The sequence below is a fragment of the Loxodonta africana genome, chromosome 5 (genome assembly GCF_030014295.1).
Source record: "Loxodonta africana isolate mLoxAfr1 chromosome 5, mLoxAfr1.hap2, whole genome shotgun sequence".
NCBI lineage: Eukaryota > Metazoa > Chordata > Mammalia > Proboscidea > Elephantidae > Loxodonta > Loxodonta africana.
Window position 1 is genome coordinate 119,044,873 of NC_087346.1, and position 137,549 is coordinate 119,182,421.

Genomic DNA, 137,549 nt, shown 5'->3' on the forward strand with positions numbered 1-137,549 from the left:
AAAATAACGAATACTCCTGGTGGGAATGTAAAATGGCACAATCATTTTAGAAAATGATATGGTGCTTCCTTAAAAAGCTAGAAATAGAAATACCTTGAGATCCAGCAATCCCACTCCTAGGAATATATCCTAGAGAAAGAAGAGCCATCACTTGAGTAGACATATGCACATCCATGCTCACTGCAGCATTATTCACAATAGCAAAAAGTGGAAACAACCTAAATGCCCATCAACAGATTAATGGATAAACAAACTATGGTACGTACATGATGGAATACTACGCAACAATAAAGAACAATGATGAATCTGTGAAATGTCTCTCAATATGGATGAATCTGGAGGTATTATGCTGAGGGAAATAAGTCAATCACAAAAGGACAAATACTTTATGAGACTGCTATTATAAAAACTCATGAAAAGTTTACACACAGAAAGAAGCAATATTTGATGGTTATGAAGGAGGGGGAAATGGGGAGAGAAAAACACTAACTAAAAAAAAACTAGACAATAGATAAGTAGTAAGTTTGGTGAAGGGTAAGACAGTACACAATAACGGGCAAGTCAGCACAAATAGACCAAGGCAAGGTCATGGAAGCTTCATAGACACATCCAAACTCCCTGAGGGACCGAATTGCTGGGCTGAGGGCTAGGGACCATGGTCTCTGGGGGCATCTAGCTCAACTGGTATAACACAGTTTATAAAGAAAACGTTCTACATCCTACTTAGGTGAGTAGCACCTGGAGTCTTCCAAGCTCTTGAGTGGCCATCTAAGATACTCTACTGATCCCACCCTGTCTGGAGCAAGGGAGAATGAAGAAAACCAAAGGGACAAGGGAAAGATTAGTCCAAAGGACTAAGGGACCACAACTACCACAGCCTCCACCAGACTGAGTCCATCACAACTAGATGGTGCCTGGCTGCCACTACCGACTGCTTTGACAGGGATTCCAGTAAAGAGCCCCAGACAGAGCTGGAGAAAAATATAGAACAAAATTCTAACTCATACACTCACACAAAACAGACTTACTGGTCTGACAGAGTCTGGAGAAACCCCAAGAGTATGGCCCCCAGACATCCTTTTAACTCAGTACTGAACTGACTGCTGAGGTTCACCTTTCAGCCAAAGATTAGACAGGTCCATAAAACAAAAGGAGACTAAATGGGCACACCAGCCCAGGGGCAAAGACCAAAATGCAGGAGGGAACAGAAAAGCTGATAATGTGGAACCCAAGTTCAAGAATAGAGAGTATTGACATGTCATGGGGTTGACAACAAATGTCAGAAAACAATATATGTATTAATAGTTTAATGAGAAACTAATTTGCTCTGTAAATCCTCGTTTAAAGCCCAATTAAAAAAAAAAGAAGAAAACCCTGCGGAGCAGTTCTGCTCTGTAACACATTGGGTCACTATGAGGCAGAATTGACTCAATGGCAACAGGTTTGGTTTTGGTTTCTGGGTGCTGAGATGTTGGGGGAAATTCCAGAATTGTTCCTTTTAATTAGATCAACATGAGTGAAAAGGACCTGCTTCAGTGTTGTGTTTTAGTGCCAGAAATTTCATCAGAGACAGAAATCATACAGAATGGATTCTAGAAAATCTAATCTGGTTGGGATGGGTTGGGTGGAGGTGGAGAAACAGTAAGAAGGCAGTTGAAAGAGGAGAGAAGAAGCTATTTTTGCTTCTTTTGGGAACCTACTATGAGCCCTGGGAATGTAGGACTCTCCTCTCCAGGAATTCAGGCTGTTCTACTCTGCCTCAAACAAGTCAGTGCCTGAGACCCCAACCTTTCTTCTTATTTAATTAACATCACCACAACACCTTAGCAGCCTGGAACCTCCCCCACTATCTCACCACCAAGAAACCAAAACTGAATCTGTTGCCATCGAGTTGATTCTGACTTTTAGAGACCCCATGCATTACAGAGTCGAACTTTTCCGTAGTGTTTTCTTGACTGTGATCTTTACAGAAGCAGATCACCAGGTCCTTCTTCCATGGAGCCACTGAGGTCAAACTGCCAAAAGTAGCTGATCACAAACCACTTGCCCCACCAAAGGATCTCATTCCCAGCACCCACAAAAAAACCAAACCCATTGCTGTTGAGTTGATTCCAACTCATAGCACCGTATACGTCAGAGTAGAACTGCCGCATGGGATTCCAAGGCTGTAAATCTTTATGATAGCAGACTGCCACTTCTTTCTCCAGTGGAGCAGATGGTGGGTTTGAACCTCCAATCTTTTGGTTATCAGCTGAGCTCTTAACCACTGCACCAACAGGGCTCCTTTCTCATCCTCCAGGCCTAGTTTATTAGAAATTTTTTTCAATGAAATCTGATTGAAGTTCATTACATACTGAAGCCCTGAAAGGGCTCTCTCTTGATTATTAGCATTGCTGAGGTGGAGGTCTTTTATCCTTCTGTCCATTTGTTAATCTGACATCTACCATATGCCAGACACAGTCTGATAGCAGAGAGTGGTAACCCAAATGATGCAGTCTGGGGAGGACTAAGCCAGGCCTTTATTTGAGGGACTAGTTTTTATCCATCTCTGAATTCCCAGTACCAGGCCAGGTGCCTAATATATAAATAACCCAATGAGTGTTTTGTCGACTAAATTAATGGAGTACTATGGATCCCAGACAAGGACACCTAAATCAAGATAGAAGACACAAGTAAGGGAAGACTTATTAGAGGGGGGGACACAATCTGACTCTTGAAGGATAAGTTGACCAGGGCAGAAGGAATACATACAAAGGTGCTTGGACAGTGGTGTACAGAAAAGAGAGCCCTAATTCAAGCCCTAACATACCTTCACACACACACACACACACACACACACACACACACACACACACACACACGTTAGCCCCTGACATGCCATGAAGAAACAGGTATGCTTTCTTTGCAAATAATAATTTCTATGGTATTCTCTAGAAATTATTATCAGGAGGGATCAGTCCTAGAGCAAGACATCATGCTTGGTAAAGTGGAGGGTCAGCAAAAAAGAGGAAGACCCTCGAAGAGATAGACTGACACAGTGGCTTCAACAACGGGCTTAAGCATAACGATTGTGAGGATGGTGCAGGACTGGGCAGTGTTTCCTTCTGTGGTACACAGGGTCACTATGAGTTGGTACCAACTTGATGGCATCTAACAACAACAACATGCTATTCTCTGTTCCAAGGGCATTGCACTAATTAATGTGAGAGGGAGGCAGGCTTTGCGAAACTCGAGAATGTTGGAGTTCTGCAGGGGAAAGCCGACAATGTGTCTATTATGATATTTTCACACTATGTCATTTGAGCTTGTGACTACTTACTTAGCCAATTAAAGACTAAGCAGGCAGGCCTTAGATACTACTGCACAACTGAAAGAATGATTGATTACACCAGAAGTTATTGGGATAGAGGGAAGGCAGATTGCATTCTGAGGAACACCAGTGGAGGTGGCTGTTAATAGGCGCTCCAGAATCAGGCTTCCTGCTCAACCTGGAGAAAAGATACGCCTACTTGGAGAGTTCCATTGTGCAATAGCAAACTAAAGGGCTTGGGAAATCCCTGCAGTTAAAAGCAAGAAAAATTTATTAATGATTAAACAAACACACTTGCCAGGAAAACCCCTTTTTTCTTTTCAAACAGTTATTCCTCAGTATCAGTTCTTGAATCATCGAAGACAATATTGAGATACTGAAGGATTTATGGAATTTCATCCACTCTGTTGGGGTGGAGGCCTGCATCAAATTAAAATATGTAGGTCCCTGGGTGGCTCAAATGGCTTGTGTTTGACCACTAACTGAAAGGTTGGTGGTTCTAATCCACCCCTCAGTGCTTTGGAAGAAAGACCTGGCAATCTACTTCCATAAGATTACAGCCATTGGAAACTCTATGGAGCACAGTTTTACTCTGACACACATGAGGTCCCCATGAGTCAGAATTGACTCAATGGCAATGGGTTGGGTTTTTTGAGTTTGGGTTTGTTATAACCATTATATTATAGTTGGATTAAAAAAAAAAAAATCCAGTCAACTATGAATCCTATTAAAGCACAATTTCATTTGTCTGTTAATGAAGCTTTACTGATTTTGGAAATGCATTGACCTATGACATCATCAGCACTATTGAATCCTTTATTTCATAAGGGCCCCTCACGGGCCCCAGTCAATGCGTGGCACCAGCTTCATGAGTTAAATTGCCACTACGTACAAGTAAGAGGGAGCACAATGCAAGGAGCAACTCCTAGGATCTCTGTGGGTCTTACGCCTGAATCGTGTGGGAGGAATTTGTGAAGGTGCCTGAGAAGGTAGGGCCCCAGGTCATAAAGGGCTTTGGGCATTTTCTTTGCATGCTGACATAAGCCAATGAAGGTATTATGGATTGAATTGTATCCCCTCAAAATATGAGTTGGAATCCTAATCCCCATACCTGTGTATATAATTCTGTTTGGGAATAGAGTTTTCTTTGTTATGTTAATGAGGGCATATCAGTGTAGGCCAATTTGTAAACCTAATCACCTTTAAGTTATAAAAACAGCAGATTAGACACAGACACAAGCACAAATGGGGGAAAGACAGACTCCACGTGATGATCGATAAGGAACCAGGAATGTTGGGGCTACAGAAGCTGAAAGAGTCAAGGATCTTTCCCCAGGGCCAACAGAACCAGAGCCTTCGCCTAGAGCTGGTGTCCTGAATTTGGAATTTTAGCCTCCTGAACTGTGAGAAAATCCATCTCTCTTCCTTAAAGTCATCCACTTGTGGTATTTCTGTTACAGCAGCACTAGGAAATGAATACAGAAGTTTTAAATTTAATTTAATTTACATGAGAAACCAAGAGTGGAAAGGGGAAGTGTGCCGTCACATTGAAGGATGGCAACTAGTGTCACATAACAGTATGTGTATAAATTTTTGTATGAGAATTTAACTCGAGTGGTAAACTTTCACCTAAAACACAATTAAAAAAAAAAAGACTATAAAAAGCAAATGTACAGAGAAAAAAATTAATTTGATGTGGAATACCCAAATTTGCACTTTTAGAGGGACTACGCAACTGCTAAGTACAGCTGCTAACCTAAAGATTGGCGGTTCAAACCCACCCAGCAGTTCAGCGGGACAAAGACCTGACTATCAGGTTACATAAAGATTACAACCAAGAAAACCCTATTCGGCAGTTCTACTCTTCACATGGGGTCGTTATGAATCAGAATCAATTCAATGGCACCCAACAGTAACAACCACACTGACATTACTGTTATGGATGGGTTGGAAGGGGAGTGAGACCTGTGAGGAGACCAGGCTGGCGTCTATTACACATAGCACAGGAAAGATGAGAAGAGAGTGAAGCGAGACAGAGGCAATGGATGGAGTGAGAGATACGAAGAAGAAATAACTAGTGAAACTTGGAAACTGACTGGGTGTTGAGGGTGACGAAAATAGCAAGCCTAGGGCAACAGCTGGATTTCTGGTAGAGGTATATAACACTATGCATTCAACTAAGACAGGAAATGCAGGAGGAGGGGGAAGACAATGAGTTCAATTCTGGACATGTTCAGATTGAGTTCAGATTGTACATCAGATACTGATGTACAGATGTCCAGTAGGGCATTGATGACAAGGCTGGAGTCGGGAGTGAGGTCATGGCTGCAGGGAGAAATTTGGATAGCATTAATATACAGATGAGTTGTTGCAGAAGCTGTGGATATGCCCAGAGGTTTTCTATGCTCTAACTGAATTACAAAATTTTGGATAAAAGAACTGCAAAGGAGGTGAATTTCAAATTGAGCCCTCTTTTTTTTTCTTTTTACTTGGTAGGTAGTCTCTGAATGGTGCCAATGGTTAACATGCTCAGCTGCTAACTGGAAGGTTGGAGGTTTGAGTCCACCCAGAGACACTTCAGAAGAAGTGCCTACTATTTCCAAAAAATCAGCCATTGAAAACTCTGTGGAGCACAGTTCTACTCTGACACACATGGGCTTCCACGAGTCAGAATCAACTCCAGAGCAACTAGTTGATTACTTGATAGAGTGCAAGACAGTTGCAATAAATGTTTGTGGACTGACTGGATGGATATATAGATGGATGGATGATTGAATAAATGAAAAGTATAGGTTCATGAAAATCAATAGATGTTCTCCTCTTTTACTTTATCTAGCAGTTTGCTCCAGTTTCAGCTCTGGCATGAAAAAAAATTATGATGACCTCAAAGATGTAAAAAGGGAACTTATGGGATGCAATACATAAAGGACTTTATTCCTCCTTTTAAAAATTGATGAGCCTTTCATTTTTGAAGGCTAATTTCAGACTATTGGATGTGTATCATCCCTACTCAATATTGATGCCCTAGCATTGGTTGACCAACTGCTTCCTTTGCAGCAAACCTAGATGGAGATGACCAGCCAAGTGACAGACTGGGTGCTGTTCAGCAAGCAAACATGTTATTTTGGACATGACTTCCCTTGAGTAAATGTGAATCTTCACTCTGCACTCCTTGCCAGAGAATCAGTGGTTTGAAAAGGTAGAGAAGTGCGCAATTCCAGGCTTTGGATTGTAACTCTCATATCTTGTGTAAATAGCCATACTGTGGTCCCAAGGGCTGCAGAATAGACCAAGACTCCTTAATAATCACAACATCATCAAGGCAGTAAAGAGCATAGATTGGAAACAAGTCTTTCATCACCATGGATGAATGATTTTTACCTTCACAGGGAAAGTTAGCTCTGATAATTAATTATAGAGGAAATGTTTAAATGCACAGTTCTGGCCCAAAATAGCCAAAATTATTTTACACTTCACTACAGGCACCAAATGGTTTGGACAATGCCAAGTAAATTACAAACCCGTTTTGTAGTTTGGGAGGGTCATCAGAACCCAGATTCATTACCTGCTGAGCCTTTGCTTTTATTTCCGTTGATTACTCTCCTCTGAGTGAAATGGAGCTGTAAGAGCGGGGCAGAGACCTCAGTTCATTCAACCCTGACACAGACAGGAGAGGGACAGACAGAAATTACAAATGCAGAGATTCAAATCCCCTTGTGCTACTTTCATCAAGACGAGCAGATTGTAAACTGCTTCTTGCAAATATGATATGCATTTGGGCATCAAGCTAATAACTCTAAACCACAGACTCATTCATTTGTGTGGTGTTTCCCTCTAGAAGTTTCTGAAATTGCCTCTGTAGTCATTACACATCCCGGAGCTGTTCAGGTTTAGCAGGAGGATTAGCGAGACTATCTGGCTAAGAAAGTTGGAGGCCTTTTCCAAGGACGTCATCACAATCTCCATGAGTTATGCATTTGGGATCCTTGGTTTGGGTTTTTCTGAGGAAAGCAAGGTGAGATCTGTACAGTCATCCAAACTGTCTTAGAGACCTCTAGGAACTTGATGACAAAGAAACTCGTATCATTTAGACACTCCCACTGCTGGCTCGTCTACTGAAAAATCTGTGTATTTTACACTTTAAGTATCTGGCGGGGCCATGCCCTGTACCTCCCTGATCAGAAGCAATTGTCTTTTGTTTCTTGTTTTGATTTTTAAAAATTTATTTATGTAAGCCACCATTAATATGTTTTCATTATAAAATTAAAATATTACAAATAATACAGGAACCCCTCTGATGTTCTTCTATATCCTATCACACTCCCTTCTTAGTTCTCATCATAAGCACTGTTAATAGTTTTGTGTATATCCTTCTAGATCTTTTCTAGGGTGTGTGTGTGTACACTTTTTTAAAGATAAATATCATACTACAAGTATACTGCAGACTCCTTTTTTCACTCAGCAATACATCTTGGTGCTCTACTGGTACAGAAATCTATTTCATTCTTTTTAACAGTTGCAAAATATTCTATAGTATTTTAAGGGTTTTTAATTTTTTAAGTTCATAATACTTCAGTATCTTGTGTTTTGCCAGATGCTGAAAGTTAAGCCAGCCAGGTCACTCAAGATGGACAGGTTTCAGCAGAGCTTCCAGGCTAAGGTAGACTGGAAAGAAAGGCCTGGTGATCTTTTTCTGAAAATTAGCCAGTGAAAACCCTATGGATCCCAGAATATTGTCTGAGACTTCGACTTGCTTACTATGGACGTATTGTTGGGAGGGACTGATTGTTGGAGAAACACATCATGTCTGGTAAAGTTGAGAGCCACTTAAGGCAAGGGAAACCCTCAAGAAGATGGTGCAGGATCAGGCAATGTTTCATTCTATTATACTTGGGGTCACTGGGAATCAGAGAGGATTTTATGGCAACTAACAAACAGCAACTGCAACAATCATTTTTTACTACAGACTATCCCTGCCTGGATAGTCCATGTTCAACCATTTCAAGAGGTAGCATATGATCAGGAACCAACGGTACTGAAGGAAGAAGTTCAAGCTGCTCTGAAGGTATTGGGAAAAAGCAAGGCTCCAGGAATTGATGGAATATCAATTGAGATATTTCAATAAACAGATGCAGTGCTGGAAGTGCTCAAGAAATATGGAAGACAGCTTCCTGGCCAACTGACTGGAAGAGATTCATATTTATGCCTATTCTCAAGAAAGGTGACCCAAACGAATGTGGAAATTATCGAACAATATCATTAAATATCACACACAAGCAAAATTTTGCTGAAGATCATTCAAAAATGGTTGCAGCAGTATATCCACACGGAGCTGCCAGAAATTCAGGCCGCTTTCAGAAGAGAATGTGGAACCAGGGATATCATTGCTGATGTCAGATGGATCCTGGCTGAAAGCAGAGAATACAAGAAGGATGTTTACCTGTGTTTTATTGACTATGCAAGGGCATTCCAATGTGTGGATCATAACAAATTATGGATAACATTGAGAAGAATGGGAATTCCAGAACACTTAATTGTGCTCATGAGGAAACTTTACACAGATCAAGAGGCAGTTGTTTGGACAGAACAAGGGGATACTGATTGGTTTAAAGTCAGGAAAGTTGTACCTCAGGGTTGTATTCTTTCACCATACCTATTCAATCTGTATGCTGAGCAAATAATATCAGAACCTGGACTATATGAAGAAGAATGGGGCATCAGGATTGGAGGAAGACTCATTAACAATCTGTGTTATGCAGATGACACAACTTTGCTTGCTGAAAGTGAAGAGGACTTGAAGTACTTACTAATGAAGATCAAAGACCACAGCCTTCACTATGGATTACACCTCAACATAAAGAAAACAAAAATCCTCACAACTGGACCAATGAGCAACATCATGATAAATGGAGAAAAGATTGAAGTTGTCAAGGATTTCATTTTACTTGGATCCACAATCAACAGCCATGGAAGCAGCAGTCAAGAAATCAAAAGATGCATTGCATTGGGTAAATCTGCTGCAAAGGACCTCTTCAAATTGTTGAAGTGCAAAGATGTCACCTTGAAGACTAAGGTGCGCCTGACCCAAGCCAAGGTATTTTCAATCACATCATATGCATGTGAAAGCTGGACAATGAATAAGGAAGACCAAAGAAGAATTGAGGCCTTTGAATTGTGGTGTTGGTGAAGAATATTGAATATACCATGGACTGCCAAAACAACAAATAAATCTGTCTTAGAAGAAGTACAACCAGAATGCTCCTTCGAAGCAAGGATGGTGAGACTGCATCTTACATACTTTGGACATGTTGTCAGGAGGGATCAGTCCCTGGAGAAGGACATCATTCTTGGCAGAGTACGGAGTCAGCGGAAAAGAGGAAGACCCTCAACAAGGTGTATTGACACAGTAGCTGCAACAATGAGCTCAAGCATAAGAACGATTGTAAGGGTGGCCCAGGAAGGGGCAGTGTTTTGTTCTGTTGTACGTGGGGTCGCTGTGAGCCAGAACTGACTCGACAGCACCTAACAACAGCAACACCCCTGCCTAATGAAAGGTCTTCAAAAACTCCTCATAGGGTGAATTCTCCTAAATAAAACAGGTAAACTTCATTAATTCTAATGGAAAAAATACTTATGTATTTCTCAGTCCCCAAATCATACCCATTTACGGTACCCCACCAAATACCGTTAAAATGGACACAATTACTTGCATAGTTAACATTTCATAACCTAACCAGACATTTTCCCATTATTAATTAAATTATAATGTGGCTATTTCCATACTGTCATTCAACATTTCCAGATTGTACGCTTGAGACTTTGAAGAATTCGCTCATTTCGCAAATGCTTTATGTGCTGGGAATATGGTCATGAACAAAATAGGCAAAAATTCATCTCTCATGGAACTTACAAAGAGCCCTGGTGGTGCAACAGCTAAGCACTCAGCTGCTAACTGAAAGGTTGTCTGTCGGTTTGAACCTACCCAGTGACTCGGTGGGAGAAAAGACATAGTAAGTAATCTACTTCTGTAAAGATTAAAAAAAAAAAAAAATTTTTTTTTTTTTTTTGAAGATTACAGCCTAGAAAACCCAATGGGGAGTTCTACTTTGTCACATGAGGTCGCTGTCAATCAAAATTGACTTGATGGCACCTAACAAAAATATGGAACTTACATTCTAGTACAGAAGACAGATAATAGACAAATAAAATATAAAGGATGTTAATGGCAATATGTGATAAGAAGAAAAAAAGCAAGAATAAGAGAGTATGATTTGACCCAGAGAAACTTCACTGAGGAGATGCCGTTTGAGTAAAGACCCAAAGGAGTAAGGGAGGGAGCATGAGGATGTTGGGAGTAAAAGCACCTCCCATATCTCTACCATGTACTCTGGGATCAAAAGATTCTTTCTGACCTGGAAATGGCCAGAGTCTTCCTGCTGGGCAGTTCATTACTTGGTTTCTTGGCCTTTATCACACCTCTTAGCAGTTAAATTTTTCCCCAGAGATAGCAGACTAGAGCTTTCCTGCAGAAGTGTCAAATGGCAACCTTAGTTTTCAGGGAGAAATGGATCAGCCAACATATAAGGTTTATAGTGAGAGGGAGCACAGAGCTTATAGGTTACCTGCTTTCTCCTGGGATAGGAGGAACAGACAGAAGAATGTGGTTAACCCTCTTACAGAACGATTTGTGGAGAATTTGCCTCTGCCTGAGACCACAGGATAAAGGGAGGGGAGCCAAGGTATTAGATAAAAAGAGAACTCAGCCCAAGGGAAAATGAGCAACTTTTCCTTTTTAGGACTTGGTATCTACTTGTCTGTGGGCTTTGTCTAGGATTTTATATACTGCCGTCATGGATTGAATTGTGTTCCCTAAAATATGTGTCAACTTGGTTAGGCCATGATTCCCAGTATTGTGTGGTTGTCCTCCATTTTGTGATTGTAATTTTATGTTAAAGAGGATTAGGGTGGGATTGTAACACCCTTACTAAGGTCACATCCCTGATCCAATGTAAAGGGAGTTTCCCTGGAGCTAGCCTGCACCGCCTTTTATCTTACAAGAGATAAAAAGAAAGGGAAGCAAGTAAAACAGAGAGTAGGAAACTCATACCACCAAGATAGAAGCACCGGGAGCAGAGTGTGTCCTTTGGACCCGGGTTCCTGCACAGCGAAGCTCCTAGTCCAGGAGAAGATTGATGAGAAGGACCTTCCTCCAGAGCTGGCAGAAAGAGAAACCCGCTGTCGGCCTACTAGACTGTGAGAAAATAAATTTCCCTTTGTTAAAGCCACCCACTTGTGGTATTTCTGTTATAGCAGCACTAGATAACTAAGACCTGGCCTGAATATAAATCCTGGCTCTTCTAATTATTAGTTGGATAACCTGAGACAGATTACTTAATCCCTCTGAGCTTCCTTTTTTCATCTGTAAAATGGGTATGAAAATAATAGCAACTATCCATAAGGTTGATTTTAAGGGTTAAATAAGATCATGGAGACAAAAGTGGTCGTACTATGTGTCTAACATGTAGTAGTGAGTAAGTACTCGATAAATAAGTATGCTGTCATCATCATCACCACCATTTTCTGGGCATTATAGGAGTAGCAAAGGAGCTCTGAGGGAACAAATGGTTGGTGATTTGAACCCACCCAGCAGCTCTGCTGGAGAAAGACCTGGTGATCTGCTGCCATAAACATTACTGGGAAGAAAACCCTATGGGGCTGTTCTACTCTGTCATATGGTGTAGCTATGAGTTGAAAACGACTCAGTGGCACCTGACAAGAACATTGGAACAACAAGGCATTATTCAGTAATTCTTTAAAACATCTATCAATATCTCACAGTATTTGGAACAGACAGCTGAAAGGCTGTCTCTAGTCTGTTGTCTTTCAAGGCAGGAAAAGCATAGGAAAGCCCATGCCCCAGGAAGGCCACAGAGGGTTAAAGATTTTCAGAAAAGGTGGTAATGGATTTTCAGGAAATATGCTTCTCTGGCATGAGCAGGGGAAGGGGGAGGAGGAAATGGACATGTTTTAGTGACAACAAAGGCACCTGTGAGACAGGATGCTGTGTTGATGATGATGGCAAGCCTGCTTCGTGTAAATGCCTGTGCCTAGTGAAGAGGCCTGCAGTGAGAACAGCCCAGGTTTCCAATAACCTCACATGGCTCCATTCTGTGTCTCTTTAGTTCCAGTTTGTTCTCAGTTGCGTGGAAACAGCCAAGACTAACAACCAAATCTTTCAGCTATAAATCTATTTCACGGCTTAACAAGAGCTCAATATATACAACTGAGTGTTCAGATTTCTCTAAAAACAACACGTTATGTTTCTATTTTGTTGGAAAGTTCTGTATAATAGTTTAAAATGCTAGCTCTGGGGCCAAACAGACCTGGGTTTGAATTCTGGCTTTATTTCACTAGTTGTGAAACTCTGGATAAGTCATGTAATTTCTCTGGGTCTCAATATTCTCACTTGTGCAGTAGAGATTTTAATAATATCTACCCAGTAGTTTACCCAGTAGTACCCACCCAAAAGGGTGATTATGAAAATGAAATGGGATCACGCAAACCCTTGGCACAATATGTATGAATTATCATTGAAATCTTTAGGATACACTGGTTTCTAGTGAGGCAAGTGGGGAAAGGGAGTAGAAATGAAGAGAAAAAAGAAAAGGAGGAAGAGAAATGGAAAAGAAAGGCAGGGACTTAAAGGATGACCTTGGAAGAGAGAAGCTTAGTGGCCATCAAAAAACATCCTAAGGGAGAAGAAGGATAAAGGTGGCAGGAACTCAAAGGCAGAGGCTTAGTTTTGTTTTCTGCCAAGGTTTCATCCATCTGGCCTTGGCTTCTATGCTTGCTTTCCCTCCAAATTGCAGCTCTAGAAGCCTAGTGGTGAAATTCAGGGCAGGGAGACAGACCATCTCTGACTAAACTTGTGTACTCAGTGAAGGCATATAACTTACATGATAACTATGTGATGAAAGAAATACAAATGCTCTTCCTTTGCAGCAGACAGTCCTTTGAGACTAATAGATGATACAGGCCTGTCAAGTGACTCAGCAGTGACCACAGGCTGACATAATCCTGTTGCCTCTTGGCTGACAGCTCACGCAGAGAAAAATATCCTCTGATCCAGACAAAGGTAAATATAGCTTAAGTCCCAAGACGAAATTTTGTCCTTCCATTAATGGCTTCTATTCACAGCCTAGGATGATCCGAGATACCAGAAATATAAAAAACATCATCAATACATTTCTTACTGTTCGGGATGTAATAACTTAATTGTTTCTAAAGGGAAAATGCTCAAAGGGTAGAATAAACCCCCAAACCAAACCCACTGCCGTTGAGTCAATTCCGACTCATAGCATCCCTATAAGACAGAGTAGAACTGCCCCGTAGAGTTTCCAAGGAGCACCTGGTGGATTCGAACTGCTGACCTCTTGGTTAGCAGCTGGAGCACTTAACCACTATACCACGAGGGTTTCCCAAGGGTAGAATAGTTCCATTTATTTTCAGGGTCTAAGAAAAATAAAACATACAGAATGGTGTCTTTCCTCAGATTTGTTTAATAGCAGATATTGTAGTGGAACATCTGTTCTGGGTGCTGTGATGGTTAATGTTACGTCTTAATTTGGCTAGGCTATGACTCTCAGTGGTTTGGCAGACACTGGACTGTTTGCCTTTCCATAATATAATATACTCTAATGTAATTACCCCCATGATGAGATCTGATATAATGTAATCACCTCCGGATGAGATCTGCTTTGAACAGCCAGTTGGCTGAAAGGGGAGTTTCCTTGAGGGTGTGGCCTGCCTCCAGTGTATAAAGGAATGTTCCAGCAAGACTCACTCTTGCACTGGATCCTGCATCCAACTCATTTTCTGACTTCTGGTTCTTGGGTTGTGATCCAACAGCCTGCTGTCTGACCTGCAGATTTTGAGTTTGTCAGCCCCTGCAACCATGTGAGTCAGGAGAAGCCTCCAGCCTGACGTGTGATCCACAGATTTGGGACCTGGCAGCCTCCACAACTGCATGGGCCCTTTCCTTGAATTAAATCTCTCTCTGTGTATTCATCCACACACGTTTCACTGAGTTTGCTCCTTTAGAGAACCCAGTCTAAGACACCTGGTACTGAGAATGGTTCCAGAGGAACGAAATTGTAAAGATGAGCTTTCTAAATTGGTTCTCAAGTCTGGCTAGCCTTAATGGCGCTGGTGACTCTGCCTCTAGTAGTAAAGAGTGCACTGCTAATCCATGGTGTGAGGTGGTGATAGAAACACCCAAAATATAGCCACCAATGGATTAAATATTTGTGAGAGAAAAGGCTGTGGGTGATTGTATATTTGATACTTTTCTACAATTTTGTCAGTATGAGAAGTATAAGGAAGCTGGTTGGTTGGTCCTACATTCGCTAGGCAAAATGGTGAAAGAAAGGAATGAGCTCAGGGCTTCAAAGTCACAGCTCAAGTGTTGCATAAAAGACCTGAAAGTTGCCATTTATGCCCTGAAAGAAAGCCTTATTTCTTGTAGTAATGTTACGGCAAGACATGAATTTGAGCCACCTGGCACAAAGCCAATACTGAGACTGGGATGAGGTAAGCAGCAAGAAGGCTTTATTGTATACCAGTATACAAGAGACAGAGGGGAATGGGCTCCTCCAAAGTCTGTCTGTCTGTTGGAGACCGACCAGAGGGTTTTATAGAGTCAGGGTTTAGGCTTAAAGAATCTGGAGGATGGCAGTTCCCCTTTGAGGGGGGCACGTTGACCACTTTAGACGTGTTGACCTTCTGTGGGTATTCTTTAGAGGTCCTCTGATGCCGTCCTGGTTTCAGTCACAAGATGGGCCCCCATCGTCTGGTGATCTTGTCCCAGATCTTATTGATCGTTGTTCTGCTTGTTCAAAAGGAACGTAGGTTAATTTTAAACTTTATAGAATCATGGAGAATGGGAGAGGGAAGGGAGGAAACAAACCACAAATCACCAAATCAGCAGGCTGTGCAAAATCTAACTATGCAGGCTACAATACCCAGGACATTAGGCTGCTACAATCTCTTTCTCACGCTGCTTCTTTAAGTAACAGAGTTGATACTGCTGAAAACTAAACCCAGAGTCTTATCATAAGAGTGACAACTGAATTCCCAACCTTGAATTATGTCCTAAGTTAAAGTGAAGGCATTGATTGAGAAGAAATGGGATTCCAAAACTTTGGATGGGGGCATATGTGCAGATAAAGAAGAAGCTGGAGACATTGTTGTTGTTGTTGTTGTTGTTAGGTGCAATCAAGTCAGTTCTGACCCACAGCTACCCTATGTACAACAGAATGAAACACTGCCTGGTCCTGCACCATCTTCACAATTGTTGTTGTGTTTGAGCCCATTGTTGCAGCCACTGTGTCAATCCATCTCATTGAAGGTCTTCCTCTTTTTCACTGACCCTCTACTTTACCAAGCATGATGTCCTTCTCCAGGGACTGATCCCTGGTATTGAGCACCTATATTCTGTTGAATTATTCCTGCTAACAGAGTAAGCCCTCTTACTCTCGTCTGAAGAGATTACTCCATCTTTGTTGGTTAAGGCAACCTCCCCCTAAAACCACTATCCCTTCCACCTCCATCTAATGAGATTAAGCCAGCTGTGCCTGGAGAGTCTTTGAGATATTGTTGGAGTCATTGCCTGGGGCATCACCTGAGTCATATGCCTTACAAAACATTGCTTCATGTCCTGGGGACCCACCCCCATCACCCATTTTTGCTTCTAGACCTATAATTACACTTAAGTCCCAGGGAGCCCCAAGAGGTGAAGCACAAAGTGTGGCCCAGGAGGAAGTATGCTACACTTCAAAAGAACTGCTTGATTTTTCTAATATATACAAAATCAGAAACTTGGGGAGTATGTGTGGGAGAACAGCTATTAAGGGTGTGAGATAGTGGTATAAGGAACATAAAGTTGGATTAGTCTGAGTTTAATGATATGGGCCCACTAAGCACAGATTCTTCATTCAGTGCTTCAGATCAAGAGGTTAGAAAAAGATCTAATAGTTTATTTGGTTGGTTCACTGAAGCATGAATCAAGTGGTGGCCTACACTAAATCAAGCTGAAATGCTACACTTGCCTTAGTCTACTGTAGAAGAAGGTATCCAAAGGCTTAGGGAAATTGGCATGTTAGAGTGGATTTATCAGGTTGGACCCCCAGACCCTCCCATGGAATGCCCAGATGACACACATTTTACCACAACAGTGAGGAACAAATTTGTGAAGGGAGCTTCAGCACCTTTGAAGACTGCTGTGATTGCTATTTTATGTAAGTCAGATTTGACAGTGGGAAGTGCCCTAACTGAATTAAGACACCAAAATACAATGGGGCTGATTAGACCCCATGGTGTTAGGAGCCAAGTGGCGGCACACAATCAACAAAGACGAGGTGGGCATGGTTACCAAAATGGACAGCAGAGTCAAAGCAGTAATCAAGAATAGTCTGATGTGTATGGATTTATGGCATTAGCTACTTAGCCATGGTGTCCTTTGGAGTGAAATAGATGGGAAATCTACTAAACATTTACTTGATTTGTACAAGAGGAAGAACTCTAGTTTAAGTGAATGGCAGTCTAACTGGAGTTGCCAGAATAGAGACTCATGGCCCCTCAGTCAATTCCCAGACTTGAGCCAGTTCAGAGACCTAAAACCCCTTGAATGAAGGTGAGGCCAGCTCCCCTTGAGGAAGGACCCCAGTACACTGCCAAAAGTTTATACTGTTAATCTTTCTCCCAGCCTTCCCCAAAGGGATCTGCAGCCTTTTATGAGAGTGACTATTCATTAGGAAAAAGGAAATAATCAGACTTTTGGGGGATTATTGGACAATGGCTCTGAACTGACACTGATTCCAGGAGACCCAAAATGTCACTATGGTGCAACACTCAGAGTAGGGGCATATGGAGGTCAGGTTATTAATGGAGCCTTACCTCAAGTCCATCTCACAGTGAGCCCAGTGAGTCCCTGAACACATCCTGTAGTGATTTCCCTAGTTCCAGAATGTGTAATTGGAATAGACATACTCAGCAATTGGCAGAACCCCCAGATTGGATCCCTGACATACACAGTAAGGGTTATAATGGTAGGAAAAGTCAAGTGGAAGCAATTAGAACTGCCCCTACTTAGGGAAAGAGTAAACCAAAAGAAATAACACATTCTTGGAGGGGTTGCAGAGATTATTGCCACCATCAAGGACTTGAAGGATGCAGGGGTGGTGATTACCACATTTCCATTCAACTCACCAATTTTCACCTGTGCAAAAACAAAAAACAAAAAACAGATAGATCTTGGAGAATGATAGTGGATTATTAAAAACTAGGTGGTGACTCCAACTGCAGCTGCTGTTCCAGATATGGTTTCATTGCTTGAGAAAATCAGTACATTTCCTGGCACCTGGTATACAGGTATTGATCTGGCTAATGTCTTCTTTTTCACTCCTGTTTTAAAGGACCACCAGAAGCAGTTTGCCTTCAGCTGGCAAGGCCAGCAATACACCTCTCTGTCCTACATCAGGGGTATATCAACTCTCCAGCCCTATGTCATAATTTAGCACACAGGGACTTTGACCGCCTTTTCCTTTCACAAGAAGTCACACTCGTCCCTTATGTTGACTATATTATGCTGATTGGACCTAGTAAGTAAGAAGCATCAATGGCTCTAGACTTATTGGTGAGACATTTTCATGCTAGAGGTGGGAAACTAACCTGACAAAAATTCAGGTATCTCAGTGAAATTTCTAGTGGTTCAGTGGTGTGGGGCATGTTGAGATATTCCTTATAAAGTGAAGGATAAGTTCCTGCATCTGGACCATCTTGCAACTAAAAAGGAGGCACAACACCAAGTGGGCCTCTTTGGATTTTGGAGGCAACATGTTCCTCATTTGGGCATATTACTCTGGCCTGTTTGTCAAGTAACTAGAACAGCTGCTAGTTTTGAGCAGGTCCCAGAAAAAGAGAAATCTCTGCAATATGTTCAGGCTGTCATGCAAGCTGCTCTGCCACGTGAGTCAGAAGATCTGGCTGATCCAATGGTGCTTGAAGTGTCAGTGGCAGATACAGATGCTGTTTGAAGTCTTTGGCAGGCCCTATTGGTGAATCACAGCACAGACCCCTAGGATTTTGTAGCAAGGCCCTGCCATCCTCTGCAGATAACTATTCTTATGAGAAATGCTTTTGGCTTGTTACTAGGCCTTAGTAGAGATTGATCACTTAAGCATGGGCCACCAAGTCACTATGTGGCCTGAGCTACCCATCATGAACTGGGTGCTGTCTGACCCACAGAGTCATAAAGCCAGATGTGAACAGTAGCAGTCCATCATTAAATGGAAGTGGTATAAACAAGATCAGCCTCAAGCAGGACCAGAAAGCACAAGTAAGTTACATGAGGAAGTGCCCAAATGCCCATGGTCTCCACTCCCCTCACATTACCTTCTCTCTCCCAGCCTGCACCTATGGCCTCACAGGAAGTCCCTTAGGGAGAGAAAACTTGTGCCTGGTTTACAGATGGTTCTACCTAACATGCAGACATCACTCGAAAGTTGACAGCAGCTGTACTGCAGACCATTTCTGGGACCTCCCTGAAGGACAGTGGTGAAGGGAAACCTTCCCAATGGGCAGAACTTCAAGCAGTGCACCTGGTTGTTCACTTTGCTTGGAAGGAGAAATGGCCAGATGTGTGACTGTACTGATTCATGGGCTGTGTCCAATGGTTTGGTTGGATGGTCAGGGACTTGGAAAGAATTTGATTGGAAAATTGGTGACAAAGGTGTGGGGAAGAGGTATATGGATAGACCTCTTTGAATGTGCCAAAGAAGTAAAGATATTTGTGTCTTATGTGAATGCTCATCAAAGGGTGACTTCTGCAGAGGAGGATTTTAACAATCAAATAGATAGGATGACACGTTAAATGGAAACCAGTCATCATCTTTCACCAGCCACTCCTGTCATTGCCCAATGGGCTCATAAAGTGGCCATGGTGGTAGGGATGTAGGTTATGCATGGGCTCAGAAACATAGGCTTCCACTCACGAAGCCCAACTTGTACACAACCACTGCTGAGTGCCCAATCTGCCAGCAACAGAGACCAACACTGAGTCTCCGATATGGCACCATTCCTTGGGATGATTAGCCAGCAACCTGGTGGCAGGTTGATTACATTGGACCACTACCATTGTAGAAAGGGTAGTGTTTTGTTCTCTCTGGTATAGGCACTCACTCTGGGTACAGATTTGCTTTCCTTGCATGCAATGCTTCTGCCAAAACTACCATTCCTGGACTACAGAATGTGTCACCCACCATCATGGTATGTCACACATCATTGCCTCGGATCAAGGGACTCACCTCACAGCAAAGGAAGTGCAGCAATGGGCCCATTCTCATGGAATTCACTGGTATTACCATGTTTCCCATCATCCTGAAGCAGCTGACTTGATAGAATGATGGAATGGCCTTTTAAAGACATAATCATTGCACCAGTTAGGTGGCAATAACTTGCAGTTGAGGCAATGTTCTTCAGGCCTGTATATGCTCTAAAACACAACCAATATATGGTGCTGTTTCTCCAATAGCCAGGATTCACAGATCTTGGGTTCAAGTTGTGGAAAAGGGAGTGGCATCACTCACTATTACTCTTAGTGACCCACTTGCAAAATTGTTGCTTCCCATCCCCACAGCCCTATGTTCTGTGGGTCTAGAGATCTTAGTTCCAAAGGGAGGAATGTTCCCACCAGGAGACAAAACACTGATTCCATTGAACTGGAAGTTATGAATGCCAGCTGGCCACTTCAGGCTACTCATGTCTCTGGATCAACAGGCAAAGAAGGGAGTTACCGTACTGGCTGGTGTGATTGATACTGATTATCAAGGGGAAATCAGATTGATATTTATTTCATAATGGAGGTAAAGAAGAGTGTGTCTGGAATACAGGAGATCCCATGTGGTGTCTTATAGTACAGGTAGTCCACAAATTATGACATATTAGAGTTATGACAAACTGCACTTAACAACTGTCTTTTTTTTTTTTTTTTTACATTTTATCGTTAGTAACACATAACAGGTACCATATACAATGTTCCTGCATGTAATTTGCTGATGTTATCATTCTCTGACGTTTACTCACAGATGTTAAAAGATCTGATTTATAATAATACTGATAATAAAAGGCAATAATAATGAAAACTTAAAAAAAAAGAGGTATTTGACTTACATCAGAACCCACTTACCATGAAGGCAGTGAGACAGAACCCCGTTGTAAGTCAGGAACTACATGTACCATCATGCCTTGTGATTAAAGTCAATGGAAAACTACAGCCACCCAATTCTAACATGACTACTAATGGCCCATACCCTTCAGGAATGAAGGTTTGGGTCAGGTTTGGGTCACTCCATCAGGCAAAGAACCATGACTAGCTGAGGTGTTTGGTGAGGGCAAAGCGAATACGGAATGAGTGGTAAAAGAAGGTAGTTCTAAATACCAATTACAACCATGTGATTGGTTGCAGAAAGGACTGCAATTGTTATGAGTATTTTGTCCTTGCTTTATTAAACATCTATGTGTGCATATATATATTCATATTCAAATATTTTTGTATTCTTCCCTCCCTTACTCCATTAGTTATAAAATATAAGATGTAAATGAGGCTAGTGGGTTTTTGGTTCTATGCATGTTAGTTGTATCATGTTAGATGCAAGCATTACTTTATAATTGTCTTTATTTAGAGATTATATATGGTTTAAGGAGATGTGTACAGGTGCCAAGATAAAATGGGTGGACTGTGATAGTTAAAAATGTTACGTCAGCTAGGCTATGATTCTCAGTGGTTTGGCTAAAATTGGGCTGATTACTCTTCCATAATCACTTCCGTGATGAGATCTGCTATGAGCAGCCAATCAGTTGAAAGGGGAGTTTCCCTGGGGTTGTGGCCTGCCTCCAGTATACAAAGGGATGATCTGGCAAAGCTCACTCTTGCTCTGGATCCTGCACCCAACTCATCATTATCTGATCTTTGGTTCTTGGGACGTGAGCCAGCAGCTTGCCATCTGACCTGCCAGTTTTAGGTTTGTCAGCCCCTACAACCATGTGAGTCAGGAGAAGCCTTCAGCCTGACCCACGAATTTGGGACTTGCACTGGGTAGCCCCCACAGCTGAATGAGCCACCTCCTTGAAATAAATCTCTCTCTCTCTATATATTTCACTGATTTTGCTCCTCTAGAGAACCCACCTTAAGACAGGTGGACATACAGAAAATGAACATAAATTTCAATAAGTTACGAGATATTTAGAAAAACAAATGGTTAGCCACAAGATTTTTTTCTTTACATGAAGAATAGCTAGTCTGAATCGATTCCTGTGGCGTTTTGAATTCTAATCCCCTACAATACCTGAGCAAAACTGCAGCTCTAAAATGGATAAGATCATTTTCAATACGATCTCTTTTAATGACCCTTTACAAACAGTAACTTAAGAAACCAACTTGAAGCCTGAGCTTGAATATATAAATTCAATGCACACTTAAGAGGAAGATCAAAGGACAATTTTTATACAGCAAAAACTTAGCTTGACTGTGAAGAAAAATTGCTTTTTTATAAAATTAAATACCATTTTATGTCATGTATTATGTTCCACCCCAGCTCTTCAGCAGATACTCCAAAAATATACACATATTTTTAAGTTAAGGAGAAATAACATGCTATCTCAGATTTTTGTTAAATTGTTTCTGGAGATGATATGTCCTAGACCTCTGGGATAGCTATGATCAGAATCTGTCTGCTTTTGTTTCTGACCCAGGCCCAACATGGCGAGCCTGTAGAGACAGGTGTCTTCGGAGATATACGAGCACCTCGGGGCAGCTAGCTTCTAAAAAGCGCAAGAAAATTTCTGGGTTCAGGCCTCTACTTTATATTTAGCACTTTCCTTTAGCCTGCCCAAGGCTAGTGCTTCTTCCATCCCCTTTCAGCTCTGCAGCTGAAGTCCACAGTTCCTTAGTTGGTGTTGAGGAGGCAGCTACAGCATCCCAGTTCACTTCTGCCACAGCCTCAGCTAGTCTCGTTATTCATTTAGCCGTGAAATTGTTGTACTGCCCAGAGTGAGACTCGGAAGAAAACAGAGACTACGTTTTCAGTGGGATAGAATATTTAAGCTTAGGCCTCTGCTTCAAGATTTGGGACTTAATTCTGCCCTTTAGATCTGTATATATCAATACGGAAGAGCAATTTTTCTTGAACGTATTTTATTTTGCAATATGCTTTTGAGGCTTTTTACTTAATAAGGCACAAACACAGGACCACATTTGTTATTTAGACCATAACTTATTTTGCACTTGGAGTAAGAAAAAAAAAAAAACTGACATGCCTGTTCAGGGTAATTGCATACAGTGAAATAAATCCAATTTATATAAAGGATTATTGAAGGAATACAAAACTTCCCATGTAAACCTGCTAAGTCGTTCGTTCAGTAACTGCTTGACATTTGCCCAGATCTGGATTTGATGCTTAGCCAGGGTTTAAGGTAAAAAAAAAGAAGCAACTATTTAAAAGTGATGGTGAAAAACGGTATTGAAAGATAATAACTGATGGGTAGCTGTATTTTACATGATTATTTTCTCTTAATAAATGCAGTTCATAGACTTTGCAGTTATGTCTTCATCTGCCTACACTGATGACCCAAAAACCCAAACCTGTTGCTGCCAAGTTGGTTCTGACTCATAGCGACCCCAAAGGACAGAACAGAACTGCCCCATAGGGTTTCCAAGGAGTGGCTGGTGGATTTGAACTGCTGACCTTTTGGTTAGCAGATGAGCTCTTAACCATTGTGCCACCAGGGCTCCCTATCTTGATATTCTATCATTAATAGATAGGTAAATGTAACGTAATGTAAAAAAGTCACTTGGTACCAAATATGTGTATTAAGTCTGGGAATCCAATCTAGCTCCTTTGAAAATTGTTTCTCTTTTATATTTCCAGTGAATGCCTATAAATCCATCTGATGCTAAAAAATCTGCTGGGAAGAAACTGGAAATCTAAATCCCTTCCCATGTTTTACACATAAAAAGGCTTAAAATGTATGAAGAGTAAATGCAACATTTTTATCAATTAATCTTTTTTTTTTTTTTTTTTTTTTTAGACTCAGTAACAGAATCATCTCAGGCAATCAAAAAGGGAATAGAAAAAAAGCACATCTTTAACTGATTCCTCGGAGAAATTTTTTTTTTTTCCCCCAGATTGTAAATGAATTGTTCATTTTGTTTTCTATTTAGCTGTTTTAGGACATATATACTAGACAAATGAAATGCTAATAAGAAGTAAGATGATATTAAAACATCTCTACTTTGCCTGCATGGAACAAAAGCAGTGGACTCCATCAGGGGAATAAAAGCAAATGTGAATAAGAGATTCTTAGCCTTGCAAAGTTACAGGCTTCATTTGCCCTGGAGAGAGTCCCTGGACAAACATCCTGTGACAGTGCCTGCAGGGCTCTTGATAGCGCTCGGAAACAGAACCCCCACCTGGAACGAACGCATGGAGGTGGGGGGCGGAAGTGCCATTGACAAAGCCGCTCCTCGCTGTGGCCTGCCACGGATCAACAGGCCAGCTAGTCAACCCCACACATCAGTATTTTTTCTGCCCTTTAGAAGCGGTGCTGGTATTTGCCACTGGCAAGTGTGGTCTGTATATTAACGGAACACCATTTATTTTTATGACTCAACATGCCTGTTAGCAGATTTTTAAATTCAGTCCTATGATTCTGCTGTGTTGAAATTCTTTAATTTTCTATTTGAATACTTCTAAGCTGTGTAATTATGACCTCATGTGCTCATGACCATAACAAATCAATTTTAAAATACTCTAACATTAAATATATATATATATATTTACCCCATGTATAAAGTTTGGGATAAAAAAAATTAAAGAAATGCAGAAAAATAAAATAAATTGAAGGATAGAACATTAAAAACCACTACTTTACCTTGCTCTTCAAAGTTTTCAAGGTTTAGAAAATTTATTGCTATTTTTAGACATTTTAAGAATTACTATACACTTTCTTTCAGAATATCTGGCTGTACTAGGTGATCACGCTCCTGTATGGTAAGGACACAGTAGGTGCTCAATAAATGCTTGTTGAGAGAATGAACGACTATAAAGAGTCTATGACCATAAAGGCTATGTTCCTCTTTTACCGTAATAGGTAAAATCTCTAAGTAGTGTTATCTTTGCCCTGACATTTATGTAACAAAACAAAGTTCAATATAAGAACTGATTTAAAATAATACAATAACAATGGGAAATCTAAAGATTAAAAAAAAAAATCTAAGATCTACCCAAGAATTTCTAAACATACCATGCTTTGCCAGAAAAATGGAAATTAATATTTGTCAGTGAATTGCAGATTAAAGGAAATACTCAATACAAGCTGTGTAAGTTTAAATTAACATAAAGAAAACACAATTATTGGTTAAAAAAAAAACCATATACATTAAGAGAAATGATAACTCTCTTTAAACTTATTCTCAATACTGTCCGTGCAAAATTGCTTGAAGTGTCCTCAAACGGGCCTCTAGCCAGACGCTTAATAAACCTCCCCTCAAACGGCATACATTGAAGCTACATGGCCTCCATTTCCTTTAACCAGATGGGGTCAGGCATGGTCACGGCTGTGATTTCAAACAGCTGGTCTGGATATGGGAAACCTGCAGAATGGGCAGCAGCAGCTGGAAGGCGTCCTGTATGTACGTCGTGCTATTACAGCCCTGGTGAGAGGGAAAGAATGGGTTTGATCTTAACAATTCTTCCAATGTGATAATTTTCCTTTTTCTCAAACCTCACAATATTTGATTATATGTTCCTGGTCACATTGGTGTTTAAAGCAAATGTAAACACATTCCTTTGGATGGGGCTGATCCAGCTCTTAATTATCTATATTAACAGAATTCATTCATTCCAAATGAGGCAAGTCATTTCCACGGACGTTTAGGGTAGACTGATGTACTTGTACTTGTCACCCAATATGCCCAATCCTACCTATCCTTTTCCCAGATCAATGGCTGATTTTTTGGAAGCAGATTGCCAGGACTTTCTTCCAAGGTGCCTCTAGGTAGATTCAAACTTCTAAACTTTCAATTAGTAGCCAACTGCTTAACCATTTATACCACCCAGGGATTTCAAAACCAAATCAGTTGTTGTCAATCAATTCCTATTCATGGCAATCCCATTTGTTTCAGAGAACTGTGCTCCATAGGGTTTCTAATGGCTATGACTTTTTGGAAGCAGATCACCAGGCCTTTCTTCCAAGGCACCTGTGGGTAGATTCAAATTGCCAACCTTTTGGTTAGCAGCCAAGCGCTTAACCATTCGTGCCACCCAGGGACTCCTACAGGAAGCCCTCCAGATTAGAAGTTTTGTAATTTCCAGTTTTTGCAATTCACAGCTACTTTAGACAACTAGGGAGTCCTAGAGGCACAGTGGTTAAGAGCTCACGCTGCTAACCAAAAAGCCATTAGTTCGAATCTACCACCCACTTTTTGGAAACTCTATGGAGCAGTTTTACTCTGTCCTATAGGGTCACTGGAAATCCTGGTGGTGTAGTGGTTAAAAGTTTGGCTGCTAATCAAAAGGTCAGCAGTCAAATCCACCAACCGCTCCTTGGAAACCCTGTGGGGCAGTTCTACTCTGTCCTATAAGGTCACTATGAGTTGGAATCAACTTGATGGAAATGGGTTTGGTTTGGTTAGACAACTAGGGTCAAATCCGGCTTGTTAACACCTTGTGGCTTTAGCTAGGTGCCTTGTGTTTACCGATGTGCCAATTTCTCACAGTTTGGCCCCTAATGGAAGATTTTTCTCCACCTACCACAGGTAGAACACAGTGCCCATGACTCAAGAATGAGGACTCCTGGCTCTTTTCTTCTGTCGTACATCGCTGCTTCTGTTGAAGCCACGGTGGATGGGGGAGTTTCATACTCATTCAGCTGATGCTACAAAGTCCTGGCAAGTCATGGAGTGTGTGGTCACAGAGGATGTGTATCCATCTGGTCACTTAACAAGCAGAGGCTAAATATTTTTATCATTTTTGCCAGTCTGGTATTTTGTTGGAGCCCTGGTGGCGCAGCGGTTAAGAGTTCAGCTGTTAACCAAAAGGCCGGCAGTTCGAATCCACCAGCCACTCCTTGGAAACCCTAGGGGCAGTTCTACTCTGTCCTACACAGTCACTATGAGTTGAAATCGACTTGATGGCAATGGGTTTGGTTTGGTTTTTTGTTGGTGTTTTGTTGTTGTTAGGTGTTGTTGAGTCAATTTTTGACTCATAGTGATTCTATTTGACAGAGTAGAACTGTCCCACAGGTTTTTCTAGGCTGCAATCTTTGTGAAAGTAGATCACCAGATCTTTCTCCCATGGAGTCACTGGGAGGGTTCGAACCACCAACTTTTCTGTCAGCCACTGAGTACTTAACCGTTGCTCCATCAGGGCTCCTTGTCTGGTGCTTGTTGTTGTTGGTTGCTGTGGAATCAGTTCCGACTTATAGCAACCCTACAGGACAGAGCAGAATTACCCTATAGGGTTTCCAAAGAGGGTCTGGTGGATTTGAACTGCAACTGTTTGGTTAGCAGCGGAGCTCTTAACCATTATGCCATCTGGTACTTAAAAAAAACCAAAACCAAGCCCATTGCCGTCAAGTCAATTCTGACTCATAGCGATCCTATAGAACAGAGTAGAACTGCCCCACACGGTTTCCAAGGAGAGCCTGGATTCAAACTGCTGACCCTTTGGTTAGTGGCTGTAGCTCTTAACCACTATGCCACCTGGTGCTTAAAAAGAAAAAAAAAAATTTCTTTTTAAGCACCAGGTGGCATAGTATCAAAGGTTATTGTCAATGGATGGGAGTGCCCATTTTTACATAAAATCACCATCCAGCAATAACCCCTCATCGCAGCCAATGCTCACAGTGTTAAATCTGGTGTCCAATTTGGCCGCAGAGATCTGTTTCTACCACAGGAAATGGTGACAGAAATAACTTGCAAACTTAGCGTTTCTCTTTATAACCAGGATTTCTTGAAAATTAGGTATTGTTGCTTCATTGGCGGGTTTACAGCTGGTTGAGCTGCACAAATGTACTCAGAAGAGACTGTTGATGATAAGATTTAGAATTGCAATAACATTTGCTGCCTGGGAGAAAGACAAGAAAACGCAGCTCTAGCATTTGCTTTGATTTAGGAGCACTTTCTCTCTGGGGGCCACTTACCTCTAACAATACGCTATTGATCATGGGGTTAAGGGCCTCAGCCTTCTTGTTGCTCTGTGGAATCAAAAATATGAAGTTGATAGATTAGGCGTTCATACTACAAGGGTTGCCATGTAAAATGTAATACACTTGCTTTGTTGAGGAATCTTGTGTAGAGGAAGGAGAGGAGAAACTGGTCTGCTTACTGTAGACCGGGCTGTTTTTGGTGCTTCCTTTAGGTATGTGGTTTCACTCAATTTCTACAGAAATCCTAGGATTTCTGCACGAAGTCAATACCATTATAACCCCCAATTTAAAGACGATAAAATAGGGGTCACGAAGGTTGAGTAACTGGTTTAAGGTCACCCAGCTAGAAACGTAAGTTCAGATCTTTTGAACCTTGAAAGTAGGCACCAGGTCCTGAATTAGGGTAAGGGAAGTGAGGCTGAGTTATGTAAGTGCAGGGTTGGATTCTGTCCTTAGTTAAAATTTAACATTTTATCATAGATTTTTTTTTCTGCATTCATTTTGAATTTTTGAAATACTGCATTAAAATGTTACCTATCTTGATTGCTGAGTTTTTTTTTTTTTTGGTGCTCCTGAGGCAAGTCCCCCACTTGCCTTAGTCTCAGTCTTAGTCTGTAATTTTTTTCTTTTAAATGCACATATAAGCACTTGGTTATGTTTTCCAGATTACCAGCAAAATTAAATGTTTTGTAGATCCCAGTCTGACAAACACAAATATATATATAAATCACAGAGTACAGAGCCTGGTATGAAGTAGGGGCTCAAAAAGTGACAGCTAGTGTTACTATCGTTACAGCTACAGCGAAACTTGTGCGAGTTGGAACTTCACAGGACTGCCTTGTTTTTCTGGGCTGGGTCTTGCGAGATTTCCGCCTTTGACAGGGTGTAGTCTTACCACTTTTCTATTGCTAGTTTTAGGGGAAAATATTTGAGTTTTCCCTCTCTGATAGGTTTCTGCCTTACACAGATTCTGGCTTTCAGAGGTTTTATTTTTGCTATTGGTCTAGCAATCAATAGTCTTCTCCACATAAAATGTTCAATCTACTCTTAGACTATCAATCATTAAAAGGACTGGGGAGAGAGAGAGCAATCTTAATAGGTTGGGTTGCCTTACTGTACCTAGAAGAATTTATGGTAAACAAAAGTATATCAATTAAATAGATCTTTGCAGAACAGCCTGCTTTTACTGACATTGCTCTCCTGAGGGTGAAGTAATGTCTTACTAGGACAACCACAATGGAGTCTTGGGAAAAAACTCTTTAAAAATCCAGTCATTTTAGTAAGTAACCAGAAAATCCATTACGGTATTTGCTTTTATGTTTATTTGATTATCAACAAATGCCTAAAATATAATCAAAATGAGGGCAATAAAATGACATTGGTTTTCAGAATCAATGAGATGTGCAAGCAATTTAAATGTAGTCTGGAGAGCAATATACACTCATTAACGTCAAGTTATGAATAATGGCTGTTTGAGGGAACAGACTTGATGTAAATGATTCATCATAGCACGAGATCAAGGATACTGTCGTGGTGAGACGGTACTTCTTAATAAACTCTATCCTAGACTTAGATTTTTCGGTCTCCAAAATGACAACTTGTGTGCTCCTGAGTTGGAGTGCTCAAGCACGTGTACACGTGTGTATATACATGCGCATAAACTCAAAGACACACCATCTACATGAGCCTTGCTCCTGAGAGCGTGCATCAGGAACACTGACGTCACCTGGGAGCAAAATCTTAGTTCTCACCCCAGGCCTGCTGAATCAGAATCTGCATTTTAGCAAGATCTCCAGGTGACCAGGGCAATCACGAAGATGGCACAAGACTGGGCAATGTTTTGTTTTGTTACATGTAACGTCTCTATGAATTGGAGCCAACTTGACAGCAAATAACAACATACAGGTGGATCACTTGCACATTAAGGCTTGAAAAGCACCATGTTGGAACATGATGCATTAAAAGGAATGAAAAGTAACACCATGAATATTACTGTTATGGATTGGATTGTGCTCCCCCTCCCCACCCTAAAAGAAAATATGTGTTAGGCAAACTCTTAACCACTGGACCACCAGAGCCCCCAAAATATGTGTTAGAATCCTAATAACCCCTATACATTTGGATGTAATTTTATTTGGGTAGAGGGTTTTCTGTGTTACATTAATGAGGTCATACCACTGTAGGGCGTGTCCTAACCCTAGTCACTTCTGAGTTACGAGGAGCAGCAGAGACACAGAGATAAGTAAGCACAAATGGGGAAGGCAGATGCCATGTGAAGATCACCAAGGAAACGAGGATCAGTGGCTATAGAAGCTGAAAGAGACAAGGACCTTGCCCCAGAGCTAACAGAGAGAGCCTTCCCATAGAGCTGGTGCCTGAATTCAGACTTTTAGCCTCGTCATCTGTAAGAAAATCAGTTTCTCTTCTTTAAAGCTGCCCACTTGTGGTATTTCTGTCTCAGCAGCACGAGGAAACTATGATAATTACTCACTAATGTAGATAAATTAATGTTTAATGTGAATCACATAAAACATATACACCTTCATTACTAGACAACCCTAAAGAACCAGAGAGTTGGTTATTTGTCTGATGAGTCCGATGGGTAGCGAACTGGGGATTAATAGGAGGTCAATGGAGGGGCCTGGATGAATCAGCTAAGAAGGCCTCTGGGCCTCGATTTCCTCACTTAGTGAATGTGGAAAGAGTGAGGAGAAGGTACAGTAGAGCCTCGGGAACCCAAGCCAATGAGGCCACTCCATCCTGATTAAGACTTCTTACCTCCCTGCCAACCTTGCATCTCCACCAAAGTCCATGGGTTTCAGTTAGCCTAGACAACACTGAGCACACAAATGGATTTTATTGAACGTCTTATCAACAAGCAGGTATAAACATTGCTGTTTTATAAAATAGGCGAAGCAAACCAGGTTCCTTCACAGCAGAATGAATAGGTGGTGTATCGTTCACCCTTCATTAATCGGGTCATTTAGAGATGTGTAAGAGACAGGCATCTCTTGGGGTGACAGCTAGGTTCACAATCATTTCCTACTTTTTTGAGAACTACCTTTGGCCTTGAGAGGGGGGTGCACCCTGGCAACCAGGTCTGCATAATGTGACCCTGCCTTTAGTCATTATCCAGGTAGACACCTGCCCCACGCTGATGAGCCATGCAAACTTTCTCATCCAGGGACCCAGAATTTTCAGTGGAGAGATACAGGGTCTGGGGATTGATGCAGTTGAGTCACATCGATAGCAGTACTTTAGAGAGAGGGCCCATGATCTCTGGGGCTGGGTTCCCAGAACTGCATACGTTGCTCCTTTCTGAACCCCAGTGGGTTAGCATTCTCTGGGACTCTCCTCTGCCTTTAATAAAGCTCCCTGTCTGTCTAAATAATTTAGAGCTTGTTTCTGTTACTTGCAACCAAAATTAAACAAAAACCCAGCCTAAGTAAAACCTGCTTTATTTTATGGAAAGAGTCATCACTCTGTAGCAGGGCCTTTAAAAAAAGGTAGAAAGGCTAAAAGGAAACATTTTCCACTTGTCTTCTCTGACTCCACTAAGATGGAATTATATAATGTGACTGATTTCTAAAGAAAATAACCAGAAGCCACACTTCCAAATGAACGCTGAACCTTTCAGAGTTGTTACCTTGAGAAAAGAAACACTTATGCCAATTGGTAAAATGTTCTCTTTTGGTTAAAGTTGAGATATGACAATTAAGCAAAGAAACTTGTTATCTTGTGTGGCTTATAAAATAGGCTCTGGGGGCAATAGTGAATGAGAATATTCTAAAGTAATTAGATATTGAAAAAAATAGAACCTTCACTTGGCACTTGTTTTTCCCCCAAATAAAGAAAATGAAACCCAGAGAGGTTTGAAAACTCACCCAACCTCTCCCGTCTCTGAGAGACAGACCCAGGGCTAGAGCCCAGTCTGATGGAGCCATAAGCGGCCTGTCATTAGAGAAGGCACTCAGCCTGGTTTTAGTAAACATCACAGCACAGCTTCCATTTTATGGAGCCATGAAAGAAGGCATTGATTCCTCTACTTCTCCTCACAGCCCCTCAGAGATCTACACCCCTTAAAAAAAGGTGAAAAAAAAAAAAAGAGTCAATATTATAATCTTACCCCAAGAGCAGTTAAAGAATTTGTAAACTTCTTTGATAAAGAGGCCACTTCACTGCACATTGCAGTAGTTAATCTGAAATAAGAAAAAACAAAACAAAACAGGTATTTTGGGGTTTTCAACAAAGTAAAATAAATTAACTGGTATGACAATTACCGATATTAACATGGGCTTACAGTTAAAAGAACGGTACAGCAGTTCAAAGGTGCTCTACAGAAATGTGCAACCGGACAGTTTTCAATGATCTTCAATGATTCACAATCACAGCTTAATCTAATCCTGGTTTCTCTTCCGGTTTAAGTAAAAAAGAATCATCTAACTCGCCTGATCTCTGTTTTTGGAATCGAAATCGTATGCAGGATGAATACAAGGCTTGAGCTCTACTCGTATAGGTGCATAAACTCTTGCCAGGTGGCTTTCCTCCAACTCTGTCATTTTTTTAAATAAAAGTGAATGTTCAGTGAGGCACTATGTTAAGTACACTGTACTGTGTCTTACTTCAAATCTGTTCGTAAACAATTCCTGGAAGAAGTTAAGAAGCAGTTAATTCTTCTTTTTGCTAACATAACGTATTTCTTAAGAAAGTCCTTATCTCTTAAAATGACCATATAATGACGGAACTGGTTGAGTTGAAACTCGAATCTTGTGTGTGTTTGTGTGTGTATGCGTGTAGAAAAAAATATACAGATAGATTCAAATGGCATATATATATAAAACTGGAAAAGTAAGAGCTGGAAGTAACATTTACTTTATCAGGACTTTTGCTTGGTCCTGAGCTGGTTTTTCCTCTTCTTGTCCGTGAAGAATTAATTCTGCTACTTTATGAAGCTGCTCGATACAGCGCGCTGTGACTTCTGCCAGGCTTTCAATGCACAGCATGTACACTTCCTAAAATGAAGAAATACAAGTGCGAAAATGACCCACTAGGCAGATGCTTTTTTTTGAAAATGCTGTGACATTAAAAAATGACGTAATTCTTGGAAAAAAAAAAATGTGACATGAAAAAGTTTACCCGAAGATTGTGGGAGTGTCTAAGACTTTCTAAGTGGAAACGGTGCCATTGAATGGAAGCCCCATCAGGGCCCCAGGTATGTCATGAGCCTTGTTCACAGCTGCCTCCCCCAGAACCTGGAGCAATGATGGGCCCCCAGCAGGCAGGCGTTCACACACGCATGTGGAAGAGATGCTGAGTTGAGCAGACCTCAACAGAAACTTTTTCTTAGAGTGATCTAATTTAACAAGTTACTTTCTCTAAAATTAAAATTCAATGTAAGATGAAGTTATTGCAAACTCCTTTTTTGAACACAGGCAGGATATAAATTATGCACATATAAATTTATTAAACTACAGAATAAAAGCTATGGGAATGAAAAATTTTAAAAAATGCTTCAATTATCTCATTAGTTATAGGGCATAAAGATATTTTATAGTAACAAATTTGCATAGAAGATGGAACTTACCCTGAAGATAAATCATCTATGTTCTTAAAGATTTTTTTTTTCCTTTAAATTATAATCGTAAAGCTATGGAGAAATGCTATAGATTCTATGCTAATCCATGGACTGTCTTGATGAAGAAATTTTCGTGTTTATTACGTGACCACTCATACTTCTATAATAGGGAATGGAGTAAAAATAAAAACAAAATGGCCTCTCTTTGAAAATTAGGGTGTTAATAAAATTAACATTACTGGCCTACAGGTGGACAATCTAAATTTAATTTACCTCTACTGTCTTCATTTTCCTTTCTTCCTTTGTGTCTTCTTCAGGGTTTTCAGCCTTCTCTTCCTTTTCTTCTTCCTTGGTTCCCTCCTCTGGCTCTTTTGCCATATCTACTGACACCATGGTTTGATCTTCTTCCACCCAGTCATAAGCTTTTTTCATAGCCTGGAAACCACAGGCCAATCAAAGCAATACATTTACTGTAAAAATATGGAGACTAAGTAATTTCAACCCCAAGACTCAATTAAGCTGCCCTAAACCTTCAATGGTGGTTCTCTGTAGGTTCCTAGAATGGTGGGGGCAATTTCTGAACCTCCTTAAAAGAAGCCCTGTAAGGACCCCACATGGTGCAAATGATTTGCACTTGACTACTAAGCTGAAAGGTTGCTGGTTCCAACCCACCCACCAGGGCTGTGCAAGAAAGTCCTGGTGATCTGCTTCCATAAAGATTATGGCCAAGAAAACCCTCTGGAGCAATTCTACTCTGTAACTAATGGGGTCATCATGAGTCAGAATCAACTCTCTGGCAACTTCTTTTTTTTTTGTTTTAAATAAAGTAAGAAAAGGGACAAAATAGAAGGAAAGTATGGAGAAAACCACTGCGGGGCCTGAGGACTTTCTAAAAAGCATATTAAAATGATATTCTGATAAGAATAAAAATGACAGCCACACTGGAAGAAAGATCTATAGTATATTTTTCACTTTTCAGGACCAACTATAAAAGAATAACAGTACTTTTTAAATATAGGTTAGGAATTTTAGCGTTGGCCATTGTTAAAGCAAATTTCCTCATCTGCTGTGTCTCATGAAGCTCTTAATGTTTCATGAACCTAATAATGCATCACGCTGGGAAGATGAAGGATGGCTTGGCTGTTCTCGTATTTATGGCAGGTCTTCCAACCTCAAGGGAGGAGAAGAGAAGAGCTGTTGCAAAGAGCCTGGGCTGCTCTGTGACTAGCTTAATTTTATATGAATCTATGTGCACAGTTTAAGCAACCTGTGGCCGTAAAGATTATAGCTAAATTGTATAAGCAGAAACCACATCCCCCATCTCTTAGTCCCTGAATTTAAAAAGTACAGACTTGCCCAGAGTTTATCATTACAGTTGAAGCTGTTTGCTTAAGGGACAGCTGTTTCTGAGCTTATGCTAAACTCAATACTCATTTTAAAGCAAAGTTTAAGATGTCAGAGTGCAGAATGGCAAAATTAACAGCAAGAAGGTTTTGGGGGAGAAAACCCTACAAAACTCTCCAGATCTGTCTGCAGGAAGGGAGGCCCTTGATGTGTCCTCTTTGAGGGGCAAAGGTTTACCCTAACTACATAAATAAAGCAGTGAAGTCTTGAAGCCACCACACACACTGTCCAAGCAGTGGCAGACGCCGTACGGAGATGAATGAGGCAATTTCCCACTGTGTTTGAGTCACCGACTTGCCAGAATCCGTGACCCCTACTGGAGATAAAGAAATTACTCATCTCTTCACCTCACTGCCTCATTCTGCCCTCTCCTCACCCACCTTGATTAGTGAGTGCCTGTGTAAACCACTGCCTAAAAAGAGGGGGGAAAAAAAGCCCACAAAGAAAACAAAAACACAGTTTTAAGCAATTAGCAATCAGTGTTCTCACTAAGAAACGCTACAGCAAGACCCTGTACTGCTTGCAAGACATACTGCAGTATTAAAGAGGAACCCAGACTATTACGCGAGAATGTTCTTTGACATGAAGCAGCACCAGCGTTTCAGGTTAGAGGAGACACGTAGGTTTCCTGGCTGATGTGCCTCGCCTTCTCCCAGATTCTGGCATGTCACTTTAAAGGGGGGAGGATTTGAAAAAGCTCTTCGGGTGATTATGCCGTCCTCTCCCCTCCCCCATCCTGAATATAACCACTGGTCTAACATAAAATCCTATTTTGCCCAGAGAAGGTAAGTGATTCGTTCGAGGTCACAAGGTAATTAGTAGTCAAGTTGCAACTAAAATGCAGACCTCATGACACAATGTAGCACCTTCTCCACCATCACATTTCACTGTGTGGCTTCAAGTCTTGCCAACTGTAAACTTCCTTCACTGTGCAATATGGGGTTCTGGGGTTTTTCCATTTCAGATGGCTCTCTGGACTTTTATAACTGAAAACTTTTTTTTTTTTTTTAAAGCAAAAGTTTAGAATCAGATGGTGCTGACCTTATTGAGTTTGTCAGGTGTGGCTGCAACATGTATTTCAAAGAGAAGGTCTGTAAGCATGCTAGCAAATTCTTCTCCCCTTTCTTCTAAGCCTAGAAACAGAGAATGACAGGAGTAAGAAGTGTTGTTTAATTTTCATCCTTCAGAAGGTGGCAGCTCCCGCAACTTTACATTCTGTAGTGCACGTCGACAGACGAGATGGAGTTACATTCTGCAGTCCATGTCGACAGACTAGATGGATGCTGCAGTGTGGCCTCCAGCTGCCGGGCAATGATGAGTTTTGCCCACTCGAGAATGCAACAATAAGGCAGCTGTGTGCTGGGTGAAGGGCTGCTGATGCCTTGCTGCTCCCAGCTCTAGCAACACCAGGGCAGGGACCTCCTCTGTCTTATTCATGGTGATAGGTGCTTAATAGGTATTTGTTGAAAGAATGACAGGATGAACAAATGAATGACCTTTCTCAGGCATGGGAGAACTGTATTTATGGATTAGAGTATTGTTACGGTTAGCATTGCAACCTAATGATACCCAGTGTGCCCTTTTCTGTCCACAGAGCTGCAGCACTGAGCAAACAGAATTAGTCCCAGTAGGTTGTACGCTATCTGATGTAACAACATTACATCTCTGGAGGAATTTCCCAAGGTTACCTTGGAGACCAAGGTCCTACAATATTTCTCAGTGATCTGTCTGTCCTCCAGACTGGAAGCTACATAAGGACAGTGATAATATTTGTTTTGCTCATTTCTGAATCTATAACATCTAACACTGCCTGGAACATAAAAACCTGTTACTGCCGAGTCAATTCTGACTCACAGCAACCCTATGGGACAGAGTAGAACTGCTCCATAGGATTTCCAAGGCTGTAATCTTTATGGAAACAGACTGCCACATCTATCTCCTGCAGAGTGGCTGGTGGATTTGAACTGCCGACCTTTCAGTTAGCAGCTGAGTGCTTAACCACTGTGCCACCAGGGGTCCTTCCTTGAACATAGCAGGTGCTAAACAAATATTTATTGAATAACAAAACTGATATCATTAGTGGGCAATAAAGAGATCTTTAAGAGCTATGCTCTCATTTTTCTCAGTATGCATAAACCAGTGCCATTTTTAAAGCTTTTGATAACAAATGCTAAAGAAATGAATTCCACAATGGATTTGCCAGTTTTGGGGAGAATAAAGGCATCATTAATCTGGTCTGATTATATGGTCTTAAAATATGATGAGAAAAAAAAAAAAAAAAGATTGACTTATGCCACTGGGTAAGGTAGTACCTTCAAGGAAGACTAAGCCATCTGAGAAATACTTTATTTAACACTTGTTTGGACATGCTGTTTTCTGTTTTACAGACCAAATGGTTAACCAGCAGCATATGAAGGCAGCCAGAGTAATTTGTGGGTTTTTGTAAAACAACAACAACAACAAAAAACTTTGGCTTAAATCAGTATATTGTCATCTATAATTCATTATGTCCCTGGGTGGTACAAAACATGCAAGGCTGCTACCTGAAAGATTGGAGGTTCAAGTCTATCCAGAAGTGCCTTGGAAAAAAGCCTGGGATCTACTTCTGAAAAGTCAGTCACTAAAACCCTATGGAGCACAGTTCCAGCATACACATGGGGTGAGCCATATGATGATATCTGGGGGACAGCCTTCCAGACAGAGGCATAGCTAGCCCAATGGCCGGGAGGGAGTAGGCCTGGCAGGCTCAGGGAACAGCAAGGAGGACAGTGGAGCAGGAGCAGAGGGGGTGAGTGTGTGCATTGGGAGTGGAGAAAGAGATGACAGTCTTTGTTTACAATGAAGCAGATGCAAAAGTAAATCATTTTAACCTAAGGAGGGAAGTATTCTGTCGGATGGGTATCACAGCACCTAATCCAGTCCTCAGAGGCTTCCTGGAAGAGGTGACGTCTGAACAGAGCTGTCTTAGTTATCTAGTGCTGCTGCAACAGAAATGCCACAGGTGGGTGGCTTTAAAGAACAGAGATTTACTTTCTCTCAGTTTATAAGTCCAAACTCAGGGCACTGGCTCTAGGGGAAGGCTCTCTGTCCACTCTGGGAAAAAAGCCTTGTTTCAGCTTCTCTAGCCTGGTGTCCCTCAGCTCCTTGGTGAGCTCCAAGTGGCATCCATCTTTCCTCCATTTGTGCTTCCTTGCTAGTCTGTGTCTAATCTGCTTTTTTTTTTTTTTATGTCTCAAAAGTCATTAGGTTTAAGACCCACCTTACACTGATATGGCCTCATTAACTTAACAAAGAAAATTCTATTCCAAGTAGTATTACCTCCACAGGTATACCAAAACCAAACCAATTGTGGTGGAGTCAATTCTGACTGATAGCGACAGCGTAGACCTGCCCCATAGGGTTTCCAAAGAGTGCCTGGTAGATTTGAACTGCCGACATTTTGATTAACAGCCAGGCTCGTAACCACTGCGCAGCCAGAGCTCCTCCACAGGTACAGGGGTTAGGATTCCAACACATTTTTTTTTTGGGAGGGGAAAACAATTGAATCCATAGCGCGCCTTCAAGAATGAGAAGGCATTAGCCACACAGAGACAGACACAGAGTTAGAGATAAAAAGAAAGAGAGGGTGATTGAGAGAGATTGAGATTCCGTCAAAAGCTGAGGTTCTTTTTGCTGCTAACCAAAAGGTCAACATTTTGAATCTACCAGCTGCTCCCTGGAGACCCTGTGGAGCAGTTCTACTCTGTCCTATAGAGCCGCTATGAGTCAGAGCTGACTCGATGGCAATAGGTTCGGTTTTGGTTTTGGACAGAAGTCTAGATCTAGATCTCATCCTCTCTAGGTCGGCATAGGGAGAAGGGAAGGACGGGGGCACATCCAGGCAGCATCCACGAGGTCTCAGTCCCAAACTGCCACGTCCTTCTGCTTCTGTAGGAGGCTGTGTAGCAGAGCAGAAAGAGTCCTAGGCCGAGACTTGGAAGGCGTGACTCTACCCCAGCTGCTACCTTTAATGAGCCAGCCAGTCACACAGCTTCCTGACCTTCCACACCCTCCCCTCTGTGAATTCAGATTGGCAAAACCCACCCATCTCCTCCTCAGAGTTGTAAGGACCAAATCATACAACAAATGTGAAGTGTTCTGTAAACACTAAATTTTATGTAAATATATTGCTATGTGCTATGTAGATATAAATGTAGGGAGACTAAAAATGTTTGGGTGCAGTCAACACGAAATTAGAATGTAAGTATACTTTGTGTAGTGGCAGCTTTTAGATGTGCATTTAGTTATATAAAACAGAAAAAAAAAACAAGAACTTTCAGCAAAAACAAAACAAAACAGAGAGAAACAGTAGATAAATATAAATGATACAAAGATGTTGCAACAAAGAATACCTATTACTACAACTCTTGGTCTGTACATATGGCCAGGCAGATATTCACTAAGGCAATAAAAATAAAAAACAGCCTTTTTAAATCTCTTCACAACAGTGGTAAACCCAATTAGAGACCCATGACAGTGAGATAAAATTACACTCCACTGGCAAGACAAACATGCAAATCATGAGGTAATATTATTAAATGCAGAGGAGCTCGATATTAAATTTATCTAAAAACGACAGTTTATTACATTTTCTGAGACTACCAAATCATTTAGGAGGTAGGAGGTTTTTTAGCAGTGTAAGTGCTTACAAGGAAAAAAAAAAACTGATGAAAATGCGCTAATTTCTTGCAGAATTTTTGCTCTTAGATTGTCTGCTCATCCCCACTGATAAGAATCCTCTCTGTACCTTTTGGGTGATTCCCCAGCCTTTTTGAAGTTGTAACACTCTACCATAACTTGACAGATTTATGACAACCCCTTTATTCTTTTCTGCCAATTCTTTGTTAAACATTTGAATGACATTTATTAAATTATGTTAATTAAAATTAACAGTGCTTTGTTAATTTGGAGATACTCTTTGGGAAAATGAATATATTATGGAGAATATCAGGTTTTGTCACGTAAGGAGAGGCAAAGTTATCGTTTTTATTAGGCATGGTGTTCAAGGCTTTAATGTTTTTTGTCATATTCGAAATCCCAATTTACAGAAGCTCTATGCTAAGTCTTAGAAGGTTTGCACTCAACTACTAACCTAAAGGTTGGCAGTTCAAAATCATTCAGCAGTGCCATGGAAGAAAGGCCTGGTGATCTGCTTCTGTAAAGATTACAGCCAAAAAAACCCAGTGGAGCAGTTCTACTCTGTAATATATAGGGTCACCATGAGTCGGAATTGACTTGACGGCAATGGGTTGGGTTTAATCTAAGTCTAAGGGGTCCTTTGGCTAAAGAGTTTGGCTGTTAACCGAAAGGTAAGCAGTTCGAACCTGCCAGCACTCTGCAGGAGAAAGATGTAACTGTCTGCTTCCCTAAAGATTTACAGTCTTGGAAACCCTATGGGGGCAGTTCTGCTCTGCTCTATAGGGTTGCTATGAGTCGGAATCCACCCAATAGCAATGGGTTAATCTAAGTCTGGAACACACCACATTTAGCTGCATTAGTCAAGTTTCCTCTCCAAGAAATTTCACTAGTTCACGAGGCAATACTGCTTCGACTTGCACTGGCAACAGTATCTCTTTGATGCTGGGGGAATTTGGGATCTTTCCTTTATCCTTTCTGAATGACACCCCCAAAAGGACTAGCTCAACAAGCATCATGTAACTTGAAAAGAAACTACCTGACTCTTTTCGTGATTGTTAGTCTGGCAAAGAGGCATCCATATTAGTTCATCTTGGGGCCACAATACTCATGGCATTACTCTGACAGCCTGTGTTTTAGCTCTTTCATTTAAAAACAAAGACAAGGCTGTCATCCTTTGTGACTTTTAAAGATAATTGTTCACACACACTGTTCCCAAAATATCTCTTTGATAAGCACCTCTTTCTGATTCAGTATAATTGATTTCTTCTATTCAGATGCAAAGAGCACGAATCTCATTAAACTGAAGGCACATAAGGTCAGTATATGGGGCTAAGGAGGGAAATGCTGTTTAACCGACAGCTTACAAATGCTTAGAATAATTTCGCCCTGAGCACGGAGGCTGAAATTTTGAACTCTTGTGCTCAAGCTTCCCTTAAATGTATGTAACCTGCTGGGGCACAGAACACTTCCAGAGATTTGACATTATGAATGTATTAACATTAGCATTACCTTGCATTATGGGTAATAACAACAAGTACAATAATCAGCAAGGGCTACAATTTATTGTACATTTACTATTTCCCAGGCATTGTGATAGCATTTTTAATAACGGCAATAATAGCTAACTTTTTTTTTGAGCAGTTCTGTGTGCCAGGCACAGTAATAAATGTTTTTACATATATTACCTAATTTGATCCTTACAATAAAAAAAAACAAAAAACAAAAAACCCAGTGCCATTGATCCTTACAGTAGCTCTTGGGAATATGCATTATTGTCTCCATTTCACAGATGAAGACACTAATTTTAGAAAGATTATGGGTAGTCCCTGACTTTACAATGGGGTTCCGTTTTGATGACGTTCCATTCCAATGACTTACAATTCTAAGTCAAATACCTCTTTTTCAATTTTCGTCATTATTGCCTTTCATTATCAGTATCTTTATAAATACGATCTTAATTTGTCTTTGGGGGTTGGAAACATTACATATGAACAGACAGTATGTATGAACATCTGCTGAGTGAACATGTGACAGTGATAACATCAGCAGATTATGCACGGCAACACCGTATGCAGTACAAACAAAATAGTCATAAATAAGAATACTTAACTCAGGGACTACTTGTATATAACTAGCCGAAGGCACACAGCAACTAAGTGGTGAAAGTGCTTCAAATGGGACCACTGAGATGGTCCCAGGAGTAGTCAGCCTTGTCCATGGTGGCTCAGCCTTTCAGCATGACGTGTATGAAACGACTGTGGTTGTGGGCTTAGTTTTGGCAACAGTAAGAAATCACTTTCCATGGTCATGTAGTTGTTGTTAGGTGCCGTCAAGTTGTTTTCAACTCATCGCGACCCCATAGGACAGAGCAGAACCGCCCCAAAGGGTTTCCTAGGTGGTAATCCTTTTTTTTTTTTTTAATGTTTATAAATATATATATTGAACTTTAGATGAAGGTTTACAGAACAAGCTAGTTTCTCATCAAACAAGACACACATTGTTGTATGACACTGGTTAACAACCCCACAACATGTCAACACTCTCCCTTCTCAACCCTGGGTTCCCTATTAGCCTTCCTGTTCCCTCCAGCCTTCCAGTCCCTGTTCCAGGGCTGGTACGCCCCCTTAGTCTTGTTTTGTTCCATGGGCCTGTTCAATCTTTGGCTGAAGAGTGGCCTCATTACTGAGCTGAAAGAGTGTCTGGGGGCCATACTCTCAGGATTTTTCCAGCCTCTGTCAGGCCAGCAAGTCTGGTCTTTGAGTTAGAATTTTGTTCTACATTTTTCTCCTCTATTGTGATCCCTGTTAGAGCAATCAGTGTTGGTAGCTGGGCACCATCTGGTTGTACTGGGCTCAGTCTGGTGGAGGCTGTGGTAGATGCGGTCCATTAGTCCTTTGAACTAATCTTTCCCGTGTGTCTTTCGTTTTCTTCATTCTTCCTTGCTCCCAAAAGGGTGAGACCAGTGGAGTATCCTAGCTGGCGCTCACAGGCTTTTAACACCCCAGATGCTACTCACCAAAGTAGAATGTAGAACATTTTCGTTATAAACTATGTTATGCCAACTGAGCTAGATGTTCCCTGAGACCATGGGCCCCACAGCCCCCGGCCCAACAATTTGGTCCCTCAGGGAGTTTGGGTGAGTGTATGGAACTACTGTGGCCTTACCTTGTACAGGTTGTGCTGGCTTCCCCAGTATTGTGTACTGTCTTACCTTTCAGCAAAGTTACTGCTTATCTTTTGTCTATTAAGTGTTTTTCCATCACTGCATCCCCTTTCTCATAACCATCAAATATTGTTTCTTTTCATATGTAAGCCTTTTCATGAGTTTTTACAGTAGTCGTCTCATGCAATATTTGTCCTTTTGTGATTGACTTATTTCACTCAGCATAATGTCCTCCAGATGCATCCATGTTATGAGAAGCTTCACAGATCCATTGTTCTTTATTGTTGAGTTTATTGGTGTCATTTTGTAGTGTTTTTTTTTTTTGTGGTGCTACCATTGTCTTGGTTACTCTTACTCTCCTGTGTTGAGTTCCTTTTGTTTGTGGATTTCTTTTTCATTTGTTTCTGTAGATTTTGTTTTCATTGAGACTTTATGTTTTCCTTCTTTATTTTGATGAGTAGGTTTGTTAACTTTCTGTACGGTTACCTTGAAATTTACCCTTGTCTTCCTAGGTAATATGTTCTTATTAGTACTTGGCATTGCTTTGCCTTCCCGTCCATTAGAAAGGTCTATACCTATACCATTTATTCCCTCTTTTATTGTTCTGACATGGTTGTCATTTTCAGATTAACCTCTCTGGTTCCCTGTTGCAATTGTTTTGGTTTTGGACAGTCCTTGAGAGTTCATTTCCTAGGTTGGTATCTGGCTGGTACAATCTTGTGTACTAGATTCAGGCTGTGGTCTGATGTTGTTTGTTCTCAGACTAAAGGACTCCCTTTAATAATTCTTGTAAGTTGGGTTTTGTTTTTACATATTCCCTTAATTTCTGTTTATTTGGAAACGTCCTAATTTCATCATCATATTTGAATGAAAGTTATTCTTGGTTGGCAATTTCTTTCTTTCAAGGTTTTATATATATCACCCCATTGCCTTCTTGCCTGCATGGTTTCTGCCGAATAATCAGAGCTTAGTCTGATTGTTTCTCCTCTGTATGTGACTTTTTGTTTGTCTTTGTCTTTGGTTTTAGTGAGTGTGATTATAATATGCCTTGGTGATTTTCTTTTGGGGTCTATCCAATGTGGGGATCGTTGAACTTCTTGGATGGTCAGCTTTTCATCATTCATGGTATTAGGGAAGTATTCTGTCAGCAATTCTTCAATGATCCTCTCTGTGTTTTGTTTTCTCTCCCTGTTCTGGAGCTCTGATCACTCGTAAATTTTTGCTTTTGCTTGTATCCCACATAATTCTCAGGGTTTCTTCACTTTTCTTTGTTCTGATTTTTCCTCAAACAAGAGTTGTAGCCAAGTGTTTGTTTTCAATTTCACTGATTCTGTCTTCCATCATTTCAAACCTGCTCCTCAGCCCTTCTATGACACTATCCTTTCTGAAATTTTGTTGTTTATCTTTTGGATTTCTAATTGTTGTTTTTGTATGATTTCCAGTTGTGAATTTATTTTGGCATTTTGTTCCTGTATTACTTTCCTGAATTATTCCATTTTTTGTCTGTATTTTCCATGAATTTGTCTGCCTTTTCCAAAAATTTGTCTATTTTTTCCTTATTTTTGTCTGCTTTTTGCTTTGACTCTTGGATTGCTCTGAATATTAGAGATCTGAGTTCCCTGTCAGGTAGTTCTAGTGCCTTTTCTTCTACTGGAAAGTCATCTGGTGTTTTATTTTGGATGTCTACTGGACCCATCCTGTCTTTTTTTTTAATGTTTTGATATTGTCTGCTGTCTTTGGGACATTCAGTAGTTATTTTCTTCATTTATTTATTGTAGATTTGTTTCGTCCTGCTTTGTTGTTTTATTTGGTTATGTCTGAGCAGGTGGGCTGTGCTTGTCTCTAGTCACAATGCTTTTCACCTCCTTGTCCAATGGGCAGGGCCAGTCATTTAGCTATGGAGCAGCACGGCAGGTCCAGCTGAAGGGGAGGGGTTGGGATGGGTTGTTTGTGGCATGTACTAGGGCTGAACAGGGTGGGCCAGGAATCAGTGCTGGGCAGGTTCCAGTAGGCCGTGCCCGTACTGCTCGGAGGTGTGATGTTCAGTGCACGGTACAGGTAGGCAGGAAAGAGTGGGGAGGCTGTGATGTGTGGAGCTAATAGGGGTATGGGAAAGAGGAGAGAGAGGAGCCAAAAACAGGAGCCAAAAACAAACAAGCAAAGAGGAAAAAAAAAAAAAAAAAAAGAGTGCTAAGGGAGCTTACCATTGGAGCGGAGAGATGAGAAACCAAGAAATTAAGAAAAGGAAAAAGAAAAGAGAAAAAGGGAAAAAGAAAGAGAAAAAAACTAGAAAAAATTTGGAAAACAAAAGACAAGACCCCAGGAGTCCCAAAGTCCCACTGGTGGGGCTGCTAAGACTGGGAAGTGGCTCCTACGCTGTGCAGTATAGTCTGGCCAGAGGGGGTATAGATGTCACACAGCACCAGGTATTCAGGAGACAGGAAAAGAAGGTAAGTGTAGAGAGACGAGAACTGAGAAATGAAGACAGACAGAAAGGGAAAAAGAGAGAGAAAAGAAAAAGAAAGAAAGAAGAATAAAAGAAATGTCCCCAGGGATCCCACCTACGCAGCTGTGCAGGTTGGGGGAGCTGCTCCTAAGCCGTGCAGCACAGCCCAGCTAGAAGGGGTTCCCAAGCTGCGAAAATAAAAAGAAAACAAACAAAACAAAACGAGGGATCCCACCAGTGTGGTGTTGTGGGCCAGGAGAGTGGTTCCCCAGCCTTTCAAGAAGAAGCAAAGATGGCACACAGAGCCAGGTGTTCCAGAGAAAGGAGGGGGAGGTGGTAGGAGGCACAGAAGAAACCATAAGAGACAGAAAGAAGCAATACCAGCTCAGGTGTCTGGCCAGTGTGGGCAGGGTGAATCCAAGCAGCCTGAGGCCAAAGTAGTTGCCTCCTGGCCAAGAGATTGCAGCCGGCGGGAAGCAAAGGAGGCCGAAGGAGGGGAGGGGGGAGAAGGAGGGGCTAGGAAAGCATATATAACTCCTAACCGGGTGCTCATCTCCCGCTGGGAACTTTGTGAAGCTGCTTTCCCGTATCCCCTGTCCACTGATCTCCGACATGGATGGGGCAAATCCAAGCGGCATGGACACTACACTTCCCAGCCGGGCCGAGCCACCACAGCCAGCCAGGAAGCTCCACAGTAGAGCAGTGGGAGAGAGTGGGGGGCAGGAAAGCGTGTATTGCTGGTTACCAGGTGCTCTGTTTCCTGCTAGAAGTTCTGTGAAGCTGCTTTCCCGTGCTCCCTGTCTGTCCATCTGTGACAGGAGGCCAAGGTGGCGGGTCCGTGCTGCATTGGCTGATGGGGCCCTCAGCACCTATCTCTCCTCGCTCTCTGTCCTCTGTCAGTTTCTCATTCCATTCGGTGCTTGGCTGAGTGCTCTCTCTCTTCATTTGGAACTTTGGGTTCCAGGAATGACGTTTGTCTGTGTTTTACTTAGTTTTTTGGGTCTGTGGTGTGGAGGGACAGTGTGGTGCTTCTGTCTGTGGTGCCACGTTGACCAGAAGTCCTAGGCTGTAATCTTTTTGAAAGCAGATTGCCAGGTCTTTCTCCTGCGGAGCCACTGGATGAGTTCAAACCAACGACCTCTCAGTTAGCAGTTGAGTGCTTAACCATTGTGCCACCATGGCTCCAAATGTTTTACTATATATCCTGCTCCCAAATGGACAGCCTAAAGTAGTCGTTAAGCATGCCCAACTTTGAGAACAATTTCCCCCTCTCAGGGAACCCCTGCTTCTCACAAAATAGCTCTGGTCTCCTCAGGGTCAGATCATTGTTGGACTGGGCTATTACGGAGGAGGTACACCTGGGCCACCTTAGTGACTGCCAACCTGAGGCATCACACCCTGGTGCACTGTGGAAAAAACAGCACACCCTTTGTCAGAACTGGGCTTTTCAGGTGGCCTGTAGGACACTTACGGGGCCATTGGTGGGTTCAGCGGTAGAAGTCTCCCCTTCTATGTGGGAGGCCTGGGTTGGATTCCCAACTAATGCACCTTACGAGCAGCCACCACCCACCTGTCGGTGGAGGCTTGCGTGCAGCTGTGGTGCTGACCAGTTTTCAGCGGAGCTCCCAGGCTAAGACACACTTAGGAGAAAAGGTCTGGGGATCTACTTCCTAAAATCAGTCAATGAAAACCCTGTGGATCACAACCGTCCAATCTGTAATTGATCAGGGGGATGGTGTAAGACCAAGCAGCTTTTCATTCCATTATAAATAGGGTTGCCACGAGTCAGAGGCCAACTCCACAGCTGCTAACAACAACAACAAGACACTTATAAATACATCCTAAGTCTTATACAAGGAGCCTTTGTGGTGCAATGGTTAAGCACTTCACTGTCAGCCAAAAGGTTGGTGGTTTGAATCCACCAGCTACTTAGCAGAAGAAAAGACCTGAGGATCTGCTCCTATAAAGATTACAGCCTAGGAAACCCTATGGGGCAGTTCTACTCTGTGCCCCATAGGGTCAGTATGAATTGGAATCAACTCAACAGCACATAACGACTCTTAACGCATATAAATTAAAAGGAATAAGAAAAGTACGAAATCTATTTAAAGACTTGTTCACCATCGACATTAACCATGTTTAAGAATTTCCACATGCAGATAAAAATGAGATGTTGGAGCATAAACTCTAGTTATCAGCCCCTCTAGTGCAACACGTTCTTTGTTTAATCTACCCCAAGTACTTACTGCACGCCTATGGTGTACTAGGGATGGTGCTGGACATCAGAGAAATAAAGATACCTAAGACAGGAGTTCCCGTCCAGTGAAAGAATTGTAAGTCAATGTGACAAGCTCCTGAAACAACAGCAGATGCACTGGGTATTTTGGAAGCCCAAGGAAGAGCACCTGAATTAAGTTAAGTCCACCCCGTTCAAAGGGCTGTGTTTATTAACAGCTGTTTCATAAGGATTATACCAACCGTTTATCTTACAATTTAGCCTGTTGTTTTCCTTTACCTTGTTCTTCTTGATGCTCTTCATTCTCTAATTCTTTGGCTGCAAAGATGTCTTTAATGGAAATTAGGTCATTTTTTAAGATTTCCAGCTTCTCTCCATCGAGTGATGCTAAAAATGACTGAACCTGAAAAAAGAAATGGGTCAGCACAACTGTCATCTTTTCTTCTCATTAATAGCTTTTACATACGGCCATCCCCAGCTCTCCCAGGGCTGAGGAGGCTCCTGGGGTGGAAGGCAACACTGGGCTAGAATGTTGGCTTTACTGCCTACCAACTGTGCAATGTTGGGCAACTTACAGAAGTTCCCTGGGTCTTGGCTTTTTCATTTTAAAAATGAGATTCACACTTCATAGTGATGCCGTGAGGGGAAATGAGGCACAAATATAAAGTGCATCGCACCAGTGCACACAGCAGATGCTAAATAAATGGTGGTGGTTAAAATCTTCAAAAATCTTCTATCATAGTGGTTAAAAACACACTTCTGTTTCAAACCTGGGTTCAGATTTCAGCTCTTCATTTACTAATTATGTGACCAAGAAAGGAGCACTGGAAGCATAGTGCGTCCTTTGGACCTGGGGTCCCTGCACTGAGAAGCTCCTCAACCAGGGAAGATTGATGACAAGGTCCTTCCTCCAGAGTCAACAGACAGAAAAAGGCTTCCCCAGGAGCTGGTACCTGAATTTGGACTTCTAGGCCACTAGGTTATGAGAGAATAAACTTCACCTTGTTAAAACCATCTACTTGTGCTACTTCTGTTATAGCAGCACTAGATAGCTAAGGCAAGGGTTAAACAAAGAATTTTCTTAAAAGCGCTTATAGTGATGCTCAATAAATTATACATGTACACACACACATACTTGCTCAAAAAGAAAAAAAAACCAAAACAGTTGTTGTCAAGTCGATTCTGACTCATGGCGACCCCATGCATGTCAGAGTAGAACTGTGTTCCCTGGGGTTTTCGATGGGTGATTTTTTTGGAGGTAAATCACCAGGCCTTTCTTCTGAAGTGCCTCTAGATGAACTTGAACCTCCAACATTTCAGTTAGCAGCTGGATGCATACCCATTTGCACCACCCAGGGATTCCATATACACCAAGAACACATAAATAAACATGTTATTCCACATGACCAGTGTAGATGTACCTTGCTTTCACTTTCATTGGACAGAATTTCCAGGGCTTCCAAGTGTGATAAGCCTTGATACTCATCAAACAGCATCCCATAGTGTGCAGTTCTCTCCACCGTGAGCTGCTGTGCCAGCCTCTGCTTCTCTTTCTCTTTGGCTTCCCTTAACATCTGCAGAAATAGACAATGTTTGTACACTGGATGTATTCTTAAATGCTTTCCACCTCATTTCCTGGATAAGACATAGGGGAACATCGGGAGGACTGACTTTGTATTGAGAAGGTAGGTTGTAGTCACTTTGGAATTTCTAAACGATGATTTCTTTTATTGATGCTACTAATACCTTTTATACAACATTCCACTTTGAATTTTACATGCTGATTAAGTACAAGACCAAACAAAGCAAAAATTCTACGCACAGGAACAAGATTGGAAAGAAACACACCAGAAGCTTAAGAGTGTTTTCCACTGAAATGTTTTCAATGGGTGTGATGCATTTTTGTATTTTCTAAATGTCCAAATTTTCTATTATGTATAAGTTTTATGTACACTAGGAAACCTTAACCTGTTGTGACAAGATTGATTGCAACTTCTTCACCAAGGCAGACTTGAAAGCAGAAACAAGCTGGCTTGATTATATCTGGGATACATTATTTGTAAAATTTTGTGTGTGTGGTTATTGAAAACCTTCAATAAAAATTAATAAAATATAAGCTCATAATGTATTCATTGCCGTATATTTAATATAAATAAGAACATTAGCTCACGGATTCTTAGATTGGTCTCAAGAAGGATAACTGTGAATCAAGTCCCTCTCCATGTAGATAATTTTTCTCCAATTATTTTTTCCTGATTAAATAAAAAGACAAAATGAACCACAAGTCCATCAGTCACGTCCAATTTTTTTTTTTGATTCTAAGCAGCTTCTATTTGATTCTGCATTAAGTTTGCTAGGGGCATTGTTTATAGGGTTCTTTAATAGCTGTGGAAACCCTGGTGGTGCAGTGGTTAAGAGCTACAGCCACTAACCGAAAGGTCAGCAGTTCGAATCCACTGGGTGCTCCCTGGAAACCTTGTGTGGCAGTTCTACCCTGTCCTATGGGGTCACTATGAGTCAGAATTGACTCGGCGGCAATGGACTTGATCTTTGGTTTTAATAGCTGTGGGAAGCACAATAAATACACTGTCCACCACAAGATCACATGGGGAAGATCACTGAACAATAGATTTTGGTTTTCATTATGTGCCAATAAAGCCAAAAGCCTCATTCTCCTTTTGGGTTCTTAATGCCATTAGCCAAAATCTCACAGAGCCACACAGAGATTTTTCTCTCCTACCCATCTTTAAATTAGTACAGGCTCTGAACTCTAAAGTTTTCAAAACGACCCAATCGAATCATCCCTGAGAATTCTTTTTAACACCTACAATAAAACCCAACTACCACCAATGATTTCAGGGCTTTGTGGTGGCAAAATAGGATAGCAAAGCGACGCCGAAATTGCTTCCTTCCTTTACACAGCGTCCATCTCCAAATTTGTACTTTACAGAATAGAGGAAGAAGGAGTGAAATGGAAGGTTTGGGGAAAACGTCTCTCTGGAATGATTTGTATTCACTCAGAAATGGGGAGTGAAATTAAAGTCACCAAAAGAAGAACTGGCTTTAGAAAGGCTGCTGGTTCAATTTACCTGTCAGAGGGGACACTGTGGAGCCTTACATCTGTGGAATCTGAGAATTTGTGGACCACCCAGTCCCCATGTTACCCAGACTGTTTTGTGGACCACTGGGGTGAGATATCTAGGTGGTATCTAATTTCTATAGTAATATATTATTTAGTGTGGATTAGGAAAAAGATAATCAATTTCCCTATCACCATGGACAGCAGTTGCTCAGACCAAAAACCTTGGAGTTGTGCTTGACTCCTTTTATCTCATACCCCACATTCAATCCATCAGGAAATCTGGCTCCATCTTCAAAATATACCCAGGATCCACCATTCACCACCACCTCCATGGCCTCTGCACTGTTCTGAGCCACCATCATCCCTCACTTAGGTTACTGCAAGGTCCTCCTGAAGAGGCCGTTAGACTGCGAATTGCAGACCTCCTACTACAGGAAGCATACCTGATTAAGGACTCCACTGCTGCGCTTTGAAATCCATCCACGTTTGCACTGAAGTCATGCCTCCCCCCACTGCTCACTGGTGCAGCTAGGACACTAAGGCCGTCCTGTTCTGGAGGGACGGGGAATTTCTTTGTTGGCAGACTTCAGCTGAAGGACCCTGCGATGACTTTACCACTTCCCTTAGGCAGTTGAGGATGCTTCCACCCAATTTTCTCTTCGTCTCTTCTTCACTGTGTTCCGACTTGCATCTTGGTCTGATGGCTCTTTTAGCCTTCCTCAGCTCCTTCCCCATTTTATCTCACACAGGCATTTCCCCTTGTAAAATCCTTGCATGTTTAATCCCATCTTGACCTCTGCTTCTAGGAGAACCTAGGCTGATAAACACTCTAATTTCCCCGCCATTGACCCTTTCCCATTCAGTCTATTTTCAACATAGTAACTAGAGTGATGTTTTTAAAACATAAGTCAGATTCTTTGGCTCCTCTTTTCAAAACCCTGCAATGATTTCCCCATTTCACTAACAGAAAAACCCAAAGTCTTTACAAATGTGCTCCGGTGACCTGCTTTTGCCCACACCCTATTACCAACTGGCCTCATCTCCAATAACTCTCACCTTTGGCTCACTCCTCTTCAGCCACCTAGCATACTTGCTGTTCCTTGTTCATATCAGATACTCCTGCCTCAGGGCCTTTGCACAAGCTGCCTCCTCTGCCTAGAATGCACTTCGTCCAGATTTCTGCACAGTCAACCCCCTTAACTTCTTCAAGTACTTGCCCAAATGTCATCACCTCCAAGAGCCCACCACTTTAATGTTTAACCCGCCCCTCATTCCTGATCACCCTCTTCCTGCTCTACTTTTTCTTGCTTATAGCACTAATCATTTTCTAAAACACTAGATAATTTACTTGATTATTTATTGTTTACTGTTTGTCTTTCCCCTCCAAAATGAAAGATCCTCCAGGGCAGGGATTTTAACCTGTTTTGGTTCCTGATGTATCTTTGCTGCTTGGAATAGTGCCTGGCACGTAGTAGACGTTCAAAATGCATTTGTAAAACTAATGAATGAATGATGTATTACTGTTTAGAAAGAAGGTAAAGTCAATGTTGTGGTAACCCAGCTTAAGCAACTGTTGCTAGGTGCCACCGAGTTGATGTCTACTCATAGCTTTTTTTCAGAGATATGCATAAATCTGTCCCTCTTTCTCCACCTACCTATCTATCTGATACCTCTGGTAGAATCCACGGAAACCCTGGTGGCATAGTGGTTAAGAGCTACAGCTGCTAACCAAAAGGTTGACAGTTCGAATCCACTAGGCACTCCTTGGAAACTCTATGGGGCAGTTCTACCCTGTCCTATAGGGTCACTATGAGGCAGAATCAACTCAACGGCAATGGGTTTGGTTTTGGTTTTTGGTTTGGTAGAATCCATAAGAAGTTGGCAACAGTGCTTGTCTACTAGGAAGAATTGCTGTCAGTGGCTGGGGAAATTGGATGTATTAAAAACTTAGTTTTCACTCTCTACCCTCGCTCTCGTGTCATTTGAATCACATACTTTAAAATACCTATTCAAAAAGGTGATAAAACAAAATCAAGTTAAAACATGACTGAAAGGAAAGATTGTAAAAGTAAATAACCCAACCTGAGACAAGGAAACAGTTCTCTCCATGAGTGTCTTGGTCCGCCTGAAGCCTGGGTCACTTTCTGCAAGGACATTCATGGTTTTCTTGCCGATGAATTCCAAAGCATCAAGACCACCAGTTAAGACGCTTTTACCCTGCAGATGAGATAACTGCATGAGATTAAATTTTTATGTTTTGCTCTTTCGCAGCCGTCAGCAACTCCTAGGTAACTGGCACTATCTTCAAATATTAAAATCGTTATAAAGTCACAATTTCTTCTCATCATGCAATTTATCATCCATTTAATCCTATTGTCTTTTTCTTGGAAAAGCATGTGTTGTATAATTTGTAGGGCATACAATGTTATTAAAAAATGAGGCTTAGGGAAAAAAAACCAGAGCACGTTAGGGATTAACTTTACTTGTGGGTATGAATAGATACGTATCTAAGACATAAATTAATAGGTGACCCAATTTCTGTTTTTGTTTGAAAATTTCTTAGCCCAAGTAACAGAATTATTTGGAGTAGTCTATTAAAATGTCAAATGCTTTTGCCAATTTAGGGAATTCTTTAATCTAGGGCCTTGGCATAGAAGACCCTCAGGCTATTTCAGGTGACTCTTACATATTTTCAGAAACTAGCAAGAACTGCCTGTAATTAATATGTTCATGAAATAAGACAGGTTGATTTCTATGTACTTTTGGCTTTAGAAACTGCTCAATTAGTTATTCCCCTGTAAATTCCTTTGTCAGCCATTGTTTTCCTTTATAGAAAGGTTAAAACAACCGAGATTGACTCACATAACCTGTTCACATGAACAGAACTGCTTACATATCTTTGCAACACTCAACTGCACAACTGTATTTCCAATATGCTACATTTGTGTTTTTCCCCACCTTAAAAAAAAAAAAAAATTTTTTTTCTTTTTTTGAAAAAAAATGTACATTATATTTTATATACATCTGTATACACTTTGCAGGACCCCTGGTGGTGGTAAGTGCTTGGCTGCTAACTGTCGGCAGTTTGAACCCACAAACCCCTTTGCTGGAGAAAGATGTGGTAGTCTGCTTCTGTCAAGATTACAGCATTGGAAACCGTATGGGGCAGCTCTACTCTGTCCTTTAGGGTCATTATAAGTTGGAATTGACTCGATGGCAATGCGTTTTATATATTTTACAATCTTTTAAATTATTTGTTTTAGTCATTTAATGCTGCTATAACAGAAATACCACAAGTGGTTGGCTTTAACAAAGAAAAATTTATGTCCTCACAGTTGAGTAGGCTAAAAGTCAAATTCAGGGTATTAGCTCCAGGGGAAGGCTTTCTCTCTCTGTTGGCTCTGGAGGAAGGTCTCTGTCCTCAATCTTCCCCTGATCGAGTTGCTTTCTTAGGCGCAGGGACCCCGGGTTCAAAGGACACGGTCTGCTCCTGGTGCTGCTTTCTTGGTGGTATGAGGTCCCCTTGTCTCTCTGCTCACTTCTCTCTTTTATATCTCAAGAGATAGCCTTAAGATACAATCCAATCTTGTAGGCTGAGTCCTGCCTTACTAACACAACTGCTACCCATCCTCGCTCATTAACATTACAGAGGCAGGAATTACAACATCTAGGAAAATCACACAATACCGGGAATCATGGCCCAATCCAATTGATACACATTTTTGGGGGGACATAATTCAATCCATGACATCATTTAATATTCATAGCAATGTTCGATTTCACTGAATTAACATACTTTATTAGTAATTTTCTTCTTGGACATCTAGGTTGTTTTCAGTGGAGCCCATCAATAATCATGCTACAGAACAGATTTTAAAATGTGCTTACTTTGGGAGGATGATGGGGCATCAGGAATTCACACTTTTGCATGATTTGATTAATTTTTCCCTATCATTCTATGCAGGATTAATTCAGTAGAGAATAAAATGGGAGAAGAAGGACATGCGGATTTTGAGGAAGGGGAGACCTGCTGGGGGTGTCCAGGATTTGGGCAAAGGAGACACACAGAAAGGACTTTGAGGATGCTAAAGACAAAAACGGAGTGCCCTGTACTGTAGCTCAGAGAAGCTATGAATTCCCATCTTGTACCAGAAACATAAAAGAGCTCTCTCCTATCCCCAACCCTATCAACTCCCTCGTGGGGGTACTTGACTTGTATTGCTATTTGACTCCTACAACATTTTTATTGCCCTTCCACCCTACCCAGTCTACCTGTTGCCATCGAGTGGATTCCAACTCATAGCGACCCTACAGGACAGAGTAGAACTACCCCATAGGGTTTCAGAGGAGCACCTGGTAGATTCAAACTGCTGTCCTTTTGGTTAGCAGCTCAACACTTAACCATTATGCTACCCAGTCTAGAGGTCCTCAAGTAGCAAGGAGAGGGGCAAAATCATTGTCTAAATTTCTGACATGCTCTGATTCCCAAAGTCTGGGTAAGATATCCTCATATGTGTGTCCACAGCCGTCTGGTTCTTCCCATGTTACATTATATTTGCCTGTAGAGTGATCTGTTTTCCAAGATATCGTGCCCTCTTGTTTACTAGTATATGCCCAGAACTGGCATCGTTTCTCGTACATAATAAGGGATAATCAACTTTTTTTAAATGAGAGTAAACTGTTTATGGTTGGCTACTAACTTAAATGTTGGCAGTTCAAATCTACCCAGCAGTGCTACGGGAGAAAGGCCTGGCAATCTGCTTCTGTCAAGATTACAGGCAAGAAAACCCTATGGGGCAATTCTACTCTACAACATAGGGTGGCCACGAGTTGGAATCAACTACACGGCAATGGGCTTGGTCTTTTTTTGCTGTTGCTGATAACAAGCTTCCTTTAGAAACAGACAGGGATGCAGGAGGATAAATCTAGGGTTATGGGAGCAAGGGGTTGGGAGGTATGGATGAGGGAGAATGCTGATCTTAGAAACACTTCAGAAACATCTCTAGGATGGAGTTCCCGACTCCTTACTGGCATTTTTCATCTGAATGGTGTTGTAATTTTTCAAATCAAGGGCTAGGAGACACAGATCATCTAGGCAAAACAGCTGTCTCGGTTCTGAGAAAGAGCCCTCTCTCCCCCCATCCCAAGGCTGTCCTTGTGGTTTGTTGGAAAGGACACTGTTAAATCAGACTGGAAAATGTTCCTTTTAAACAGCTCCTTTCTTTTCAACATAAAATACGTTTCATTTTGCCCTTGTTATTTTGGTTCCAAGGTTATGCCTACTCTGTAGTAGAAAGCATAATAAAACCATAATCCAAAGTTATGAGCAAGGCCATCTTTTCTCTGATGTATGCAGGTCACTGGTAAATAGAAATATCAGACAAAGGCATGCAGAGAAACAAGGGAAAACAGAGGAAGCGGGGCAGGACTCACTGTGTTTTGAACCACGTTGGTGATGGCTGACAGCATGCCCCGAGACCCTGACGACGGAGAAGTAGGCGGACTTTCTGTGGGGCTCTGATCTGTGGCAGCGTCTGTTACTAAACAGAAAAAAAAAAAAAATTCTTTTTGAGTTAATTTTGCTGATCTGAACTTGGAACCCTCTAACTGTGCACATAATGTAACAGAGCCTCAGTCCAGGGCTCCCCCCACCTCCAAACACATCACTCACTTTGAGGGACTTCACTTTCAGTATCAGGTTGGGCCCCTTCAGAAGACCCGGAATTTGTACTATGAATCCGTAGGGTGGCCCCTGCTTTTTCCTTGACTGCTGTCAACCCATGGCCTGTCAGGAGATAAAAACATGGTTCACGGATACATTACAATCCATGATCTGCAAATCCCATTAGCTAACCTTACAAAGTCTTTTTTTAAGTTATATATATAAATATTAAGTTATATAAGTACATTCTGATTGTAAGAGAAGGGTAGTGGTTAGCAGCATAACCTTTGGAATTGCTCATTTGGGTTCAAATAGGAGCTCAGCTTTGCCACTGCCTAGCTAAGTGACCTTGGTAAAGTTACCTAACCTCTCTGTGACTTAGTTTCCTCATGAGCGTCTATATCTCATCGGGTTGTTGAGAGGAATGTTGTTATTGTTGTTAGATGCCGTCAAGTCGGTTCCAACTCATAGCGAGCCTATGTACAACAGAACGAAACACTGCCAGGTCCTGCGCCATCCTCACAATCGTTGCTATGCTTGACCCCATTGTTGCAGCCTCTGTGTCAATCCATCTCATTGAATGTTTTCTTTCGCTGACCCTCTACTTTACCAAGCATGATGTCCTTCTCCAGGGATTGGCCTCTCCTGATAACATGTCCAAAGTACATGAGACAAAGTCTCGCCATTCTCACTTCTAAGGAGCATTTGGCTGTACTTTTTCCAAGATATTGAGAGGGATAAATGAGATAAATGTATGTTAAGTGTCTTTTAAGATGGAGAGTTCAGGGTATGGAGCTGACATGTCAGAATCAAAAGGCAAGTCAGTAGGAAAACCATTAAGTCCGCCCAACAGCTCCGATAGCTCAGTTGTCTTAAGTAGTGCCAGCGCCATTAGCCAGTCGCAGTTGGGTCGGTTCTGACTCATGGCAGCCCCATCTGTGTGTCAGAGTAGACCTGTGCTCCACAGGGTTTTCAAGGGCTGATTTATCACAAGTAGATTGCCAGGTCTTTCTTCTGAGGTACCTCTGGGTAGACTCAAACCTTCAACCTTTCGGTTAGCAGCCGAGCATGTTACCTGTTTGCATCACCAGGGACTCCTGTCCTAAGTAATAGTAAACACATAAACTGCAAAAGTAGTCAGCCAGGATGCAGAGCACTGGTTTTGTTCATCTGAGCAGAGACGACAGTTCTACTGTCCCACAGCCAGGGACAGTGAGCACTGAGTAAGTATTTATTGAATATAGAACTGACCTTCCCACCCACACTGGGAAAAACCAAACCTCAGCTTGACGGAGAAGTAGTCACGTCAACATTTTTTTCTGGAGAGACCTTTCCCCTTTATAGGCTCCCATGAGAAGACACAGCTTATCTCAGAGTTTCCAAACCGAATGAAGGAATTAATAGCCAACTGATAGCCCTAAATTGCTGTTTGGGTTCTTGAAGGAGAACTAATCACAGTACTCACCCTCCGCCTTAGCACTTAGAGAAAAAAATGAGAGATTTATCTAGGGACCTGGGAAACCTCAGGTTGTTAGAACACAAGGCAGCACCAATATTAACCCATTGCCATCAAGTTGCTTTGACACATAGCGACCCTATAGCCTGTTGCCATCAAGTCAATTCCAACTCACAGTAACCCTACAGGACAGAGTAGAACTGCCCCATATGGTTTCCAAGGAGTGCCTGATGGATTCGAACTGCCGACCTTCTGGTTAGCAGCTATAGCTCTTAACCACTACGCTACCAGGGTTTCCAGGGAGCGGCTGGTGTATTCCAACAGCCCACCTTTTGGTTAGCAGCTGAGCTCTTAACCACTGTGCCACCGGGGAAAAAAAGTCCCAAGTCATAGCAGTGTTTGAGAGCTAAATAGAAACACCCTGTCTTAGAAGGCCTTGCTACAATTACTGCTTGTCCACCTCCTGAAGTAAAGATACGGATGAATCACAAACCCAAGTAACAGTATTTTATCTATTGTATCCTTATTTATAGTCCCTGGGTGGTACAAATGGTTAAGTGCTCTGCTGCTAACCTGAAGGTTAGTGGTTCTAATCCACCCAGAGATGCCTAGGAAGAAATGCCTGGCAACCTACTTCCAAAAAGTCACAGTCATTGAAAATCCTTACACATGGGGTCGCCATGAATCAGAGATGACTCCATGGCAAGTTTTTTTTTTTTTTTAATTCTTATTTATGATCTTAATATAATCAGAGTACTGATATTTAGCAAATAAACATAAAAAACCAAAAAAACTAAACCAATTGCCGTTAAGTTGATTCCAGCTCCTAATTACCCTAAAGGACAAGGTAGAACTCCCTCATAGGGTTTCTAAGGAGCGCCTGGTGGATTTGAACTGGGGACCTTTTGGTTAGCAGACATAGCACTTAACTACTACGCCACCAGGGTTTCCTGGTGTTTTATTTTGTTGTTTAGTAAACAAATACAGGACTAATTATACTCAACGGAAATTACTTGTCATTATACACTACCTAGAAAACCCTGAAACTTAAGAAACATTATTCATAATATAGACCAAATATACAGGAGCCTTGGTGGTGCAAAGGTTGAGAACTACAGTTGCTAACCGAAAGATCTGCCGTTTGAATCCACCAGCCACTCCTTGGAAGCCCTATGGGGCAGTTCTACTCTGTCCTATAGGGTCACTATGAGTTGGAATCGACTTGATGGCAATGGATTTTTTTTATACATTTAAAGTTATGTGTAGATCATTAAATACACTCAAACTCATCATTGAGTTTTTTTTTTTTAATCAAGATGTAGTATACTGCTAAAACTAAGACTTGAATTCATCCTCTTTAGCTTCCAATGAATTCCAAACATTTCAAGGAAAACTTATCACACTTCATTATTTAAGTTATAGAATATAATCATCCATCTTAGTCGTCTACTGCTGCTGTAACAAAAATGCCACAAGTGGATGCTTTAACAAACAAGTTTATTCTCTCACACTTTAGTAGGGTGGGAGTCCAAATTTCAGGGCATCGGTTCCAGGGGAAGGGTTTCTCTCTGTGTGGGCTGTGGGGGAAGGTTACTGTCATCAATCTTCCCCTGGACCAGGAGTTTCTCAGTGCAGGGACCTCAGGTCTGAAGGATGCACTATTCTCCTGGCTCTTGTTCCTTGGTGGTACGAGGTCCCCATGTCTCTCTGCTCACTTCTCTCTCTTTTATATCTCAAAAGAGATTGATTTAAGACACAACCTAATCTTGTAGATTGAGTCCTGCCTCATTAACATAACTGCCTCAAATCCTGCCTCACTAACATCATGGAGGTAGGATTTATATCACATAGGAAAATCATATCAGATGACAAAATGGTGAACAATCACACAACACAGGGAATCACGGACTAGCCAAGTCGACACCCATTTTTTGGGGGGGGGCACAATTCAATGCATGACATCATCTAACTTATTTACAAACTGAGTCTATATGACTTGCCATCTTTTTTTAACACGTACATTTTCCGAAAGGAAATAATGTACATCCAAATCTCGAACCATGATTCTCATTCAGAATTCCAAGAGCTAAAATCAAGAAATAAACAAGTTTGAAAAGGCTGGAAGCCATCACCTGCTCCATCTTCTTTGCTTAAGTCATACAAAAGGATGACGCTGTTATCTCTTGACTGATGATTTCACATTCTTCCTTAAGACCATGTCACGGTTTAGCGACCCTCATTGTCATTATCTCCTCTTCCCCCTTTGCCATCCCTTGCAGATTAGTGCCACGTCTTGTTCTTTTCTCAGGCAATAACAGTTTCTCACCATCTCAGAACAGGAATGACCATGTATATGTACACATAAGCTACCTGTGGAAAAACCTGCTTTGTTTCTGGAAGGAATATGATTTTTATGTGCATATGAATGGCTGGTTGGGGTTTGGGATGCGTCTGTTTAACAGACATGGTAATAAGCTGCTATTCCAACTGTATTTTCTGATTAATAATTCTTTTTCTCTAAAAAAGCCTCCTGAACTTTAGTTTTATTAGCAGAAGTATATCTTTGCCACACTCTATTAGGACACAAAGCTATGATTTTTCACAGCTATGGTTTAGACTATGTCACACCCTACTTGGAAGAGTACGTTCTAAAACTTTACTTAGTGTGACATCTAGTGCCCAAAATGAGGAAGTTGTGATACTGAGTTACTATAGCCTTTTGCCTGTTTTTTTTTTTTTTTTGCCCGGGAGCAATTCATTCCCAGTTGTATTGATTCAGTTCTACCAATAACATCTATGGCATGAGAACAGCAACAGAGAAAAACAACCAGTATGAATAACATCATACACTTAGTTCCAGTCATCACGAACCCTAAATATCCTCGAGGAAATAAAACCCATAAAAAAAAAAAAAAAGTCCGCAGTTCTGAGGATGGAGTATCATTCACCCTTCTACTGGCTATGTTGGAAAAGAAGATAACGATAAGGAAGGAAAAAAGAAAAAGAAATAAACTAAGAGAAGGACGCTGCGCATGTGCAGTGATATTGTGTCATTTTAATGCAAATGTTAAACGATTGGCTGGTGTTTGATTTATCACCTACGCTCTAATGGAAAACACCGAAAACTGAGGAGGCAGGAGTCTTGTAGTGGATTCTGGCTCTATTATTTATTATCTGTGTGGTCTTGGGTGAGTTACTTAACCTCTCTGAGTCTCTGCTGCATCTTCCGTGAAGGGAGGATTATAATACATACTTACCAGGGTTTTGCAGGGTTGCTGGGAGAAACATGTGAAATCTTTGGTGTCTTAGTCATCTAGTGCTGCTATAACAGAAATACCACAAGTGGATGGCTTTAACAAAGAGAAATTTATTTCCTCACAGTAAAGTAGGCTAAAAGTCCAATTTCAGGGCGTTGGCTCCAGGGGAAGATTGTCTCTCTCTCAGTTGGCTCTGGGGGACGGTCTTTGTCCTCAAACTTCCCCTGGTTGAGGCGCTTCTCAGGCACAGGAGTCCTGGGTCCAAAGAACATGCTCTGCTTCTGGCACTGCTTTCTTGGTGGTATGAGGTCCCCAACTCTCTGCTTGCTTCCCTTTCCTTTTATCTCTTGAGAGATAAAAGGTGGTACAGGCCACACTCCAGGGAAACTCCCGTTACATTGGATCTGAGTAAGGGTGGTGTTATAATCCCACCCTGATCCTCTCAACATAAAATTACAATCACAAAATGGAGGACAACCATAGAATATTGGGAATCATGGCCTAACCAAGTTAACACACACATTTTTGGGGGACATAATTCAATCCACGACACCTGGTATGGCCAACAGTTACTGAGCACTATGTCCCAGGTGTTATATTAAATATTTTTACATAAATTATTTAATTTACTTTACAACCGTTATGAGGAAAGGACTATTATCATACCCCTTTTACAACTCAGAGAACGTAGACCTGCCAAGGTGAAATCACTTGTCCATGGTCACAAAATCAATAAGCAGCAAAGGCAAGATTTGAACCCAGTCTTTCTGGTTCCAGAGCTTATATACTTAATCGCTATGTTATACTTAGAAAATTTTCTATGCAATTTATACTAGATTAATTTTCATTGGAAATCAGATTCTTGCTCAGGAGCTGCCTCCTTTTTAAAACATTGTTATATGCTGAAATTAGACCTGCCTTACACTGCCTTGACCAAACAGCAGGGTGGAGGTCACCTTCACGGTGAAACCTTGCTTTAGCCTTATCCCTCCCTACTGTGCCTTGGGTTGGGCCAGCTTGATGTTTTTAGATCACCCTGTGCTGTGTAGACTGAGATCCCAAACACTGTGTGGTGCTATCTTAGATCTTAAGTTTCATTTTTCTTCTCAAAATCACTCTGGGCCTGCACCCCAAACACAGCCCTACAATCACTGGTCAATGGGGGGTGGGTGATACGAAGACCTCGCTCTGTACATTAATGGAGGGTACCTCTGAAGAATCATTCCAATCCTGATTCTCAATTCTTCACTCCTGAAAGGCTTGTTCTTAAGAACACCGAACAGTAAAACACCACAAAAATCTCTGCCTCTGTCTCTCTCCTAGGCATCCAACCTAGGACACTGAGCTATCTCATTCTTTTTAATGCCGCACAGTGTTCCACCATATGCATATGCCGTATTTTAAGTTTTCTATGGATGAACAGACACTTTTGTTGTTTCAAGTTTTTCATAACTGCCTGGTGAACTCCCTCGCCTTCCCGCCACCGTCCTTAAAACTTTAACCTGCCTTCCTGACTCCTCTTATCCTGCTCTGCTTTTTTATTTTGTATAGACGTATCACTTCTAACACTCTATAAAAATAATGCTCTTATTCACTGTGTTTATTGTTTATTGTCTATTTCCTTCCATTACCATGTAAGCTCTAATAGGGCAGGGATCTTTGTCTCTTTTGCTCACTGCAGTATCTTAAGTGCCTAGAACAGTGTCTGGCATAATAAGTATTTACTGAGTGAATTGTATATTGAATATCTTTGTACATATATCTTAATAAACTTTTGCAAAGGATCAAGAGGAACTGCTGGGTTAGAAGGTTTGTACATTTAAAGTCTTGACTGTTGTTGTTAGTTGTTTTTGAGTTGACTCTAACTCACGGCAACTCCGTGTGTAACAGAACAAAATGTTGCCCTGTCTTGCACCATCTTCACAATCAATGGTATGGCCACTGTGTATTTTGAGTACCTTGCAGCCTAGGCGGCTCATCTTCCAACACTATATCAGACAATATGATGTGATCCATTGGGTTTTCACTGCTAATTTTTAGAAGTAGGTCACCAGGTGTTTCTTCCTAGTCTACCTTAGTGTGGAAGCTCTGCCAAAAACTTTCCACCATGGGTGACCCTGCTGGTATTTGAAATACCAGTGGCATAGCTTCAACCATCATAGCAACACACAAGCCACTGAAGTATGACAAACTGACAGATGAGCGGTAGAAAATTCTGACAGATAATGCAACTTGCTCTTCTGAAGGTTGTACCAATTTATACTCTTTTTTAGAAGAATATTTAGAGAAATAGAAAAATTTAAAAGTGTTGACTGCATCTCAGACTTTTTAATCAATGAATTCAAGATATTATAAAATAGTTCTGAAGAGCAACTGTTTAGAAAAACACATGCTTGATGTCGTTCTGCTCAACTAAAGCAAACTGAGTGCAGCAAAAAAAGGAGTCAATCAAACTTCCTTGTGGAAAAGTCTTCCTTTCCATAGTGATGGTTGGTGTCCACTCTGTAATCAGATACTTATCTTTGGGTTCAAAGTTGAACAGAGGTATTACTGAACTGATAATGTTTGCTTAGCAGTGAAACAGAAATTCATTAACCCCTGTGCTTATTCAGAGATTGTAAAGGACTGTGGACAAACTCGAGGCATTAATTCTCTTACTGTATATTTTGTCTCAATAATCCTTGAGAATTCTCACATCAGCAATGTCATTTTCAAACATAAATCCATGTGATATTGATAATGATTTAACAGTGAAGAGCTCTCATTGTATATTTTTGACCAGTCTGCCATTCTCTGTAATAAACGCCGTCATTATTTCTGACAGTGCTAGTAGAAGGGTTTCATTAAAATATAGGGAAAGAAAAGCAACTTGGGAGCCAATGGGAAAAAGGTACACTGGTAATTTTGAAAAGGTAAATATACAGATCAGGTACTTTTTTTGTGTGCTCAGTTACCCCTGCATAAAACCGTCAAAATCACAATTTCAAATATACATTTAGAACTTTGGTATCTAGAAATAAATTGTTTCTAGTCTACTTAGAGTTTTTACTTCAATATATGTACATGTTTCAGCTTTCATTTTGATTATTGGTCTATCATTTTTAGCTTAGCAATATATTTTAGGAATATTTCAGGTCTATAAGATGCTTGTGGGAAATCACATTCAGTTCTCACAATATCACTTTGAAATTATCAACAAAATAATTTTTTTTTTACATTTTTGCTTTCCCACTCTGATTTCTATGTGGGTCTTGAGTAATAACTATTTTTATTGTATTCTATGAACTTGTCCAAAGGCATGGGTGGCAGGTGATCAAGCCTTCTCAGAATGTGATAAGAGCGTGACTATGGATGAACCCAATGCTAGAGTTATGGTCTCTCTAGAAATAACTGTTTGCTGAGAAATATTTGATTTCACGTAAGTATTGAAAAGCCTACATTTTCTCATTTCTCTTTAACCTTAGGGTCAAAGTAGTGAAGCAAAAGACAAAATTTAAAAATGTAGAGTAGCAAAAGGTCAATCAACTTTCTGTATTTTTTCACTTAGCACAGTGGCTACAAATAACTTTTTCTATAGATAGCCACAGGATATGGAATCATTTGAAAGAACTTTATATTTACCAAGTTCCACCATTCACACTCTTTCAAATAAGAAAACTGAGTCTCAGAGATGGTAAGTCTATTGTATAGAAATTTAATGATTATACCCGTTGCTTGCTGAGTCAATTCCTACTCATAGCAATCCTACAGAACAGAGAAGAACTGCCCCATAGGGTTTCCAAGGAGTGCCTGGTGAATTCGAACTGCTCACCGTTTTTTTTTTTTTTTTGACTTCAGAATGATCTTTATTAAAATTGAGGATACATAGCAGCATTTACTAAATTTGGTGTTGGTGACAGAGATAAATGTTTCTAGAACTGATACTCAAAGTGACACCAATTACAAAGAAGAGCTGGTTTTCAGTGCAGCCTGTCTCCTAAGCTCTAAGTTACTTTATTATTTTTTGTAAAATAATTTTTATTGTGCTTTAAGTGAAAGTTTACAAGTCAGTCTGTCACATATAAGCTTATATACACCTTACTACACACTCCCATTCACTCTCCCCCTAATGAGTCAGCCCGCTCCCTTCCTCCAGTCTCTCCTTTCGTGACCGTTTTGTCAATCTCTAATCCTCTCTACCCTCCCATCTCCCTTCCACACAGGAGATGCCAATAGTCTCAAGTGTCCACCTGATACAAGTAGCTCACTCTTCATCAGCATCTCTCTCTAGCCCATTGTCCAGTCCCTTCCATGTCCGATGAATAGTCTTCGCTGCCCACCTTTTGATTAGCAGCCATAGCTCTTAACCACTATGCCACCAGGGTTTCCTTAATGACTATAATGGGGCTGAATGTCCCTCCAAAGTTCACGGCTACCCAGAACCTCAGAATATGACCTTATTTGGAAATAGGGTCTTTGCAGATGTAATTAAGATGAGGTCACACCTGATTACAGTGTTCCCTAAATCCAATAACTGGTATCCTTATAAAAATAGAGGACATAAAGAGACACACAGAGAAGGCCATGTGAAGACCGAGGCAGAGATTGGAGTGACGCAGCTACAAACCAAGGAATGCCAAGAATTGCTGGAAGCCATGAGAAGTTGGAAGAGGTGAAGAAGGACTCTTCCCTAGAATCTTCAGAAGGAGCATGGCCCTGCCGACATGGTGATTTCAGACTTCTAGCATCCAAAACACCAAGAGAATAAGTATCTGTTGTTTTAAGCCATCCAGGTTTGTGGTAATTTGTTATGGCAGCTGTAGGAAACTAATACAGAGATAGTCTCTCGTGATCATGACTTAGCAGCAGAGTTAGGACCAAGTTTCAGGTCTTAGGACTCCTGCTATAGTGCTCTTTCCAAGACAGTACCACCTTCCTAATGTTTCTATCCTCCAATTACTCTCCTGCGAACCTGAAAGATTTCTAACTATTGTGACTGTGGCTTCTCAACAACGTCAAGAAGTCTCGGTTTCTATTTCTGGTGCTCTACTGACAGCTCGGAGTTTTCTTAAGGACCATGTGTTTTGCACTCCTGTCTGCAACTGGAATTACTTGGCGGGGGGTGGGGGGGACACCATGAGGTTTCCAGATGAGAATCTATTGCAATTGAACATGTGGTTGTTTTCTTTCTTTACTTTCCACAGGCAATTTGTATACCTTCAAGAGCATGTCTACCACTGCGAGTGCTTTGTTTTCCAATAAGTTTCTTTGCCCTATGATAATAAACTGCTAATGCTGCAAAACCCTAGGGTTGATATTATGCCTCTACATAACATAAGCTGTGTTTACCCTGCTTTTCTCACCTCTAACGGATCACTATGCCACATAGGTTTGAGTCAACAGGAACAAGGTAAAGACAGTAATACCTATATATTTGGAAGACTTTAGTGGGATAATACTTGTCCTTTCTAAATATTCTTAAGATTCTCTCCTAATCTTTGATGTTCTTCCATTTCAATTCCTGTGGTAGATCAAATTATTGGCTCCAGTTCTTCACCCCTCCCTGTATTTAGACCCTTGGCTGTGTAATTCTGCAGTTCCTCCCACATTGGGGGTGTTTACCCCTCCACTCGTTGCCTTGAGGCTTAGCCAGGCAACTGGTCCTGCTCAGTGGAATTATTAGCAGATACAGTGCTTGCACTGTTGGGCCTGCCCTCCTGTACTTCTGCTGTCATGGTAGGAAGAACATTCCTTGAGGGGGCAGCTGCTGCCCCTTCTGCCTGCATTCCAGAATGAATGTGGAACAGAGCCTCCCCAGCCAAGTCCAGTCTCTGTGAACTAACTCAGCCAACCTGCAGGTGCATGACAAATAAATGCTTACAGTTGTTTGCCACTAAGATTTTATGGTTGCTTGGGAGAGGGCCATACAGCCAGAATTGGAAGGTGGCCTCTGGGAGCTAAGAGTGACTTTCAGTCAGCAACCAGCAAGAAAGCAGGTACTTCATTGCTACAACCGTGAGTGACTGCATTCTGCCTGAGTGACCTTAGAAGATGACCTTGAGTCTCAGATAAGAATGCAGCCTTGATTTCGGTCTGGCGAGCCTCTGAGCAGAGGATCCAGCTAACCCATGCCTGGACTCCTGACCCACGGAAACTGGAATAATAAATGTACGTTGTTTAAAGCCACTAAGTTTGTGGAAGAAGTCTCTGGGTGGTGCAAATGGCTAATGAGTTCAACTGCTAACTGAAAGGTTGGAAGTTTGAGTCCACCCAGAGGCATCTCGGAAGAAAAGCCTGGAGTAGATTTTCCAAAAAGCAGTCATTGAAAACCCTATGGAGCACAGTTCTACTCTGACAGATGTGGGGTTGCCATAAGTCAGAGTCGACTCAATGGCAAAGGATAAAACCTTGTGGTGATTTGTTATAGAGCAACAAAAACTAATACAAGAGGGTATACTGAACTTCATTCTGATATTTAATGGGGCAATGAGCAAATATCATACAATTGCAGAAAAACCACACCTCTACTGAGCATAACTGGGAAAGGGGTAAAGGTGACTGGCACCATGATCACGCTGGTCTATAGACAGCACCCCTTCTAGAATTACTGCAGTCAGCTGAGAACCACCACCATTTTTAAATGGTTGCAGTAGTAACAGGACACAATGTTTATAATCTTCACGGTGCTGCAGCCATAGGGAAAGTTCAATAGCAACCCCAAACACAAGCACAGGCTACAGATTAGGACACTCAGTTCAGGTCAAGCCAAAAGCTGGATGCCTACTAGTGGGATGTGCCCCTGAAGTCACACCTGATTTTCAAACAGTGAAGTCAGCATCATCCACTGGTTATACTTGAACCAGGGAACAAAATCCAGAGGCCTTGGAGCACAGCCAGTCCACACTGGAATCAAGGCTGCACTAGGCTGCCCACATGCGAAGGTCAGATTACAGCAGGACCCCTGTGAAGATGCGAATAGTTAAGTTCGCTGGCTGGGCTCTCAGTGGGTGGATAGAAAATCTTCTAAGGGCCCAAGGAGGACCAAGGTCAAATGGTAAGGTCTAGATACTCACTAATGAGAAATAACAGCAAACACACCAACCACGGGAAAGGAGTTACAAGCAGGAGGGCGCTCCTAAGGAGAATATTCCATATTGCACTCGAGGTGAAAGGAGAAAATTCAAAGGTGATAAAAAGTACCTGCAGCTGTTACTCACAGGGCAGATGAGTTCTGTGTTTACTGTGAAGAGAACTTATAATTAAAAGTTTAATAAGAAAGTAAACCCTCATAATGCCTGTAATAGAATCTGCAGAAGCACTGATTTCATTACAGTCAGGGCGCTTCTGGACGTCATTATAACTGCAAGCACCCAAAACACTTTATATTTTATGACGTGAAACATGTGGACAGCTGTACAATTTCAGTGATCAAGTTATTTGCTTTTCCATGACTTATCCCAATTAAAATTTTTTTTAGACTGCAGATTTTGAGTTTTGGGTTCAGAAAGCCAGCCACTCCCAAGTGCTGCGTAGCACCGTAAAGCAGAAGTACGGCCCCATGGTTAGAAGCACAGGCTTTGGAGGGAGGCAGCCTGGGCTCAGCCGTGGCTTCCTTATGGCCATAGGTGTGGCTGTGGGAGGGTTACTCATCCTGTCTGTAAAATGAGAATAACTATAGACTATATCGACCCATACGCATGCAAAAGTAGGACAATGGATAAGGAAGACCACAGAAGAATTGGTGCCTTTGAATTGTGGTGTTGGTGAAGAATACTGAATATACCAGAAGGACGGAAACCCTGGTGGCATAACGGTTAAGTGCTATGGCTGCTAACCATAAAGGCCGGCAGTGCAAATTCACCAGGCGCTCCTTGGAAACTCTATGGGGCAGCCCCACTCTGTCCTATAGGGTTGCTATGAGTTGGAATCGATTCAACGGCAACGGGTTGGTTTTGGTTGGTTGGCCAGAAGAACAAACCAATCTGTCTTGGAAGAAGTATAGCCAGAATGCAAGAATGGAGAGACTTCATCTCAGGTACTTTGGGCACGTTATCAGGACGGACCAGTGCCTGGAGAACGACATCATGCTTGGCAAAGTAGAGGGTAAACGAAAAAGAAGACCCTCAGTGAGGCAGACTGACACAGTGGCTGCAATAGTGGGCTCAAACATAGCAAGGATTGTGAGGATGGTGCAGGACCGGGCAGCGTTTAGTTCTATTGTACACAGAGTCGCTATGAGTTGAAACCAACTTGACAGTACCTAATAATAATAACAGACCAACCCAAGGGGGCAGTGGTGGTTCAGTGGTAGGATTCTTGCCTTCCGCGAGGGAGACCCAGGTCTGATTCCCAGCCAGTGCACGTCATGCACAGCTACCACCCATCTGTCAGTGCAGGCGTGTATATTGCTATGATGCCAAACAGGTTTCTGCAGAGCTTCCAGATTAAGATGGACTAGGAAGAAAGGCCTGATGCTCTACTTCCTAAAACGAGACAATGAAAACCCTATGGATCATAATGGTCTGATTCGCAACCAATCACAAGGATGGTGCAGGACTAGGCAGTGTTTCGTTCCACTGTGCATGGGGTCACCGTGAGTCAGGAGCTGACTCGATGGCAGCCAACGACAGTGACAGCATACCTACTCAATGGAGTCCCCGAATGGTACAGATGGTTAATGCGCTCAGCTGCTATCCAAAAGGTTGGAGGGTTGAGTCCACCCAGAGGTGCCTCAGAAGAAGGTCCTGGTGATCTACTTCCAAAAAAAACCAGCTATTGCAAGCCTTACGGAGCACATCAGACACACCTCAGGCTGGAACTAACTCGACGGCGACAGAGGGTGGTGGTGGTACATACACAATAAGCTTTACACGAGCATTAAAAAAATGACATTTATAGTAGAGCATTTGGCATGGTACCGAATGCTTAGTACCAAAAACAAAAAACCTGTTGCTGTCAAATCGATTCCAACTTGCAGCGACCCTATAGGACAGAGGAGAACTGTCCCATAGGGTTCCCGAGGCTGGAAATCTTTACAGAAGCAGGCTGGCGCATTTTTTTCCAGCAAAGGGGCTAATGGGCTGGAACTGCCACCTTTTTGGTTAGCAGACAACCACTTAACCACTGTGCCACCAGGTCCCCTTAATACTTAGTAAGGGCCCAGTAAATGGGAAGCAGAAGGAGGCTGAGACTGAGAGGGCGTGGCCTGGACACAAATACGCTCCGGCGAGGAATGCTGTGATTTAACATTCACCCACGGCACTAGTTTTCCAATTAAGTGGTATCAGATTCATTTTTGCTGCAGGAAGTGGGATATGCAGGAGGATATTTTTAAGCTATAAGCAGTTTTGAGGACTTTATATAAAACCATCTACAGGGCTACCTCAGAGGTCTATTGTAAGGATGATGAATTAGAATGTCAGCTCCATAAGAAGCTTACTTGTTCAATACAAGTAAAAGCACCGGGTATATAGTAGGGGCTCAATAAATGTTTGGAAAATGAACAATGCTCTGATAAACATCAGGGGCTCTTAGCAGAAGACCAATATAACACTAATTAATTTAGCTGAATTCAAAGGGAAAGTCAATATGAATTAGGAAACTATTCAAATTAGAGATAACTCCTTAAAAATGCTGATTGTTTACTTTGTAGCCTAAATAGTAAAATGGACTGGTAGTGGTATAAAGGTCAGGAAATAGGGATGGGTACTGTGATACTGAAAGGAATCCTGGTGGCGCAGTGGTTAAAGTGCTTGGCTGCTAACTGAAAGGTCAGCAGTTTGAACCCACCGGCCGCTCCACAGGAGAAAGATGTGGCAGTCTGCTTCTGTAAAGATTACAGCCTTGGTACCCTGTGGTGCAGTTCTACTGTGTTCTATAGGGTCGCTATGAGTCAGAATCAACTTGATAACCCTAGGTTTTTCTGTGATATTGAAGCAAGAACTGATGAAGGTCTAGGCAGGGCAGTGACAGGTAAGATGCAGAGGAAGGGATGGCTGTGAGCAGTGTTTGCAGAGATTGGTGTTCTAGGTAACCAATTATGGTGACAATCCCTCCTCCAATTTTGACCTGTTAAAGGACATGAAAACCTTTTTTTCCGTTTCCTAAAATTATTGATATACATAGCCTTATACAACATAAAGCTACATAATGATTCGATATACATTAAATGATTATCTTTACTGGAGTAATAAAATAAGGATTGTTCCAGAAGACCCTGGATGTATGGCTGTATGCCAACTGACGGTGAATGGAAGGGGAAGAACCTGGACTATATGAAGAAGAATGTGGCATCAGGATTGAAGGAGGACTCATTAAAAACCTGAGATATGAATTCCACATCAGTCCACACACCAAAATAAATTCCAGATTGTTTAAATATTAAAATGTAAAGAGTGAGAATGTGAAAGTACTAACAGAAAACAAGGGAGAATCTTTTCATAATCTTGGAGCAGAAAATGCTTTAATAAATATAATACAAAAACTGAGAAGACAAAAAAACTGATAAATGTGATAACAAAAAATTTTTAATTCTGCATGGAAAAAATATAATAAACCAAAAAAAATTGGAATTCATATGACTAAGAGCTAATTTCCTTAATCTATGAAGAACTTCTACCATCCGTCTGTCAGTTTGTTGTACTGTAGTGGCTTTCATCCCCCACGTGTCTGTCAGTTTGTCATACTGTGGGGGCTTGTGTGTTGCTGTGATGCTGGAAGCTATGCCACCGGTATTCAGATACCAGCAGGGTCACCCATGGAGGACAGGTTTCAGCTGAGCTTCCAGACTAAGACAGACTAGGAAGAAGAACCCGCCAGTCTACTTCTGAAAAGCATTAGCCAGTGAAAACCTTATGAATAGCAGCGGAACATTGATATAGTGCTGGAAGATGAGCCCCCCAGGTTGGAAGGCACTCAAAAGATGACTGAGGAAGAGCTGCCTCCTCAAAGTAGAGTCGACCTTAATGACATGGATGGAGTAAAGCTTTTGGGACCTTCATTTGCTGATGTGGCATGACTCAAAATGAGAAGAAACAGCTGCAAACATCCATTAATAATCGGAACCTGGAATGTACGAAGTATTGAATCTAGGAAAACTGGAAATCATCAAAAATGAAATGGAACACATAAACATAGATATCCTAGGCATTAGTGAGCTGAAATGGACTGGTATTGGCCATTTTGAATCGGCCAGTCATAAAATCTACTATGCTGGGAATGACAACTCGAAGAGGAATGGTGTTGCATTCATCGTCAAAAAGAACGTTTCAAGGTCTATCCTGAAGTACAATGCTGTCAGTGATAGGAAAATATCCATATGCCTACAAGGAAGACCAGTTAATACGACTATTATTCAAATTTATGCACCAACCACTAGGGCCAAAGATGAAGAAATAGAAGACTTTTATCAGCTGTTGCAGTCTGAAATTGATCGAACATGCAATCAAGATGCATTGATAATTACTGGCTATTGGAATGCGAAAGCCGGAAACAAAGAAGGATCCGTAGTTCGAAAATATGGCCTTAGTGATAGAAACAATGCTGGAAGCTATGCCACAGGTGTTTCAAATACCAGCAGGGTCGCTCATGGTGACAGGTCTCAGCAGAGCTTTCAGACTAAGACAGACTAGGAAGAAAGGCCTGGAATTCTACTTCTGAAAATTAGCCAAAGAAACCCCTATGAATCAGAACAGAATATTGTCCTATTAGACTCAGATGTCACAGGACTGGGCAACTTTTCATTCTGTTATACATAAGGTTGCCATGAACTGGAACTGACATGATAGCAACTAACAAAAACATATAAAACTAATAATCAATAAGGACAAGAGCCTATAGAAAACCAGAGAAATAATTAGAACGGTTAGGTTACAGAAGAAAAGTAAAAAATAATTTCTAAACATATGGGGAAAAAACAACTTAATTTCCTAAAGATAAGCCACTTTTGTTTTATCTATTATTTTTGGCAGAGATCAAAATGTTTGATGATATGGCGTGACAGTGAGTGTTTAGGAAACCAAGAATCTAATAAGAAATGTAAACTGGCACAATTTTCAAGAGGAAAATTTGGAAATAACAAAATGTAAAATGCACTTTGATCACTTAGGAGAAATTTGGCAATATCAAAATTCAAAATGGCCTTTGATTCACAATAGAAATTTAACCTTCAGATAGTTATACTCCCACATATGTGAAACGATGAGTATGAGTTCCTTCATTGCAACGCTGCTTATGTAATAAAAGTTGAACTATCCAAAGGAAACCAGTAAACCCCATCCACCGCCATCACAGAATACTGTATAGCATGAGGCACTATTATATGTATAGACAGGGAACCACTTCCAAGAAATAGGATGAAGAGAAAAACTCAAAATACAGAACAGTGTGCACGTTTGCTACCGTTTTTGTTTTTAAAAAGGAGGTACACATACGTTTATCCTTGTATAAGTGTAGAAATAATGGCTGCCTCCAGGGAGGGTAACTGCGTGGCTGACTGGGGAACAAGAGGAAGGGACTTATGTTTCATTACATAATGTTTTGTACCTCAAGTTTTGTACTAAATAAATTATAACAAATTCTGAACTAATGGGAACTAAATTTATTCACTCATTTAATCCACAAAAATTTATTAAGCACTCCTGACGTGCCAGGCAGTGTTTAGCGCCACTGAGGACGCAGTTGTTGTGAACAATAGAACAAGATGTTACTGTCATGGAGCTTACATTCTATGGAAGAAGACAGGAAATAAACAAGTAAACAAACAAATAGATAAGATTGTTTCAGGAGTAATGGGACCTATGGAGGAAATCAATCAGAGGTATGTGATAGAAGGTGACTGGGGGTGGGCGGGCGATTCTGGATAGGTAGCTAAGCAAGGCCTCTCGGAAGAGGCTAGATTTGGGTGGAGAACACAGTGCTGAGATCTCAGAATGAGGTACTAAACGCTCAAATGTTTTTCCCAGGAAATGACATGCTTGCAAGTGCTTGTGCTCTACCTTCATGAAGGCGCATTCTTGTTCAGAAAATAAAACAGGCTCCTCTACTTTAATTTGGTTAATTTTGTCATTTGCATGTGTAGTATCCCAGGCATACCTGGCCCCTTTAATTAGCCACAGAGAAAATAGCATCTCCTGGCACTCACCAGAGAGGTCAACATTTACGTGACCACTCTCTAGTTCCTGCCAGAGATCACCTGAGAAAACTGATATTTGACACAGATGGAATTCATTGTTGTTAGCTGCCTTATAGTTGGCCCTTGACCCATGGCAACCCCAATGGAACGAAAAGCTGCCTGTTCTTGGGCTGCCCCCATGATCAGTTGCAGATCAGACCATCGTGATCCATAGGGTTTTCATTGGTAGATTTTAGCAAGTAGATCGCCAGAGCTTTCTTCCTAGTTTGTCTTAGTCTGGACTCTCCACTGAAACCTGTTTAGCATCATAGCAACATACAAGCCTCCACTGCTCATGAGGTGTATTGGTGGGAATCAAACCCAGATCTCCTGCATGGAAGGTGAGGATTCTACCAAAGAATCACCACTGCCTCCATTAGATGAAATTAGGGGAATGCAATCTATCTGTCCTTCCAGGAAGTCTAAACACTATCAAGTTAGATATCTGGTCCTTAAACTGTTTATGACCGTGATCCACTGAGGTGGGGCAAAAGGCCTCAAGTACTTTCTATTCCCCCTGGTTTCAGGAGTAACAATGAATTGGACCAATTTGTGGTCCATCAAAAGATCCTTACGGCCATGGAGTATGAATTATACCTTGGAAATACTTGAGTTAGATTATCTGAAAGCTATGTTACCTGTAATTGCCTTTGTCCTTCTCCTTACCCCACTCTTCAAGATGAAATACCTTTGCTAAATTACCTTTGACATTTTGCTATGAGGTCCTCAGCTTTCACGAAGAGTAGATATAAGAAATGGTTACAGGAAGAATATTTTGACAAACTTACATTGATGAATGCATTGTCCACTATTCTTTCTCTCTGTTTAAGAACTGTGACAGTAAATTTCTTTAAAAATTTAATATCGGGAGAAAAAATTATCTCGATAAACTAAGTTTTATCAGTCAGTGAGAAACAGGGAATCTACAGGCAGCCAAGAAGCTCAGAATTAAGGTCAAAGCTCAATTACAGAAGCTCTATTAGCCTTGGCTTTCCTCCTTGCATATATGTGTATATATATCTGCCCTGTAGTGTCACTATGAGTCGACGACGGCACTGGGGTGGGTTATATATATATATTTGTTTGCATTTCAATGCTCTGTTGATGAAACATCTTTTATTCATTTCCTTTAAAATTCTTTTAGTGAGTTGCACATTTTAAAAAATTCAAGTGAGATCATAAACACAAACCTTTAGGAATATATTACAAAAGCCTAAATCTTATATTTTAAAAGGCAATAGAATACAATGGTTAAAAGCCATGTATTTTTTTAACCAGTGGCCTTCAAGTCTATTCCAACTCATGGTGACCTCATATGTGTCAGAGTAGAACTGTGTTCCATAGAGTTTTCAAAGGCCGATTTTTCAAAAGTAGACTACTAGGGCTTTCTTCTCAGGTACCTCTGGGTGGACTCAAATCTCCAACCTTTGGTTAGCAGCCAAAGTGTTAACCATCTGCCCACTCAGGGTCTCCAAGGCCAAACTACTTGATTTAAATGCCAGACCAGCCTCAGCTGACTTTGGGCAAGGTCTAAACTCTCTGTGACTCAGTTGAGTTGCCTCATCTGTAAAATGGAGAAAATAAGAGTACCTACTTTATAGAATTATTTTGAGGAATAAATGTATTAACATATGTGAAACATGTAGAATATTGCCTGATACCTGCCAAGCAACTAAAAAAGGGTTTGCTCTTATTACCTGATGGGCTAATGTTAAACTCTATCAGTACATGGTATGGTCAAAGATGTCATATCCTATTAGGACTCTGAACGTCTTCCATTTAAATGCAACCAATAATGCTTACCTACTGTGGCAGATGCTGATGAGAGCAGAGATTTGCCCCAGGAACCCCAGCCTGCCCATCCCCCTCCACGCAGAGGGGAGTCCACAGCCTGTGGGAAAACAGAATAGCCATAAGGTCAGCAATTCAGTTCATCCCCAAATGGAAAAATACCCATTGGTTTGAAACAAAGAGAAGGCTAAAAAAATTTTCAACAACCATATCTCTCACTGGCATTATAGTTTATAACAGCCATAAAGGAACATCCCAACTCACACTGCAGTATGCACTTTGGAACCAAACTGCTTAGTGGTGACTTGACTTAAAGTGCTTGGTGTTTAGTGTCTTGGTTTAAAGAAAAGGAGTTTGATATTAACTGAGCTCCAATTCTCCCATTTTCTGGGAGTCAGGCACAAAAAGACAAGGACGAGAGCTGTGTGGAGAAAAAAGATATAACATGTGGTTTTTGTTGTTGTTGTATGTCATTAATTCCAAATCATATGTAATTTTTATGGGAGCAGATCACCAGGTCTTTTCTCCCACAGAGAAACTGGTGGCTTTGAAATGCTGACCTTTTGCTTAGCAGCTGAGTTGTGCCACCAGGGCTCCTTATAATATGTATATTAGGGCACAGGAATGTTTGAAAAAGTTCAAAACAACCTCAACCCAGGCTCCAGGCAATTCTTACAAAGCCAAACCAATGTGCTCTTCAAGGAAGAATTAACTTTCAAATTTCTGGGGTGGTGGAATGGAACTTTGGCACGGATGATAGCCAAGGTGTCTAGAAAAGCATCCATTAACCTAGAGATGGGTAGTAGCAACCAGAAATCTTGTGAGGTAAACACCTTTTTAGGTATCCCTTCCACTCACGATGATCCCTGTAACAACACCTCTCACCCACAGGGGTTAGACTGTACCTGGACTCAGTTGATTAAAATTCTTTTGCCTAGGAATTTGGGATCAGGGTTGACAGATTCTAGTTGAGCTTGGGCTGATTGCTTAAATAGAAGATGGAAACTCAGGCAATGTGGAGTGACCATATTCTACCCACCATGTAGACTAAGTTAGAGACAGCAGAGTGAGCAGAATGAAGAAGATGGGCTCTGAGGAGCTGTTTGGATTCCTGATAGCTCCTCAGCCCCTGGTGCACTTCTATCTTTGGGTTCCACGAGATTCTCACACATTATAATATATGCATTTTTAATGCTTTTTTCACTTGATGTATCCCCAGAGCCTAGCAGTATATGCCTGGCATATAATGAGTGCTCAATAAAGATTTTTTTGAGTAAATGACTGAAATTCCCTTGTTTTCTTTGTTATGTGTGCATCAGTTTCTGTTACTTGCAACCAATGAGTCCTGTACGGATGAGTGGAACCACAGCTTTCCAATATCCGGGAACATGTTCTAGAATACAAGGCAAGAATACTGTCGTGGATTGAACTGTGCCCCCAAAAATATCTGTCAACTTGGCTAGGTCATGATTCCCAGTATTGTATGCTTGTCTGCCATTTTGTCATCAGATGTGATTTTCCTATGTGTTGTAAATCCTATCACTATGATGTAATGAGATGAGTTAGTAGCAGTTGTATTGATGAGATCTACAAGATTAGATAGTGTTTTAAGCCAATCTGTTTTGAGATATAAAAGAGAGAGGTGGGCAGAGAGATATGGGGACCTCATACCACCAAAAAAGCAGTGCCGGGAGCAAAGCGCATTCTTTGGACCTGAGGTTCCCGCACTGAGATGCTCCCAGACCAAGGGAAGACTGATGACAAAGACCTTCCTTCAGAGCCAAGAGACAGAGAAAGGCTTTCCCAGGAGCCGGCACCCTGAATTTGGACTTCTAGCCTACTGGACTGTGAGAGAATAAACTTCTCTTTGTTAAAGCCATCCATGTGTGGTATTTCTGTTATAGCAGCACTAGATAACCAAGACAAATACATTAGGAGTTAGCTATATGGAGAACTAAGCTCTTTCACACCAAAAAAGGAGAAAGTGGAAGATTTCCTACAGAGGTTGGGGATTCTATAATATTCTACCCAAGGCTGGCCCATCAGTCATCTCCAATTCCCTTTCCCTTACTGTCTTCCACCTTTATGGCCATGTGAAACAATTTTGACAAATGAGCTATAAATGGAAGAGCCTTTGCTTTCAATGATAAAAGGTACAGTTAAGGCTGGTGCCAACTGTTTCCCCCTGCCTTCTTCCTGCCTTGAATATGGACATGATGTTTGAAACTCAGCAGCCACTTTTCGGCAATGAGGGAAAGACCAAGGAATCACAGAATCGTTGGTCTGAAACGGCTGACATAGAAATTGGTACTGGACCAATGTGAATATCTGCCTACTTCATTCTTTTTGCTAAGTGAGAAAAAAAAAAAAAAGTGCTATTTTGTAAGTTACTGTACCATGGATTTTTGTTACTTGCAGTCAAATGCACTCCTGATTTACCAAGTAAACATCAAACAACATCCATCAGTGTAGAGTACTGGTCAAGGGAAAAGGTTTTGGAATTAAACTGCTTGTGTTTAACTCCAGACTCTGCCATTTGGGGTTACAAGTTACTCAAGATCTTTTAAGCCTTCATTTACTCATTACAAAATGCAAGCTGTGGTCAGATTATATACCTCATAGGGCTGTGAAGCTTAAAAAAATAATTCATATGAAGCTGTGGGCATAGTGCCTGGCACATAATAAATACTCCACAAATGTTAGCCAGTAACGATGAAAAGAAAAAAATACATTTTTTCAGACTAAGAAGCGAAAAGCTTTGAAAGTTGGCTGACATTTTTTCTGTCTGGAAACAGAAAGGAGCTTGTTAACCTAAATGGAAATACTTATGACTCTGCTTTCATTTTTTGTGTCTACACTGATTTACTTCAATTCAGCAATGGAAGCCAATGGCAATTTTATACCATCACGAAGACACATGTAGTTCAATGATTAATATCAGTCTTTCCTGGGACAAATCACTACCTATGTGATTAGGGACAGGTTAATATACTTAGGGCTGACAGCTTCTGACTCAAATTTACAGTGCTTAATATGCTCTGACAGCTGGTAATTGACTATCAAATGGAAATGAATGTTAAATGAGTCTAGAACTTTTTGCAATATAATAAATGGCTACTCCAATTGCCTTATTAATAAAGTTTCTTTGACATTGAGGTGTGCCTTCTTGATCAGCTACAAAAAATATCTGTCACCAATGACAAACACTCAAATAACTAAAAATATAAAAATTAAACATAAAAACCATACAACCTAAATGTTAAACATGTATTATGCATGTATTTCTTCATAAATATGGCCTCTACTTTAAATGGTTTTAATGTCACATATTTGTTGTTGTTGTTAGGTGCTGTCGAGTTGGTTCTGACTCACAGCAACCCTATGTACAACAGAATGAAACACTGCCCGGTCCTGCGCCATCCTTACAATCATCGTTATGCTTGAGCTCATTGTTGCAGCCACTGTGTCAATCCACCTCGTTGAGGGTCTTCCTCTTTTCCGCTGACCCTATACTTTACCAACGGGTGATGCCTTCTCCAGGGACTGATCCCTCCTGACAACATGTCCAAAGTATGTAAGACGCAGTCTCGCCATCCTTGCTTCTAAGGAGCATTCTGGTTGTACTTCTTCCAAGACAGATTTGTTCGTTCTTTTGGCAGTCCATGGTATATTCAATATTCTTCACCAATACCACAATTCAAAGGCGTCAATTCTTCTTTGGTCTTCCTTATTCATTGTTCAGCTTTCACATGCATATGATGTGAATGAAAATACCATGGCTTGGGTTAGGCGCACCTTAGTCTTCAGGGTGACATCTTTGTTTTTCAACACTTTAAAGAGGTCCTTTGCAGCAGATCTACCCAGTGCAATGCATTGTTTGATTTCTTGACTGCTGCTTCCATGGCTGTTGATTGTGGATCCAAGTAAAATGAAATCCTTGACAACTTCAATCTTTTCTCTGTTTATTATGATGCTGCTCATCGGTCCAGTTGTGAGGATTTTTGTTTTCTTTATGTTGAGGTGTAATCCATACTGAAGGCTGTGGTCTTTGATCTTTATCAGTAAGTGCTTCAAGTTCTCTTCATATTCAGCAAGCAAGGTTGGGTCATCTGTGTAATGCAGGTTGTTAATGAGTCTTCCTCCAATCCTGATGCCCCATTCTTCTTCATATAGTCCAGTTTCTCTGATTATTTGCTCAGCATACAGATTGAGTATGTATCGTGAAAGGATACAACCCTGATATATGCCTTTCCTGACTTTAAACCAATCGGTATGCCCTTGTTCTGTCAGAACAACTGCCTCTTGATCTGTGGAAAGGTTCCTCAGGAGCACAATTAAGTGTTCTGGAATTCCCATTCTTCACAATGTTATCCACAATTTGTTATAATCCACACAGTCGAATACTTTTGCATAGTCAATAAAACAGAGGTAAACATCTTTCTGGTATTCTCTCCTTTCAGCCAGGATCCATCTGACATCAGCAATGATATCCCTGGTTCCACGTCCTCTTCTGAAACCAGCCTGAATCTGGCAGTTCCCTGTCGATATACTGCTGCAGCTGTTTTTGAATGATCTTCAGCAAAATTTTGCTTGCATGTGATATTAATGATATTGCTTTATAATTTCCACATTCAGTTGGATCACCTTTCTTGGGAATAGGCATAAATATGGATCTCTTCCAGTCAGTTGGCCAGGAGGCTGTCTTCCATATTTCCTGGCATAGACAAGTGAGCACCTCCAGCACTGCATCTATTTGTTGAAACATCTCAATTGATATTCCATCAATTCCTGGAGCCTTGTTTTTCGCCAGTGCGAAACACAGGATGTTTACCTGTGTTTTATTGACTACGCAAAGGCATTTGACTGTGTGCATCATAACAAATTATGGATAACATTGAGCACAGAGCAACTTGGACTTCTTCCTTTGCTACCATCGTTTCTTGATCATATGCTCCCTCTTGAAATGGCTGAACATCAACTAATTCTTTTTGGTATAATGACTCTGTGTATTTATTCCATCTTCTTTTGATGTTTCCTGCATCATTTAATATCTTCCCCATAGAATCCTTCATTATTGCAACTCGAGGCGTGAATTTTTTCTTCGGTTCTTTCGCCTTGAGAAACGCCGAGCATGTTCTTCCCTTCTGGTTTTCTATCTCCAGCTCTTTGCACATGTCATTATAATACTTTGTCTTCTCAAGCCGCCCTTTGAAATCTTCTGTTCAGTTCTTCTACTTCATCATTTCTTCCTTTTGCTTCAGCTGCTTGAGGTTCAACAGCAAGTTTCAGAGTCTCCTCTGACATGCATCTTGGTCTTTTCTTTCTTCCTGTCTTTTCAATGACCTCTTGCTTTCTTCATATATGATATCCTTGATGTCATTCCACAATTCGTGTGGTCTTCGGTCACTAGTGTTCAATGCACCAAATCTATTCTTCAGATGGTCTCTAAATTCAGGTGGGATATATTCAAGGTCATATTTTGGTTCTTGTAGACTTGTTCTGGTTTTCTTCAGTTTCAGCTTGAACTTGCATATGAACAATTGATGGTCTGTTCCACAGTCAGCCCCCGGCCTTGTTCTGACTGATGATATTGAGCTTTTCCATTGTCTCTTTCCACATATGTAGTCAATTTGATTCCTATGTGTTCCATCTGGCGAGGTCCATGTGTATAGTTGCCGTTTATGTTGGTGAAAGAAGGTATTTGCAATGAAGAAGTAATTGGCCTTGCAAAATTCTATCATTTGATCTCTGGCATTGTTTCTATCACCAAGGCCATATTTTCCAACTACTGATCCTTCTTCTTTGTTTCTAACGTTTGCATTCCAATCACCAGTAATTATCAATGCATCCTGATTGCATGTTTGATCAATTTCAGACTTCAGCAGCTGATAAAAATCTTCTATTTCTTCATCTTTGGCCTTAGTGGTTGGTGTGTAAATCTGAATAATACTCGTGTTAGCTGGTCTTTCTTGTAGGTGTATGGATATCATCCTATCACTAACAGTGTTGTACTCAGGATAGATCTTGAAATGTTCTTTTTAACGAAGAATGCAACACCATTCCTCTTCAAGTTGTCAATCCCAGCATAGTAGACTATATGACTGGCCGATTCAAAATGGCCAATACCAGTCCATTTCAGCTCACTAATGCCTAGGATATCGATGTTTATGTGTTCCATTTCATTTTTGATGACTTCCAATTTTCCTAGATTCATACTTCGTACATTCCAGGTTCTGATTATTAATGGATGTTTGCAGCTGTTTCTTCTCATTTTGAGTCGTGCCATATCAGCAAATGAAGGTCCCAAAAGCTTTACTCCATTCACGTCATTAAGGTCGACTCTACTTTGAGAAGGCAGCTCTTCCTTAGCTGTCTTTTGAGTGCTTTCCAATCTGGGGGGCTCATCTTCCAGCACTATATTAGACAATGTTCCACTGCTATTCATAAGGTTTTCACTGGCTAATCCTTTTCAGAAGTAGACTGCCGGGTCCTTCCTCCTAGTCTGTCTTAGTCTCTAGGCTCAGCTGAAGCATTTATGAGACCATAAAGTAGGCAGCATGAGTCTACTCAGATTTTCTATTACTAAAACCAAAAAAACCAAACCCGTTGCCATCCAGTTGATTCCGACTCATAGTAACCCTATAGGACAGAGGAGAACTGCCCCATAGGGTTTCCAAGGAGTGGCTGCTGGATTTGAACTGCCAACCTTCTGGTTCACAGCCGGGCTGTTAACCACTGAGCCACCGGGGCTCCAAGATCGACCTAGTGGGCCTATTTCCTTGAGTAGATGGAGAATCAGATACTATGTATAACTTGCATTCAGGGATGTGGGAGACGTGAGCTATGAGACCAAACCCTTCTCCCCTTCCATACGGGAGACCTGGGTTTGATTCCCAGGCAATGCATCTCAAGTGCAGTCACCACCCATCTGTCAGTGGAGGCCTGCTTATTGCTATGATGCTAAATAGGTTTCGGTGGAGCTTCCAGACTAAGATGGACTGGAAAGAAAGTTCTGGCAATCTACTTCAAAAATCAGTCAGGGAAAACCCTATGGGTCAGTAACCTATCATGGGGATGGTGCAGGAGTGGGCAGCATTTCATCACGTTGTGCACTCAAAAAAGTGGCTCAGTATGTTAGTTGGTAGGATGTCAATTGCTTTGAATGCCTACAGCTCTGGATTCCACGATGTGTCAAAATATCTGGTTGAACATGATCTGTTATTTGCAGGTCCTTTTCTTCCCTTGCGGGTATGTACCATTCAACTCTGAGAAGATTTAAAATTAAGTATAGAAAGGTTTTAAGCATCAAAGCCATGTAATTATTATTTCTGGGAATATTTTATCTTTTCTGTACTACTAATATTTAAGGGAATTTGGCTTATTACAGTGACAATTTTTAAAAACCAATTTAAAATGAATAATGGAATCATTAGCCTTCTGATTTTAAGTTAAAAATCTTCCTACATTTATGCATAGTATTATACCATCTAGAGGTCTTTAGGTCGACACTACAAATTTAATGTAATAGATTTATAACAATTACTAAGTACTCAGCAAGGTTTTGTTTAAGTAGATAAATGAGGTACTTATAAAGAAAATAGAATATATTAAATTTATAAATGCAGTTTTAAAATATTTGAAGGTATTTAAGTTGGTAAAAAGGACTAAACATTAATCCAAATCCCCTTGAAGCTGACTGTTAAATTATGCTAGACTTCTAAATAATAAGATTTGTGAAATGAACTTAGAGCCTAAGGAAGAATTGGGCTTTCAAACTTGTAACCTTAATAAATGGAACACTAATCGCTGAACCAAATGAAATGTCTAAGCAGTTCTTTTTATGCACGAAGTCTACCCTGGACCACACCAAAAACCCATTAAACACAAATCTAGCTTTATTGCTAGGGCAGTGGTGGTTCAGTGGTAGAATTAGCGCTTTCCAGGTGAGAGACCTGGTTAGATTCCCGGTCAGCGCACTTCATTTACAGCCATCGCCTGTCTGTCAACGGAGGCTTGTGTGTTGCTACGACACTGAAAGGTCTCAGGGTAGCTTCCAGGCTAATACGGACTAGGCCAAAAGGCCTGGAGATCTACTTCTGAAAGTCAGAAAATGAAAACCCTATGAATCAATCAGGTGGATCTTGGCTGAAAGTAGAGAATACCGTGATGTTGTTTACCTGTGTTTTGTCAACTATGCAAAGGCATTAAACTGTGTGGATCATAACAAATTATATAACACTGCAAAGAATGGGAATTTCAGGAGACTTAACTGTGCTCATAAGGAACCCATACGTAGACCCCAAGAGGCAGTCATTCAGACTGAACAAGGGGATACTGCATGGTTTAAAGTCAGGAAAAGTGTATGTCAGGGTTGACTCCTCTCACCATACTTATTCAATCTGTATGCTGAGCAAATAATCCGAAAAGCTGGACTACATGAAGAAGAATGCGGCATCAAAATTTGAGGAAGACTCATTAACAACTTGCATTATGCAGATGACACAACCTTGCTTGCTGCAAGTGAAGAGGACTTGAAGCACTTACTGATGAAGATCAAAGACCACAGCCTTCAGTATGTATTACACCTCAACATAAAGAAAACAAAAATCCTCACAACTAGACCAATAAGTAGCCTCATGATAAATGGAGAAAGATTGAAGTTGTCAAGGATTTAATTTTACTTCAATCCACAACCAATGTCCATGGAAGCTGAGAAAGCAAACAATGCATTGCATTGGGCAAATCTGCTGCAAAAGACCTCCTTAAAGTGTTGAAAAGCAAAGATGTCACTTTAAGAACTAAGGTGCACCAGACCCAAGCCATGGTGATTTCATTCGCCTCATACCATGTGAAAGCTGCATAATGAATAAGAAAGACCAAAGAAAAATTGACACCTTTGAATTGTGGTGTTGGCTAAGAATGTTGGCCAACATGTTGGCCATGGACTGCCAGAAGACCAACAAATTTGTCTTGGAAGAAGTGCAGCCAGAATGCTCCTTAGAAGTAAGGATGGCGAGACTTCGTCTCCCATACTTTGGACATGTTATCAAGAGGGACGAGTCCCTGGAGAAGGACATCATACTTGGTAAAGTAGCCGGTTAGCAAAAAACAGGAAGACCTTCAATGAGAGGGACGGACACCGTGGCTGCAACAATGGGCTCAAGCATAACAACGATTGTGAGGAAGGTGCAGGACCAGGCAGTGTTTCATTCTGTTGTATACACGGTAGTGTTTCGTCCCATTGTGCACGGGTTCACCAGGAGTTGGGGGTCGGCTCAATGGCAACTACCAACTACAACTTTATTGCACCCCCACTCACAATTTATTCCATTCTACCATCACGGAAGTGATGTCTTCCTGTTAGCTACCATTATCATCTTCACCTGCACTCCTCCAGGCCTCAGACAGGTTGGTTATCCTTTCCCTCCTATCTTTTCAATCTTTCCTTTTCTACTGGCTACTTTCCAAAATCAATCATGCACAGGATTCTCCCATCTTAAAATAAACAAAAATTACAACAACAATGACGAAACCTCTTTCAAATTTCTTGTCTTATCTGGTTTCTGCTCCAAATCTTTCTTCTTTACCTCTTAAAAAAAGGTGTCTATCCTCTGTACCCTCCCTGCCTGATTCCCCTACATGCTACAGTAAGACTTCCACAGCCACTACTCCATGGAACCATTCTCACCAGGTGCACCAACGGCTTCTCTTGCCAAAGCCACTGGACTTAGTTCAGTCCTTTCCTTACTTACCTCTCAGTGGCATCCGAAGTTTAAGCACTTTTATATCTTTAAAACACTTTATCCCCATACCCTCCATGCCCTATCTTTGAACTCTTATTTTTTGCCCCTCCCTTAGTATCATGATTTCAGTTATTAACTTTAAAATATTTCTTCATACACATTGTGATATTATGTGGACTTCTTAGATTAAGCTATAGTCCAAATGCGCCAGCTTTCCAATAAAATGTGCACAATCCAGGGTGGTCAGTTGGCATTATAACGAGGAAAGTCATAAGTCCAGAGGCAGTGATTATGAGCGTTTACATTATCTGTATCTCTACTAACACCTGATGCCTTGTGATTAGCATACTGAATGGTGGAAATGGGTTTTAACTGGTAAACATGGTGGACAGTTAACTAGCATTCTGAATGCCTGAAAAGGGTTCTAGATGGTGAAATTAAAGGTATTTGAGATTTGTAGACTGTTAAAAATATTTTAGAGACTCTTCCTACTTATACATGAATGTGGTATATGAAAGGAAACCCTGGTGGCGTAGTGGTTAAGTGCTTAGGCTGCTAACCAAAGGGTCGGCAGTTTAAATCCACCAGGCGCTACTTGGGAACTCTATGGGGCAGTTCTACTCTGTCCTATAGGGTCGCTATGAGTCAGAATCGACTCGATGGCACTGGGTTTAGTTTTTTTGGGTTTGGTATAAGAAAGGATTCTGCCCTATGCTAAACGGTCTTCTATTCAATTGTGAATTCTGGGAAATTCTGGTTGGTATAAGGAATCCTGGTTATGCAACAGTTAAGTCCTGGGCTGCTAACCAAAAGGCTGGTGGTTTGAACCCACCAAACGGTTCAATGGAATAAATACCTAGTGATCTGCTTTCATATAGATTACAGCCAAGAAAATCTGATGGGGCGGCTCTACTCTGTCACATGGTGTCACTATGAGTCAAAATCGACTCGGTGACAGCTAAAAAACAATAATGCCAGCTGTAAGGGACGAAAAATCTTGCCTCTGGAATCTAGGCATTTGCCTTGATTGAACCACTCAAAGTGGTGGTGAGAACACCTAAAATGACAGAATGGTAGAACTTTCTCAGTCCTACAGAACAGATTCATGAATTGTTTTTAACTTTCTTATTAATAAACTTTGAATTTAAAAATACTCGCTTTTATCGTACAATGTGGTGGTGAGATTGTGGAGGGGACAGGTAACCCTCACCATCTCGACTTCTCTGGTGGCTACTGCTATCAGAAAGAATCCAAGGGGTGTGCATAGCCAAATTGGCTTAGAGACAGGAGCCTTCCAGGGCTGCATCCTTCACCGTGGTTCTTCATAACACCTGGGCAATCAATCTCACCCACTCCCTTAAATAGCCATCCATATGCAGATGGTCTCCACATCCCTATCTCTCCGTGGCTCCAGACCATTATAACCAACTGCCAGCCAAATAACTTCACTTGGACGTCCCATGGCATGTTTGAAGCTGAACTCATCATCTTCTCAGTCCCACCCCCATCTCACACCCAAGTAGGACTTCCTGTGTCCTGGTTTTAGTGGTTGCCAAACACTGGCCCACTGCCTGACTGTAAGAGTATATTATCTGGGAGAAATTATTGATAATACAGAGTCTCGGCTTCCACTATGACCTTTTGAATAAGAACCCCTCAGGGTAGAGCCCAGGAATCTGTCTTTTTAACATGTCTTCTAGGTAATTCCAATCACCATCAGATTTGGGAACTACTTTTTTTTTTCATTATATATAGCCAAATGGCAATACCACCCACCTATCGTCCTGCCAAAAACTGGCTGTCATTATGCACAGAAGGCTTCAATGGGGAAATACTCACATAGAATTGGAATAAACTCTACTCTAGTAGGAGGCAGAAATCTGCCAATGGTGTGTTTTGGCCTGTGATCACCCCTCTTTGTCTACTGTGACAATAATTTTACAGCTTGTAAACATTCTACTTTTCCTTTTCTAGGGAGAACCGTCAATTGACAGTCTATGTTTTCCTTTGAGAACATTTTTAGCGGTAACTAGGAGAACATGTTGGAATTTTTTCTTTCTCCATATTTGGCCGTATGTATTGGTGGTAGACAGTGTTGTTAGTTGCCATTGAGTGGGTTCTGACTCGTGGCGACTATATATATAACAAAATGAAACACTGCCTGGTCCTGCACTATCTTCATGATCATTGGTCTGTCTGAGTTCATTGTTGAGGCTGTTGTGTCAGTCCATTTCACTGAGGATTTCTCTTGCCTTTATTGGCCCCCTACTTTACCAAACATAATGTCCTTCTCCAGCAATTGGTCCCTCCTGAGGATGTGTCCAAAGTAAGCAAACAGGTGCCTTGGACAATATTTTGTGATCCATAGTGTTTTTATTGGCTAATTTTTGGAGATAGATTGCCAGGCCTAGTCTGTCTTAGTATAGAAGCTCTGGTGAAATCTGTCCTCCATGGGTGGCCCTATTAATTTGTGAAATACTGGTGGCATTGCTTCCAACATCATAGCAACACGTTAAGTCAGCACAGTAAGACAAATTGACATATGGGTGGTGGGTTCAACATTTGTTTCATTCTGGGCAACATTTCTTGGTGTTAAGAATTTAGGGAAATTTTATCTACATTGGGTCTTTTAAAGATTGGCTAGGATATAAGGTCCCACGAGACCTCTGAGAACAAATGTCACTCCTGAGCAGCACCCAAGATAAACCATCTCTGAATTGGAGCTGAAGCCTTCCCTGACTCCTTAGGAACAGTTTAAGTGCTCTACCTAAAGCTTCCCTTGTGCCTGTTCGCTCTAGTATATATCATGCTATCTATCAATGCTTTTATACATTACTGCCCTATCCAACTAGACTGTGGGCTTCCTAAAGACAGTTAGCAGCACTCAATGTATGGTATCATGGGGCTGGTAAAGGCCTTAGAGAATTTGGTCCAATCTCCAATTTCAAGCAAGGCTGCGGACCATCTCTCATGGATGTTGTAGAGTGGATTCCTGCATAAAGGTTCAACTCAATGTTACTAAGTCTGCACATGGGAATGGACAAGGGAGAGAAGGAGCCCCAAAGACAGAGGCAGCTTCATTGAGTCCATAAACTGTGAACGGTGTGATCCTTCAAACCAGAGGTGCCAGCTGCATAGCTGGCAGAACCATTGGCCTCATCCTATTCTCTGGGTCACCTCCTAGTTATGCCATACTATCTGCCAAGTTACAGCCACCATGCTGACACAGGCAAAGGAGAAGCTAATGGCGTGGATTGTAAGGGGACTCAGGCCCAAAGTAACTATGCAGATACAAATCACTTATAAAAAATATACACATTTATATACATTATGTACATTATCACAAAATCTAGCGTGCCCTAGAAGACACTGGTTTATTATACTTTTTCAAAGGCTATTCTGCCAGGTTTCTTAGTAAAGCAGGCATTTTCCTATAGAAACTTTTTTTAAGGGATGATGAGATTCTATTAGGCTCAGATATACCCTCTGGGATCAAACGGGCTTTTGAACTTGGCCATTTTCCTACAGAACCTGCCACTCCTTGGGAGACCCATGTTCGAGATCCAAGGAACCAACTTGTAAATAAACTTTTAATTCAAGATTTTTCATATAATTCATTCTTGTCTGAATCAATGGAGAAACAGTTGTTTTCATCACTGCAAAAGGACTTCTTATAAGAGTCCAACAAAGGACAAATAAAGGAGAACAAATCAACAAGATTCATGAACTAGGCACAAAATCAACTTCTAACATTAACTTAGGATAAAAGAACAGGACGCCAAGAAAGATGGTAGAATTCTTTTCTGGTAATCCTCAAAAAGAAAATACACTTACACCTAAACCAAACCAAACCAAACCTGTTGCCTTTGAGTTGATTCCGACAAAAGCGACCCTATAGGACAGAGTAGAACTGCTCCATAGGGTGTCCAAGGAAAGGCTGGTGGATTCAAACTACCGACCTTTTGGTTAGCACACAAACACTTAACCACTGAGCCACCAGGGCTCTTTGTGGCTACTTAGAAGGGTTTAAATATGAGCCTGTGTGAAAGAGATATCCTCTATCCTTAAGGCCCTCCCAGCCAGATGTTTCTACTTTTGCCCTTTTAGAACAAGCAAACTAACAGGTACCACTCCCACACCTTGGTTTTATCTGAGTTCACGATGCAATGCCACACAAATATATCCTGAGCCACTGTCCCAACTCTGAGGCCAATGTTTTCACTTTCCATCCAGGTGATTCACTGGCAGAATTCTCACCTTCCTTGTGGGAGACCCAGGTTCAATTCCAGACCAGTGCACCTCATGTGCAACCACCACCCATCTGTCCGGGAAGGCCTGTGTGTTGCTATGACGCTGAACAGGTTGCCTGAGGAGCTTCCAGACTAAGATGGACTAGGAAGAGAGGCCTGGTGATCTACTTGTAAAAATCAGCCGGTGAAAACCCTATGGATCACAATGGTCTGATCTGCAACTGATAATGGGGAGGGGATGACTCAAAGGCAGCTAACAACTTTTATGATGCTTCATCATGAGCTGTTATGGATTGAATTGTGTCCTCTAAAAAGATGTGTTGAAATCTTAACCACTGTACCTACAAAGGAGCTGTGGTGGTGCAGTGGTTAAGCGATACAGCTGCTAACCAAAAGGTCGGCAGTTCAAATCCACCAGCCACTCTCTGGAAACCCTATGAAGCAGTTCTACTCTGTCTTCTAGGGTTGCTATGGGTTGGAATTGACCCGATGGCAACGGGCTTGGTTTGGTTTTATACCTACAAATATGACCCTATTTGGGAATAAGCCTTTTCTTTTGTTATGTTAATGAGGTCTTAGGAGAGTAAGGTGGGTCCTAAACCTAATCCTTTCTGAGTGGTGTTTTATAAACAGGAGTATAGACACAGAGATACACAAACAGGGGAAGACACCACAGATGCATATACAAGTAGAAGAGAATGTCAAGGACTACTGGTAGTCACCAGAAGATAGGGGAGAGGGCCACAGATGAAACAAACATGGCAAGGCTCTGATTTGAACTTAAAACCTCCAGAATTGTGAGAAAATAAATGTCTGTTCTTTAAAGCCACCCACTTGTGGCATCTTTTGTTACAGCAGCCCTAGTAAACTAAGACATGAGGAAATGCTCACATTTTCAGAGCCCCTAAAATGCTGGCGGTGCAGCACTTAATTGTTTGGCTGCTAACAAAAAGGACAGCAGTTTGAATCCATCAGCCGCTCCTTGGAAACCCTATGGGGTGGTTCTACTCTGTCTTATAGGGTCGCTATGAGTTGGAATCAACTTGATGGCAATGGGTTAAAAGGGTTATCAGTGTTGTTCAGGGGAGAGTCTCTGCCTGCCAATCAGCTCCATTCCTATAGCATTAATTAAGGAGGTTTAGTTGGTACTTTCACAAGCAGGATACCTTCAATTTGCTCAAAAGATTTAAGAAGGCAGAGGTGGCAGGAGCATATTGATTTCTTATTATGCTATCTTTATTAACAACTCCACTATAGTTATTAGAAATCTGAAATTGGTCATATGAGCTATCCATGTAAATTCTGAATTAGTAGAATGTCTACAGTTTCTTTAAGTCATCTCAGGTCAGAAGGGTGTGGTTAAGACATTTTTTCTTAATGTACAGAGATATTTATTAATAGCAGCACTTAATAATAAAAATTGAGAATGAATGCTCCCTACCATAGGAAAGACAGCATGGAGGGAAAATGGGTTCTGGAGTCAAAAAGACTTGGCTCAAGCTCTCATTCTGCCACTTTCCTACTTTGGAGGGTCTGTTTGACAAAAAGGATTTTCTATAAAGTCCCCTAGTCCATCTCTTTACCAACAGCATGTAAGCTGTCAAGCCTGGAACTTCTGAATGTCCCACTATTTCCTGTGTATATGTGGCTGCTGTTTTTTTAAAGATTAATGTATGAAAAAGTATCCTACTAGCCAAAAAAATTCTTAAAATGTTATTTTAGCATCACAAAACTCCAGAGCTGGAATGGTTCTGAAAGATCACATAGTCAAAGAACTGTCAAAGGGATGGGATCGCAAGGGTTCTTTAGCTTGGAGCAATTGTTCTCAATCCTGACTGGACCTTAGAATCATTTGAGAAGCTTTTTGAAAATACTGATGTCCAAGCCCCATATCTGAACCGACAGAATCAGAATCCTTGGAGTTGGGACCCTGGCATTAGTATTTTTTAAAGCTCTCCCAGTCAGAATTGAGAAACTCTGGTCTAGGGGTTCTTAACCCCTTAGGGGTCCTGGAAGACTTCAAGGATCTATGAACTCACAAGCAAAATGTTGTGCGTTTGTTCACCGTTTACGGAAACACTGGTGGCGTAGTGGTTAAGTGCTACAGCTGCTAACCAACAGGTCAGCAGTTCGAATCCATCAGGTGCTCCTTGGAAACTCTATGGGGAAGTTCTACTCTGTCCTATAGGGTCACTCTGAGTCGGAATCGACTCGATAGCAATGAGTTTCGCTTTTTTTTTTTAGTTTTGAGTTCACCATAGGAGACCCTGGGTGGCACAAATGCTTAAGTGCTTGACTACTAGCCAAAAGGTTGGCGACTTGAACCCACCCAGAGGCACCTTGGAAGATAGGCCTGGCAATCTACTTTCAAAAGGTCACAGCCTTGAAAACCCTATGAAGCAGTTCTACTCTGCATACGTGGGATTGTCATGAGTTGGAACCGACCTGACAGTAACTAACAACAACATGTTTACTCTATCTGATCCCAGCTCCCAGCTGGTCCTTGAGTCCCCTCCATAGCCCCCTTGCAAAGTGCTTGTTCGTTTTTTTTTTTAAAAACATCTCCAGTGATGGGAAATATCCTATTTCCTGAGGAAGGCCATCACATCTTTCAACAGTTCTGAGCAGCAAATCCCGTGAGGAAAGGGAGGCACAAGAGGCCTGATTTTGAATAAAAGAATCACAAGATGTTAACTCAGAGGATACACAGAGGTCTTCATGTGCAAATTCTTCATGTAATAGAGGACAACACTGAAGCACAGAGAAGTGAGGTGTCATGCCCGATGTAACAGAGTTAATGATAGATTGGGCCATGAATGTCCAAGACCCCTGACTGCATGTTTAGTTCCCTCCCCTCACTGCATGCAGCAGTCACCTCAAAGATGAACAAGGCTGAGATCTGGCTAAGGGCAGACCCTGACTACCCCATTCTATACCATCACTCAGGAGGAGCCCTGGTGGCACGGTGGTTAAGTGCTTGGCTACTAACCGAAAAGTTGGTGGTTCAAACCCACCAGCTGCTCCACAGGGGAAAGATCTCTGTAAAGATTGTAGCCTTGGAACACTATGAGGCAGTCCTACTCTGTCCTATAGAGTCACTACGAGTCAGAATCAACTCGATGATAGTTGGTATATCATGACTCTGGAAAGGGTCCAACCCTGATAGGATTTGAAGAGAGCAGCCCCCATCTCCCAGACCTCCTTTCACGCTGAGTGCCTCCCCCACCCATGCCAGGCCCCATGTGGTGGGAGGTGAAGGTGCCAGGAGAACCTAGCAGTCGTACTGGTGTGGCACATGGTACCAATAGGGGAATGGATGGTGGTCTATCTTATCCCAAGAGAGTCTAAGGTGCAAGCACTGGAAGAAAAAGCAATGCACTCTGCCTCTGGTCTTCTTGAAGGTGGTATGTAAGGAGAAAACAGTGATGTGAATGTTGGCTATCTCCACAGTGGATCTGTAAATATGCCTCAGAATTTAAGTGATCTTAAAGAAACATTGGCTTGTTTAGGTGGAACCAGGATCATTATTAATTTGGACTCATTATGTTGGATATTATAATTTCTTCCATTTACTACCAGATAGGCCAGGACAAGTCATTTAACATCTCTGAGCCTAGATACCTCCTCTATAAATTGAGGGTAATAATACCTACCTCAAAACCTCAAAGAATAGTTGTGTTGAATGAATTACATAATACATAAAAGGGCTAGCACAGTGCCTGGCATATAGGGTATGCCCAATAATTGGTGAGTATTGGAGCCCTGGTGGTGCAGTGGTTAAGTGCTTGGCTGCTAACCAATCAGAAGGCCAGAGGTTCAAACCCACTAGCTGCTCCTTCGAAGAAAGATGTGGCAGTCTGCTTCCGTAAAGATTACAGCCTTGGGAACCCTATGGGGCAGTTTTACTCTGTCCTACAGGGTCACTATGAGTCGGAATCAACTTGATAGTAACGAGTTTGGTTTTCAAGTTATTATTATTAACTTCGTGTGAAAGTTGGATGATGAAAAAGGAAGACAGAAGAAGAACTGATGCATTTGAACTGCAATGTTGGTGAAAAATGTTGAATATATTGTGGAGTGCCAAAAGAATGAACAAATCAGTCTTAGAAGAAATACAACCAGAATTTTCCTTAGAAGCAAGGATGGCAAGACTTCAACTTGCTTACTTTGGACATATCATCAGGAAAGACCGATCTCTAGTAAAGGACATCATGTTTGGTAAAGTAGATGGTCAACAAAAACCAAGGAAATCCTCAGTGAGGGGCTCAAACATGGCAGTGATCACGAAGATGGCCCAGGACTGGGCCAAGTCGCCAAGAGTTGGAGCTGACTCGATGGCAACTAACAACAAAAACAACATTAATTATAATACAATTACCAAAATACAAATATGATAATGAGAAATTATTCTTGTATATGTTTTATCTCGCCACACACACATTTTTGACAACGGAGATGATGGCATATTATATTTTGAACCCCAAAGGCCCGTCTGTAAGAATTTAGCAAAGCTGTGCATGTGGTACCTATCAGTAAGAATTTAGGAGGAAGTGAATGGAAGGAACCATACCGGATTATTCTGTTCTTTCAGGGGTATTTCAGATCCAGGTTCTGCCTCAAGGCTGACGGAGTCCACGCACTCAGCAAGTGTGTCCTCAGTCACTTCTCCATTGAAGGGGGGCTCCGTGGGCTGCTCAGGGTGTCTGGTATCAGTAGTCTCTGCACCCTGAACAGATGCATTTTCATGAACATCTGCTCTGGGCTCAGCTGGTGTTGGCTCATTCGAAATCGTAACTGAATCGCAGTGCACTTCTGTATCGTCAGGTAAAGAATCACTACTTGGCTTCTCCATAAATTCGGCTTTGTCTCCAGTGGCTGAGGTGTCACTGCCATGATCAGACATCTTAATATCTGTTCAACACAGTTAAAAACAAACATTTTATGTTTTAATTTGAATTGTGAAGCCTTAATTCCAAGCTGGGTGAATAATTAAAGTCTGTAGGGGTAAATTTTCATCTACAAATAAGACACTTTGTGTAACCTTGTGGTAGACTGAAAAATGGCCTCTAATCTCTGCAACCTGTGAATGTTTACCTTTTACATATTAAAAAAAAAAAAAAACCCATTGCCGTTGAGCCGATTCTGACTCATAGCGACCCTACAGGACAGAGTAGAATTTCCCCATAGGGTTTCCAAGGAGTGCCTGGTGGATTTGAACTGCTGACGTTTTGGCTAGCAGCTATAGCTCTTAACCACTATACCACCAGGGTTTCCTGGGTTATCCAGGTGGGCCCTAAAGGTAATCACAAGTGTTCTTATCAGAGGGAGGCAAAGGAAGATCTGACTATGATAAGAAAAAGAGGATGTGAGGACAGAAACAGAGATTGGAGTAACCTGCTGCAAAGATAAAGAAAGGGGCCACAAGCCAAGGAAGGCAGGCAGCTACTAGAAGATGAGAAAAGCGAGGAAACAATTCTGCCCTTAAAGCCTCCAGAAGGAGCCAGGCCTGCCAACACCTTGACTTTTAGCCTAGAGAAACAAATTTCAGACTTCTGACTTCCAGAACTATAAGAGAATAAATATGTGTTGTTTCAAGTTGCTAACTTTGTGGTAATTTGTTATAGCAGAAATAGGAAACCAAGACAGTACTAAGACAAACCTATGGTACTAACCTTAAACTTCATGGATCGCTTACTTAGCACGAAGGGATATGTATAAAGGAATTGAGAGTATTATCTTTATCTGTAAAATTGCTTAATCTCACTTTATTAATTATATTTGTAGCAACTATGAAAAGCTCCTGGGTGGCACAAACACTTAAGCGCTAGATTATTAGCCAAAAGTGTGGTGGTTTGAACCCACCCAAAAGGTGCCTTGGAAGTCAGGCCTGGTGATTTGCTTCTGAAAGGGCACAGCCTTGAAAACCCTATGGAGCAGTTCGACTCTGCACGCATTAGGTCGCCATGAGTTGAAACTGATTTGATGGCAGCTAACAACAAAACAATCATGAAACTAAGCATAGAAAATACCTGAGAGCTTACCAAATGATATTTCAGCTTTGCAATGTTGTCAGAGAGTCACACTAAGACAGACATACACAAGTGTGCTGTGTTGGGTCAGCACCCCATCCCTTGGTGATCCCCTGGGCTCTGGTTGTGCCATAGGTGAGACAGGGAAACACAAGGATAAAACAGAAAGGAAAGAAATGAGCTCTATACCTATTGCAAAGTAAACTACAAAGCAGAAAACTCTCTTTTTGAAGCTTGCAAGTTATGGATATCATCTAGAACAGTGCTGTTCAATAGAACCTTCTGTGATGGTAAAAATGTTCTACATCTGCAGTCCAATGTGGTAGCCACTAGCCATATGTAGCCATTTAGCACTTGAAATGTGGCTAGTGCAACTGAGAAACTGTATTTCTTGTTGTATTTATTTTAAATAAACTTACATAGCCGCATGTGGCTAATGGCTACTTTATTAAATAGCGTAGACATAGAAGGTTCATTCAAGATGATAGTTTGCTTAAGCTAAAATGAAGTGTTTATAGTGTATATAGTGTTTTCACTACCCAAGAGGCCAAGTCTCAGGCAAATCAGTGGGTATTTTTGTTGACCTCAGTGTTTACCAATTGGTCAAAACCCAGGTTGCTGCTAAAACCATGGTATGTGAGAAGCATATATCATGCTGTCCACATGGTCTCATGCTAACCACTTGTCCCCTCAAAAAGCCATTCCCCAGAATTGTCATTTTTCTTTTCTCTTGCTACATTCTCTTCCTTGGTAAATCACCTTCCTGTATCAGCTTCACGTACCGCTTCTACGCTGTGACTCCCAAATATCCACCTCTAATCCATGGAGACAGAAAGTAGATTAGCATTTTCCAGGGCTGAAGGGAAAATGAGAAGTGACTGCTAGTGGCTATGGAGTTTCCTTTGGCACTGATGAAAATGCTCTAAAATTAGATAGTGATGATGGCTGCCATACACTAAATGTATGCTTGAATATACTAAAGACCACTGAGCTGTACACTTTAAAAAGGTGAATTTTTTTTTTTTTTTAATTTTTATTAAGCTTCAAGTGAACATTTACCATTCCAATCAGTCTGTCACATGTAGGTTTACATACATCTTACTCCCTTCTCCCACTTGCTCTCCCCCTATTGAGTCAGCCCTTACAGTCTCTCGTTTCGTGCCAATTTTACCTTCTTCCCTCTCTCTCTATCTTCCCATCCCCCCTCCAGTCAACAGTTGCCAACACACTCTCCCGTGTCCACCTGATTTAATTAGCTCACTCTTCATCAGTATCTCTCTCCCCCCCACTGACCAGTCCTTTTCATGCCTGATGATTTGTCTTCGGGGATGGTTCCTGTCCTGTGCCATCAGAAGTTCTGGGGAGCATTGTCTCTGGGATTCCTCTAGTCGCAATCATACCATTAGGTGTGGTCTTTTAATGAGAATTTGGGGTCTGCATCCCATTGGTCTCCTGCTCCCTCAGGAGTTGTCTGTTGTGTTCCCTGACAGGGCAGACATCGATTGTGGCCGGGCACCAACTAGTTCTTCTGGTCTCAGGATATTGTAGGTCTCTGGTTCAAGTGGCCCTTTCTGTCTCTTGGGTTCTTAGTTGTCGTGTGACCTTGGTGTTCTTCCTTTGCCTTTGCTCCCGGTGGGTTGAGACCAATTAATGTATTTTAGATGGCTGCTTGTTGGCTTTTAGGACCCCAGGTGCCACAATTCAAAGTGGGATGCAGAGTGTTTTCATAATAGAATTGTTTTGCCCATTGATTTAGAAGTCCTCTCAAACCAAGTTCCCCAGACCCCAGCCCCTGCTTCGCTATCCTTTGAAGCTTTCATTTTATCTCGGAAACCTCTTTACTTTTAATCCTGTCCAATTAGGCTGACCTTCCTTGTTTTGAGTGTTGTCTTTCCCTTCACCCAAAGCAGTTCCCATCTACAGATTGATCAATAAAAAGCCCTCTCCCTCCCTCCCTCCCTCCCTCCCCCCTTTGTAACCACAAAAGTATGTGTTCTTTTCCGTTTTTTCTATTTCTCAAGATCTTATAATAGTGGTCTTATACCATATTTGTCCAAAAAGGTGAATTTTATGGTATGTGAATTATATCCCAGTAAGGCTGTTAAGGAACCCTGGTGGTGCGGCGGTTGAGCTTGGCTCTTAACTATAAGGTCAGCAATTTGAATTCTGTCTTAGTCATCTAGTGCTGCTGTAACAAAAATACCACAAGTGGATGCCTTTAACAAACAGAAGTTTACTCTCTCACAGTCTAGGGGGCTAGAGGTCTGAATTCAGGGTGCCAGTTTTTCATAGATTGAATTGTGTCCCCCAAAAATATGTGTATCAATTTGGCTAGGCCATGATTCCCAGCATTGTATGATTGTTCACCATTTTGTCAGCTGATATGATTTTCTTATGTGTTGTAAATCCTACCTCTACGATGTTAATGAGGTGAGCTAGGCAGTGGTAATGTTAATGAGACAGAACTCAATTTACAAGGTTGAATTGTGTCTCAAGCCAATCTCTTCTGAGATATAAAAGAGAGAAGCAAGCAGAGAGACAGGGGGACCTCATACCACCAAGAAAGCAGCGCCAGGAGCAGAGCGCATCCTTTGGACCCGGGGTTCCTGTGCGAAGTTGCTAGTCCAAGGGAAGATTGATGAGAAGGACCTTTCTCCAGAGCTGACAGAAAGAGAAAGTATTCCTCTGGAGCTGACACCCTGAATTTGGACTTAGAGCCTAGTAGGCTGTGAGAACATAAATTTCTCTTTGTTAAAGCCATCCACACTTGTGGTATTCCTGTTACGGCAGCACTAGATGACTAAGACATGGCTCCAGGGGAAGGCTTCCTTTCTCTCTTGGCTCTGGGGGAAGATCCTTATCATTAATCTTTCCCTAGTGTAGGAGCTTCTCAGTACAAGGACCCCAGGTTCCAAAAGATGCACTCCCCTTCTGGTTCTTCATCCTTGGTGGTAGAAGGTCCCCCCGTCTCTCTCCTCATCTCTCTTTTGTAACTTAAAAGAGATTGGCTCAAGATACAACCTAATCTGGTAGATTTGTTCTGTTCTGTTTAAGGCTATTAAAAAATAATAATAATCTACCTCTTGACCAGTAGTTCCATTGGGCAGCTGGACATTTTTTCCTGTCTGTTATGGACTGAATCGTGTCCCCCAAAAAATGTGTGTCAACTTGGCTAGGCCATGATTCCCAGTATTGTGTGGCTGACTTCCATTTTGTGATCTGATGCATTCATCCTATGTGTTGTAAATTCTCTACCGTATTAATGAGGCAGGATTAGTGAGTTACATTAATGAGGTGGGACATAATCTACAGGATTAGGTTGTATCTTAAGTCAATCTCTTTTGAGATATAAAAAAGAGAAGCAAACAGAGAGGAGAGTGACCTCCCATTCCAAGAAGGAAGAGCTGGGAGCAGAGTGTGTCCTTTGGACCCGGGGTCCCTGCACTGAGAAACTCCTAGACCCAGGGAAAGGTTGATGACAAGGACCTTCCCCCAGAGCCAACGAAGAGAGAAAGATTTCCCCTGGAGCTGGCGTCCTGAATTTGGACTTCTAGCCTCCTAAACTGTGAGAGAATAAACCTCCATTTGTTAAAGCCACCCACTTGTGGTATTTCCGTTACAGCAGCGCTAGATAACTACGACAGTTTTCAAAATGAAACCTTTTGTCTTGCCATTAATATCAGATCTTCCACTTGACTTTCATGTTTCTTTTAACGGAACCTAGATTTTCCCAATTACTCTGGCTTAAAACCTCAGTGCTGTCACTGATCTTCACCCTCTCAAGATTATATAACATGGATAGCTATCATTTATTGTTTACTATGTCCAGGCTCTTTAAATGTATTATCTCCTCTGAGTTAGATATCATGAGCTTCACTTTATAGATGAGGAAACCGAGGCTCAGGGATCACACCTTTAGTAAGTTGCAGATTAGAGATTGGATTCCATATCTGACTCCAGAGAACCATCTATAATGCCACTTGCTTCTCCTCTCACATTTAATGAGTGGCCAATCCTAATGGCTCTTTATTCAGAATCTACATACATTAACTTACTTCTATTCTCACTGGCATCACCCTAGACCAGATTCTCATTATGGTTCATGCTGACTATTTCAAAATGTTCTAGTGGGTACCTCCCACCTCCACTACTGGTCTTCCTGTTCCCTTCTCCATCCTTCACCTCACAGCTCTAGTCACTTCACTCTTCTGCATATACCCCCCTCAGGGACTCCCTACTTCCTATTGAGGTGAGGCCACATTCTTTAGCTGGCATCCAAAGGTCTCTGTGCTCTGATCTCACGATGACTTTCTAGGCTTATCTCCCACTATTTCCTTCCCCGACGGTCTTGGTTATCTAGGGCTGCTATAACAGAAATACCACACGTGGATGGCTTTAACAATCGGAAATTTATTCTCTCACAGTCTAAGGGGCTAGAAGGCCAAAATTAGGATGTCAGCTCCAGGGGAAGGCTTTCTCCTCTGTCATCACTGGAGTAAGATCCTTGTCATCAATCTTCCCCTGGGTCTAGGAGTTTCTCAGTGCAGGGACCCCAAGTCCAAAGGATATACTCTGCTCCTGGCTTTTTTTTCTTTGTGGTAGGAGGTCCCTCTCCTCCTTGCTTGCTTCTCTGTTTTATATCTCATAGAGATTGAATCAAGATACAACCTACTCCTGTAGATTGTGTCTTGCCTCATCAACATAACTGCCTCTAATCCTACCTTATTAACATTATAGAGGTTGGGACTTAGAACACATGATAATTACATCATCAGACATAAAGAAATAAAGGCATCAGACAATGTCTATGACCAGTTTACATAACAAAATGGAGGACAACCACACAATACTGGGAACCATGGCCTAGCCAAGTTGACACACATTTTTGGGGGACACAATTCAATCCATAACACCAACCTTAAACGAGATAACATAAGAGTCCATACCATGCCTGATACATCCTCTATAGACCCTTGGGTAGTCGTTGGTTCAATGCATTTGTTCTTACACAATTAAGGCCCAGCTAAAATAACCACCTCTTCCATTCTCTGTTCCTCCCAACTGGATATAATGTTTCTTCTTCTGAATCCCCAGAGTGCTTTGCATCTATCTCAACTTGGACAGTTAAAATCCACTGTGATTAGAGTTGTTTAAGTTTTACGAAGACAAGGATCTTCTTGGTTTTGTTTTCATATTTTACAAAGCACTTTACATAGTTTTTTGTACACAGTAAACAGTTCAACGAATTTATGAGTTTAGTTATGTTACTTTTTGTGTGGAGATTTAAATTAAAATATAATATGAAGCAATAGCAAGCAAAAATACTTTTTCCCCATTTCTGTTTAGAACCTGTCTTTCTACAGGTGGTTCCAAACCACCCTATAATTATTTCTGTTGTCTTTATTTTCATAGCAGTTAACTGAGTTAGAATGTTTCTTTTTTAACAAAGACATCTGTCAGACTTTCAGCTCAGGGATAACACTCCTGTAAATAAATCTACAATGGGAAAAGGAAAGATGTATACTTCCCTCTAGCTGGTGTATAAGTTTAAGGTATTTGAACTTGACAATGGGCTCACAAGAAGTCAGGTCAAAGTCTAGTTGAACTATTAAAAAATGATACACACGGATCAGGAGCCAAGATGGCGGACTAGGCAGACGCTACCTCGGATCCCTCTTACAACAAAGACACGGAAAAACAAGTGAATCGATCACATACATAACAATCTACGAACCCTGAACAACAAACACAGATTTAGAGACGGAGAACGAACTAATACGGGGAAGCAGCGATTGTTTCCAGAGCCTGGAGCCAGCGCACCAGTCAGCGGATTTTCTGGAAAAACTAGTTTCCCAGTGATGGCTCGGAGACAACAATCCATATCAAACCACTTAAAGAAGCAGACCATGACAGCTTCTCCAACCCCCCAAACAAAAGAATCAAAATCTTTCCCAAATGAAGATACAATCCTGGAATTATCAGATACAGAATATAAAAAACTAATTTACAGAATGCTTAAAGATATCACAAATGAAATTAGGATAACTGCAGAAAAAGCCAAGGAACACACTGATAAAACTGTTGAAGAACTCAAAAAGATTATTCAAGAACATAGTGGAAAAATTAATAAGTTGCAAGAATCCATAGAGAGACAGCATGTAGAAATCCAAAAGATTAACAATAAAATTACAGAATTAGACAACGCATTAGGAAGTCAGAGGAGCAGACTCGAGCAATTAGAATGCAGACTGGGACATCTGGAGGACCAGGGAATCAATACCAACATAGCTGGAAAAAAAATCAGATAAAAGAATTAAAAAAAATGAAGAAACCCTAAGAATTATGTGGGACTCTATCAAGAAGGATAACCTGCGGGTGATTGGAGTCCCAGAACAGGGAGGGATAACAGAAAACACAGAGAGAATAGTTGAAGAACTCCTGACACAAAACTTCCCTGACATCATGAAAGACGAAAGGATATCTATCCAAGATGCTCATCGAACCCCATTTAAGATTGATCCAAAAAGAAAAACACCAAGACATATTATCATCAAACTCACCAAAACCAAAGATAAGCAGAAAATTTTAAAAGCAGCCAGGGAGAAAAGAAAGGTTTCCTTCAAGGGAGAATCAATAAGAATAAGTTCAGACTACTCAGCAGAAACCATGCAGGCAAGAAGGGAATGGGACGACATATACAGAACACTGAAGGAGAAAAACTGCCAGCCAAGGATCATATATCCAGCAAAACTCTCTCTGAAATATGAAAGCGAAATTAAGATATTTACAGACAAACACAAGTTTAGAGAATTTGCAAAAACCAAACCAAAGCTACAAGAAATACTGAAGGATATTGTTTGGTCAGAGAACCAATAATATCAGATATCAACACAACACAAAGTCACAAAACAGAATGTCCTGATATCAACTCAAATTGGGAAATCACAACAACAAATTAAGATTAATTAAAAAAAAAAAAATACACATAACAGGGAATCATGGAAGTCAATAGGTAAAAGATCACAATAATCAAAAAGAGGGACTAAATACAGGAGGCATTGAACTGCCATATGGAGAGTGATACAAGGCGATATAGAACAATACAAGTTAGGTTTTTACTTAGAAAAATAGGGGTAAATAATAAGGTAACCACAAAAAGGTATAACAACTCTATAACTCAAGATAAAAGCCAAGAAAAACGTAACGACTCAACTAACATAAAGTCAAACACTATGAAAATGAGGATCTCACAATTTACTAAGAAAAACGTCTCAGCACAAAAAAGTATGTGGAAAAATGAAACTGTCAACAACACACATAAAAAGGCATCAAAATGACAGCACTAAAAACTTATTTATCTATAATTACCCTGAATGTAAATGGACTAAATGCACCAATAAAGAGACAGAGAGTCACAGACTGGATAAAGAAACACGATCCATCTATATGCTGCCTACAAGAGACACACCTTAGACTTAGAGACACAAACAAACTAAAACTCAAAGGATGGAAAAAAGTATATCAAGCAAACAACAAGCAAAAAAGAAGAGGAGTAGCAATATTAATTTCTGACAAAATAGACTTTAGACTTAAATCCACCACAAAGGATAAAGAAGGACACTATATAATGATAAAAGGGACAATTGATCAGGAAGACATAACCATATTAAATATTTATGCACCCAATGACAGGGCTGCAAGATACATAAATCAAATTTTAACAGAATTGAAAAGTGAGATAGATACCTCCACAATTATAGTAGGAGACTTCAACACACCACTTTCGGAGAAGGACAGGACATCCAGTAAGAAGCTCAGTAGAGACACGGAAGATCTAATTACAACAATCAACCAACTTGACCTCATTGACTTATACAGAACTCTCCACCCAACTGCTGCAAAATACACTTTTTTTTCTAGCGCACATGGAACATTCTCTAGAATAGACCACATATTAGGTCATAAAACAAACCTTTGCAGAGTCCAAAACATCGAAATATTACAAAGCGTCTTCTCAGACCACAAGGCAATAAAACTAGAGATCAATAACAGAAAAACTAGGGAAAAGAAATCAAATACTTGGAAAATGAACAATACCCTCCTGAAAAAAGACTGGGTTATAGAAGACATCAAGGAGGGAATAAGGAAATTCATAGAAAGCAACGAGAATGAAAATACTTCCTATCAAAACCTCTGGGACACAGCAAAAGCAGTGCTCAGAGGCCAATTTATTTCAATAAATGCACACATACAAAAAGAAGAAAGAGCCAAAATCAGAGAACTGTCCCTACAACTTGAACAAATAGAAACTGAGCAACAAAAGAATCCATCAGGCACCAGAAGAAAACAAATAATAAAAATTAGAGCTGAACTAAATGAATTAGAGAACAGAAAAACAATTGAAAGAATTAACAAAGCCAAAAGCTGGTTCTTTGAAAAAATTAACAAAATTGATAAACCATTGGCTAGACTGACTAAAGAAATACAGGAAAGGAAACAAATAACCCGAATAAGAAATGAGAAGGACCACATCACAACAGAACCAAATGAAATTAAAAGAATCATTTCAGATTATTATGAGAAATTGTACTCTAACAAATTTGAAAACCTAGAAGAAATGGATGAATTCCTGGATAAACACTACCTACCTAAACTAACACATTCAGAAGTAGAACAACTAAATAGACCCATAACAAAAAAAGAGATTGAAATGGTAATCAAAAAACTCCCAACAAAAAAAAGCCCTGGCCCCGACGGCTTCACTGCAGAGTTCTACCAAACTTTCAGAGAAGAATTAACACCACTACTTCTGAAGGTATTCCAAAGCATAGAAAATGACGGAATACTACCCAACTCATTCTATGAAGCCACCATCTCCCTGATACCAAAACCAGGTAAAGACATTACAAAAAAAGAAAATTATAGACCTATATCCCTCATGAACATTGATGCAAAAATCCTCAACAAAATTCTAGCCAATAGAATCCAACAACACATCAAAAAAATAATTCACCCTGATCAAGTGGGATTTATACCAGGTATGCAAGGCTGGTTTAATATCAGAAAAACCATTAATGTAATCCATCACATAAATAAAACAAAAGACAAAAACCACATGATCTTATCAATTGATGCAGAAAAGGCATTTGACAAAGTCCAACACCCATTTATGATAAAAACTCTTACCAAAATAGGAATTGAAGGAAAATTCCTCAACATAATAAAGGGCATCTATGCAAAGCCAACAGCCAATATCACTCTAAATGGAGAGAACCTGAAAGCATTTCCCTTGAGAACGGGAACCAGACAAGGATGCCCTTTATCACCACTCTTATTCAACATCGTGCTGGAAGTCCTAGCCAGGGCAATTAGGCTAGACAAAGAAATAAAAGGTATCCGGATTGGCAGGGAAGAAGTAAAGTTATCACTATTTGCAGATGACATGATTATATACACAGAAAACCCTAAGGAATCCTCCAGAAAACTACTGAAACTAATAGAAGAGTTTGGCAGAGTCTCAGGTTATAAAATAAACATACAAAAATCACTTGGATTCCTCTACATCAACAAAAAGAACACCGAAGAGGAAATAACCAAATCAATACCATTCACAGTAGCCCCCAAGAAGATAAAATACTTAGGAATAAATCTTACCAAGGATGTAAAAGACCTATACAAAGAAAACTACAAAGCTCTACTACAAGAAATTCAAAAGGACATACTTAAGTGGAAAAACATACCTTGCTCATGGATAGGAAGACTTAACATAGTAAAAATGCCTATTCTACCAAAAGCCATCTATACATTTAACGCACTTCCGATCCAAATTCCAACGTCATATTTTAAGGGGATAGAGAAACAAATCACCAATTTCATATGGAAGGGAAAGAAGCCCCGGATAAGCAAAGCACTACTGAAAAACAAGAAGAAAGTGGGAGGCCTCACTTTACCTGACTTCAGAACCTATTATACAGCCACAGTAGTCAAAACAGCCTGGTACTGGTACAACAACAGGCACATAGACCAATGGAACAGAATTGAGAACCCAGACATAGATCCATCCACGTATGAGCAGCTGATATTTGACAAAGGACCAGTGTCAATTAATTGGGGAAAAGATAGCCTTTTTAACAAATGGTGCTGGCATAACTGGATATCCATTTGCAAAAAAATGAAACAGGACCCATACCTCACACCATGCACAAAAACTAACTCCAAGTGGATCAAAGACCTAAACATAAAGACTAAAACGATAAAGATCATGGAAGAAAAAATTGGGAGAACCCTAGGAGCCCTAATACAAGGCATAAACAGAATACAAAACATTACCAAAAATGATGAAGAGAAACCCAATAACTGGGAGCTCCTAAAAATCAAACACTTATGCTCATCTAAAGACTTCACCAAAAGAGTAAAAAGACCATCTACAGATTGGGAAAGAATTTTCAGCTATGACATCTCCGACCAGCGCCTGATCTCTAAAATCTACATGATTCTGTCAAAACTCAACCACAAAAAGACAAACAACCCAATCAAGAAGTGGGCAAAGGATATGAACACACATTTCCCTAAGGAAGATATTCAGGCAGCCAACAGATACATGAGAAAATGCTCTCGATCATTAGCCATTAGAGAAATGCAAATTAAAACTACGATGAGATTCCATCTCACACCAGCAAGGCTGGCATTAATCCAAAAAACACAAAATAATAAATGTTGGAGAGGCTGCGGAGAGATTGGAACTCTCATACACTGCTGGTGGGAATGTAAAATGGTACAACCACTTTGGAAATCTATCTGGCGTTATCTTAAACAGTTAGAAATAGAACTACCATACAATCCAGAAATCCCACTCCTCGGAATATACCCTAAAGATACAAGAGCCTTCATACAAACAGATATATGCACACCCATGTTTATTGCAGCTCTGTATACAATAGCAAAAAGTTGGAAGCAACCAAGGTGTCCATCAACGGATGAATGGGTAAATAAATTGTGGTATATTCACACAATGGAATACTACGCATCGATAAAGAACAGTGACGAATCTCTGAAACATTTCATAACATGGAGGAACCTGGAAGGCATTATGCTGAGCGAAATGAGTCAGAGGCAAAAGGACAAATATTGTATAAGACCACTATTATAAGATCTTGAGAAATAGTAAACCTGAGAAGAACACATACTTTTGTGGTTACGAGGGGGGGAGGGAGGGAGGGTGGGAGAAGGTTTTTTATTGATTAATCAGTAGATAAGAACTGCTTTAGGTGAAGGGAAAGACAACACTCAATACATGGAAGGTCAGCTCAATTGGACTGGACCAAAAGCAAAGAAGTTTCCGGGATAAAATGAATGCTTCAAAGGTCAGCGGAGCAAGTGCGGGGGTCTGGGGAACATGGTTTGCGGGGACTTCTAAGTCAATTGGCAAAATAATTCTATTATGAAATCATTCTGCATCCCACTTTGAAATGTGGCGTCTGGGGTCTTAAATGCTAACAAGCGGCCATCTAAGATGCATCAGTTGGTCTCAACCCACCTGGATCAAAGGAGAATGAAGAACACCAAGGCCACACGACAACTAAAAGCCCAAGAGACAGAAAGGGCCACATGAACCAGAGACTTACATCATCCTGAGACCAGAAGAACTAGTTGGTGCCCGGCCACAATCGATGACTGCCCTGACAGGGAGGACAGCAGAGGATCCCTGAGGGAGCAGGAGATCAGTGGGATACAGACCCCAAATTCTCATAAAAAGACCAAACTTAATGGTCTGACTGAGACTAGAGGAATCCCGGCGGCCATGGTCCCCAGACCTTCTGTTGGCACAGGACAGGAACCATCCCCGAAGACGACTCATCAGACATGAAAGGGACTGGTCAGCGGGGGGGAGAGAGATGCTGATGAAGAGTGAACTAATTATATCAGGTGGACACTTGAGAGTGTATTGGCAACTCTTGTCTGGAGAGGGGATGGGAGGATAGAGAGAGAGGGAAGCTGGCAAAATTGTCAAGAAAGGAGAGACTGAAAGGGCTGACTCAATAGGGGGAGAGCAAGTGGGAGTAGGGAGTGAGATGTATGTAAACTTATATGTGACAGACTGATTGGATTTGTAAACGTTCACTTGAAGCTTAATAAAAGGTATATTAAAAAAAAAAAATGATACACACTTTGGTGAGTGGCGTCTGAGGTCTTAAACGCTAGGAAGTAGCCATCTAAGATGCATTAATTGGTCTCAACCCACCTGGAGCAAAGGAGAATGAAGAACACCAAGGTCACAAGGTCAATATGAGTCCAAGAGACAGAAGGGGCCACATAAACCAGAGACTACATCAGCCTGAGACTGGAAGAGCTAGATGGTGCCCAGCTACAACCAGTGACTGCCCTGACAGGGAACAGAACAGAGAATGCCTGATGGAGCAGAAAAACAGTGGGATGCAGACCTCAAACTCCTGTAAAAAGACCAGACTTAATGGTCTTACTGAGACTAAAGGGACCCTGGAGGTCATGGTCCCCAGACCTTCTGTTAGTCCAAGACTGGAACCATTCCCAAAGCCAACTCTTCAAAGAGGGATTGGACTGGACTATGAGACAGAAAATGATACTGGTGAGGAGTGAGCTTCTTGGCTCAAGTAGACACGTCAGACTACGCAGACAGCTCCTGTCTAGAGGTGAGATGAGAAGGCAGGGGAGACAGGAGCTGGTTGAATGGACATGGGGAGTACAGGGTGGAGAGGAGGAGTGTGCTGTCTCATTAGGCGGAGAGCAGCTAGGAGTATATATAAAAAAATATATATATATATAGCAAGGTGTATATAAGTTTTTGTATGCGAGACTGACTTGATTTGTAAACTTTCACTTAAAGCGCAATAAAAAATAAACCAAAAAATTAATGCAAGGCCACTGTACAGAAAAGGATCAGAAATGTCTTAATATAAACATCTTAACATGTCTTAATATAAACAAGTTCTTAGTCTCTCCTTTCCTGCTTCCTGACTGCTCCTTCTAAGGATGTAAGTAGTAATTGTGGTTTTGGGGAGGGGGTGGAATTTATGGAGGGTACTTGGAAAGCTATTGTCATCTGGAAGCTTATAAAACCTGTGAAAACCTCTCTCTGAGTCAGGATTGGCCTAAGACAGGAAGTTGGCAAACCATGGCCCACAGGCTAAATCTTGCTCATTGCCTGTTTCTGTAAGTAAAGTTTTTACTGGAACAAAGCCACATCCATTCATTTTCATACTATCTATGCTTCTCTAGCACTTATGGGAAGAGGTGAGTAGTTGTGGAGGGACCATATAACCTGCAAGCTGCAAAGCCTAAAATATCTCCTACCTGGCTCTTTAGAGAAAAGGCTTGCTGGCCTGGAGCCTAGGACATTGCTTGATTGCTACCTTCCAAAGATCTCTCTGCCTTAGTTTATCCCACCCTGGCCTGGGTTGTATGGGTATGATCATAAGAAGAATGGGTCCACAAATAAAGGATATTTTGGCATCACTCTTATTTACATATTTTGCTCATTTGTAGCTGGTAACAGACATTGTCTGATGCCTTTATTTCTTTGTAATGTAATTCAAAAATCTTTATTATTAATCTGGATTATTAAGACTCTCCAAACAATTTCATTTTCCACAAGCAGGAACATGAGAATAAGCCTGGAAATGGTAAACATTCATGGGCAAATAAAAAGCCCATGAAACTTTGTGCTTTGGACACCTTGGACAAGATCTGGTTCATCATGAGCACTGTGTTGTACATGCTTTACAGGAAGAGTGTCGTTATACTCTTCATCATTCACCTTAAAATATTTCTGCACGTACCATGTGACATACGTGCATGTTAATTCATGGTAATTTACATCCTAATGTTGGCTAGTCCACATCTGAAGTGCCCTATTCAGGAATACACTATCCAGGGGTCCTTAGTATTTCAAATTCTGTAACTGAGAGTTCACCTCTGAGAGGGTTCAACTATCATCCTCTCCAATTAGCATTCCAGGCTGTGCTAATTAACATAAGAGATATTAGAAATCATTTTTAATTGGTGAAATGGAAGATGCTTAAGATATGTGGATTGGTGAGCAATAATGTACAGGTGCCTCCTGCCCTTGTACAACCAGAGCATAGCATTGAGTCCAGAAGCCTATTGCCCTTTGGAATAAAGTTTTTTCTAGAGCTTGTAGCTGCCTGAAGCACCTGGGTGGTGCAAACAGTTAACACTCTCAGTGACTAACCAAAAGGTTGGCAGTTCGAGTCCACTCAGAGGTGCCCTGGAAGAAGGGCTTGGCAATCTACTTCTGAAAAATTAGCCATTGAAAACCCTATGCAGTGAAAACCCCATGAGTCTGAATCAACTCAATGGCAACGGGTATTTTTGCAGCTGCTTACAGAATTCCAAAGCCCGAAGCTGACTAGGTCAGCTGAGTCCTGCTGCAAGAACAGTGCTCACCAGAGGGCTTAAAACGACAGAGAGCTAAGACTTCATCAAGCTTTTAAGAACAACCTGTATAATAAGCCTAGCTGCTAATGTATTTGTGAACTTGTAGCAGAATTCCATTGGAGAACTGGGTTTCATGACAATACAGCTCCTGGTAGGGAGTTTGGAGAGGAGGAAACCTGTAACCCTCACCCACCTGTGAGGGCTAAGCTGCGTTAGGTCAATTCTCCTCAGGTGTAGAAAAAATGTTGCAACGATGCCTCTTTCCAACGCTGTGCAAACAACTAGCAACCTGAGACCATCCCTTCAGAAATACCAAAAAAAATCAGCTGTAAGGTGTTAAACTGATATTGTTAAGAAACAGTTACAGATAATTCATAAATTTCTGAAAGATTAGATGTAAATTTGTTTAAATAATAGAAGTATTTATCATAATATCGGCCCTATTACAAAGCCTAATTGTGCGTATTTCTTATACCATATTTCTCTCTGTAACACGTCTGCCTTTTCCCTAAACAAAAACCAAAACCTCTTCATTTGTCCTAGTAGACATAAGGACAGGAGAAATGTAATTATTTTTAAGACTGTTCCTTTTCGTCTCAAACCGTCGGAAACAGTGTGTGCTAAACACACAGCTGTTTCCTATCAGTGACTATTGGAATCTACCGGGACTACAGCCCTAATCCGTGTTGTTTCCTCGGATGGCCCTCATCTCTGCCTGGGTGCCCCATGAGCACCGTCAGACTTCTCATAAACCTGGTCTTTGGTTTGGAGCACTGATCACTGCAGCTACCCTTGGCTTTGATGCTAGGGACACTCGTCCCACAGAAACAAGGAGGCTTCTTCAGTAAACTCCAAGGAAAGGAAGGGTGGCGTATAAAGAAGCCTTTGTGGGGTTGGGAATAAGTTAATTTTTCATGAGTAAATTCATTCATCACCTAAATTGCTCCCAGAACTATGCTAGGTATTGAAGCAGCAACATCACAGTTGCAAAAAGAGGTTTAAAACTGAAGATGTGGTCACTATCCTTCAGAAAGTGAATAATCTTGTTTGAGAAGCTAACGTGAAATGGTTCAATAATGATACAAAATAGCACATCAAATAAAGGAAAGATGTGCCTGGACTAGACCTCAAGTAACAGAGAATGTGGCTTTGATATGGTGATTCCAGGCACGCTTGGTAAGAGCACATAAAAAGAGCACCGGCATCAGGAATGAATTCTAGATTTTGAGGATGACATCTGTGTGGCTGAGCCAAGAAGCTGAGAGGAGGAATAGTGAAGAGTAGGAGGGATGGTATTTTAAGGTGGAAAGAACCCGGCCTGGGGGTCGAGAGTTGTGACCTCTGTTCCCACCACCCCTTTGTAAGCATATAACTCATTCATTTGTGAACATGTAACTCATTCACTCTCACTGGGCTTCCCCATTTCCTCCTCTGTGAAGTAAAAGCTACCAGACAAAATGATCTGGAGACACAGCTCCCAAATGCCAGACTACAAGACTGGGGCCAGTCCATGACGACAGAGAAAAACGAGGACAGATAATACGTTTTCCATAAATCTAAATTTATTCCATGCAAAGGACTGCTTTTACCTTGAAAGTTTAGCCTTCATGCTTTTCTTGATATTAAAATGTCTTCTATTTTATGAAATAGTGGTGAAAGTGGATGGATTTTTTTTAAATGGCTTTACTTGGCAAAGTAAAAATTTGGTAATGTGAGATCCTCTTTCTGAAGTAAAAAAAAGAGGCTGGTCTGTGGAGGACCAGGAATAAAAACTCTGGATGAGGTGGTCTTGGGTAGTTTGTAAGAGTTCCTATGGAGCTCAGCAAGTACCTATGCCCAGCCCCAGGCTCTTTTTTCTCCAGTCCAGCCTCTATATGCCTGCCAGGCATTTTTCTCCAAAAAACACATGGGATCTATTTGATCCCTTGTTCAAAAACCATTGTTTAAACATCTTCACATGGCATTCATGGCCCTTCACAATACAATCCCAATCTCTCTGTCCCCTTCCTGCCACTCTCAACACACTCTGCACTCTTGCCTTACTAAGATTTTCATCATTTCCTAAACAAAACCAGTTGTCATCAAGTCGATTCTGACTCACGGTGACCCTGTTGTTTTTGGAAGCAAAGAGCCAGGCCTTTCTTCCGAGGCACCTTTCAGTGGGTTTGAAGTGCCAACCTTCCAGTTAGAAGTTGAGCATTTAACCATCTGTACCACCACCCAGGGACTCCATCATCATCTCCTACACAGTTCATACACCTTCATACCTCTTATCTTTGCTTCTGCTGCTGCTTCTGCCTGCCTGCCCTGCCTCCGACTGCCTGGCCAACTCGTATTCAATTTCTCAATGTCAAATGTCACCTTTTACTCTGAAATTTTCCTTAATCTATCCTACTCCTCCCAAAGAATTAATTGCTTGTGATACTTTGCACAGGGCTCTGCTATTGCATTTTTCTTCTTTTAATTTTGGTGAAAATATCCATAGCAAAACATAAAGCCCATTCAACAGTTTCTATATGTACAATTCAATAATGCTGGTTACATTCTTCACATTGTGTCACCATTCTTGCTATCTCTGCCCATACTGTTTCTCCACCATTGGCTTAAACTCACCATCCCCTAAACGTCTCATCTATCCTTTAGAGTTACTGTTGACAATTTGATCTCATATAGATAATTCTTTAAAAGCATGCAAAGTTCACGTCGAACATTCTTCACTAATTTAGCTCAACTATTGTTCAATTTAAACATGACTTAAGAAGATAATTTTGGTTCATGGTTCAAAGATTTTCTCAGAGTGATAGTTTCAGGGGTTCTCCCAATCTTAATAGGACCAATAAGCCTGGATTCTGTACAAATGTGAAATTCTGTACAAATGTGAAATTCGGCTCCACATTTTATACCCTTTTGATCAGGATCCAGCTATCGATTCCTTGATCAGAATGTTCAATAGTCGTAGCCGGGCACCATTCTTCTGGTCTCACGGCTAAGGAGGCAGTAGCTCATGGCGGCAGTTAGACCTGCAGTCCAGTTCCATCTCTGCTTCCTGAGTCTCCTTCGTCCTCCACTGCTCCAAGTGAAGAGACCAATTGTTCTAACTTGGATGGCCACTAGCAAGCTATTCACTGAACTAGGGAGTCAAAAAGTAATTCTAACAGCATTAGGCCAATTAACTGGAAAATCTCATGAAGCCCTGACCGTGTCTGTACCTTTAAACCAACAGAACTAATCTCATGGGGCGTTTGGGTGTTTGGATGTATTTAAGTAGTAACACCACCTTTAACCTCTCTCTTTTTTTCTTATTTCTTTTTGGTGGTTGTTATTGTAGAATTTACTATTGCATTTATAAGGAGTATGTGTTTCTTTCCTCCAGGGCTGTGATCAATTAGCACCTGCCTGCTATCTGGCTCTCCAATATTCGCTGAACTGAAATATATTGTGTTTAATACTGATTGAAGAGAAACCATTTTTGGTATATTGTTAGTCTTAAAAATTAATTGCTACCCCAGGACTATAGCCCTGAGACACCCTTCTGACCTGGAACTGAAGCCATTCCTGGAGACTACCTTCCAGCCAAACAATAGGCAAGCCTATAAAATAAATAATACCCAAGAGGAATGTGCTCCTTAGAATAGCCAATTATATGAGATCAAAAGGGCAATATTGATGAGAAGGTAGGAAGGGGTCAAAAATCAGGATGAAAGGAAATGGGGGACCCAGGACAGAAATTGGGAGAGTGCTGACACACTGTGGGGAATGAAACCAAGGCCAGGAAACACTTCACGTATGAACTATCAAATGGGAATCTCATTTGCTCTGTAAACTTTCACCTAAAGCACAATCAAATTAATTAATGAAATAAAACACACTTGGTTGTTCCCTTTGCCTGGCTAATTTCTACTCATCCTTTAGATCGTGGCTCAGATGTTACTTCCTCAGAAAGGTCTTCTGTGATCATTTGTATTATTTTCTAATTGTTTATCCTCTATAAGCTTCATGAGGGAAATGGCCATGTCTCTTTTGCATACCAGTATATACTCAATGGAAGGAGCCCTGGTGGCACAGTGGTTAAAGCAACGACTGTTAACCGAAAGGTTGGAGGTTCGAAACCACCAGTGGCTCTCAGGAGAAAGATGTGGCAGTCTGCTACCATAGAGATTTACAGCCTCAGAAACCCTACGAAGTCGAGTAGAAATCGACTTGACGGCAATGGATGTACCTAATGGGACTCTGGTGGCGCAGTGATTAAAAGCTTGGCTGCAAATCAAAAGGCCAGCAGTTAGAATCCACCAGCTGCTCCTCAGAAACCCTATGGGGCAGTACTTCTCTGTCCTATAGGGCCACTAGGAGTCAGAATTGACTTGACGGTAATGGGTTGGTTTTTTTTGTTATATATCCAGTGCCTAGCATTTGGAGGTAATCAATAAATGCTCATTAAATGAAAAAAAAATGCTACTTATACGGTCTGAATCCTGGAGATTCTTTAAGGTCCCCTCCTACCCTCAAATTCCTTCTACACTAGCTCAGCTATGCCTCAAATTCTACCATTAAAGTTTCATTCCTTTACTTAAAGTTTACAGTGTAAGAAGTTTATCAGATTCTTTCCTGAGCTCAGGTTTTGGTGGAAGAAAGAAGGGAGAACATAGAAAGGCAAGACATATAAGTAGGGGTAGGAATGGGCCACTGGGAGGAAGAGGGCAGAAAGGGGCCTCCAAGGATAAAGCTATCTCATTCTGTTATCTCAGATTGGCTGAGATCTTACGGAGTTTAGTATTTTAAAAGCCACTGGTTTGTATCCCTCAGATGTTTACCATGGAAATTTCAGTGACCTCAGGATCAGTAAACCAAAAAGCCGAACCCATTGCTGTGGAGTCAATCCCGATTCATGGTGACCCCATGTGTTACAGAGTAGCGGTACCGGTGGGTGGGTTTGAACTGCCAGCCTTTAGGTTAGTAGTTCAGCGCAAATGATTCGGACTACACACAGGCCTTTGGGATCGGTAGGCCATTGATAATGCCCTCAAAGTCCATAAAAGGGGATTTCCTCTTACTTCAGGAAAAGGCAATAAAAGTTCGGGCACCTGATGCGAGATGGCTGGAAATACTCACCAGATTCCAGGGAAGAAGAGATGAATGAGTGGAAAGGAGGTGGGAAGCTCCAGTGGGGAGTAGGACCCAAGGCGGGGGAGCGGGTAACGGGGGGGCGGGAGGGTACGGGGGGGGGCGGGGGCGGTGTGAACCTGCTAATGGAGGTGGTGCCAGCCTAGGACATTAGCTGGAGTGGAAAGGGCAGACAGGGCGTCGGCCTGCAGGGAGAGGGGTGGAGAGCATGGGTGGGAGGTCAAGGCCCGAGCTCGGATTCCTGGGCCAAGGGCAGTCAAACACCGGATGGAGGATCTGCACCCTCCGTATCCGGGCTGAGGCGGCGCTGCAACCCTTCCTCTACCTTGGACCCGGGACACTGGGGGAACTTTTTCAGACTGGATACTTTTGCAGAAACAGGTAGGCTCCGCGGAGGTTCTGGTGCGAGCTGCCGCCGGCCGAGGGGGCAGACCCGGCGTACGGGCGTGTGGGTGTGTGCATGAGCGTGGACCTAGAGCGACACACACTCACACACACACACTCACACGCCCGCACCCACACAGGGCCCTCGGCCGCGCCGTCCGCGCCCCTCCGGACCTTTACCCCAAGCCTGGTTCTCCCGGCTCCCGTGGCGGTGCCAAGTCCCTGCCGATGGCTTCTCACTGTCGCAGCGGGCCGAGTTCGGAGGCCCGGGACAAAGAGAGGCGGCGGGGTCTGCCCACCACTCCGCTGCCGGCTCCCCTCATTTCACCGCCCGCAGGGGGAAAGGGATGGGGAGAAGGTGCCCGGGGCTCTTACCGCTCTGGCGGCCGAGTGCGCGCGGGAGGGCCCGGCGGGTCCCGCCCCGCCACGTCGGCAAGGCCGGCGGGGACGCGGCCTGAGGGCGGGCTGGGGTGGGAGGGTACCAGGGGGCGTGCCGAGCTGCCCCGCCCCGCGGCCGGCCGACGAGGGGGCCCCGCCCCCGGTGTGCGCCCCGCCCCAGCCGGAGAGCGCAGGCCCGGGCGCCGCCAACTGCCGGGGCTCCCCCACGCTCCGAGCTGGGGAGATTCCGGCTGCGCCTCCCGAACCTCCCGGGAGCCCTTGCCTTTCCCAGTTCTGTGCCCGCGGGGCTCGTGGCGGGGCTCAGGGTTCGCGGGATCCCTTTCCTTCCTGTAAAAGCGCTGGGTAAACCCCTCAGGCACTTTTCACAGGAAGGGGGTCGCTCAAGTTCAGCGAGAGTTGGCGATGTTCGGATTTTGTGTTAACATTCTCTCACTCTCTTGGTGGAAGTGTAATCTGATTTAAAAACAAAACAAAAAACTTTCTAGAAGGCTAGTTTGGAAATGTGCATCAAAAGTTAAATGCATTAGCTTTGGTCCAGAAGTGCCACGTCTGCGACTTTGTCCTTAGTAAACAAAGGAGCCCTGGTGGCGCAGTGATTAAGAGCTATTGCCGCTAACCAAAAAGTGGACCGTTCGAATCCACCAGCCGCTCCTTGGAAACCCTGTGGGGGCAGTTCCACTGTGTCTTGTAGGGTCGCTAGGAGTCTGAATCGATGGACTGAAGGAGATTGTTTTTTATAGTAACTTGAAACAGTCGGATATGAAGTAGTCATTTAAAATTACACATCCGTATTTGTTGCATGGAAGGGAAACCATAGCTGAATATTAACCGGAGGAGGAAAGCTCACAAAAACGTGAATATAGAACCTGTTTTTGTAAATACACATGTGTGATATACATATGTTGCTGTTGTTGTTAGGTGCCGTGGAGTCGGGTTCGGACTCATGGCGACCCTACGCACAACAGAAGGAAACACTGCCCGGTCTTGCGCCATCCTTACAATCATTGCTATGCTTGAGCTCATTGTTGCACCCACTGTGTCAATCCACCTCTTTGAGGGTCTTCCTCTTTTCCGCGGACCCTGTACTCTGCCAAGCATGATGTCCTTCTCCAGGGACTGATCCCTCCTGACAGCATGTCCAAAGTATGTAAGACGCAGTCTCGCCATCCTTGCCTCTAAGGAGCACTCTGGCTGCACTTCTTCCAAGACAGATTTGTTCGTTCTTTTGGCAGTCCATGGTATATATATGCAATATTCTTCGCCAACACCACAATTCAAAGGCATCAACTCTTCTTCCGCCTTCCTTATTCATTGTCCAGCTTTCACATGCATATGATGTGATTGAAAATACCATGGCTTGGGTCAGGCGCACCTTAGTCTTCAGGGTGACATCTTTGCTCTTCAACACTTTGAAGAGGTCCTTTGCAGCAGATTTACCCAATGCAATGCATCTTTTGATTTCTTGACTGCTGCTTCCATGGCTGTTGATTGTGGATCCAAGTAAAATGAAATCCTTGACAACTTCAATCTTTTCTCCATTTATCATGATGTTGCTCATTGGTCCAGTTGTGAGGATTTTTGTTTTCTTTATGTTGAGGTGTAATCCATAGTGAAGGCTGTGGTCTTTGATCTTCATTAGTAAGTGCTTCAAGTCCTCTTCACTTTCAGCAAGCAAGGTTCTGTCATCTGCATAACGCAGGTTGTTAATGAGTCTTCCTCCAATCCTGATGCCCCGTTCTTCTTCATATAGTCCAGCTTCTCATATTATTTGCTCAGCATACAGATTGAATAGGTATGGTGAAAGAATACAACCCTAACGCACACCTTTCCTGACTTTAAACCAATCGGTATCCCCTCGTTCTGTCTGAACAACTGCCTCTTGATCTGTGTAAAGTTTCCTCATGAGCACAATTAAGTGTTCTGGAATTCCCATTCTTTGCAGTGTTATCCATAGTTTGTTATGATCCACACAGTCGAATGTCTTTGCATAGTCAATAAAACACAGGTAAACATCTTTCTGGTATTCTCTGCTTTCAGCCAGGATCCATCTGACATCAGCAATGATATCCCCGGTTCCACGTCTTCTTCTGAAACCAGCCTGAATTTCTGGCAGTTCCCTGTCGATATACTGCTGCAGCCATTTTTGAATGAACTTCAACAAAATTTTGCCTGTGTGTGATATTAATGATATTGCTCTATAATTTCCACATTCAGTTGGATCACCTTTCTTGGGAGTAGGCATAAATATGGATCTCTTCCAGTCAGTTGGCCAAGAAGCTGTCTTCCATATTTCTCGGCATAGACGAGTGAGCACCTCCAGTGCTGCATCTGTTTGTTGAAACATCTCAATTGATATTCCATCAATTCCTGGAGCATTGTTTTTTGTCAATGCCTTCAGAGCAGCTTGGACTTCTTCTTTCAGTACCATCGATTCCTGATCATATGTCACCTCCTGAAATGGTTGAACATCGACTAATTCTTTTTTGTACAATGACTCTGTGTATTCCTTCCATCTTCTTTTGATGCTTCCTGCATCATTTAATATTTTCCCCACGGAATCCTTCACTGTTGTAGCTCGAGGTTTGAGCTGTTTCTTCAGTTCTTTCAGCTTGAGAAATGCTGAGCGTGTTCTTCCCTTTTGGTTTTCCATCTCTAGCTCTTTGCACATGTCATTATAATTCTTTACTTTGTCTTCTCAAGAGGCCCTTTGAAATCTTCTGTTCAGTTCTTTTACTTCATCAATTCTTTCTTTTGCTTTAGGTGCTTGACGCTCAAGAGCAAGTTTCAGAGTCTCCTCTGACATCCATCTTGGTCTTTTCTTTCTTTCCTGTCTTTTCTGTGACCTCTTGCTTTCTTCATGGATGATGTCCTTGATGTCATTCCACAATTCGTCTGGTCTTCAGTCACTAGTGTTCAATGTGTCAAATCTATTCTTGAGATGGTCTCTAAATTCAGGTGGGATATACTCAAGGTCATATTTTGGCTCTCATGGACTTGCTCCGGTATTCAGATACCAACAGGGTCACTCATGGAGGACAGGTTTCAGCTGAGCTTCCAGACTAAGACAGACTAGGAAGAAGGACCTGGCAGTCTACTTCTGAAAAGCATTAGCCAGTGAAAACCTTATGAATAGCAGCGGAACATTGTCTGATATAATGCTGGAAGATGACCCCCCAGGTTGGAAGGCACTCAAAAGATGACTGGGGAAAAGCTGCCTCCTCAAAGTAGACTTGACCTTAATGACGTGGATGGAGTAAAGCTTTTGGGACCTTCATTTGCTGATGTGGCATGACTCAAAATGAGAAGAAATGGCTGCAAACATCCATTAATAATCGGAACCTGGAATGTATGAAGTATGAATCTAGGAAAATTGGAAATCGTCAAAAATGAAATGGAACACATAAACATCAATATCCTAGGCATTAGTGAGCTGAAATGGACTGGTATTGTCCATTTTGAATCAGACAATCATACAGTCTACTATGCTGGGAATGACAACTCAAAGAGGAATGGTGTTGCATTCATTGTCAAAAAGAACATTTCAAGATCTATCCTGAAGTACAACGCTGTCAGTGATAGGTAATATCCATATGCCTACAAGGAAGACCAGTTAATACCACTATTATTCAAATTTATACACCAACCACTAGGGCCAAAGATGAAGAAATAGAAGTTTTTATCAGCTGCTGCAGTCCGAAATTGATCAAACATGCAATCAGGATGCATTGATAATTACTGGCTATTGGAATGCGAAAGTTGGAAACAAAGAAGAAGGATCAATAGTTGGAAAATATGGCCTTGGTGATAGAAGCAATGCCGGAGATCAAATGATAGAATTTTGCAAGACCAATTACTTCTTCATTGCAAATACCTTCTTTCACCAACAGAAACGCCAGCTATACACATGGACCTCGCCAGATGGAACACACAGAAATCAAATTGACTACATCTGTGGAAAGAGACGATGGAAAAGCTCAATATCATCAGTCAGAACAAGGCCAGGGGCTGACTGTGGAACAGACCATCAATTGCTCATATGCAAGTTCAAATTATGTACATATATGCGTACATATTTATATAAAAGTCGGGGGAAATATAATTTTAAAAACCGGTTCTTTCTGAGTGATGTTCTTTCTGAGTGATGCAATGTGAGTTTTCTCTTGTTTTTCCTCCTCCATAACCTTTCGTTTTTTAATTCTAAATGTAACACATGCCAACTACAATAATTGAAAAATAAAGAATAATGGTAATAGCCTTACTCTCTCCCCTTCAATAACATCCCAATTTTTAATAGTGTGTGGATCCTTCTACAGTTTTCCTAAACTTATACAAGCACATATACAGTTTTTTGTTTGCTTTTTTCCAAAAATGACAAGACCTTGACATATTTTTAAATTGTTTTTCCATACTCGTTATATGTTATAATCATATTTTGGTCAATAACATATCAAATCAAAATCATTCTTCTTGTAAATCAAACCCATTGCCCTTCAAACCATTTTGACTCATGGCGACCCCATGTGTTACAGAATACAACTTCCACAGGTTTTCTTGGCTGTAATCTTTATGCATTCAGATCACTCGGGCCTTTCTCCTTCCCTGGGTAGACTCTGGAAACCCTGGTGGCTTCGTGGTTAAGTGCTATGGCTGCTAACTGAAAGGTTGGCAGTTGAAATCCACCAGGTGCTCCTTGGAAGAAACTCTATGGGGCAGTTCTACTCTGTCCTGTAGGGTTGCTATGAGTTGGAATGGACTCAAGGGCAACGGGTTTGGTTTTTTTTTGGGGGGGGGGGTGGATTCAAACCACCAACCTTCAGGTCAGCAGTTCAGCACAAAACGTTTTCTTTACCCATTGTATTTCATAATGTGTTTGTACCACAATTAATTGAATCATTTCCCCATTGATGGACAATAGGTCATTTCCAGGTCCTTTATAATTTCCATATTGAATAAAAAATGTTTACATTAATGAACATTTATTACTTTTACACTCAGACAAAAACTGGAAAGTTATTTTAATGTGAGGGTGGGGAAGGGGTGAATGGAAATTGCTTTATATTGAGATGAACATTTTTGACTTGAGCCAGAGCTTCCAACCCTAACTAATACTTTGCCTCTGTACTTTGGTTTTACTACCTCTAAAATACAGAGCATTGCCCTGTCCTATCCCTTCCAGTTCTGGAATTCTGCTCCAGGTGTGACAGGTGTGTTTTGGTGTATTATTCACAAACAGCCTTGGTCTGTGACTTCTGTGCCTGAGAGCTCACAGCAGACAGCCAGCACCTCTGCTGTATCAGTCCCTTCCTGCTGTGCAGAGTGGCAATAGCCCTCCAGACATTTGTTTTTTAAAGCGCTGTTTCCTTTTCTGGTGGAGTAGTGGTTAAGTGCTATGGCTGCTAACTGAAAGACTGGCAGTTCAAATCCGCCAGGCGCTCCTTGGAAACTCTACTGGGGAGTTTTACTCTGTCCTATAGGGTTACTATGAGTCGGAATCGACTCGATGGCAGTGGGTTTTTCCTTTCCTCCTTTGATCCCAAACCACACCTATCTAATTAAAAAAAAAAATCAACCAAGAAATCCAACAAGTTGTTTTTTTTGTCTTAATTCGAATTATGCCCTTATACTCAAATGTATAGTTGCTTTCAAGTCTACCAGGTTTTAATTAAATTTACTTAATTAAATTAATTAAAAAATTTAATTGATTTTTTTATTAAAAATTCTAGAGTATTTCAAACATTTATTAAAGTAGAGGATAGTATGGCAAATACTTATGTGTTTTAAAAAAACTCGAGAATCTTATGACAATACCCAGATTTAAACATTTTATTATATTGCCATATTTATTTTAGAACTTTTTTTTTTTAATCGTGATTTAGGTGAAAGTTTGCAGAGCAAATTATTTTCATTAAACTGTTAAGACACAAATTGTTTTGTGACATTACTTGCCAATCCCTCGACGTGTCAGCACTCTTCCCTCCACTACCCCAGGTTTCCTGTTTCCAACCTCCAGGTTTCCTGTACCTTCCTGCCTTCTCATCTTTGCTTTTGGGCTGGTGTGCCCATTAGTCTCATACACGTGACTGATCTATGAAGCACATCCCTCATGTGTGTTATTGTTGGCCCTATCCCACCCATTACCCTCAAATTGATTCCAACTCATAGTGACCCTATAGGACAGAGTTGATCTGCTCCATAGAGTTTCCAAGGAGGGGCTGGTGGATTTGAACTACTGACCTTCTGGTTAGCAGATGCAGCTCTTAACCGCTACACCATAAGGGTTTCTGTTGGCCCTGTAGACCTGTCTATACCTGTCTAACCTTTGGCTGAAGGATGAACCTTAAGAGTGACTTCAATACTGAGGCGTCTGGGGGCCATAATCTTGGGGTTTCTCCAGTCTCTGTCAGACCAGCAAGCCTGGTCTTTTGTTTTGTTTGTGAATTTGAATTTTGTTCTACATTTTTCTCCCCCTCTATCCAGGACCCACTATTATAACAACTGCCAGAGCAGCCAATAGTGGAACCGGGCACCATCTGGTTGTTCTGGGCTCAGCCTGGTGGTAGTTGAGGTCCCTCAGGTCCTTTGGACTAATCTTTCCCCTGTGTCTTTGGTCTTCTTCATTTTCCTTTGCTCCAGCTGAGATGGGATCAGTAGATGTATCTTAGATGGCCACTCTCAGACTTTTAAGACCCTAGTTGCTACTCACCACAGTTGGATGTAGAACATTTTCTTTATAGACTATGTTATGCCAAATGAGCTAGATGTCCCCCGAGACCATGGTTCCCAGCCCTCAGCCCAGCAGCTCAGTCTTTCAGGGAGTTTGGCATGTCTGTGAAGCTTCTGTGACTTCCATCTGGTCAAATTGTGCGGACTTCCCCAGTATTGTGTACTGTCTTACCCTTCCCCAAAGTTACCACTTATATACTATCTAATTAGCGTTTTTTCCTCTCCACTCCTCCCCTCCCTGGTAAACATCAAAGATTGTTTCTTTCTGTGTGGAAATATTCTCATGTGTCTTTATAGTAGTGGTCTCATACAGTATTTGTCCTTTTGTGATTGACTTATTCCACTCAGCGTAATGCCCTCCAGATTCATCCATGTTATGAAATGTTTCAAAGATTCATCATGTCCTTTATTGTTGAGTAGTCCTTTATTGTTGAGTTGTGTGTATGTACCATAGTTTGTTTATCCATTTGGGCGCTTAGGTTGTTTCCATCTTTTTGCAGTTGTGAATAATTCTATAATGAACATGGTTGTGCATATGTCTGTTTGTGTGATGGCTCTTATTTCTCTAGGATATATTCCCAGGAGTGGGATTGCTGAATCATACGGTATTTCTATTTCTAGATTTTTAAGGAAGCACCATATTGTTTTCCAAAGTGGTTGTAATATTTTGTATTCCCACCAGGGTGCGTAAGAGTTTCAGTCTCCCCACAACCTCTCCACCATTTGTTTTTGTCTGTTTTTTTGATTCTTGTCAGTAATGCTGGGGTGACATGGTATCTCATTATAGTTTTGATTTGCATCTCTCTAACTGCTAGTGATCATGAGCATTTTCTCATGTGTCTGTTAGCTGCCTGAATGCCTTCTTTGGTGAAGTGTCTGTCCAAATCCTTTGCCCATTTTTTAATAGGATTTTTTTGCCTTTTTGTTTTAAAGGTGGTGGATTTTCCTACAGATTTTAGAGATTAGACCTTCGTTGGATTTGTCATAGCCAAATTTTTTTCCCAGTGTAGGTTCTCTTACTACTTTTTGGTGAAGTCTTTTGATGAGCACAAGTGTTTAATTTTTAGGAGATCTCATTTATCTACCTTATATTATAGTGTTTGTGTGTTGTTAGTTAAGGTTTGTATCCTACTTATGCTGTGTATTACGGCCCCTAGTGTTGACCCTATTTTTCTTCCATTATCTTTATAGTTTGTGGTTTTATATATAGGTCTTTGATCCATTTTGAATTAGTTTTTGTGCATGGTGTGATGTATGGGTCCTGTTTTCATTTTTTTTTTACAGATGGACATCCAGTTTTACCAGCACCATTTTTTAAAAAAGACTGCTTCCCCCCCCCCCCCCATTTAATGAACTTGTGGCCTTTGTCAAAGATCAGGTGGTCATAGGTAGATGGATTTACATCTGGATCCTCAATTCTGTTCCGTTGGTCTCTGTGTCTGTCATTGTACCAGTACCAGGCTGTTTTGACTACTATAGCTGTATAGCAGATTCTGAGGCCAGGTAATGCAAGGTCTCCTACTTTGTTCTTTTTCTTCAATAACGCCTTACTTATCTGGGGCCTGTTTCCTTTCCACATAAATTTGATGATTAGTTTTTCCATCTCTTTAAAGAATGTTGTTGGTATTTGGATCAGAATTGCATTGTATTTGTATATTGCTTTGGGTAGAATTGACATTTTCACAATATTGAGTCAACCTATACATGAGCATGGTATGTTTTTCCATTTATGCAGGTCTCTTTTGGTTTCCTGTAGTAGTGCTTTCTAGTTTTCTTTGTATAAGTCTTTTACATCCCTGGTTAGATTTATTCATAAGCATTTTATCTTTTTAAGGGCTATTATAAATGGTATTGCTTTCCCAATTTCATTTTCGTAGTTCTCTTTATTGGTATATAGTAATCTGACTTATTTTTGTATGTTGGTCTTGTATCCTGCTACTCTGCTGAAACTTTCTATCGGTTCCATAAGTTTTCTTGCGGCATCTTTAGGATTCTCTATGTGTAGTATCATATTATCAGCAAATAGGGACAGTTTTACTTCTTCCTTACCAGTTGAGTTGATCTTTATTTCTTTTTCTTGCCTTATTACTCTAGCTAGGACTTTTAGCGCAATGTCAAATGGAAGTGGTAATAAAGGGTGTCTTAGACTGAGTTCACCAGAGAAGCAAAACCAGTAAAGTGTATAAATATATATATAGAGAGAGAGAGAGAGAGAGAGGAATAATAGGGAGGCGGGGGCAAGATAGCAGAATAGACAGAAGCTTCTGGTGAGCCCTCTTACAACAAAGACTCCAAAAAACAAGTTTATTTATGACAAGCTAGGAGCCCTGAACATCAAAGGCAAGTTTTGAAAACTAACTGAGGGGTAGGGAGAGGAAGAGATGGTTCAGAAGTGGAGAGGAGTTACTGGACCTGAATTGCTGGGAGCCCTCAGGCACCATTCCCGGGAGCGGTTGCAGCAGGTGGGTACTAGCATTCAGCCGCGGTTTCCTCAGGAAGAAGCAGCCAGCCACACAGCCTACTCACACCTTCAGAACCAGAGAAGAATGGTGCTCCTGGCAAAAGCTAAGTGCTTGCGGGTATTTTACCATGTACCAGCCCCCAAGCCAACTTCAACGGCTGTTGATTTTCTGGGGCCTGAGATAGGCCCTATTGAGTGCCTAGAGCCATCCTCCAGGCCCAGGAGAAGGAATAAATTCACAATTGGGGGAAAAGCTAATTTGCCAGCTCCACTAACCAACGGAGCATAGGACAGAAGTGGCTCCTGTCCAGGAATAAATAGTCCGTGGACTTTGAGTACCTTCCCCCCCGCCCCCCCGCATGGACCTGTGCAGGCTTATTTCAGGAGAATAGGCCCTTGTTAGCAGACTACAAGTGTTTCAGCTGTGTGGTGGAGAGGTGGGTGTTTGATGTTTGACACCGCTTTGCCTATTAAACAGGGTCCTCACCTACCCACATCAGGGGCCTAAGGACTGGTGGCTTCACTCAGTTCAGCCCCCCCCCCCGCAAGATAAGGGTCCAGGGATAACTGGTACCTCCCAGGCCTTACAAGAAAAAATATTGGGTGCCCATGGTCCATCTGCAGAACCCACCCACCTATATGCTCTAGTAAACAGGGACATGCTTTCCTCAGAGACACTTGGGGGATGATTCTCAGCCCCCCGCCTTGTTCAGAGTATGACCCCCTGCTGCAACCAAATACTGGTACCTACACCATCACCCCTGCCCCTCTAAGACTGTAGGACAGAGCCTGTACCACACACTTGATGATCAGCTACCTGGGCACCTGAGCTGAATTCACACAAGAAAAGTGAATGGACTCCTAGACTGATATACCTGATAACAACTCTAGCCAGCTGGGGACAGGACACCAGAGCTCCAACGGTGAAAATAATCAAGCTAGTTCACTCAAGCAACTCATTTGGGTATGTCAAAACAAAACAAAGCAAGAAGCTACAATACAGTAATCAAACATAAAATAAACTAATAACTTGTAGATGGCTCGGAGACAACAGTCTATATCAAGTCACATAAAGAAACAGACCATGATTGCCTCAACAAGCTCTCAAAACAAAGAATCAAGAGATCTTCTATATGAAAGTGCCTTCCTAGAATTACTGGAGGCAGTATACAAAAGATTACTATACAGAACCCTTCAAGACATCAGGAAGGAAATGAGGCAATACACAGAACAAGCCAAGGAACACACAGATAAAGCAGTTGAAGAAATTAAAAAGGTTATTCAGGAACATAATGAAAAATTTAATAAGCTGGAAAAATCCATAGACAGACAGCAATCAGAAATTCAGAAGATTAACAATAAAATTACAGAATTAGATAACTCAATAGAAAGTCAGAGGACCAGAATTGAGCAAGAGGAAGGCAGAATTTCTGAAATTGAAGATAAAGCACTTGGCACCAATATATTTGAAGAAAAATCAGATAAAAGAATGAAAAAAACTTAAGAATCATGTGGGACTGTATCAAGAGAAATAACCTATGAGTGATTGGAGTTCCAGAACAGGGAGGGATAACAGAAAATACAGAGAAAATTGTTGAAGATTTGTTGGCAGAAAACTTCCCTGATACTGTGAAAGAGGAGAAGATATCTATCCAAGATGCTCATCGAACTCCGCATAAGGTAGATTTTAACAGAAAGTCACCAAGACATATTACAATCAAGCTTGCCAAAACCAAAGATAGACAATTATAAGAGCAGCAAGAGACAAAAGAAAAGTAACCTACAAGGGAGAGGAAATAAGAATAAGCTTGGACTACTTGGCAGAATCCATGCAGGTGAAAAGGCAATGGGATGACATATTGAAAAAACTGAAGGAAAAAAAAAATTGCCTGCCAAGAATCGTATATCCATTGAAACTGTCTCTTAAATATGAAGGTGAAATTAAGATATTTCCAGATAAACACAAGTTGAGGGAATTCATAAAAACCAAACCAAACCTACAAGAAATACTAAAGGGAGTTCTTTGGTTAGGAAATCAATAATATCAGGTATCAACCCAAGACTAGAACACTGGGCAGAGCAACCAGAAGTCAAACCAGACAGGGAAATCCAAAAAAACAAAGCAAGATTAAAAAAAAAAAAAGCCCAACACGGTAACGGTGATGTTATTATATAAAAAACAACATTAAAATAATAAAGAGGGACGAAGAAATGTAATCATACACCTTCCATATGGAGAGGAAGATACAGCGATACAAAGAAATAAAAGTTAGTTTTAAATTTAGAAAAATAGGGGTAAATAAGAAGGTAACCACAAAGGAGACAAACTATCCTACTCATCAAAATAAAATAAACCAAAAAAAAAAAAAAAAACCCAAAATAGAAGGGAAAAATACAGACTCAGCAGAAACAAAATCAGCAACAACAAATATGAGGAAAGGACAATATATAAAGAAAATCTACTCAGCACATAAAATCAGGTGGGAATAAGAAGCTGTCAACACACACAAAAAGACATCAAAATGATAGCACTAAATTCATACCTATCCATAAGTACCCTGAATGTAAATGGACTAAATGCACCAATAAAGAGACAGAGAGTAGCAGAATGGATTAAAAAACAAAATCCATCTACATGCTGCCTACAAGAGACACACCTTATACTCAGAGACACAAAGAAACTAAAACTCAAAGGATGGAAAAAAATATATCAAGCAAACAACAGTCAAAAAAGAGCAGGAGTGGCAATATTAATTTTTGACAAAATAGACTTTAAAGTTAAATCCATCAGAAAGGATAAGGAAGGACACTATATAATGATTAAAGGGACAATGCACCAAGAAGATATAACCATATTAAATATTTATGTACCCAATGGCAGGGCTGCAAGATACATAAAACAAACTCTATCAGCATTGAAAAGTGAGATAGACAGCTCCACAATAATAGGAGGAGACTTCAACACACCACTTTTGGTGAAGGACAGGACGTCCAGAAAGAAGCTCAGTAAGGACACAGAAGATCTAAATGCTACAGTCAACCAACTTGACCTCATAGACACATACAGAACACTCCACCCAACAGCAACCAACTATACTTTCTTTTCTAGTGCACATGGAACATTCTCTAGAACAGACCACATATTAGGTCATAAAGCAAGCCTTAGCAGAATCCAACACGTTGAAATATTACAAAGCATCTTCTCTGACCATAAGGCCATAAAAGTAGAAATCAATAAAAGAAAAAGCAGGGAAAAGAAATCAAACACTTGCGAACTGAACAATACCCTGCTCAAAAAAGACTGGATTATAGAAGACATTAAGGATGGAATAAAGAAATTCAAAGAATCCAAAGAGGATGAAAACACTTCCTATCAGAACATTTGGGACACAGTGAAAGCAGTGCTCACAGGTCAACTTAAATCAATAAATGCACACATACAAAAAGAAGAAAGGCCAAATTCAAAGAATTATTCCTACAACTTGAACAAATAGAAAGAGAACAACAAAAGAAACCCTCAGGCACCAGAAGAAAACAAATAATAAAAATTAGAGCTGAACTGAATGAAATAGAAAACAGAAAAACAATTGAAAGAATTAACAAGACCAAAAGCTGGTTCTCTGAAAAAATCAACAGAACTGATAAACCACTGGCCGAACTGACAAAAGAAAAACAGGAGAGGAAGCAAATAACCCAAATAAGAAACGAGATGGGCAATATTACAACAGACCCAACCAAAATTAAAAGAATGATATCAGATTACTATGAAAAATTGTGCTCTAACAAATTTGAAAACCTAGAAGAAATGGATAAATTCCTAGAAACACACTACCTACCTAAACTAACACAAACAGAGGTAGAACAACTAAATAGACCCATAACAAAAGGAGAGATTGAAAAGGTAATCAAAAAACTCCCAACAAAAAAAAAGCCCTGGCCGGGATGGCTTCACTGCAAAGTTCTACCAAACTTTCAGAGAAGAGTTAACACCACTACTACTAAAGGTATTTCAGAGTATAGAAAAGGATGGAATTACTCTCAAACTCATTCTATGAAGCCAGCATATCCCTGATACCGAAACCAGGTAAAGACACCACAAAACAAGAATATTACAGACCTATATCCCTCATGAACCTAGATGCAAAAATCCTCAACAAAATTCAACAACATATCAAAACAATAATTCACCATGAGCAAGTGGGATTCATACCAGGTATGCAGGGATGGTTCAACATTAGAAAAACAATGTAATCTATCACATAAATAAAACAAAAGACACGAATCACATGATTTTATCAATTGGTGCAGAAGGGCATTTGACAAATTTCAACACTCATTCATGATAAAAAACTCTCAGAAAAATAGGAATAGAAGGAAAATTCCTCATCATAATAAACGGCATTTATACAAAGCCAACAGCCAACATCATCCTAAATGGAGAGAGCCTGAAAGCATTACCCTTGAGATCAGGAGCCAGACAAGGATGCCCTTCATCACCACTCTTATTCAACATTGTGCTGGAGGTCCTAGCTGGAGCAATTAGGCTAGACAAAGAAATAAAGAACATCCAGATTGGCAAGGAAGGAGTAAAAGTATCTCTATTTGCAGATGACATGACCTTATACACAGAAAACCTAAGGAATCCTCAAGAAAACTACTGAAACTAATAGAAGAGTTCAGCAGAGCATCAGGACACAAGATAAACATACAAAAATCAGTTGTATTCCACTACACCAACAAAAAGAACATCGAAGAGGAAATCACCAAATCAACACCATTTACAGTAGCCCCAAAGAAGATAAAATACTTAGGAGTAAATCTTACCAGAGATGTAAAAGACTTATACAAAGAAAACTACAAAACACTTCTGCAAGAAACCAGAAGAGACCTACATAAGTGGAAAAACATACCTTGCTCATGGATAGGACGACTTAACATTGTAAAAATGCCTATTCTACCAAAAGCCATCTATAGATTTAATGCAATTCCAATCCAAATTCCAATGACATTTTTTAATGAGATGGAGAAACAAATTACCAACTTCACATGGAAGGGAAAGAGGCCCCGGATGAGTAAAGCTTTACTGAAAAAGAAGAAGAAAGTGGGAGGCCTCACTCTACCTGATTTTAGAACCTATTATACTGCCACAGTAGTCAAAACAGCCTGGTAGTGGTACAACAACAGACACATAGACCAATGGAACAGAATTGAGAATCCAGACATAAATCCATCCACATACGAGCAGCTAATATTTGACAAAGGCCCTAAATCTTTTCCCCAAATGGGGAAAAACAGTCTTTTTAACAAATGGTACTGGCATAACTGGATATCCACCTGCAAAAAAATGAAGCAAGACCCATACCTCACACCATACACAAAAACCAACTCAAAATGGATCAGATACCTACATATAAACTCTAAAATGATAAAGATCATGGAAGAAAAAATGGGGACAATGTTAGGAGCCCTAGTACATGGCATAAAGAGTACACAAAACATTACTAACAATGCAGAATAAAAAGTAGATAACTGGGAGCTCCTAAAAATCAAACACCTATGCTCATCCAAAGACCTCACCAAAAGAGCAAAAAGATTATCTACAGACTGGGAAAAAGTTTTTAGCTATGACATTTCTGATCAGCACCTCATCTCCAAAATCTACATGATACTGCAAAAACTCAACTACAAAAAGACAAATAACCCAATTAAAAAATGGGCAAAGTATATGAACAGACACTTCACTAAAGACATTCAGGTATCTAACAGATACATGAGGAAACGCTCATGATCATTAGCCATTAGACAAATACAAATCAAAACTACAGTGAGATTCCATCTCACTCCAACAAGCTAGCATGTATCCAAAAAACACAAAATAATAAATGTTGGAGAGCTTGTGGAGAGACTGGAACACTTCTACACTGCTGGTGGAAATGTAAAATGGTACAACCACTTTGGAAATTGATTTGGCACTTCTATAAAAAGCTAGAAATAGAACTACCATACAATCCAGCACTCCCACTCCTTGGAATATATCCTAGAGAAATAAGAGCCTTTACACGAACAGATATATGCACACCCATGTTCCTTGCAGCACTGTTTACAATAGCAAAAAGATGGAAGCAACCAAGGTGCCCATCAACAGATGAATGAATAAATAAATTTTAGTATATTCACACAATGGAATACCATGTATCGATAAAGAACAGTGATGAATCTGAAACATTTCATAACATAGAGGAATCTAGAAGGCACTATGCTCAGTGAAATTAGTGAGTTGCAAAAGGACAAATATTGTATAAGACCACTATTATAAGAACTCGAGAAATGGTTTAAACAGAGAAGAAAATATTCTTTGATTTTTACCAGAAGGGGGAGGGAGGGAGAGGGGTTTTCACTAACTAGATAGTAGATAAGAACTACTTTAGGTGAAGGGAAAGAAAATATACAATACAGGCGAGGTCAGCACAACTGGACTAAACCAAAAGCAAAGAATTTTTCCAAATAAACTGAATGCTTCAAAGGCCAGCCTAGCAGGGGCAGGGGTTTGGGGACCATGGTTTCAGGAGACAGCTAAGTCAATTGGCATAATGAAATCTATTAAGAAAACATTCTGCATCCCATTTTGGAGACTGGCATCTGGGGTCTTAAATGCTAGCAAGCAGCCATCTAAGATGTATCAATTGGTCTCAACCCACCTGGAGCAAAGACTAATGAAGAACATCAAGGACACAAGATAATTACGAGCCCAAGAGACAAAAAAGACCACATAAACCAGAGACTACATCAGCCTGAGTCCAAAAGAACTAGCTGGTGCCCAGCTACAACTGATGACTGCCCTGACAGGGAACACAACAGAGAACCCTGAGGGAGCAGGAGAGCAGTGGGATGCAGACCTCAAATTCCTGTAAAAAGGCCAGACTTAACGGTCTGATTGAGACTGGAAGGACCCCAGTGCTCATGGCCCCCAGTCCTTCTGTTAGCCCAGGATAAGAACTATTGCCAAAGCCAACTCTTCAGACAGGGATTGGACTGGACAAAGGGATAGAAAAAGATGCTGGTGAAGACTGAGCTTGTTGGATCAAGTAGACACTTGAGACTATGTTGGCATCTCCTATCTGGAGGGGAGACGAGAGGGAAGAGTGGGTTGGAAGCTGGCGGAATGGACACTAAAAGAGAGAGTGAAGGAAAGGAGCAGGCTGTCTCGTTAGGGGGAGAGCAATTAGGGGTATATAGCAAGGTGTATATAAATTTTCATATGAGAGACTGACTTGATTTGTAAACTTTCACTTAAAGCACAATAAAAATTAAAAAGTATATGCACAGAGACAGAGATTCACATCAAGGAAATGGCTCACATGGTTGTACAGGCTGGAATGTCCCAAGTCTGTGGGTCAGGATAGAGGCTTCTTCTGATTCACGTAACCACAAGGGCCGGCTAATCCAAGTTTGGCAGATCAGAGAGTAGGGCTCTTGCTCACAGGCTACAAAGACTGACGAATTCTAAGATCGGCAGGCAAGACTGCTGGTGAGCTGCTAGCTCAAGTCCCAGGAACCAGAGGTCAGATGAACAGAAGCCAGCTGTAGGATCCAGAGGGAGCAAAGGCTCTGGAGTCTTGCCAGATTGTCCACTAATATTTGGTGCAGGCCACATGGCCAAGGAAACTCCCCTTGAACTGATTGTCTACTCACAACAAATCCCATCATGGACGTGATCACATTATATCTAATCTTATCATAGAAGTGATCACAACATCATATGACTGCCAAACTACATCATAACTGCCAAGCCACTGAGAATCACAGCCCAGCCAAGTTGACACACAACATTAACCATCACAAAGGGCATCATTGTCTTGTTCCTGTTCTCAAAGGGACTGTTTTCAGCCTCTCTCCACTGAGAATGATATCGGCTGTTGGATTTGCATAGACGCCCTTTATTATGTTGAGAAATTTCCCTTCTGTTCTTATCTTATTGAGAGTTTTTGTCAGGTGTGGGTGCTGGACTTTATCAAATGCTTTTTCTAGTTATTTGAGATAATCTTGTGATACTTTTATGGCATTCTGATGAGAAGATACATTGTTTCATCTCAATTTTTGGATTTCGTTGAGGGTTTTTTGTGGCCTAAGGTGTGGTCTATTCTGGAGAATGTCCCATGTGCTTTGGAAAAGAATGCATACTTTGCTGCTGTTGGGTGAGTGTTCTATACATGCCTATCAGGTCAAGGTGGTTGATTGTGGCCTTAGGATCTGTATCTTTGCTGAGTTTCTTTCTAGATGTTCTATCTTTTATCGAGAGTGGTGTGTTGAAGTCTCCTACTATTTTTATGAAACTGTCAATTTTTCTTTTCAGTGCTGTTAGAGTTTGTTTTATACATTTTGGAGCCCTGTTCTTGGGTGCACAGATATTTATTTTGTTTATGTCATCTTGGTGGGCTGTCCCTTTGTCATTATGTAATGTCCTTCCTTGTCTTTTATGGTGGATTTTGTTTTAAAGTCCATTTTATCTGAGATTAGTATTGCCACTGCTCCTTGCTGTTTGCTTGATATATTTTTTCCATCTTTTGATTTTTAATATGCTTATATCTTTGTGTCTAAGGTGTGTCTCTTGTAGACAACATATTGATGGGTAATTTTTTTATCCATTCCTTTACTGTCTCTTTATGGATGCATTTAAGTCATTTATATTCAGTGTGATTATCAATAGGTGTGAGTTTATTGGTATCATTTTGTAGTGCTTTTTTTTTTTGTGATGCTGATGATTTTCTTTGTTTCTCTTACTCTTCTGTGCTGAATTTCTTTTGTTTGCAAAATTTCTTTTCATTTCTTTCATTATTATAGATTATGTGCTTACTGAGACCTTATGTTTTTCTTTACTTTGATGAGTAAGTTTGTTAACTTTCTTTGTGGCTACTTTGAAATTTAGCCTGATCTTCCTAAGTTTGAACCCGTATAAAAAAAAAAAAAATTTTTTTTTTATTACTTGATATCACCTTGACTTCCTCTCTATTTGAAAATTCTATATCTACATCATATATTCTCCCTTTTATTGTTCTGACATTGTTGTCATTTACAGACTGACATCTCTAGTTTCTTGTTTTGAATGTTTTAGTTTTGTTTTATTTTTGAGAGTTCATTACCTAGGTCAGTATTGGCTGATACTGACCAGTGTCCTAGATTCAGGCTGTTGTCTGATGTCGTTTTGTTCTCTAACCGAAGGACTCCCTTTATTAATTCTTGTAAGTTTGGTCTGGTATTTACAAATTCCCTTAATTTCTGTTTTTCTGGAAATGTCCTAATTTTGCATCATATTTGAGAGAGAGTTCTGCAGGTTGTATTATTCTTGGTTGGCAATTTTTTCTTCCAAAATTTTATACATATCCTCTCATTGCCTTCTTGCCCACATGTTTTCTGCCAAGTAATCAGAGCTTAGTCCTATTGTTTCCCCTTTGTATGTGACTTTTCATTTTTCTCAAGCTGCTCTTAGGATTCTTTGTCTTTGGTTTTGGCAAGTGTGATTATGATATGTTTTGGTGACTTTCTTTGGGGGTTTATTCTATACCTTGAGCTTCTTGGATAGTGTCTTAGTCATCTAGTACTGCTGTAACAGAAATACCACAAGTGGATGGCTTTAACAAAAATAAGTTTATTTTATCACAGCAAAGTAGGCTAAAAGTCCAAATTCAAGATGTCGGCTCCAGGGGAAGGCTTTCTCTTTTGGCTCTGGAAAGAGGTCCTTGTCCTCAATCTTCCCCTGGTTGAGGAGCTTTCAGGCACAGGGACCCCGGGTCCAAAGGACGTGTTCTGCTTCCGGTACTGCTTTCTTGGTGGTATGAGGTCCCCCGTCTCTCTGCTCACTTCTCTCTTTTATATCTCAAGAGATTACCTTAAGATGCAATCCAATCTCATAGACTGAGTCCTACCTCAGTAACACAACTGCTGCACATCCTCCCTTATTAACATCATAGAGGCAGGATTTACAACATACAAGAAAATCACACAATACCAGGAATCATGGCCCAGCCAAGTTGATACACACATTTTTGCGGGGACAAAATTCAATCCATGACAGAAAGTCAGCTTTTCATCTTTCATGGTATTAGGGAAGTTTTCTATTAGCAAATATTCAGTGCTGCTCTCTGTGTTTTCCATTTTCTCCTACTGTTCTTGCACTCTGATCATGTGCAAATTTTTGCTCTTAATTGTATCCCACATAGTTCTTAGGTTTTCTTCTTTCTTTTCTCTGATTTTTCCTCAAAGTGGCATCCACGGATTTTTTTCTTGAATTTCATTGATTTTGTCTTCTATTTTTTTGAACTTGCTCCTAAAACCTTATGTCACGTTGCCCATTTCTGAAATTTCATTGTTTATCTTTTGGATTTCTAATTGCTGTTTTTGTATGATTTCTGATTGCTTATTTATTTTGAGATTTTGTTCTGGTATTATTTTCTTGAATTCTTCCATTGCTTTGTCCATGTTTTTTCTTGATTTTGGCAATGTTTTGGTTGGTTTTGCCTGTGTTTTCCATTATTCTTCTGTGTTTTACTTGACCTCTTTCCTAATCTTTTGGAGAGCTCTGAATATTAGGTATTTGAATTCCCCTATGAGATAGTTCCAGTTCCTTTTCTTCTGCTGGAAGATCAACCCGTACTTTATTTAGTTCATTTACTAGAGCCATCTTGTCATTTTTAAAATATATTTTAGTATTTACTGTTGTCTCCAAAACTTTCAGATATTATTTTCTGTATTGATTGTAGGTTTTTTGTTTCATCCTGGTTTTTTGTTTTGTTTGGTTATGTCAGGGCAGGTAGCCTCACATGCTTTGTTGCTTTCTCATTTGTTTGCACGATAGTTCTCACCACCTTGTCCTGGTGTGGAGGGCCGGCTGCTCAGCTATGATGCAGCTACCACCAAGGGAAGGGGTGGAGATGGGTGATTTGTCTGTAGCATGAACCAGGCCAGTGGCTGGAATGGGGCCACTCTGGTCTGCAGGGGCATCCCGACTGGCAGGGAAGGGTTGTGGTCCGGGCTGACTCCTCTTGGGGGTACAGTAGGTGATGGGAAGAGTCCAGAGCCAGTGAGAAGGGGCCTGAGGTCCAATCCACGTCCCCTAGGGGCCATGGTGGGTGGTGGTAGGCATTTGGAGCCAGCGGGAAGTGGCCTGGTGTCCAGGTCCCCTTGTGGCTGTGATGGGCAGTGAAGAGTAGTCTGGTGCCAGTGGAGAGGGGCCTGGGGTCTGAACCAGGTCTGCTGGTTGCTGCAGCGGGTGGTGGGAGGGTTCTGGAGCCAGTAGGAAGAGGCCTAGGGTCTGGGCTCGGTCCCCTGGGAGCTGCAGCGGTGGCAGGAAGAGTCCGGAGCTGGTGAGTGGGGCCTGGGTTCTGAGTGGTGGGACAGAGGAGAGAGGTAAGAGGGGGCTCAAAGGCAGGGGCAGAGGGGGCTAGGTGGAGGAGGGCAATAGGGTGGTTTGGTAGCCTGGTTCCCAGCAGTCAGAGCTGCTGCAATGGGGCAGTTATAGCTGCTGATTATCAGAGGGATGGGGATTGTATGTACATGCCCCTGTGGTTACTGGGTGAGAGAATCTGGGCTTCTCCTTGAATTGCAGCCAGCAAACCTGGTCTTACTTAGTCCTGGTTGTGTCTGTGCTGTACCTGTATCTCCTATTGGGAATTCCATGGAGATGCCTTTCTGTATGCAGAGTTGTTTGCTTTATTCCAAGGTGGCAACACTGAGTCATGCCATTTGGTCAGGAACCTCCACTCTGTATCTCTATTCCTTCCCCGTTTTCTATCAGCTTTTTCTTCTCCTCAGTGACTTCCAATCTAATACTTTATCCCTTCATTTAATGTTCAGGGCTCTAGGATTGACGTCTCTGCTTTACTTGTTTTTTTGGGCCTCTGTTACAGCGGGATGGCTTAGTGCATCTGACTAGTCTGCCATCTTGGCTCTGCCTCCAATGATCAGAACCTTCTTTTAAAAGAAAAAAAGTAGTACAGATATGATTGAAACCCTCTCCCTTCCATTCTTTACCTTTCTGGGAGATAATAATGTTCTGAGATTGTTGCAGATGTCTCCCACCTGTATTTCTATACTTTTACTGCATATATCCTCATTCATAAACACTATGTATAATTATTTTTTAAAGTTTTAAAATTTTATAAATACCATCTTGTGCACTTATTAATTTACTCAAAATTTTATTTTTGAGAATCATTCATGTTCATACATATGGCTCTAGTAATTCATTTCGAATTCTGTTTAGAATTCCATAGCATGACTATGCTGCAAATTTATCCATTCCCCAACTGATATTTAGTGTGTTTCATGTTTCACTATTACATATAATGCTGCAGTGAACATCTATGTACATATTTTTTGTATTCCAACCTAGAAATGGAAGAATTGTTGTTAGATGTCGTTGAGTCAGTTCTGACTCAAAATGACTCTATGTACAACAGAACAAAACTCTGCTCAGTTCATCTTTACTAGATATTGACAAATTGTATCCAATGTGGTCTAACTATTCATTCAATGAAACA

General features: G+C 41.2%; 1 protein-coding gene across 3 annotated transcripts; it reads right to left on the bottom strand.

Annotated features, from left to right (window-relative positions):
• Window positions 1–24,015: 24,015 nt before the first annotated feature.
• On the bottom strand, window positions 24,016–115,879 carry FAM114A1 (family with sequence similarity 114 member A1). 3 transcript variants are annotated; one of them, XM_064285956.1, is made up of 14 exons: window positions 115,806–115,879; window positions 94,034–94,374; window positions 75,483–75,570; window positions 55,826–55,939; window positions 55,588–55,694; window positions 52,237–52,371; window positions 48,494–48,646; window positions 47,352–47,475; window positions 35,592–35,683; window positions 33,420–33,581; window positions 32,444–32,583; window positions 31,698–31,770; window positions 27,566–27,619; window positions 24,016–25,076 (listed from the first exon to the last, which is right to left on the bottom strand). In XM_064285956.1, exons 2-14 carry the CDS (start codon window positions 94,364–94,366, stop codon window positions 24,975–24,977), a joined length of 1,677 nt encoding a protein of 558 aa, XP_064142026.1. In that variant the 5' UTR covers window positions 94,367–94,374; window positions 115,806–115,879; the 3' UTR covers window positions 24,016–24,974. The 3 variants fall into 3 exon arrangements, with proteins under 3 accessions (XP_064142026.1, XP_003411349.1, XP_010589715.1); XM_003411301.4 differs by lacking the exon at window positions 115,806–115,879 and adding an exon at window positions 110,119–115,030; XM_010591413.3 differs by lacking the exon at window positions 115,806–115,879 and adding an exon at window positions 95,505–95,610.
• Window positions 115,880–137,549: the final 21,670 nt, after the last annotated feature.

Coding starts and splice junctions, on each gene's coding strand:
- FAM114A1 (XM_064285956.1), bottom strand. CDS start 94,366: ATGTCTGATCATGGCAGTGACACCTCAGCCACTGGAGACAAAGCCGAA. Junction 52,372..55,587: donor CCAACGTGGTTCAAAACACA/GTGAGTCCTGCC, acceptor TCTCATCTGCAG/GGTAAAAGCGTCTTAACTGG. Junction 25,077..27,565: donor TCAATAGCGTATTGTTAGAG/GTAAGTGGCCCC, acceptor CCCTCTCACCAG/GGCTGTAATAGCACGACGTA.